The sequence below is a fragment of the Sceloporus occidentalis genome, unplaced genomic scaffold (genome assembly GCF_023333645.1).
Source record: "Sceloporus occidentalis isolate IW3139 unplaced genomic scaffold, rSceOcc1.0.p SCAF_20, whole genome shotgun sequence".
NCBI lineage: Eukaryota > Metazoa > Chordata > Lepidosauria > Squamata > Phrynosomatidae > Sceloporus > Sceloporus occidentalis.
Window position 1 is genome coordinate 61237 of NW_028317000.1, and position 133181 is coordinate 194417.

Genomic DNA, 133181 nt, shown 5'->3' on the forward strand with positions numbered 1-133181 from the left:
CTTAAAATTTTCTAAATGTTTAGTTTTTGCCAATAGTCTCAAAAATTTGATCAGGAGGGCTTTAAACTGAGACATATGAGGGAGGGAGACAGTATTCTGAAAGACAAAAGGGATGGAGAAAATAGTCAAACTGTTATAGAGGGAATAAGGCAAAGAGTGCAAGGACCCAAAAGTGAGAGACAAAAAATCTTTCAGAGGCAGCAAGTCAAAGGGACCCATGGTCTTTGATGTCTCTACACTAATGCACAGAGCATGGGGAATAAGCAACATGAACTTGAACTCTGTACAACAAAGCCAATATGATAGAACAGGACTCACTGAAACCTGGTGGGATGTCTCATGACTGGAATATTGAAATAGAGGGGTATACCCTTTTTAAGAGAAACAGGCCAAACAGGAAAGGAGGAGGAATAGCACTAAATGTCAGAGATATTTACACCAGTGAAGAGATCCAGGACATCAATACTGGCAGCCAGATGGAGAGTGTCTGGATAAAAATTAAAGGGGAGGGAAACAACAAGGATGTTATGGTGGGAGTCTACTACAGACTCCCAAGTCAGACAGAGGAATTGGATGATGCCTTTCTAGAACAGATGGCTACACACTCAGAAAGGAGAGATGTAGTAGTGATGGGTGACTTCAACTATCCTGATATTTGCTGGAAGTCAAACTCAGCCAAATCCTCAAGGTCTAGCAAATTCCTCACTTGCCTCGAAGACAATTTCATTGTCCAAAGGGTGGAAGAGGCAACAAGGGGATCAGCTATTTTGGATCTGATCCTGACAGTAAGGGCTGTTCGACAGTGGAACAAACTCCCTCTGAGTCTAATGGAGTCTCCTTCCTTAGAGGCCTTTAAGCAGAGGCTATAGGGCCATCTGTCGGGGATGCTTTGATTTAGATTTCCTGCATGGCAGAATGGGGTTGGACTGGATGGCCCTTGCAGTCTCTTCCAACTCTATGATTCTATAAATTGCTATATTACCACTGATGTTGCAAATATGATATGTATGTATTTTGTTGTTTTTGTAATACTGTTTTATGCAAAGGCCATTGGCCAAAAGCAATAAAATTTGACTGACTGACATCTCTGTTCCTGCAAGACTGAACATTTCCTCTTCTTCTTTATAGTCACTGCTCTCCTTCTTCAGTCGTTCAAAGCTTAACTATCTATTTTGTTTTGTTCTGTTTTGTTTTTTTGCATCAAGCCGCTCTTGCCTTCTCTGAGCCCTGCATCATGGAAAATGCTTGGAGGCTGCAGCAGAGCGCATTTGGCACTCCTCCACCACGAAACAGATTCAAATGTCTTCATGCCAGAGGCAGGCTGAGAACTGACTGAAGTGAGCATTCATTCTGCCCTTTCCTGGTTTTGCTGCTCAAGAAGCCTCTTGTCCCTTTCTGTCTTTCTAGGCAGCTCTTAAGTCTTCCCCACTATCTCCTTAAGCAGTTTAGAAATGTTCAGGAACTCCCTGGGGGGGTTTCCAAGCATATCCTAACAGTATCAGTCAAAAGGCATTATCTGCATATTGTTGTTAATGCCCACCAAGTCAGTTTCTATTTATGGCAACCCTATGAAAGAGCAACTTCCAACTTACCCTATGCTCCACACCACTGAGGTTCAGATTCAGGGCCGTGGGTTCCTTGATTGAGTCTATCCACCTGGAATCCTCTTTTCAGACTCCCTTCTACCTTACCAAGCATTATTGTCTGTTCTATAAGTCCTGTTTTCTCATGATATGTCCAAAGTGCAACAGTCTCAGTTTAGTCATCTTGGCATCTAGGGACAGTACAGGCTTGATTTGATCTAAGAACCACGGGTTTGTCTTTTCAGCAGTCCACAGTATTTACAGAACTCTTTTCCTGCACTGCATTTCAAATGAATTGGTTTTCTTACTACCGGCTTTCTTTACTGTTCAGCTTTCACAATCTAACATAGAAACTGGAATATGATGGCATGGATGATCCTAACTTTAGCATTCAGTGCTCTAACTTTACACTTCAGTATCTTCTCTAGCTCCTTCATAGCTACCTTTCCAAGTCTGATTTTTGACTGCAGTCTCAATTCTGATTAATGACTGAGCCAAGGGATGGAAAATCTTGAACTATTTCAAGATAGTGGATTTATTTACCCTTAGGACCCCCTTTGCATATGGATATTGCAACCCCCCCTCAATGTAGTATATGAATAAAAATACTTTGTTTATTTAGTGTGTGTATTTTCATTCACATATTCATGCAGAGTGGTACTTTGGTATCCCCTGGGGTTTGGTTCCAGGACTCTCTGTGGATACCAAAATCTATGGATGTCCAAGTCCCATTAAATACAATGACATAGTAAAATAGTCCCCTTATATAAAAAGGCAAAATCAGGGTTTACATTTAGGACTGTATATAATTTTTGAATAGGTTCAAGCTCTGGAATCTTGAATCTGTGGATGAAGGATCCATGGATACGGAGGGCTGACTGTATATTCATATTTTAGTATTTTATAATAATATTTTAATAATAATATTTATTTGTATCCTGCCTCTCCATGTATTGGATTGAGGCAGGTAACAACAAACATAAGAACAATAAAAATAGAACACAAGCCACAAGTAAAAAAACAAACATAGCAAAACATTTAAAATCCAATTCCCTATCTCCCTCCCACTTTAAAATAGTGTTAGAAACAACAATTCCCAATAAAATACTACCAATGAAGTAGTCAATACAATCAAGCACAATCACAGTCTGGTGGGAACAGCTATGCAACTGGAGAGTGAACATTCCGAGGAGGTCACTTTGGGAAGGCCTTCCGGAAGAGATCCATTTTCATTGCCTTCTTAAAGGCCTCTAAAGATGTTATAAGGCAGATCTCCTCCGGCAGGTCATTCCAGATTTTTGGAGCGGCAACAGAAAACGCCCTCTGGGAAGTTGTTACCAGTCTGGTTTTCTTAGACTGCAAGAGATTCTTGCCAGAGGACCTGAGAGTGCAGTGGGAAGGATTATATGGGAGGAGGCCTTCCCTCAGGTAAGCTGGACCCAAGCCATTAACCAACACTTTATACTGTGCCCGGAAGCTAATAGGCAGCCAGTGTAGGGGTTTTAAGATAGGTGTAATAGGATCAAATTTAGAACTCCCTGTAACCAATCTGGCTACCATATTTTGAACCAATTGCAGCTTCCAAACGAGGCATAAGGGCATGAGAGCTCATTGCAGAAATCGAGAGGAAATAAAAGGTAAAGGTAGTCAACTCTAGGGGCCGGAGCTTATCTCTGTTTCTAAGCAAAAGAGCCAGCGTTGTCTGAGGACTGCTCGGGTGGTCATGTGGCCAGCATGACTGTACTGTTACCTTCCCACTGAGAAGTGATACTTATCTATCTACTTGCATTTGCATGCTTTCAGAAGCTGATTGTACTGATAAGAGCTCACCCCTCAGGCAGCAATCCGGCCTTGAACTGCCAACCTTCAGATCTTTCAATCATCAGAACTGGCTTCTTAACCACTAAGCCACTGCATTATCCAAATTAGCATCATCCAAATTAGAACAATTTTATTTAAGTAAATTCAATATTTAACTCAACACATGTGCAAATTTTAGACATAAAAATAGCAATAGCAAAAGGAAGTACATTTCTATACCACTTATCAGTGAACTAAGCACTCCCTAAGTAGTTTACAATGTGTAAGCCAATTGCCCCCAACGAGCTGGGTATTCATTTTACCAACTTACAAAAGGATGCAACTTGGAGCCCCTGGGATCAAACTCAACCTTGTGGCTGCAGTACAGGTATTTAACCATGGTGCCACCTGGAAGAGGAGGGATCAGAGCCTCCAAAGCATCAGCCCTACCCCCTTAACAACTCTCTCACAATCCCTGTGGGTCCCACTCCACCATTTGAGAACCACTGTCTTAATTGTCTGCTTTAAAGTTATGTAAATCATCAGTGGTCATTATTTTTGTTTTCTTAACATTCAGATGTAAACCTTCCTTTGCACTTTCTTCCTTAACTTTCTTCAGTAATCATTCCAAGCCTTTCCTGTTTTCTGCTAGTAGTATGGTGTCATCTACATAACTTAAATTGGTATGTTCCTCCTTTCATTTTTTAATGCCTTCCTCTAATAATAATAATAATAATAATAATAATAATAATAATTTTATTTGTATCCTACCCCTCTGAGAACAATTGGGGTGGCTAACAAAGTTAAAAATACAAAACATATAAAATCCCTGGTACCCTCCCCTCCTTAAAAAAGTATTAAATCCAATGCAATATTTAAAAAAAAAAAAGAACAAAAAACAACAAACAAACAAACAAACAACATACAAGTTAAAAACTGACCAGAAGGTCAACAGCATCACACCAGCAAACAATCAGTGGGAGCAGCAGTATCTTTCCCAGACGTTTTTCTAAGGCCGGGTTCTCTATTCTGGGAAGGCCTGCCAGAAGAGATCTGTCTTAACAGCCTTTTTAAAGCTGTCTAAGGATGTAAGTAGACGGATCTCATCCAGCAGGCCGTTCCACAGTCTGGGGGTGACGATGGAAAATGCCCTCTAAGTCTAATCCTTTGCATATGATATGCTCAGCAGAAAAGTTCAACAAGTGATAAAATGCTGCTGTACCTAACCTCCTTGGCAACTATTTCTCTGTATCCTATGCCTCTTTCCTGAGAACAGGTTATGCATCAGCACAATCAAATGTTGTGGCACATCCATTTTTTAAAGAGTTTTTCACAGTCTACTCAAAGGCTTTGCTATAATCTGTAAAACACAGGCTGATTTTCTTCTGAAATTCTTTGGTGCGTTTCATTATTCAATGTATGTTTGCAATATGTTCCCAGTGCCTCTTACTTTCCTGAACCCATCTACCATTCTCAATCCATGTATGGTAAAATTCTTTGTTACAGAATTTTGAGTATCACTTTGCTTGCAGGGGAGATTAGTGCAATGCTTGTGGTTACTGCAATCCCCCTTTCTTGGCAACCGGAATATATATTGAGCATATCTAATTTGCAGACCATTCTTTTGTTTTCCATATTTGATGTCAGATTTTTGTTGGAACCAAAGTAGATTCTGTTTCTGTATCTTGCAGCTCTACTAGTATGCCATCTGTTCCTGGTGATGTATTTCTTCCAAGTGCTCTGAGTGCAGCTTCTACCTCACTTTCTAAAATTGCAGGTTCATCTTCGATAGTTCTTGTGTAAAGTCGAAGGCTTTCAGGGCTGGCATCCATAGTTTTTGTGGGTTTTTCGGGCTAGGTGGCCATGTTCCAGAAAAGTTTCTTCCTGAGGTTTCGCCAGCATCTGTGGCTGGCATCTTCAGAGAATGCTTTGCCTGGAAAAATTGGGTGTATATATACTGTGTGAGCCTGGGAATGCAGGAGTGATTTGCATGTGTATTGTTCTGTGTTGATGGCTGGCCTCAGCCTGGGAGGCTAATGCAAACGAGGATTAATGTCTCCTAATTGGTGATCATTATCTGCTGGGAAAGCCCCTGACTCTGAATGGTTTACCATTTGCATTTGCTGAGCAAAATAAGGACTCAAAGAGGATTAGTGTCTGATAATTGGTGATCATTGTTAATTACTATCAAGTTGGCTTATGGTGACCCTAAGAAAGAGAGAGCACCAAGACACCTTGTCATCAATGACAAATCAATTAAGACTTATAATTGAACTGGATAGTTGCACCCAGCCCTTTCTTCTTGCCTGAAGGTGACCCCCCCCAAAAGAAAATCTGCACCCTCATCTCCTACCTGGAGTTGACCCATGAAAACTGGAGACTCAAAGTCAGGCTCTGAGGTCCAGCAACTCTATTCATGTTCCAGCCAGCCCTTGTTTTCTAACTGATCACTGCAGAGGAGTAGCAGTGTGGAAGAGCTATTTGCTTCTTTCGTAGTTTTGTTAATTAAGTCCTCATTCTTTTCATTATGCATTCATTTAGTTTGCATTTGTTTTTTATTTGAGATGTTGGTTTGGCTTGTTTTTTATCCATCATTTGTGGCAGCTTTAGCAGCAGACATGAGTCTGGAGGCCACTGTTATGTATTTTGTCTGAATCCTGGATATTGTGACATTTTAGAGAAAACAAAACGGAAACTGATGAGTAGCTACAACTGAAAGAAGCTGCTGCCATTGGGAAAAGGTCAGCCCTGCAAACGGGTGAGTGGGCTTAAAAAGTGGCAAATAAGGAGAGCTTGGGAAAGTTTCTGAACCACAACTGCCAGGACATTATCACATGAGGCTTGAAATATGGAATTGGAGCAGGATAGTTGCATCTGTGGACAAACGTCATCATATCACACTGTGTCTGTTTGTAGTCATAGTCCATCAATGCCTCCCAATTGTGCTGTTTTCCCACTGTTGACTCAAGTGTGATATGTTTCTCCCGCTGCAGTTCTGATATGCAGGCGTCATGCAAGTGGTCACAATTATGCTCCTCTTCCTCTCTACCCCTAGCTATTCTTTTCTTTTTTTCTTCCAATTTCCTTTCCTTTCCTTTCTTTTTACTTAATGCATTTCCATGATGGTTCAATTGCAGTAAAAATGAAAAGAAATAAAAATCAATACAGACGGAAAGGCATGCTGGCACGCATGCCAGAGGTGGCACTCAGAGCCCTCTCTGTGGGCACACATGCTGTCACTCTAGCACAGAGTTTGCCAGAGTTTCTTACTAGAAAGCCAGAGGGACATGGCACTTTGCAATAAATAAGTGGGGTCCGGGTTGCAGTTTGGGCACTCAGTCTGTAAAAGGTTCTGCATCACTGGGGTAGGGAGACAGGGCTACGGAGGCCAGCATGAAGTGGGCAGAAGTGGGACAGAAGCAGAACTAATTGGGTAATTTGGAAACGCTGTGTGATAATGGTATCTTTGCATTTTGAGTCCCAGTCGTGGGAAAAGAGCAGGTTACAAATAAATAAAATAATAATAATAATTTCCTAGGCCAGAATCATAGAATCATAGAGTTGGAAGAGATCGCAAGGGCCATCCCGTCCAACCCCCTGCCATGCAGGAAATCTAAATCAAAGCATCCCAGACAGATGGCCATCCAGCTGGACCAGAGGCCAGCAAAGACATGTGAATGTAAGAAAACAAGAAGTTTCTTTCAAAGACTGAGACAATTGGAACCAACAATTCACTATTCCTGTACAGAATGCTGCATGTTTAGGATTTCAGCCACATCATCCTATTTCTTCTCATCAGTTTTCTATTTCACATCCATCACTCCTGTGCAGACCCAGCTCCCCAGTACTGGGGCACAGCCCCACTTCTGGGGACTCCCAGGCACTTGGGTTGCCAGTTCAGGATTGTTCCAAACCCTATGGTTTCTGGGCCCAAACCTGAGACCTAGGGATGGCATTAAGTGTTATGAATGATGTCATTCAGTGCTATGAATTAAGTATCAACATTTCAAACACACATACATACAAACACAAAGACATATTTTCCTGTGTGGAAATTAAGAAAGAAATCTTAACTAAGGGGCTGGACAGACCGCCCAGAAGGGGCAGGCTGGAGCCACCCGTTTTTGTTCCCGAGGGACGCTGCAGCAGCCAAACTGCATGGCATCCCTCCACACCAAAAAGAACCCGGAAAAACTGGGTTCTTTTAAGTCCACGTGGCGGATATCACAAATGCTCCATTGGCGCACTGTGGTGCATCAGTGACATAAGCAATATGCAGTGACGTCTATATGATGTGCATCGCTAACATCATGATGGCGGCCCCCGTGTGGACGGGAGGCTGCCATCATGGCACCACTGTTATGTGCTAGGGTTCGAGAGAGTGCGGTTGATGCTGTTGATTAAGAAATCTTAACTAAGGGGCTGGACAGACCTCCCCGGGTTCAGGTGCGCACTCCTGAACCCTAGAATTGGTGCCAGCATGCTGCTTACTGCCTGTCTGTTTTGGGCCTAAATGTACCATTCCTAGATAAAGGTGAAATTAAGGGATTATTCCTTTAGTTAGGGAGATGAGATACATAATATTTAATCTAGACTGCTCACTTCTAGCCAAAATATGGAGGCAGAGCAGAAAGGAGGGGGAGTTCAGGTGCAAAAATGACTGTGTAAGAAAAAAGGAAGCTACCTAAGTAAAGAAATAGACCATGTGCAGTGGCATCATTAGGGTTGGTGTCACCTGGCGCATCATGGTGTCACTCCCCCACTGTTGTTATTATTTTCACATGCAAAACAAAAAAAATTTAAAAAGTACAACATGGGTTGCCCTTAAAAGCTTGGATTTACTGCCCCACTGACACAGAAGCCAACAGCAGCCACTACCTGAGACCCATGAAACGTGACCCACACTGGCAGCTCCAGTCCCAACCTTGGGAGAGCTCTCTCTCTAATAATCCCCAGAGGTGGTGCAAAGCATGAGTTCTTAGAAAGAAAAAGGAGATCAAGTCTTCAAGCCAATGGTCTATCTTGTCCCTTTAAAGTTTCCCTCTTGGTGAGAATGGATGAATCCTAGGAGGGGCCAATAGGTATAAAGCCCCCAGTTGAAGTTCAGAAGGTTAATGGGGTAAGATGTGGCTTTCCTGGACTCTCCACTGGCCAGTGTGCTTAGCCTTGCTGCCCTGCAGGCTCCTGATGGTTGGACATTGCTGACACCGTTTGATATAAAAGATGGCTTTACTTATCGTGCAGTTTTTATTTTTAAAAATTAACCTGTTTTTACTTATGTGTGGTTTTTTAGAAAGTAGATATAGATATAAATAATACAGTGCACACTTGCTTTACGTGGGGGATCTGTTCCAGACACCACCACCCCCGCATAAGGCAAATACTGTGTATGCTCAAGCCCCATTGTAAACAAAAGGAGTTGTGCATGCAGTGTGGCGCGGTGTGTATGCCACAGGTGCGTGCGCCATTGCCTGTTCTGTCGTGTGGCTTTCAATGTAAACTGAAAGCCACGTATAGCACGCCCACGTATGACATGGGCACACTGTACAAAAAACAGACAAAGATAATATCAAAACAAAACACAGTGAATTCTTTTTTTTTAACTGAACTAAACCAACTCTAATCCCATTTTATTTCTTGGAAAAAATAAAAATTGTTGAATGGCGTTCACATAGCACACACACATTAAATAAACACACATCAACGGGCGAACTAGGTATTGGGTTGACCCACACCTCCTTGAATACATATGTGCTTTACCAGCCATTCATGCAAGCTGATATCTTAGGGATAAATGGGTCCATATGGTAGCAATTATGTGCTGTTTATATAGCCTGGAACTGCCTGTTACCATGTACAGCACAGCTTCATGGGTGGCTGCCAAGTGCTTCCTTTTATGGATAACAAAGCATATGCACAAGATCGAACGAAGGGATTTACGAATCCAAATTACCCATTGCTGCCTTCTGCAGAATACATTTGGATGCTTAATTTCTATTTTTAAGATTTTTTTTGAAAGAATTGAACTGCTGTTCTTGAACTTTGTCTTATGTGAGATCATTAAAACAGAGGAATCTGATGCTTTCAGTCAATAAAAAAATAAAATAAATTCTACGTGGCTATTGTTTTACATATAGACCAAAACTGAGAATTTATGGCCCTCCTGATGTTGTTGGACTTAGATCCTAGTCAGCATAGCCAATGTTGAAGGAGAATGGGAACTGCAATCCAAAAACATAAGGAAAACCACACATTCCATATATCTAATGGGTACTTTGGAAGCTGAAGCCAAGACAGATCTAAAAATGTTCTAGATTTCTGTACTTGGCCAGGGTTTTGTGGTGCTGTTTCTTGCATCAGGTTTGTCTGGTGGAGACATCACAGTTCAGTAGCAGAAAGCATGTTCTACCATACTTCGTTTAATGCATGACATCTCAGTTTAAAAGGATAAAATAGACAAGGACCCAGAATTTGGAAGCAACTACAGTTGCCCCTCCATTTTTGCGGACTTCGAATCTGTGTCCCTTGCCCGTTTATGGGTGGCAAAAGGAGGGGGACAAAATGGGATGTGTCCCGCCATTCAGGCCAATGGGGCTTGAATACCAGAGATGGGGGGGGGGGGGGCAGAACAGATCCCCTGTGAAAATGAAGGGGCTACTGTAGTCATAAATAAGTTGTTTGGAGTAACTAAAGCATAAGTACCAGAGGTAAGATACATGAGAAATGCAATATAATAAATGATAATTTTGTAGTATAACTGTAACTTTGTGTTACTTTTGGTAAATTTCAGTTAGGTGAGACAGGAGAAGGGAGCTTTTGGGTATGGATTACATGCAAACAATTCTGTAGGACAAGGCAATCATGATATGAAAAAAATTGCAAACCACAAATCTGGTCCCTTGTAATGCCCTCAGACAGAACTGTTCCCTATGATGATGAATCAGAGGTCTGCACAATAGATTGCATGAGGCACAAATTGTCTGCATTTGATTTAAATAAAAAAACAAGCACCTCACTACCGTAGGAACAACTGTGACAAAGCAGTATACAGTCTGCTGTTCAAATGTGACCTGAAAAAATAGACTGTGGAGCTTATCACATGTACATTTAATCCAATTGCCCCCTAATGGGATGCAGCTGGGAGGAGGGATACAGGTGGGAATTATTGCACATACCGTATTTTCCGGCGTATAAAACGGCTGGGCGTATAAGACGACCCCCAACTCTTCCAGTTAAAATATAGAGTTTGGGATATACTCGCCGTATAAGACTACCCCTCTTCCAACGCACACCAAATAAAATTTTTAAAAAACATCAGATTTGATTTCAATATGGTAATTTTAATTCAAATGCTTATGACATGCAGGTACTTACCAGGAAAACTTGTTGTATACAAAGCCTGCTTGGATTGGTCAGCTCTCCCTGCCTGCCCAGCCCTCCCTATCTCCAAGATTTTCTTCTACCGTACTTGTATAGCGCCACCCTTGCTGCTTTCATATGGTCACCACATATGGAGGGTATGCGGCCGCGGCCGTTTTTGAGCTCTCCCCACCATATGCAGCAACCACAGATTGTCCAGTCTGGCTTGGAAGTTTCAGCCCTATAAGATGACACCCGGTGTATGAGACAACCCCCAACTTTTGAGAAAATTTTCCTGGGTTAAAAAGTAGTCTTATACGCCAGAAAATACAGTAATTTGCTGCTGATTCTGCTGGCCGAGGTACAGCTCAGCTGCAAGCCGCAAAGCTCCCAACATTGAAAAGTGGCCCTCCAAAGTGGGCCTGGGCGCCGCAATGCAGCCAGGCTCTACTCGGCTGGCGAATTACATGCGATAATTCCCGCCTACATCTCATGTACTGGCAGCATCCTGTTAGTGTGCAGTCGGGTTAAATGTATGTGTGATAAGCGCCTATGTTTCAGGTTATCTGCTTTCTCCACTTATGGGATTTAACATGAAATTAGATTGGAAAGCCCTTGTAAAGTAGGACATATTGGCTCACTAAATCGAATATATTTTCCAGGGATAAATAGCAGGACGTTCCCATGTAAGCACTTGGACTCTAATGGTGCATGCAGACTGGTTGACTGAATCGATTGAAGAGCAAGAGTCTGGCATAACTCAGGCTGAATATTGTTATATGCTTGGAATCACATACTGGAACTTGTTAAAGCATTTACTATTATACACATTAATTTGCTTGTTAATTTGTTAATTTTGACCTTTTTCACACACAGGAGGCAAGCATCATTAAAACGTGATTAAATTGTGGTAATAGCATGATCGGAGGGGGGAGATTATCACACACCTGTGCGCTTCTCCTGTTTGTGTCCCGTGTGTAAATGTAATGGACGTGTCATTGGGTAATAATGGAAGTTTCCATTATGTGATAATCTCCCCCCCAATCGTGCTATTACCACAATTTAATCACGTTTTAATGACGTATGACTCCCATGTGAAAAGGTCCTTGGAATCAGACTGGCTTCCTTCAGCCCAAACCATACTAATCAAATAAAAGATTTGTATTTTTATAGGGTTTTTTGGGCTATGTGGCCATGTTCTAGGAGAGTTTCTTCCTGACATTTTGCCAACATCTGTGGCTGGCATCTTCAGAGAATATACTGAGCTTCTCTGAAGATACCAGCCACAGATGCTGGCGAAACGTCAGTAAAAAACTCTTCTAGAATATGGCCACATAGTTCAAAAAACCCACGAAAAACTATGGATGCCGGCCATGAAAGCCTTTGACTTCACAAAAGAAACCACTTTTGTGCAAACTTCTCCACACTAAAGTCACCAGGAGGCCCACAACAAAGGCATCAAAAGCTAGGAACTGCAGGGCCAGCCTGGATAGGCCAATGTCACACCATTATTTGGTGGTTTCTCAGCCTCTTGCATCCCCCCCTCATTCTAGAAAGTTGATATGCCTTGCCTAACGATTAGTTAGTGGTAATTAACTACAATACAGTGTTTGGTTTCACCCTTTTTTTTGGCCCACTGATTACTGGCATTGGAGGGGGGTATTTAATGTGGCTTTTTGCTGACAGATATTGGCATGGTTTAGATGCCCATGGTAACATTGAGTAATTCTCATAGAATTGTAGAGTTGGAAGAGACCACAAGGGCCATCCAGTCCAACCCCATTCTGCCATGCAGGAACTCTCAATCAAAGCATCCCCATTGACAGATGGCCATCCAGCCTCTGTTTAAAGACCTCCAAGAAAGGAGACTGCATTGCACTCCGATGAAGGAGTTTGTTCCACTGTCGAACAGCCCTTACTCTCAGGACATTCCTCCTAATGTTGAGGTGGAATCTCTTTTCCTGGAGTTTGCATCCATTGTTCTGGGTCCTGTTCTCTGGAGCAGTAGAAAACAAAGCTTGCTCCCTCCTCAATATGACATCCCTTCAAATATTTAGACAGGGTTATCATATCACCTCTTAACCTTCTCTTCTCCAGGCTAAACATCCCCAGCTCCTTAGTCTTTCCTCATAGGACATGGTTTCCAGACCCTTCACCATTTTAGTCGCTCTCCTTTGGACATGCTCCAGTTTCTCCACATCCTTTTTAAATTGTGGTGCCTGACCAGAGGAGAATTCCAGGTGGGGTCTGACCAGAGGAGAATAGACTGTTACTTCTCTTGATCTAGACACTATACTTCTATTGATGCAGCCTAAAGTTGCATTGGCCTTAGTTGCCGCATCGCTCTGTTGACTCATGTTCAACTTGTGGTCTACTTGGACTCCCGGATCCCTTTCACACGTAGTTTCATTCAGCCAGGTGTGCCCAATCCTATATATGTGCATTTCATTTTTCCACCCTAAGTGCAGTACCTTACATTTCTCTGTGTTGAATTTCATTTTGTTAGCTTTGGCCAGGGATGTAGCCAAGGGGGGGGGGTTCTTGGGGTCCAGACACCCCCCTTCGGTTAGATAAAATGAATGGTGCATGCTGCTGTGCCACCGCACCCAAGCCCTATTATAATGGTGGCACTTAGTCTGGACCCCCCTTCCCAAAATTCTGGCTATGTCCCTGCTTTGGCCCAGCTTTCTAATCTATTAAGGTCATTCTGAAGTTTGATCCTGTCCTCTAGGGTATTAGCTACTCCCCTTAATTTGGTGTCATCTGCAAATTTGATAACAATACTGTCATCCAAATCAATAATAAAGATATTGACTAGCACTGGGCCCAGACAGAGACCTGTGGGACCCCACTGGTCACTTCTCTCCAAGATGAAACTCTCCAGGATGAAACTGCTAAAATTGGTTCAGTTTTGGACTGTGCTAGCTTTTGAAGTGTCACAGAATTTTCTGTCAGGAACCAGGAAACTCACTGGTAGTTCCTGAAAAAAATTGTGGCTTAGAGCTAGAACAGTGATGGAAACTGCAGACTTCTAGATGTTGTTTAACTGCAAAGTTCTAATATTCCTAACTATTGGCTACACTGGTAGAGCTGAAGGGAGATGTTCTCCAGCAACATCTATATAATTTCCATTCCTCTTTTAAAGGCTGTTCTGGGCCTTTTAAAAAATTTAAAATATTTTCTCCCTAACACTTTGATTAGATATACTTTGATTTTTTTTCAAAAAGGAAAGAGATCTGCTTTCCCTGACATGGTTTCAATTATATAATGACTTGGGGGGAGAGACTCTAATATAATTATGGCAGCATTGTGGTGCTATGGAAAGTACAATAATGGGTGCCATTAGGATGCTTTGCATTCTTACAGAGAATATTTTCGAACAAATGCAACCAACCAGCCTGGCTGTAAATTACCCATTTGACTCCTTTGAGGATTTTCTAAGTCAGTTTTTGAATTATGATTACAGTGGACCCTTGTTATACGCTGGGGTTTGGTTCCAAGATCTCCTTTGTATAACAAAATCCGTGTATGCTCAAGTTCCATTACATATAATGACATAGCAAAATGGTGTCCCTTATAAAAAATGGAAAATCAAGGTAAATTTATACTTTTCTGGAACATTTTCAAACCGTGTATGCTTGAATCCGTGTATAAAAAATCCATGTATAAGAAGGGCCGACTGTACTAATCCTGGTAGAAATGTTTTGAGTGGTGAACTCCAAAGATCAAATCTAAAGCAGGAGATCTGCATGTAGAGGCAAGCTTCCATTCAGGTTTGCTAAACTGTATTATTTGTTGCTTTTCTAACAAGATGAAGCAGAACAAAATGAGACGAGAAACAGGGGTATTCCATTAGCTCTGGAGAATGACCACATGCTTTTCTTCCTTCCCTCCCTTCGCCATTTCCTTTTGTGCAGTACAGTATTAAACAGCAAGCCCTCAGGCAGAGGTTGTCTTGTGTTTATTGTCAGCATGTAAACTACCCTACGAAATCTTTCTGGCTGAGAAAGAGAATAAAAATGCTATAAGTAAATAAATAATCATGATAACATACTGGATGTGTTACTTTCCATGGGTGCATATTTGCACATTGGAATGCATGTTCTGTTGAAAATAATTTTGAATGGCTAAAAACCTCCATTCACATGCACTTCTGATTTAGGTTCATAAGTCTAGTTTTCATACGTAGCTATCATAATGTGGATGGACACTTTAAAGATGATCCCAAGTAGCTAAAAGAAAGACTGGATTATGTAAGCACAGTTTTCTCTACGCTGAAGAGGCACATCACGCTTTCAAGTGAAAAGTGGTTTGGCTCTTCAGCAGCACGTTGGACATTTTAGAAGAATCTCCAGTTATGCGCTTCCTCCAAGCCAATCCTCAACAACAGTAACGTCTGGCATTTGTTACATGGAATTTAGACAAACATTCAAGTGGTAGTCACACAATGTCAGAATCCACCTTCAGTCATTCAAGGTGCATTCTGCCATGAGGTTTGTAGAGATAGATAGATAGATAGATAGATAGATAGATAGATAGATAGATAGAGAAATAGATAGATAGAGAAATAGATAGATAGAGAAATAGATAGATAGAGAGATAGACAGACAGTCATTTTGGGAATAGGGGCTGCCACCATGAGGAATGGGCCGGATGGTCACGTATTGCAGATAGGCAGTTTTATGAGGGTAACTGATACCAAAGATGCATGCAGTCTTAGATCTCTCCTTGGTAGAGGATCTAGGAACCAAATGGTCAACACCCCCCTCCTTTCCCCCTTAAGAACAAAGGGAGAACTTCCACATCAAAGGCTGAGCCGAAGGGAAACCAACTCAAAGGGAGGGGTCTGGGGAATTGTAAAGTGTTGTCTCTATGTGGAGTTCCTCAGATTCAGCAAAGACGTGGCCAGGAATGCTTCTACTTTATCTTTATAATAAACTTTCTGATTTACCTGACGTTTGTTGTGGATTTTTGGTCAGAACAATCCCAAGTCTCACACACAAGAGGTACAAACCACAGCAGAAATGAAAATTTGAATTGTGTTCACATGCCAACAGCATCTTAATTTCATGCTGCAGATTTAAAGAAAGGATCTGCTGCATGGCACTGCATTACATGACACTATTATTCCCCAATTGCATTGAATTAATACTGTATTTGACATTAGGACATGTCATCATGGCTCTCCTGGTGCTGTGCTATCCTGTGCCACTGTTGGATCTTTGGAAATCAATTCTTTTCTCATTGGAAATAAACCCATTAATGACACCCTATCTATGTCAGAACCCCTTCATTCATTCGAGGTTCTGTCATGATGAGGTAAAGAGTTTAGATTAAGTCATCTAAGTTAGTAATTAATTACATGCACATTGATGATATGTACATACAACCTTTACTTTGATGTATGATGTGTTGGAATGTTTGAAGGCGGCATCTTAGGAGTGGCAGACTGTTTAAAGCTGCTGATCATATTTAGTAGTGAACATATATATAAATATATACACACACACACACACACATATATATATATATAAATCTTAGGGTGTGTTAGCAATATGTATATGTATTAAATAAAGGTATGTATCTGTAGGACTCAATGGGAAAAGCATTATGGGAACTGCCCATCTGCGGCCATGATCTGTAATCGGATGGGTCACGTAAGCAGAACACTGGCAAGCAGGACAAAGAATCCTTCACACCCTGAGAAAGATTTACGACTGAGAGAGGTTCCACAGATACAAGTCATCAATTAAGGCATCAATAGCTTCCCCAGGACAGAGAATGTCCGGAGACCAAATGATGCCCACATTTGGGTTACTTTGATGTAGGGTTTCAACCTCCGCTGGGGGGGGGGGGTGTGAACTGGAAAAACCATCTGAGAGGGAAAGGAAAAAAAGGTGGGGGTCAGTGGTCGGTTTAAATTAAGGCTTCCCCTTTGTGTGCCTCAGATTCTGCAAAGACGTGGTCCCGGGTGCTTCTACCTTATCTTTTACAATAAACTTTCTGTTTTACATGAAGTTGTTGTGGATTTTTGGTCAGAGCAATCCCAAGTCTCACAGTCTAAACATGCTATGGTTTAGTAGCCACTTTGAGAGCAAATGTCTCGTGCCTCATTGTGATACTGGGAGCACTGTGGGCACACTGTGGATGTGGTTTTATTACTTCTCCCCAGGGATCACTAAAGGGACACCGCTGGCTACTCCTGATGGTTGGACGGAGAGAGAACAAGAGAATCCCAAAGAGTTCCCAATAAAACATTAGATATTTACCTTCTCTGGGGCCATTCACATTACAATTTACCCCAGTTCTGAAATCAAATCTTGCACGTGAAGTTCATATTCATCCCAAATCCCCCACAAGCGAATCAGAGACTTGCACACCCTCCGTGGCAAATGCCCCTTAGAGCGGGTTAAAAGAAATTGGCGCAAATAGCGTTTCTTTTGAGAAACCCCGGGTTCTGTGGAATATGAACTTGCCCCCGATCATGACTGGGGCAAATTGAGGGAGGGATTTAGGTCAGAGGGTGGGCAAAGGGCAGGGCATTCCCTCCCATCATCAGAAGGGAGGGGGGAGGAGGAGGAGGAGGAGGAAAGAGCCCAAAAAAGGGGAATCTGGATGCAAAGGGTGACAGGAGGAAAGGGGGAAATCAGGGGTGACTTTTGAGCTGCAGAGGGCTGTCAGAAAGAGGTGGGGGGGTGGAGAAAGTGATGAAGGGGGAGGAGGAGGAAGAGGAGAAGGAGGAGAAAGGGGCCGTGGGAGGAAGGGAGCCATGCAGGGGATCTTAAAACGGAGCAGGAGGAGGAGGAGGAGGATGAAGGAGCTGGGGGAAAGGGTCAATGGGCATCCCCAAGGAAGGAGAGGGTCTGAAGGAAGGAGGAGGAGGATTTCCAGGGGGAATTGGGTTGCCGGGCTATGCTGGGGCATGTAGGGAAATCAGGCTGCTTGTTCTACTTTCCTCTTGCTCCTGGATTATTATTATTATTATTATTATTATTATTATTATTATTATTATTAGTGTTATATGAGGATGCTACAGGAATGCCTGCGCTGCATTTCCCTTTTATTCCCAATTCATTCCATGGGTCTACTTTAGTTGGAACTGACAGGTCCCTCTCTCTCAGCCTCAGTGGAAGGCAATGGCAAAGCCCCTCTGAAGAGAATGTAGCAAGAGGAAAAGAGTCAGGTCAGGTCAGGTCAAAGGCAGGGCATGAACGGAACTCACATCAGCCCCCCCCTTTTCATATTTTTTAAAAATTATTTTTGTTGATTGTTGTTTGTTTTTTTATTTATATATCGCTATTCCAAAGATCATAGCGGTGAACAGCAAGTAAGCTAATTAGCAAGTAAGCTAATTTGCCCCCAACAGTCTGGGTACTCATTTTAGCGACCTCGGAAGGATGCAAGCCTGAGTCGAGCTTGGGCCCCTTTGCTGGTCTTGAACTCGCAACCTTGTGGTTTCAAGTGAATGGCTGCAGTACAGGCATTTAACCACTGCGCCACCAGGGCAAATATGCGCATGATTTTTTTTCTTGAGGCAGATAGAGCAGGGCTAGCGGCTTGTGCACTTTCCCTTTCATCTGCTCGCTTCCAGCAAATGTTACAAATGTTGCAAAGGGCTAGACTTACAATCCAAATGTTACATTTTTTGCTCGTCAGACAAAATAATACATGCTTTTGCTACTGAATTCAGAGGCAGCCCTGAATTGCTTTTAAAAGCAAAAAATAGAATGCATGGCAATTGCATCCTTTTCTGGCATTTCCAGGGTGAGGAATTTATTATTATTATTATTATTATTATTATTATCATCATCATTATTATTATTACATGTGTAAGAGGCATTCTGGGGGGCAAGGAGTGGGGGATGCATTAGCTTGCATGGGATTGAAAATGGGGACAGGGGCAGATCTGACCCAAATGCCCACATATACACACAACACACAAAAAAGAGGTTTTAAAAAATGGACAATTTGGGGCATTTTGTGCATGGCTCTTTAAAAAAAAGGAGGGGGGAAGACACTTCCGATGGCCCTGCAAAACGTCACTATGACGATCGCTTGATTGACAGCAGGCACCTTTGACAGCAGGCACAGAATGCATTCGATTTAAAATGCCCCTCTTTTGTAGTGGGCACTTGCTAACTGAGAGATTCGGGGAGGGGCATCCGAATCAGACCAGTTCCTTCCAGGTCTTTGATGCCAGTCTGAATGGGGCCTCTGTTTCTGTCCTCATATTTAGACTGCCCTCTGGGCATACTAATATTGACTCTGTGTTGGACTCTGGACTTTCTTCAGACTGTACTTCCAATAGCTAATTGGTTGTCTGTGAGCTTTTTCAACCAGAATTTGACCAGATGTGTTCAGAATTGCAGCATCAAGCAACTAGCACCAGTTGGCAAGTAGCCAATAATTATTATTTACAGATTAATAGCACCAAATCATATACAATAATGGCACCCTTGAAGTACAAGTTGGCCACATGATTGTGGAGCGTTTCCTTAAGGTTGTGCTGAAAGCTGCCCATGAGCTTGGAACAAAGTACTTTGTACCAGAGAGAGCAATGTGGAAACAGATATGTTGGAAGAAATTGGTAGGATGAGGTTTTGTAGACTTGAGCCTACTTTCTCAGATGCATTTAAGATATGAAAACTCATGCTACCAATTTTTTAAATTAGTCTCAAAGATGCTGCAAGATCCCTTTGAATACTGATTTTCCAAACTAACACAGCTATGTCTTTGAATGTAGGAAGAATGTTTAAGTTTTATTTCTCTACTAGAGAGACTGAAAGTTTGCAGAGGAGAAGATTAATGGAACCAGGAGCAGGGGAATCATTTTCTTGTTGCTATTGTTAAATAGTTTACACCCAGAAATCCTTATTGATCTGCAGACATTGAAGATTTAGACCAAATGAAGACTCTTCACTATGGGGTCAATTGTTTGGCTTTCCCTGTGTGCCCTTCTGCAGAGCAACTACATGCATCCATTTCTTAGAATCATAGAGTTGGAAGAGACCGCAAGGGCCATCCAGTCCAACCCCATTCTGCCATGCAGGAAATCTAAATCAAAGCATCCCCAACAGATGTCCATCCAGCCAAGGAAGGAGACTCCACCAAAATCTCCATTGAGGGAGTTTGTCCACTGTCAAACAGCCCTTACTCTCAGGAAGTTCCTCCTAATGTTGAGCTGGAACCTCTTTTCCTGTACCTTGCATCCATTGCTCTGGGTTCTATTCTCTGGAGCAGCAGAAAACAAGTTAGCTCCCTCCTCAATATGACATACCTTTAAGTATTTAAACAGGGCTATCATATCGCCTCTTAACCATCTCTTCTCCAGGCTAAAGATCCCAGCTCCCTCAGTCTTTCCTCATAGGGCTTCATGGTTTCCAGACCCTTCACCATTTTGGTTGCCCTCCTTTGGAGAAATGGCTCCAGTTTCTCAACGTCCTTTTTGAATTGTTTTGCCCAGAACTGGACACAGTGTTCCAGTGAGGCGTGACAAAAGCAGAATAGAGTGGCACTATTACTTCCCTTGATAAATAAGTAATAATAAATAAAACTTTTATTTCTATCCCGCTTTTTGTAGAAACAATCAAAGTGGCTTACAATGTTAAAAGAATACACCATACATACAAAATATCCCCCCCTTAAATCTAGACACTATACTTCTATTGATGCAGCCTAAAATTGCATTGGCCTTTTTAGCTGCCGCATCGCACTGTTGACTCATGTTCAACTTGTGGTCTACTTGGGGGCCATTCACATTACATTTTAAACCGGTTTTGAAATCGATTCTTCCACGTGAAGTTCATATTGGGCCAGATTATTTCACAATCCATGTCGAGGCTTGTACAAGGAAATGCCCCTTGCTCCTGGTTATCAGGCATCGGGCTAAAATCCATCTTTTCTGAAAAGACCTGGGTTCCGCGAAATATGAACTTGCCCTCGATCATGATTGGGGCAAATTCAGGGAGGGATTAAGGTCAGAGGGCGGACAGAGGTCAGAGCATTCCCTCCCCTCATTGGAGGGGAGGGGGAGGAGGAGGAGGAGAAGGAGGAAAGAGCCGAAGGAAAAAGGGGAATCTGGAGGAAAGGGTGACAGGAGGCAAAAAGGGGGTGACTGACGGGGTCAGTTCAGGGCAGGGCAGGGCGCTACAGCAAGGGAAGCCTCTGCTATCCGGCAGAGACCTTTGGATTTTATTTATTTTTAAATTATTTTTGGCAAAAAAATGCACATATTATTTGCAATGGATATATAGATATATATAGACAGAACGTGAGCAGAAGGAAGGGTCAATTCAGGGCAGGTCAGGGCGCTACAGCAAGGAAAGCTTCTGCTATCCAGCAGAGACCTTTTTCCTTTGGATTTTATTTTTTAAAATTATTTTTGGCTGTCTATGTGCATATTTTTTCCTTTGGAATGACTGCTGCAATGCGAATGAATGTTACAATTCGAATGTAATGCTTCTCTTTCCAATTAGGCAAATTGGCAAATTGATACAGCTTTTGCTACTGTCTCTAAGGAATTCAGGGTAGCCTAGAGAAAGCAAAAAAAAAATGCATCCTTTTCTGGCATTCTGAGGTGAGGAATTATTATTATTATTATTATTATTATTATTATTATTATTATTATTATTACCTGCATATGAGGCATTCTGGGGTGCCAAGGGAGTGGGATACAGGCTACAGAGACGGCACTAGCTTGCATTTTGGGGTTGAAAATGGGGCCAAGGGTAGATAATAACCTACAACACTGACCCAAATGCCCACAACACACACACACACACCAGAGGTTTTTAAATTTGACAAGTGGTGCCTGGTCCTTTAAAAAAAAGGAGGGGTGGAAAGCACACTTCTGATGTCCCTATCAGTGCTGGAAACGTCACCTATGACCATCGCGGAACTAACTTTGATTGACAGCCAGGCACCTTCACCTTAAACCCAAATTCTCCAAGAGGGCATTCGTGTTAAAATGCCCCTGATTGATAGTCAGCACTTCTTCTGGAGAGATTCGGGAGGGGGCCGCCTGAATTTGACCAGTTCGTTCCAGAGCAATGCCACCAGTGTGAATGAGGCCTAGGATGGAAGAACCACTTGAGAAACTTGCTCTGAAATAATAACATTGCTGTATTGTTAAAAGAAATAAAAATTAAAGGGAGAAAGGGGGAGGTGTCTAAGCTTTATTTCTTCTCCCTCTGCAAGTTACTTTATTCTCCCATCTAAATTTTATAAGGGAGATATAAAATTGCCTGTGCATTAAAAAAATGCCTCACTATAAAACTGGTAATCTTGAACTTTGCTGTGTTTTGATCCAAAGCCAAGACATTTCACTTATTAGAAGTGTAAATTGTCCTTTTATCTAACTTTGGTTCACCGGGAATTTAAAATCTTTTACTTTTTAAAACAGTTTTCTCATTTTTAACAATGGGTCTTGCATTAAAAAACAAAAAGCTTGTAAAAAAAACCCCAAAGCTTGTCAATTCCCATCGCTCCTTTCTGCAGTCCTTAATGCTGCTGTTTCCTGGGGTTGTATGATGCCATGAAACATTTGCAAATACTGCAGTCAGGGCAAAATTAGCAGCAGTAAAATATTAGCAAACAGATTCTGTTCAGGAAAGGAACAGTAGAGCCTATTTGGATGGGCATGGCTTGGTGTGAAGGAGGCACTAGGGAGACTTGGCTTGAAGGCAGCCAACTGCAGTTCAAAGAGACTGTGAAGCGGGGCTGAAAAATGTAAAAGCAGGAGTGTGTGTCTGAGGGAATTCAGATTGGTATTGATTCTAGGCAGGCAGAAAATTCAAGAAATAAATTCAGAAAGCTCAAGTAGGGCAGAGAAAAATTAAAAAGAATATTTTCTAATTAAAATTAACTATTTAATTTGTATCTTGGGAAACCACATGTTAAGTGAATCACTGATTTGGTTAGAGATAGCACTCACTAGATGTGGGCATCACCACTCCCTTCATCTCCAGAGGGCAGCAAATAGAAGTGTAGCACATAGGACAAGGACAATAGATGTTCTGCATTTACATTTCATGAGGGAGTTTGAGGAGGAAATCCAGAGTGCCATGCCATTTCTTGCATAAAACAACTGTATGTGGATGCTGAGGGAGCTGTTGCACTGACCTTACCAGAGGACCACAAGACATTCTCACACACTATGGCATATATAGGTCTGTCCCTGGCTTTCCACTCCACCAAATGAATCTGAGGAAGTAGACTTAAGTCTACGAAAGCTCATGCTGGCAACTTCTTTCTTTCAGTTAGTCTCAAAGGTGCTACAAGATCTCTCTACATAGTTGCTAGAGGATGTAAGGAGCAAGCTGGTTGCCCTGCTGGAAGAGAAGGGGTGGCATCTTGAGGCCCATATAACTACACTTCAATTTCTCAGAGAGCATGATACTTCTTGGGACAGATCAGCAAATTCTCATGGAAGAGCAACCCACAGGGGATGCTTATAGGACTATTCCCAAGCACAGTAGGTACAGCTGGAAGAAAGTGACACATGGAAGCAGAACTATCAGAAACCATGTTCTACATAAACACACAATGTATTCTAACTCTCCCTTTAGTTGACAATTATGATACACATGAACAGAGACAACAGCCTTAGTCATCAGACAGCGTGGAGATGACTTTTCTGTGAACAGAAGGGTTCCTGCCATTCCCAGAGGAAAAAGACCTGTACTTGTGGTAGATGTCTCAAGAGAGATGGTTTTCATTGTGGAAAAGATTCAGGATTTAATGAAGAGGCTGACATCTGGCTTGATAACAGTACATGTGAAAAGAGGCTAGGAGTAGGCCCTATACAGACTGCCCCGAAAGGCCAGCCTGTGGGTGGAGTAAAGGCGCAGTGTCATGATGACGCATACCCTGACTCCACCCCCAGGACACAATGATGCCATGCGCCACTCCAGTTGATGATGCAGCGCCAAAGGGGTGCCATACAGCCATGCCACCATGGCTATGGTGCTCTTTGGAGGACACAAAATGGAGTCACTTTTTGTGACTCCTCTTTGCACCCTCCAAAGGCTGGATTGGGGCTGCAGCGTGAGATTGCCATGGCCCCAATCCAGCCAGGAAAGGTAGAGATCTGTAGAGCCCCTTAGTAAACCACAAGCCAAAAACAGTGTGATGCAGAAACTAGAACATGGATCAATAGATTCAAAGTACAGGAAGAGAGATTCCAATTAAGCTTTAGGAAGAACCCTCAACAGTGGGAGAGCAAATGTTGCTCCCATTTTCATAAAGTGAAAAAAGAGGACTGCAAAAATTACTGCCTGTTTAACTTGACATCAATACCAGGCAGGATTCTAGAGCAGATCATTAAACAGAGTCTGTGAATATTTAGAAGGGAATGCCATAATTGCAAAAAGTCAATATGCCAAATCAATCTTATTTCTTTTTTCTTTTTTGATAAAATTACCAGCTTGGTAGATGAAGGGAATGCTGTGGGATGTAGCATATCTTGTTTTAGTAAGGCCTTTGACAAGGTCCCCCATGATATTCTTGCAAACAAACTAGTAAAATATGGGTTAGATGAGGTTACTGTTTGGTGGATTTGTAACTGGTTGACCAGCTGAACCCAAAGGACATTCAGAAAGGGCTCATTTTCGTTCTGGAGAGAAGTGACAAGTGGGGTTCCACAGGGTTCTGTCCTGGGGCCAGGGTTATCCAACATATTTATCAATGACTTGCATGAAGGAGCAGAGGGCATGCTTATGAAATTTGTAGATGACACCAAATTAGGAGGAGCAGCCAACTCTCCAGAGGACAGGATCAAAATACAAAATGACCTTAATAGATTAGAAAACTGGGCCAAAACTAACAAAATGAATTTCACCATGGAGAAAACGAAGGGGCTACACTTAGGGTAAAAAAATGAAATGCACAGACATAGGATGCGGGGCACCTGGCTTAACAACAGTACATGTGAAAGGGATCTAGGAGTGCTAGTAGATCACAAGTTGAACCAACAGTGTGATGCGGCAGCTAAAAAGGCCAATGCAATTCTAGGCTGCATTAATCAAAGTATAGGTCAAGGGAAGTAATAGTGCCACTGTATTCTGCTTTGGTCAGGCTTCACCTTGAATACTGTGTCTAGTTCTGGCCACCACAAATGAAAAAGGACATTGGGAAGCTGGAGCATGTCCAGAGGAGGGCAACCAAAATGGTGACGTGTCTGGAAACCATGCCTTATGAAGAGAGACGTATGGGTCATTCAGACTTTTTTTTAGTGAAACAATGCAAATGCCATCACTCACACATTCCATTGGAGAATGGTGGAGTCTCCTTCTTTGGAGGTTTTTAAGCAAAGTCTGGATGGCCATCTGTTGGGGATGCTGTGATTGTGTGTTCCTGCATGGCAAGTGGTTGCACAAGGGATGGCCCTTGTGGTCTTTCTATAATTCTATATGCAAAGGGATTATTCCACACTAACATGGCTATGTCTCTGCATTCTATGATTTTATGGTTCTATGAACACATAGAGGAACACTGCCATCTTAAGCAATACAACCCATCCATTTATCCACTAAGGAATATCATCTCATCTGTTGGGGAACTATACATTACTATAAAGGCAGCCCAATCCCTTTCAATTCTATGATCGTATGCACCATTTTCTCCTACAAAAAGGTAGATTTGCCTGGTATAAGTTTAAGGACGCTCTGTTCACAAGCCACATGTAGCTCCGCACGGTCATTTTAATATCCACAGGGATGCCACATGTCTCCAAAATTGTTGCATTTTTGAAACTCACAATGCTCTCATACCATCTAAGAGATGTGGGTGGCAATTTTGTTTTATTTTGCCCTAAGACTGGAACCTGAGGTCTCAGCAGCAGTTAGGAGTGCCTTTGCACAGTGAAGGTTTGTGTACCAGCTGTCCCTGTTCCTTGGGACGTCTGATCTGGCTACAGTGACACATGCTTTAGTTATATCCTGTTTGGATGACTGTAACATGCTCTATGTAGGTCTGCCTTTGAAGAGTGTTAGGAAACTTCAGCTGGTCCAAATTGCTGGAGCCAGATTATTAAAATGGAGCTGGCTACAGGGAGCACACAACTCCTTTGTTGCAACAGCTCCACTGGCTTCCCAGTTCATTTCTGTGCACAATTCAAAATGCTAGTTATGAACTTTAAAGCCCTGTATGGTTCATTCCAGATTACCTGAAAGGCTGTATCCCCCCCCCCCCCCATATCAGCTTGCCCATGCTTTGAGATCCAATGTGGAGGGCCTTCTTTCTGTCCCACTGCCCGCATGGGCACATCTGGTAGGAAGAGCTTTGTCTGCTCTCCTTTTGTCAGCAGGCAAAGACCTTTTTGTTTAAGCTGGCTATTAATATGTAATTGCTTGCAGGGAGACTTCTTATTTGGCTTTGTGCTTAAAAAGAAACAAAAAGAACCCTGTGTATGCTTTTCAAATAATTTTATAATTTTTTAACTGTGAAGACCATGTTGCTGTTTTAGTTAACTGCTCTTGAATCATCCCTGGCTCATGGCACCCCTGTGGATGAGACCTCTCCAATAGGAATGGGAAATGACAGAATAATTCTTCGGCTGCCTTTCCTTTCTGTCCATTCTTTTCCTTGAAATTTACCTGAACCCTCCTATCCTCATAGAGGCCCCAAAAGAGGTGGGTAGAGAAAGACTAACGTGGGAACAAGAGTCCTTCAAAGAGAGAGGCTTTCCCATCAGACATCCCCATGTCCTCCATTTTCTGACTGCCCCTCTTCCCACCACACTCAACCTCTTTCTCATGGTTACATGCTGGAGGAACCAATGGCTGCCAAAACAGTCTTAAGGCCTCATTTGGCCTTTGGGCCAGAGAAGCCTCACCTGGCTCCAGGGGCTGCAGAGATTGCAAAGTGTGTGTGTATATGCACACAGCTTCAAGTAGCACAGCTTCCATAATCCAAATGTTGTCGAACTGTTGATGTTGTGTGCCTTCAAGTAATTTCCGACATATGGTGCCCCTATCATGGCGTTTTCTTGGCAAGATTTGTTCAGAGGAGGTTTGTCATTGCCTTCCCCTGAGGGCTGAGAGCATGCAACTTGCCCAAGAGTGCTTCTAGAGTCCTAGTCTGACCACTATGCCACGTTGGCTTTTAGCTCCCAGGATTTCTCAGCATTGGCAAGGCAATGCTGAGACTTGCAATCTAACAATAGCTGTACCCGTAACTCCTTCCTGACAATTCTGGTTAAAGTGGCTGCAAATTTCCAGCCACTAGAGCTTCATCTTTAATAGGAGCAATGGTGTCATTGCCATCCATGCTTCCTCTGGAGATAGCTATGTAGAAAGGAATTCTTCCAGCTGTGCTATGAGGTCTGCCAGATGTAATATAACTTTGTAATGTGAAGTTTGGTTGAATTAACTTGGCTTGAATTGAACTTGGCTTCAAATAGGCAATCAAGGGTTATGACCATTGCAAAAGACATGCTTACATGATTTCCTATTTGAGACGGAGTTAGTTTGGTTAGAAGGGATGCTGAAGAGTTAGATGAGATAATTCCTAAATAAGAGGGAGCTGGGTCCTAACCCTTTGAGGTTTCTACCTCCAACAAAAGTAAAACTTTTTTCATTAGGACTAAGAATTATCAAGCTTTACCTATAGAGCACCATTTTTTCCCCAAATGTAGCAGTACAGAAGGTTCTTGAGAAAGTCAATTCTCTCTGCCTAGGAAAGGGCCATGTGGCTTCACAAAGGATAGACACCTTGGATCCCAAGAGTTACTTGACTGTTGCTAATGGAATTTAAATTTTACTGTCCTTTGTCTCAGTCCCTACATGGCCAGGAGGGAAGTGACCTCTGCCTCGGTTGAAATCCCCCCAAACCAACTGAACTACAGCAGAAACAAAATCTAATGCAAAATGTAGGCTTGTGACTCTAACACCATCATTTTTCTTTTCCTGTATGATTTTTGAAAACATCCTTTGCCCGATGAAGAAGGCAGGGGAGCTTCGAAATCTTGCATGATGTAATTTCTGCATTTTGGTTGGAAAATAAAGCTTTCACTCTTTTGTTGATTTTGATTTTGTTTTCTCTCTCTGCCTTAAACTTTGGCGATACAATAATGGGTTAGATAGACCACTGGTCTTATTACTCGAATTAATACTTAATCTGTTGTTTTTGTGTGCCTTCAACTTATTTCCGATTTATGGCAACCCTAAGGTGAAGCTATCATGGGGCTTTCTTGGCAAGTTTCTTAAGAGTGATTTTGCCATTGCCTTCTTCTGAGAAAGAGGATATGGAAGGCAGCTGGGATGCTGCCAAACCACATCTGAGGGTTGCATGGCACACATTGTTCACCCCTGCTAGGTTTGATGAAGTCAGTTTCACTGTAATAAATACAGTCCATGAGTACAAGCCTGTTGTACCTTGCTTAACATACATGGTCACTGCAAGTCAGAACTAAATCCTGAACCTTTAAGAGAGGGTTGGGAAAACTCAGGCACAGTGCACTTTATTGAGAAAAATATAGGGTTCACAGATTGCTTCCTTGTGACCTACCATTTCAAGGTACCAGGAACACCTCTTTTCAGCTGTGATGACAAAACAGGATCTGGTCCAGCTGTTTGAGAAGAAGGTGTTTGCATGGGCAAGCACATCAGGATCTGCAAGGTAGCAATAGGGGTGACTGGAGCAGAGCCAATGTGTCCCTCTGGTGAAAAGGGGTCCCACTCCTATTATGGGTATGCTGTACAGCTGTCCTTATTTATCAGTGATGGGCTTTTAAACAAGAATGCTAGAGCCAGAAGATGAGGCAGCATTCTTAGCTCCCCTCATCTAAGCAGGCCAAATCTTTGTTGGTGCTCAAAGATGACAAGAGCACTATCACTCTCAGAATGCTATGTGATGTGTCTCTCTCTGACAGGGCAACACAGTAATAGCATGACTGAGTATCCAAGAAGTGAACCAGTACAGGGACAAATACCTGCAGCACCATCAGAGCAGCTCCAGCTTTTGCTGCCTCCCAACCAGGCTCTGGAAGCAAAGTCAGAGACATTTTGTCAAAGACATCCCCCCAGTTCTGACACCTCAGTTTGGATCCTGGTGCCCTCTGACAACAGCTTATTTTAACTGGTTTGTTCTACTTGGCTCTGGACAGACTTTGTTGTTTCTTGACCCCCAGACTGTTTTGATTCATACTAATTCTAGTCTACAAATAATTATTTACAACGGCATGGTTGGGAATGGGAATGCATTAGAAATTAATTTCAATTCATTTTTTGAACAGGAGAGGAACCAAAATTTGCACATCTCTTCTTTTCTAGTATGGAAAGAATTTAGTATTTTAAAACACTAAATGCAAAACAAGAAAAATGCCAGCTATCTTTTGTCTGTTTCACTCTTAAACTAGGTTAGTGTTGGATTGAAGTTGCTACACATTCACACTTACATGGAATACAGGTACAACAAAATTCTCTCCATGTTGAGAACAAGCATGTGTTTTCAATCTGGCCAATGTAAATATGGGATGTAGGTAATACTAGAGGAAAAGAAGTGCTGTGAACATTATGAAGCCTACACCTTCAAAGAGACAGGATAGACTGGTTAACAGAGCAAGCCGAGTCAAAAGTGGTACTTTGAAACATCACATTTTATTAATATCCCCAAAGCAAAGCACATAGAAAACAATTCCAAGGCCTTTAAAAGAATTGGTAGGAAAATAATAACGTAATTTCAAAAACTGAAAATCAAAGTTCCACCATGAACTTCCCTGCTTTGCATGCATCTCTAATTTAAATAATAGGACATTTCTAAAATAAACTCACTCACTGTCAAATGATGGGAGAACGTCAAAAACTTTAAAGCTTTCTCTGGCATAAATCCCTTGCCAGGGCATGGAAGCAGCATGCAGGAAGTCTTGCAGCCAGATTTGCTTATCCTCTAGGCTCTTTGCTTGTAACAAATGTGGCGACGACTGTCACTGGCATCTTCTATGCAGCTCCTAATATAATTCATTACCCAGAGCTGAAATCTACTAATGCTGGATTATGAGAATGATAGTTTGTGATGGCATGGAAAATTCTAGCAAATATTCCTTGATGAGAGAGAGAGAGAGAGAGAGAGAGAGAGAGAGAGAGAGAGAGGGAGGTCAAACTTGTCTTTCTAAACGAGAAAGGCACAATACATAAACTGCAGAAATATTCAGAATAGAATTTCTTTGCTTTGGTGATATACGAAGAAAACTCCTTATGGATGATATTACAGTTAATATGTAAAGATGAATAAAATGGAATTTCTTTAAGACAAATATTTTATCTGACTTACATAAAAAATCTTTGGATCAAGCAGCATCGACTTTTTAGAAGAGCCTTTTCTGGTATTGTCTCCACCTGTCCATTCTTCAAACAGACAACGAGCTTGAACAGTAAAGGTCTGGATAAGCAATCTCATCATATTCTTCAAGAATATTTTGAGACACTGCAAGAAATCATCTAATCATTCACATAAGATTGATATAATGTAAAAATGCCCAAAAGAATTATTAATAGATATTGCTTCTGAAGATAGTGGGAATATAGGACAAAATCATCAGTTACATTTGGTTAAAGGGTTGACAGCCAGTGGGTTTGTGTCTTTCATTGTGACTCTTATACTATCTTTTCCAGTGCAGGATAAACAAAACAAAACAAAAACCCCAAGCTTCATTTATATACCGCTTCATACCGCCTAAACAGCATCTAAGCAGTTTACAACCGTAAGCTACAGTTGTAAACTGCTAACTGTAAACACTTTTCCATTAATGTGCTGGTAAAAATAATATCAAAACTACAATATTGTAGCAAACATTTCAGTTAGCTCATTCCCATGTAGATATGGAAGATATCAGAACCAAGTAAGAGATTAGAAAGCAAATATTTGCAAAATCATTTAACAGATTTGAGCAAATGTGCAATGCTAACTAATATTTTTGTACTTTAGCTACTTGGGCTTCCCTTTTCTGTGATTTCCCATCCTGGTTTGTGATTTGTTCTCAGTGGCAAGTACTGTTTCTTTTCCAGCTCCATCAGCAGGTTAAGGCTATAACAGTGCCAATCTTCCTGTTTGGTGCAAATTTGTAGCTTCATTTTGTCTGCTATATTCACTCCTCTAAATAATTTTTTGCTTTTAAAGATTAAACGTATGTTTGTTTTCTGTACAAGTTCAATGTATACTAATTCTGTGGTTTAGAGGCAAGAAATCACTTGCATAAAACCTGCATAATTTCTTCAATATGATTGAAAATGGAAAAAAGATTTGTCCCTGAAACTTCCTTTTGGTAGATAAATTTGGAACACAACTTTATAAAAATGAACTCATACTGAAAATAAAAGAAAAAACAATAGCTTCCTCACATATGCACTGAGATGTTTGAATATAATCATTAGCAAGTAAGAAATTACCCACTAAACTATTAGTTTAACATCTGGTTGGATTGTCCAGACAGACATTAGTACAGATGAAATACAAGCCTATCAACTGCTATCTTCTCCCATTACAACATAATAATGCTCAGTCAGATCATTCTGGATTGCCAGGATTCACTTTTTTTGTAGTGACAGACAACTTCCAAGTGACATGAGGGTCCCATGAGGATGCTGCTGTGTTTAGGAACTGAATGAAGTTGTCAGAAGACTAAGGTCAGAAACCTAGGAGAAAATCACAAGAAGCCTCCTTCCACACTGTCTACTTAAACAAGTCTGCCTTGCAATGAATAAAAACTGTTCTTAGTGGATAAAAAGGCTGTTAAAACGGATCTCTTCTGGCAGGCCTTCCCAGAATAGAGAACCCAGCCTTAGAAAAATGTCTGGGAAAGATACTGCTGCTCCCACTGATTGTTTGCTGGTCTGATGTTGTTGACCTTCTGGTCAGTTTTTAACTTGTATGTTTGTTTGTTGTTGTTGTTTTGTCCTGTTTTTTTAAGTATTGCTATGGATTTAATACTGTTTTAAGGAGGAAAGGGTACAAGGGATTTTATATGTTGTGTATTTTTAACTTTGTTAGCCGCCCCGATTGTTCTCAGAGGGGCGGGATACAAATAAAAAAAAAATATTATTATTATTGTTATTATTATTATTAATGTGCTACCCAGCTGTATACTGTATATGTGACTTTCATTGCTACAAAAGGTGTTTTTCCTCACCTATAAGTATCTTGCAGGAAAATTAAGAAGATGCCCTTTGGCAATTCTGATATCACATTAGAAATGTATTTTTAAATGTTTCTTTTACCCAGCACCATAAAGCTATATCCAATTCTAGGTGACAATCCATCTTCTGCTGATTCCCAAGATTCTTTCACGCTCCTTCAGTGATGCCTCTTCTGTACAGAAGACTTAAACTCCTTAACTTCTTATACAAAAATAGAAAGCTATAAGACATAGTGCCTTGGAAGATTTATTCAATAGAGTTCAGATTCAGTAGCCTGGATTGTACACTATTTACAAGTTTTATATCACCTTGATTTTGGCAAGGTTATGAAGACTCAAGTAGGGAGATTAAAAGAAGAGACATTCTTCTTTTAATCTAACCCATTTGCTTATAAGAAGCAAAAGATGAGATATAATTCATTACAACTACACTATCAATGAGCAACAGGGGGAAAAGGGTTCTTTGTCAGCTCATATTCTGCATGCCAGTGACTGGATAACATTGACAGAACTTTTGCCCTTTTAACTCACTTAAATTTTATCAACACTACTAATGGCTTTACATTAAATAAATAGAAGACTTATTCTGCTTTGGTCAGAGGGAAATATTGCTCCATGTGACTCTTATCAGCCAGATACCAAAAAGTGTATGAACAGTCACTTTGATGTGCTTGCATGACAGACAGAGGTTACTGGAGAAATCCATAAATTTCTTTGTGCCTAAACAAAAGAATAATGTGTGTCTCCCTCCCAAGTTCTAAGCTGTATTTGCGGGGAAGGAGGTAGCTGTAATGTTTGCCTATATTCTAATGTTGCCATATAGTGCAAGTGGGTACAGATGTGACAGTAAAAAGATGCAAAATACTTAGCCATTATGTGTTGCAAGCATAAGGGAATCATATTTACAGATAAACCAATTTTATTTCCAGAATCCTTGTTCCTCTCTGTCTTTCATGTTCTTTTGGTACACAGCACCCCCCCTCTCTTATTTCTCCATGCAGTCAAACAGTGCACTGTCTTTCAACAAAATCAAATATAGAATAGACCCCTGCACAGCAGAGATGGCAGATATCATTCCAAAGGCTGAAAATACAATAGCAGTCTGGGGCTGAACCTTCCCGTTCTTGGGTCTACCTAATAGCGCAAACACAAAAGTGGCATGCTTAGGATATCAGGTACTGCTATCATGTAGTCTCCATTTACTTCATTTAAATAGGTTCATATATTAAATCCTACTGAAACAAATGGTGTATGCAGGACAGCAGTATTTTAGTTACCTGTATGCTGTGCAGGGGATTCACTAATATGATGTTGCATATATATAGGTCTCTCTCTCTGTGTGTGTGTGTGTGTATGTGTAAGTAAAGCTATATTTTCTTTACTGGATTTTAATGTGGCTTTTTTTCTAATCAAGTTGTAATGGCTTTTAGTCAAATACAATAAAAGATCGATTGACTGACTGACCTGTACATTTAACTGCTTTGTATTTAAAATTAAGAAAGATCCAAGCTAGATACACTATGCTCTCAAAATAAAGTATCTCCGAAGGATTCTTTCAGGGAAAAGAAATCATGACAGAAATGGATGTTATCCCATCTGTATACTCTCTTTGCACTGAACCACAGGAAGATGGAAGCATTTTTTTTAAAAAAGAAAGAAATAGACTTGTTACTCTACTACACTGAAATTACATGCCTACCTTCTGATCATCTCCAGTAGCCTTTATTAAATATTTAAATCAGCTCACAATGCAGGACTAACAACTAGAAAACCAACATATATGGAATTGGACCCTATTCCTGTTACTGCTTCAAACCCAACAAGTGCTGCTAGAAAAAGAAAATAACTGTCACTATTTGGACAGCTGAAAAGAAACAAATGAAGGAGCAAGGTTGAAAGCTAGCCTGGGAAAACAAAGATGTTCCATGAGGAATTGATTTGCAAGATTTCCCCCTTCCCTTGTTTTCTTATGCCCCCACCTCCAAGCTCTGCACACACAGAATCTATCAAATATACCAGTTATAGGTTCAGCTCCATTTTAGGCACTGTCAACAGGGGAAGTAAGATTGCTTGAGTTTAGCTCCCTACCAACAGCAGCACCCAGGACTCCTTTTAGAACTGGAGGTGTCATCAAGATCTTTACAAAAGATCAATATTAAAATATTTAAATTCAATAAGAAAAATAATAATCTCTTCCTAGAAGGGAAACCATCAAATCTATTCCAAGTGGCAAAAGAGACCATACTTCTTCAGGATCTTTTCACTAGGTTTCACCCAAAACAGTCTGAAATGTGATTAGGCTAAAGCCTTTCCAAGTTGCCAGTCTTTTCAATATTTAGTAGCAGAGACTCTGGGTTCTTTACTGCTGTAGTGTTCTTTGCAGGCTTTCCCAGTTCTGACTTCTTGACCCAGTCTGGTCTTGGAGGAGATGTCTCAGTCTTCTTCAGCAGTCTTGAACATGAGGATGGCATTGTATATTTTCAATGCAGGCCCCAACTTGATACTGAGAATTTTAACAATGTCTGACTGATTCAGGAGAAGGAAGGCTTCACCATCAATCTGCTGATGGGTGGAAACAGAAAAATTGCATGTTACTTGATAGTTGGGACAAAACAGTTTCTGTATGCTTAACATTGGTACAATAAAACAAAAGCATTGAAACTGATAATAAGCACCACAGTCAGATGCAACCCCCTTGGATACTCCTTCTTGGGGCTCAGAACATCAGTCCCTGAACAAAAACTTCAAAGGGAATGAGAAACTACGGAACTCCATTGACAGTGGGTTGAAAAAAACAACAATAGTTTCGTGGTACACTACACAAGTAAGTTGGCTTGAGTTTGGCTCCCTACCAATAGCAACACCTAGGAATCCCTTAGAAATGGAGGTGAAATTAACACTACTTAATTTCCCAGACACAATTAGGATCTCACATCCATTTTATTTCATTTTTAATTTGGCTTAGAGCCAATATCATATAATACTCCAAGAATTCATTACACTGTTCACATGTTTATTTACTTATCTTGGTTTTAGGCAAATTCTTTATCCCATTCCCATTTTTGTCTCCTTACTACCCTTTATAGCTGTTGCTAAAGCTGAATTTGTCACCCCATTACCATACCTACAGTTTGGCATTTCTGTTACTAGTCAGACCCATTCATTGGTACACTGGCCCCTTGGTATCTGCTGAGGTTTGTTTCTATGACCCCTTTCCTTCCCATGGATACCAAAAATCCATGGATGCTCAAATCTCAATATAGCAAAATGAAGTCCCTTATATAAAATAGCAAAATTAAATGTTCCTTTTGGAATTTTCCCCCCAAATATTTTCAAAGCCATGTGTCAGAGGGTGAATAATAATAATAATAATAATAATAATAATAATAATAATAAAGATTTATTTCTAGCCCGCCCAATCACGAAGAATCCGGGCGGGTTACAACAGTAAAATACATCAAATTACAATAGAGATTTTTTTAAAAATCAAACCCTAAACCTACCTTCTCCCTCATTCCCAGTACTAAAACAGAATTAAACAGTAATAGTATAAAAACATTAAAAACATTAAACAAAAAATATAGGCAGAAACATGCGGGGAAGAATAGACAGATGAGGGGGCAAATATCTCTATATCTGGGGAGGGTAACTAAGTTGGAAAGGTCTGCCGGAAGAGATCTGTCTTGAGTGCTTTGAGTGATGCTAGGAAAGATAAAGGGTAGGAGAAAGAGAGGAATATCACAAGCCAGATGGTTAGACTCAATCAGAGAGGCCATGGGCCTGAGGTCTGCAGGACCTAAGCAAAGCAGTTGAAGACAGGGGGTCAGCAAGGGATCTACACTGGTAACAGTTGCACTCTAAGACTGCAAATATTACAGTGGTGGACTGTGATTAGATTTGGTTAAGCAGGATCACCTATTGACATATTTTAAGTTGCTACTTCAAGTCTTACATTTGAAAAGGGATACTGAAGGAAGAAAATGAAAATAGTGACGAAATCTCTCTATTTAAGAACTTATATTAAAAAAAATTAATAACAAATATCAGCATTATCATTGTCCAACGGAGGTACTCATTTGGGATCCACTGCAGCTGAAATATACTGAAGGTCAAGTGCTTAATGTCCCCTAAATGAAAGCTTATGCAAATGTATTTAAAGAGGATTAAAGTTACTGAAATCTATGAAAAGGTCTTGCATGCATTAAAAAGTTGGTATCTAGCTAAATAAGATGCTCATTCAATTAGTTCTGTGTCCACATTATCTCATAACAACTTAACCTTCCTTGATGCTTGGTTTCCAGAAATAGGAAGAATGTGCAACAAAGTCTCTTCAAAATGGAAGGGGGCTGCAAAGTATTTGAACCCTTGAGATACTTTAGATTAGGGTGGAAACCCCTCCAAATATTATGGGACTGCAGGTGCTAGCAGCCATAGCTAACATTGCCAATGAGATGTTCCAGTCCAACAACATCTCAAGGGCCACAGGATTTCCATCCCTGCTTTTAGTGTTCAAAAATAAATTATAACTAAATGCCATTCATGTTGATAAAATACTATGGACAGATTTGGGGTTTTTATATGTGATCTTTAATTGTTTTCACTCTGTTAACTAGGAAGACTTAACTATTTTAGAAGGATTATTTTAGAATATGGCCACAATTTGCTCATGGGTTTGTCCAATCCTCATGGTTTCCTTTTAGCATCGCTTACACAATTTGTTCTTTCTTGCACTATGTTGTTCAGTTAATAAAACTAAAAATGCAAATTAAAGCACAACCACACCACCACTTACAATCTAGTTGATGTGGATGACTGCACTTTCATTTTCATAACCTATACTTTTGTAACCAAATAAGAAGTGTTTGGGTTGCTCAACTGCTGCTAATGGGGTATTACAACAGAATTCAGTAGTTTTGTCACTGTCTTATTTCTATGAAGAAGGCATTTTAAAAAAATTGATTTAATATCTGATGAACCTGCCTAACTTCCTCACAAGATGCATCTCTGTTTCATGACATTGCACAGGCAGGCCCTAACAGCCCTTATTTGCTATTACTGGAATTACAACACAGGGCTAGTTATACTGTAATAAGAAACACATCAAGGGGCTAGTTAAAATGTCAGGGGGAACTACTCACCTCTTTTTACTGTTTATATACACATAATGTCAAATTCTTTCTTTCTTTCATTAATTTAATAGACTTATGTCCCATTTTGGGGTTATCCACATGAGCAATAAGAAGGAGTTTTGCCCCAGATTGATCCCTACCTGTTCAAATGATGCATGTGGCCAAAGGAGGAAATTGGAGTGAGGCTGTGCTGACTGGAGAAAAATAATCCCTGGTTTGCGCCAGATAAATTTAGAAAGTGTGAACTACTGCACTGACATGCAGGCTGCTCACCAGTGAGTGCGAAAATGAAGGAAGCAGCCAGCAGGCCACAAGTACCATTGCTGCCCAAATATTTTTTTCCTGTCTCCCGCCCTCAAATGGATAGCTGATGTGTACAAGTGGTCAACTACACCATCAACCCATCGCATAATCCATGAAATGAAATTACAACAAATACAGCAGATTGCCAACAATACGATGGATTGAATAAGAACAATAACAAACTGGTTGGTCTAATAGGGGGCCATGGGGGAAGGAGCATGTATGGAGGGCCTCCATGACTGTGCTGTGCCAATATGTCACTGGGTGCACTGATGTATTGTACAGACAGTTGACTGTTTTTTTGATCGAGTTGCTGGTCATATGGCTAGTTGCATGGGGCTTTAAATGGGCTGGCAACTGGGAAGGACAAGGGAGGTGATTTGTGATTGCTGGTGGTGTGTCCATGCGTGTGTGTGCGTGCATTTGGGGCAGAACAAAATAAATAAATAAATAAAAAGCCTGTACCCACAAATGTCCCATTTTGGCCAAACTAGTGCCACTGGCTCTCTACAGAAAAAGCCTATGTGTAATCAAAACTGGCTTTGCAGAATTATAAACTGAGTCATCACTTTCTTCACTTCTGCTCATTAAGAAGTACAACTTTTACTTCATTCCTGGACAGATTACAAAAAGCCCTATTATTTAAATGCTGCTTGACCTAAGGAACTAATACATGGTAGCACTTAAAAAACAAAACAAAACCCTGCATTTAAAGAACGCTGACAAGATTCTTCTAATGATGGTGTGCAGCAAAATAAGACTGTAAATGAAATCAGTATTACACATGCCTGAGCTGGCCACCTTTCTTGTTCTCGGAGTCTGAGAACCTATACCTCCGCCCATGTAGTTATGGTTACAAAAAAGGTAGAGGCAGTGGCAAAAAGAAAAAGATGGTGATGGCAGTGACTGCAAGGATAGGAATATAATGTTAAATGAATCAATAGAAATCTCTTTAGACATAAACTACTTTTGGTCCAGCAGAAGTTGATGTTTCAGGTGTTTACTGGACTATCCTTTTTGGAAAGAAACTCTCTGCTTCAACTAAATGTTTGCCATGTAATGCAGATAATATTTCCTTGTAATATATGATATGAGTCTGTTCAGTGGTTATTCTTTTTGGTTAGATGTGTCACAATGTGTTACAATTTAAACACTAGCCATAAAACCATAGATATCTTTGTTTAAAATTATAATGTTACAATGTGGAATTTAACTGAGGGTTAATGTTGGAGCCTTTCTACCTTTGCTCTTGCAAAAACATTTATACACCAGGTTTGGAAAGCTAAACATTCACCATCAACAGCCTGAAGATCTTACTGCTTTAGCTATAACTGAATATGTATGTTATAGATGTCAGCTTCAGGAAAATGTGTTTTTGAAAATGTAGTCAGCTTATATCTATGTATGTTTACTCTTTCTTCATACACCATCAACTTTACTTTGCTTGTTTCACTGCTTCTCTTCTGTTTCTTTTCTTTGTAATAATATTTAAAAAACAATACTATTTTTAAAGCGATGAAAAGGAGGAAAATGCAGCATCAGTAGCAACCCCATCCCTGGAAATGAAGCATTCGAGAAACATATGGATTATAGCCTCCTGCTGCCACTGCATTCCTGTGCAAGTGCAGAATGAATATCACCACTTGCTTAATGGGCCATCAGACAAGTGGTCTGCCACTATAAGATCCTGGCTAGAGTAACCATCTGGGCAACACTCCCACCTTGAAAACTTGACAGCTGGTTTAGTTAAATACTTTCAGTTAAATAAATACTTATTAAATACCTTTTAACAATACTATCTCTCAGATTCAGTTCAATACAATTAAAATGTTAATAATCTATACCAAGATAAACAAAGTGTGGCCTGTATATACAGGATGCGCAAAATGCAGACTACAAGCAGCATGTGGCCCCTGTAGCTTCCTAACAGACCTCCAAAGTTGCCTGCCTGCTCAAAAATGTTTTTTTAAAAATATTTTTGGCATGATTTTCAAGGTATTTTGTCCAAACCACAAGGAGAGCCCCTGAACCATGCAACTTCTAGCTTCACACATAAAACTACCCAGAACCCACAAATTACTCTATTTTCTTTGGAGCTTCTCAAAATAGAGGCAGGACATGATCTAATATCACTTATTTTGGGAAGAACTTAGATGAAGGTATTTGGGAGCAATGTGAGCAGGGGTCAGAGGGTAGGAAAGTGTTCCTTCAGGATAGTGGCAGTTTCCTCATGAAGAGTAGCTAAGGAAAAACAGAGTTCTGAATTGGAGAAAAGAAAGAAGAGGTTCTATTACTGTGATACCATTCTGTATGGAATAGGCTTGGGCCACCTGGAGATGGGTGAGAGTGTCTTTCAAAAGGAGCCCTGGTGGCGCAGTGGTTAAATGCCTCTACTGCAGCCATTCACTCAAAACCACAAGGTTGCGAGTTCAAGACCAGCAAAGGGCCCAAGCTCGACTCAGGCTGGCATCCTTCCGAGGTCGCTAAAATGAGTACCCAGACTGTTGGGGGCAAATTAGCTTACTTGCTAATTAGCTTGCTTATTGTTCACCGTTATGATCTTTGGAATAACGGTATATAAATAAAACAAATTATTAATTATTATTAAAAGCATAAAGATGTTACAAACGTACTGAAGCAATCCACACAAATAAGAATAACAACAGCGTTCCTTTCCTTCCCTTAGTCCAAGGAAATACAATATAAAGATGACTGAATAAATAAAGAACGGGTATAGATAAAGTTCATCATCAACAACATCCTCATCCTCAGTAAGCAAAGTGACCATTTACATCCCTATAATGTGGGGAGGGGAAAGGTAAACTAAGTGGGAGAGATGACACTTCATACACCTGATAGACCTTTCAGTTAACCTGGCTCCACCTACCAGCAGCTCAAGGGACCTCTTTTGTATTTCTTGTGGCTGCAGCTGGTTATTAGAATTGCACAGCCAGGACTGACTTACCTCTTGCCGGAAGAGTGGGGCCTGATCCTTGCACCCAGGGAGACGCTGGATAAAACCGACCACCTATACAAGTATTAGAAACAGAAGGCAGAAATATTAAAGGGATGGTCAGCAATACAGCAATGAAAGTATTTTCCCCACTTAGCCAATTTTTTAATTTGTTTTAACAAAGCACACACACACACACACACACACACACAGAGAGAGAGAGAGAGAGAGAGAGAGAGAGAGAGATGGTGCTTTACAAGAAAAAGAACAAGATAAAAAAACCCAGTTCCTTGCCCTCAGACTTTAAAGACAGGGCACCCAAGGAAAGGGGATGGCAGTGGAGGAGGAGATGGCAATGGAGGAGATTAAGTGAAGCAGATACAGCTGATTATTGTCTTCCTCTGAGGCCAAGCCAGTGGCAGTTGGGGGGGATGGGAGGGACTTTCATCTGCTTCTGGGCCTAAGAATGGTGAAACTGTGCCTGCCTCTTCTGCCTTGTATATTACTAGGAGAGGATAAGCAATGTTTCCTTAAACATTGAAGATATCATAGCTGATGTGAAATTTGACAAATAATAGGATCTAGCCAAAAGAGAGGCAATAAATTTAATGCAAAAGGGAGATAACATTTCAATGGGCTAAGAAGGCCAGCTCAAACTGTACAAAGCAGCCTTGACTGCTCTCATGAGCCAAGCATGTACAGCGCGCCCGCGCCATACGCGGGCGCACCATACGCGGCCTTGAGCATATACGCTCAAGCCATGGGGCGCGCGCGGGGTGGAAGGGGCAGCGCATCCCATTCAATTGAATGGGCGTGCGCGCCTGTTGCGCCCTGCGCGTGCCCGCGCTGCCGCGCACGAGCCCCATTGTTTCCAATGGGGCTTGAGCATAGGCGGAATTCACCTTACGCGGAGGGATCCGGAACGGATCCCCCGCGTAAGGCGAGGACGGACTGTAGTAGAAGATGTATCCCTTTAGAGCCCCTGTTTGATTTCAGGGCACACTGGGGACTGCAGCTATTTAGAGCAGTGGAATGGTTCAGGTTGGCTGCAGACAAAGTGAAACATAGTAAGATGAATTTAAAGATACTGAAAGAGAAGGAAACAAAGTCTCGTAAACTGAGGCATAGTTTGCATGGTCAACACATGCAATAGAATAAGGTGCTGGAGAGAAAGAGAAAGAATTAATGCATCATTCAAATATAGATAAACATTTATTATTATTATTTTTACTAAAGATGTGCCAAAACCACCACCACTCCTAAGAAACGATGACAGCAAATGGGAGTGCAGTATTGATAATAAGCTCCTTGATAATGTGGGCTGGATAAATCAAAATGTGTAAATAAGCCTCTTTCAAATTGAGGTAGGCAAGAAGTCCCCCATCTGAATCCTCTCTATATTGGAGAGGGAGGTTCCCATTCAAAAAGCTTCTACAGCATAAACCAATTCACTCTCTTGAGATCTAAAATGGCCCTCCAGGACTTGTTCTTTTTGGGCACCAGGAAGAAAATAGATTAAAAGACTAAGAACTGCTCCTGCAGGCTCTTTCATGCAGATTTGGAGAAGATGCTCTCTTGCAATATCTAAAGGTGCTTGTCTGACTTGTTTGATCTGGGAGAAGAGACAAAGTAACTCTTTGTCCAGGGGTTTCTGGATGAAACGGATTATCCATTTCAATCTGGTTTCAGACCTGGCTATGGAACAGAGACAGCCTTGACTGCCTTGATGGATAACCTACACAGGGAACTGGACAGTGTGTGTGTGTGTCCCTGTTGTTTCTCTTGGACCTCTCAGTGGCTGTCAATACCACTGATCATGGTATCTTTCTCGACCGCCTCTCTGGGATGGGGCTTGGAGGTATTGTTTTACAGTGACTCAATACCATCCTGTAGGGGCGAATCCAGTAGGTGATACTGGGGGACTCCTCTTTGACCCCTGGCTATTGACCTGTGGGGTCCCTCAGGGTTCTGTGTTGTTTCCTATGCTGTTTAACATATAGATGAAACTGCTGGGAGAGGTTGTCTGCATTTTTGGGGTGTGGTGTCATCAATATGCAGACAACACTCAACTCTCCTACCTATCTTAATCCAAGGAGGCTGTCCTGGTCCTAAACCAGTGTCTGTCTTCAGTAATAGACTGGATGAAGCAAACAAGTTGAAACTTAATCCAGACAAGACAGAAGTGCTCCTGGCCAGTCGGAAGGCAGATCAAGGAATACGGATCCAGCCTGTGTTAGATGGGGTCACACTCCCCCTGAAGACACAGGTTCACAGTTTGGGGGTACTCTTGGACTCAGCTTTGAACCTGGAGGCCCAGGTCTCTGCTGTGACCAGGAGTGCTTTCGCACATTTAAAACTTGTGTACCAGCTGTGCCCATTTCCTTGAGAAGCCAGGAATGGCTTCTAAAAGTTCATAAGGATATAAAAGTGGTCATGAAAGGGACTGCAAAATTCTACACAACAGCCCAGAGATATAGATACATCTGATATTATTTTCTCCCATTGATGGGAGATTTTTTTCCCCTGGAACAGTAGGCATAGTTTTTCCCCTTTTCTTTTGTTTCCATGAGTACATTGTCTAGAAAAGAACTCAACAATACCCATCCACCCACCCCCCAAAAAAGAAGGGGTACGCAGCTCCAAGCCTCATGAGATTTGTGCAAAAAAGAAAAAGGAGGGGAAAAAGACCAAAATTAATTCCATTTTGGGATAAAGGCAGGATATAAACCCCATAAATAAATAAAATCTGGTCTTTCTCTCCTCAGGCAATTCATGAGTATTCAAGCTATTCATGAACATTCAGATAATTCATTGCCATTTAGGAGAAATCAATCCAGATACCAAGGCTGCCATGGGGCATCTGCAAGAGGGGTCTTCAACTTGGACATGACATCAGAAAGAGGCATAATAACAACAATTACTCTGAACTAAGGAAGGCTTAGAAGCCCCTTTAGATGATGTTTCTTTCAAAATATTAGGAAATGGAACAGTAGAATTCCCAGTCTTAGCTCCAGCCCCAATTTCTGTCACACTCTCAGAGGTAGAAGACAGCAGATCAGCCATATCAGAAACCTGTGAAACCTTTTTGACCTTACGCAGGAGGATGTGAAAGTGCTCTTCTGGGGGAACAAAATCCTAATTTGTTGGGTAGGGGTTGGTAAAGGACAGTTCCCCATCTTGCCTGTCAGAGTGCAATGGGAAGACCATGTTGTCTGGGGGTGAGCTGGGAGAAGCTGGTGATCATCCTCTCCCCACTCCCAGAATCCAAGGAAGAGTGATTTCTTTGGATTCCTCTGTCTTTATGAAGATAGGTTGCCTTCCCAGGATGTCTAGTGTCTAGTAATGATAAGCCAGACTCTGCTGAAGAAAGGAGAAACTCCTGGGGATAGAGTGGCCCTTAGTGGAGACAGATGAAGTTGCAGCCGCCATCTTGCCAGCAGCAAAAGCATGGGTTTTTTGTGTGTGCTTTTCCTGACCAAGATTGCAGCACAAGTCCTTTTCAGCAACTGAGTCCAACCAATAATGGATCCATCTGATGTTGTATCAACCATTCCATATTTAATCAGTTTGCTAACCAACATATGGGAGACTTATCAAATGCTTTGCTGAAACCAGATAAATGAGATTTATAACATTCTCCCACCCATTAAACTAATGAGCTGATCAAAATACTGTATATACAGTTGGCCCTCCACATTTGCGCCTCTGACTTTTGCGGATTTTATTATTTGCAGATGTTTTCTCTAGGTTGTCCAGTGTGGCTCTGTAGGTAGTCATGCTGAAGGACCGAGAGATTGGTAGAGAAAATACTACTCTAGGCATTTATAGGTTTTTCATCATGATTCTATGGTCAATTTCCAGTGGATGTTGACCACAGAGTTCCACCGGAGGACCTAGAGATTCATAGGGAGGTGTTCTAGCAGGTAAAAAAGTGGCTTTTTTATTTACAGTTTTTCCAGTTTCATGGGGTCCTGCACCCCTAACCCCAGCAAATGTGGAGGGCCCACTGTATAGATGATTGGTCTGGCAGGATTTGTTCTTGACAAACCCAGGCTGGCTCCTACTGATCACTGCATTTCATCCAAATATTTTATAATCTGTTCTAATATTCTGCCTGGTACTGAAGTCAGGCTGACCTTTTTTGCCCTCTGAAGAGAAGGACAAAGTTTGCTCATCTCCAATCCTCTGGCACCTCAATCCTTCCTTAAGATTTCTAAAAAATGATGGCAAGTGGTTCACAGGGTTCAAGTTCTTTCAGTACTTTTGATTTGCAATTCTTAGCAATCCAGACTTGCAATATGGCCAGGGCGGGGGGGGGGGGGGGGCAAAGCAAAATAGGTGTTGAGTTTGTTGTGATCTCTTAGCATTTTACCCTCCTTACTAAACAGCAATCCCATCATTTCTTTGAATGAATTCTTTGAGCATGCTCCATTTCAAACTTATCTGGGGGGAAAAACCTTTTTGTTCCCTGTCCAGTTTCAGCTAGTTCTGAACTTTTAGTTTCCTTACACTATTCCTATAAGTGATTCATCCCTTCTTCAGTTCTTCATGCATGCTTTTTCCTTTCTACTTCCTCCTTGAGTTTACTATGCAATCAACATTGATCTTTTAGTTAGAAGTGGGAGTGATTCTGTAATTGGAGGTGGCAGCAACTGAATTTGGGACCTTCTGCATGCAAAGCACGTGCTCCTCCACTAAATTATATTCCTTCCCAAGATTCTGTTAAAAAAGTTGCCCCAGGGCTGCTTACATGAATGGTAACACTCTCTGGGATATAAAAGTATGGTCCCAGGAGGAAGCTCATGTAGGGATTTCAAGCAATAAAGATGGTGTGTCACTCCTAGCTGGTAGGGATATGAGTAGATCAGGCTTGAGTCAGATAACACCATCTTATCAAACAGTTCATCATTGGGTTCCATTAAGATAAATTAACAGTCTACTGTAACAGATGAACAATGAAGTGTGGGGAGTCAAAAACCACAGATGTGAATGTAGAAGCTGCCACTGCCATAAGGTAGTCCACAAAGAACATACTTTATATACGACTACTTCACAATAAACAATGCCAGTTCTCTAACAGCACAAATCAAAATAGGATTTGGTAGGATTTTGGAAAAAAATATTAAAAAAGAAACCAGTTTTTCTAAGCTTCGGACAAGCTTCCCACCCCTGTATTAATATCTCTTGCAGGATTAATTAATGAGGAATTGAAATTGTCAAACATGACACAAATACAGTCTCGCATTAAATAACATTTGGAAAAAACAGTAAGAAGCTTTTGAGAAATTAACACTGAAATGACAGCTCTTGGTAGAAGAGAAAGGATTGCTGAGAGCAAAACTTAAGGTCTTGAGTAGTTAAATATGATTTCAGTTGCTTCCAATGATGAAGCAATATATGAAAATTAAAAATAACCTATCTGGTTTTCTTTGAGATACTACTGAGATGAAGTAAGAGGCACTCTCATTTTACACAACTCTCCTAGCAATAAGCACTTTTCAACTTTTTTTAATTGTTCCACTTCTAAGTTCATAAGCTAATAATTCATTTTGTATATTTTCTTTCCTTTCCCTTGTTTGACTAATGATGAAATGTTGCTACTTCCCTGGAAGTCTAAAATTTAAAACTGAAGAAATGTATTCCTTGATAGGAATTGACAGGCTGCAATTCTATGTACCCTTCAAAAACGAAGCTCTCTTCAAACTAGCCAAACATACTTCTGAAAATATATGCATAGAATTACACTAAAGGCTTATATCGCTTAAAGTTTCAGATGGTATGACATTCCCAGGGGATGGGAAACTGACCAAAAACAGTGCCTTGCAGTCAGTATTCTGAAAAAGGTGAGATTAATTTATATCTGATAGTCAAGACATTTGCATTATGACATACTTCTTGTTTTTAAAAAAAAACTTGAATTGAGGAAGACTTAACCAAGTAAACACAGAATCAGGATGCAAGCCTAACAGTTTCTTAAAATTGCATATACCATATATACTCGTGTACAAGATGACCTCATGTACAGTGGTCCCCCGGGTTACGAAATTAATTCGTTCCGCTGCCGCTTTCGTAACCCGAAAGGCTTTCGCAAGCCGAATTGCCATAGGCGCTAATGGGGAAAAGCCGCAATTTGGTGCGAAATAGCGCCGAAAAGCACCAAAAGTTTTTTCGTAACCCGAAAAAACTTTCGTAACGCGGAACAGTTTTTTTAATAGGATTTTTTTCGTAACCCGGAAATTTCGTAAGGCGGCGCATTCGTATCCCGGGGTACCACTGTATAAGTCAAGGGAAGGTTTCAGGGTCAAAATCATGCATTTTGATATGACCCATGGATAAGTGGAGGGTAAAAATTAGGGGACATAGTGCTTAAGATGCCAGTTCTGATGATCAGAAGATCGGAAGGTCAGCAATGCTGCATGAAGCGGTGAGCTCTGATCACTAGTCCCAGCTTCTGCCAACCTAGCAGTTTGAAAGCATGCAAATGCAAGTAAATAAATAGGTACCACTTAAGTGAGAAGGTAACAGCATTCAGTGCAGTCATGCTGGCCACATGACCACCAGAGCAGTTCTCTGGCTCTTCAGCTTAAAAATGGAGATGAGCACCTCCCCCTGCAGTCGGTTACGTCTAGACATTCATGTCAAGGGACTACCTTTATAATGAAGGGTGGAATGGGAGAAATACCACTTCTGTCCCTCCTTCTCCTTCTCTGGACCTCTCCCGACCTCCTAACACAGATTCCCAGGTGCTGGAGGAGAGGCTGTAACATCAGTTTGAGAAGGAAAGCAAGTGGTGTTCAATGGAGCGTTTTTTACCCTGGGAAAAGCAGCCTTGCAGATCGGACTGGGGAGAGAAGCAAGTGGAGTTAAATGGGGAGTTTTTTTCCCTTGGAAGAGAGGGCTTGCAGATCAAATTGGGGTGAGAAGCAAGTGGTGTTAAATGGGGCTTTTCTTCCCTGGGAAGAGAAACCCTGCAGATCAGACTGGAGAGAGAAACAAGTGGAGTTAAATAGGGAGTTTTTCCCATAAGAAGAGGATTCTTGCACATCAGACTGGAAACCTCTTTCACACACAAGCACACAGAAAAACACAGGCAATAGGCTTGCTTGCTTTAGGACCTTTCTGATCAGTACTAGTGTATTGACCTATATATAAGTTGACCCAGGATTTTAGGGTCAATTTTGGGGCATAAACTTCTTGACTTATAGTTGAGTATATACAGCACTCTTCCTTCTGAATAGAAGGTACCTATGATGAGTAAATCATCAAGTGCCATGTACAAAAACCTTTCCATTTAAAGATGATTAATAGGAAGAAAACCCCTGTGCTATCAGACCTTCTAGAAAGCAGTGCTTCAGCAAGGAAGAAAGACGCTCAAAGAGTTTTCTAAACATGACTGGGCACTGGGGATAGGAAGTCACCCTCCATGAATCCATGGATTCCCAGCTTTCATTACACACACACACACACACACACACAGAGAGAGAGAGAGAGAGAGAGAGAGAGAGAGAGAGAGAGAGAGAGAGAGAGAGAGAGAGAGAATGCACAAGTATCTGGCTCTTGTAGAACCTCAGCTACAAAGTTAATGTGCAGGTACTATTTTTAATCATAGAATCTTAGAAATAGAAGGGGCTGCAAGGACCATCTAGTCCAGCCCATGCCTTCCAGGAATGCAATAGTAAAGAACACCATGAAAATCCTCATCCAACCTCTGTTTAACAACCCCAAAGAAGCAGAGACCAAAACCCTTCAACATGGTCTTTTCCACTGTCGTTTCTTTCAGTATGTTCTTCCCAATGTTTAATCTCTTTTCTTGTAATATGAATCAGCTGTTCATATATTCTAGTCTCTGGAGCAGCAGAAAACAAGCTTGCTCCATCTTCTACATGACATCCCTTCAGATATTTCAAGATGGCTCAATTCCCTTCTTTTCTTAGCTTAAAAAATACCCAAACTTCCAAAATCATTTTTCATAAAGTTTGGTTTCCAGACCCTTTATCATTTGTCACCCTTGTCTGGACATGTTTCATCTTGTCAATATCCTTCTTGAAATGCTGCGCCCATAACTGGACACAGGATTCCAGGTGGGGTCTGACCAAAGCAGAAAAGAGTGGCATTTCTCCTTTGCTCAAACTGGACACTATGCTCCTGTTGATATAGCCTAGAATTGCACTGAAGTTTTGGCCACTGCATCGCACTGTTGACTCATGTTTAGCGTACAGTCTCCTAAGACTCCTAGACCCCTTTCACATGGACTGCTTTCCAGCAAGGTATCATCCATCATGTATCTGTGCATTTCATTTATTCTGCCTAACTGTACTACCTTACATTCTCCCTGTTGAAATTCATTTTGCTAGTTTTTGCCCAGCTCTCCAATTTGTCACGGTCATCTTGAATTCTGTTCCTGTCCACCTTATTTTGATGTCATCTCCAAATTTGATAATCATTTCTTCTATTCCATCATCAGAGGCCCAAAACACACAGGCCAAATAAAACGGCTTCTAGCTGCTATGAGGTGTGTAGCATTGAAACGATGCATAGCCCAAAGTGGCCAGAAGCTGCTCCAAGGCCTCCTAAAGCAGCCCAAAGCCACCATAAAAAGGAGCTGGGATAAACCAAGGTCATGGTGGTGGTTGGATTGGGACATTGGCGGCAGACTGCTTTGGAAGTGGGCTGTGCAGTCGCCGCAGTCCAGGTTCTGTTGTGGCCGAAGCAGCCAGAGGCCGTTCCTTATCGGCCATGTGCTTCGCCCCTAAGTCATTTATAAAGATATTGTCTAGCACTGGGCCCAGGACCAAACCCCGAGACAACTATGTTTTATTGAAACAAGCTAACATCAAGCTAGCTAATGAAGCTGGCTTTTTTCAGTAAACTCTAAGATCAGTCACATTGGAGAGGTTCATAATTAATATTAAAATGCAGTTACTTAACAGTGAAAATAAAAGCTTTGTTATCTTCTCCCCATAAGTATACCAGAGGAGAGGAAATGGGGATTACATGAGCGTGTTCATTAAACACTAAACTATTGTTTGGTATAAGGGAACTTCATTTGTTCATATCCTTAATCATCATCTCCCTGTAAAAAATAGTTCCATTTGGCATACAAATATTTAAATACCAGGTTTTCAGAATACCATAATCAACAATTTACAGATTTTTAAACATAGAATGCAGATTATCCACTTTGACAAACACCACCAAAAAAAGTATTTTGTTGTTTTTGTTATGTGCCTTCAAGTTGTGTCCAACATGTGGTGGCACTATCATACGATTTTCTTGGCAGCATTCATTCAGAGAAAAATTGCCATTGCCTTCCTCTTAGACTAAGACAGCGTGAGCTGCTCAAGGTCATCCAGTAGACTGCCATGGCTAAGCAGGGATGAAATGAAAATGCATTAACTTTGGAAACCAGTGCCAGCTGAAGGACTTCTACCCACCTGCAAAACTCATGCATTTCGGATAGGATCAATAATTCCTGCCTTCATCCCATGGTGCATAGAATCATAGAATCGTAGAGTTGGAAGAGAGCACAAGGGACATCCAGTCCAACCCCCTGCCATGCAGGAAATCTCAATCAAAGCATCCCTGACAGATGGCCATCCAGCCTCTGCTTAAAGACCTCCAAAGAATGAGACTGCACTACACTCCTAGGGAGTGTGTTCCACTGTCCAACAGCCCTTACTGTCAGGAAGTTCCTCCAAATGTTGAGGTGGAATCTCCTTTCCTGCAGATTACATCCATTGCTCCAGGTCCTGTTCTCTAGAGCTACAGAAAACAAGCTTGCTCCCTCCTCAATATGACATCCCTTCAAATATTTAAACAGGGCTATCATATCGCCTCTTAACCTTCTTTTTTCCAGGCTAAACATCCCCAGCTCCCTAAGTCGTTCCTCATAGGACATGGTTTCCAGACCCTTCACCATTTTAGTCGCCCTCCTTTGGACACGCTCCAGTTTCTCAAAGTCTTTTTTAAATTGTGGTGCCCAGAACTGGACACAATATTCCAGGTGGGGCCTACCAAAGCAGAATATAGTGGCACTATTACTTCTCTTGATCTGGACACTATACTTTTTTATTGATGCAGCCTAAAATTGCATTGACCTTTTCAGCTGCCGCATCACACTGTTGATTCATGTTCAACTTGTGGTCTACTTGGACTCCTAGATCCCTTTCACATGTAGTCTCATTCAGCCAGGTGTCCCTCATCGTATATCTGTACATTTCATTTTTCTGCCCTAAGTGCAGTACTTTGCATTTCTCTGTGTTGAATTTCATTTTGTTAGTTTTGGCCCAGCTTTCTAGTCTATTCAGGTCATTTTGAATTTTGATCCTGTCCTATGGGGTGTTAGCTACTCCTCCTAATTTGTTGTCATCTGCAAATTTGATGAGTATACCCCCAATTCTGTCATCCAAGTCATTGATAAAGATGTTGAATAACACTGGGCCCAGGACAGAGCCCTGTGGGACCCCACTGGTCACTTCTCTCCAGGATGAAAAGGGGCCATTGTTGAGCACCCTTTGGGTGCGGTCAGTCAACCAATTACAAATCCATGTAACAGTTGCTTTGTCCACATATTACAAGCTTGTTTGCAAGAATGTCATGGGAAACCTTGTCAAAGGCCTTACTGAAATCAAGATATACTATATCCACAGCATTCCCTTCATCTAACAAGCTGGTAGTTTTATCAAAAAAAGAGATCAGGTTTGTCTGGCATGACTTCTTTCTCTGAAACCCATGTTGACTTTTTGTGATTATGGAATTGCCTTCTAAATGTTCACAGATTCTCTGTTTAATGATCTGCTCTAGAATATTTCCTGGGATTGATATGAGACTAACTGGACGATAATTGTTGGGATCCTCTTTTTTCCCCTTTTTGAAGATGGGAACAACGTTTGCCCTCCTCCAGTCTGCTGGGACTTCTCCTGTTCTCCAGGAATTCTCAAAGATTATTGCCAATGGCTCCGATATTACATTTGCCAGTTCCTTTAATACCCTTGGATTTAGTTCATCTGGTCCTGGAGACTTAAATGCATTTAGATTAACAAGATATTGCTCTACTATCTCTTTACTTATTCTATGCTGAATTTCCCCTATTCTGTCCTCTGCTCCATTATCCTCAGGTTGAGCACCCTTTTCCTTTTCTGAGAAGACTGAGGCAAAGAAGGTGTTGAGTAATTCTGCCTTTTCTCTGTCCCCTGTTAACATTTTGCCATCTTCTCCACGCAGTGGCCCTACCATTTCCTTCTTCTTCTTCTTTTTGCTGCGGACATATCCAAAAAAGCCCTTTTTATTGTTTTTAACCTCTCTAGCAAGTCTGAGTTCATTCTGCGCTTTAGCTTTTCTGACTTTACCCCTACATGTGCTTGCTATTTGTCTGAATTCCTTTTTCGTGATTTCCCCCTTTTTCCATTTCTTATACATGTTCCGTTTAAAACTTAGCTCAGTTGAAAGTTCCTTAGTCATCCATCCTGGTTTCTTTAGACACCTCCCATTTTTGTTTCTCACTGGAACTGTTTGAAATTGTGCCTTCAGTATCTCCCTTTTGAGAAACTCCCATCCGTCCTGAACTCCCATCTCTTTTAATATTTCTGACCATGGGATCCCCCTCAATATTTCTCTAAGTTTACTGAAATCCACTCTTCTAAAGTCTAGAATGTGTGACTATGCCTGGCTTCTCCTTTTCACTGTATAACAAACTCCAGTAGAACATGGTCACTTCCACCTAAGGATCCCACCACTTGCACCCCATTAACCAAGTCATTCTTGTTGGTTAGGATCAGATCTAAAATAGCTGGCCCCCTTGTTGCCTCTTCCACCTTTTGGACAATGAAATTATCTTCGAAGCAAGTGAGGAATTTGCTAGACCTTGAGGATTTGGCTGAGTTTGACTTCCAGCAAATATCAGGGTAGTTTAAGTCACCCATCACTACTACATCTCTCCTTTCTGAGTGTATGTTCATCTGTTCTAGAAAGGCATCGTCCAATTCCTCCATCTGACTTGGGGGTCTGTAGTAGACTCCCACAATAACATCCTTGTTGTTTCCCTGCCCTTTAATTTTTATCCAGATGCTCTCCACTTGGCTGCCAGTATTGATGTCCTGGATCTCTTCACTGGTGTAAATATCTCTGACATATAGTGCTATTCCTCCTCCTTTCCTTTTTGGCCTATTTCTCTTAAAAAGGTTATACCCGTCTATTTCCACATTCCAATTATGAGACTCATCCCACCAGGTTTCAGTGATGCCTATTATATCATATTTGTTTTGCTGTACTAGGAGTTCAAGTTCATCTTGCTCATTTCCCATGCTGTGTGCATTAGTGTAGAGACATTGCAGACCATGGGTCCCCTTCACTTGCTGCCTGTGCAAGTTTTTTTGCTTCCTACTGTTGGGTCCTTTCGCTTTTTGTCTTGTTTCCTCTATGTCAGTTTGACTATTTTCGCCATCCCTTTTGCCTTCCTTCATATTGTCTCCCTCCCCCACAGAACTCAGTTTAAAGCCCTCCTAATCAAATTCTTGAGACTGTTGGCAAAAACATTTCTTCCAGCTGGCGTGAGATGCAACCCATCCATTGCAAGAAGTCCCTCCTCATGAAACCGCAGCCCATGACTGAAGAATCCAAATTGTTCTCGGTGGCACCATCTGCGGAGCCAGTTGTTCACATCCGCTATTTTCCTCTCCCTTCCTGGACCATGCCCTTCAACTGGCAGAAGAGACGAGATGACAACTTGTGCATCCATTTCTTTCAGTTTCCTACCAAGTGCCTTGTAATCCCTTTTGATGTTCTGAAGGCTGTGTCTTGCAGTATCATTGGTTCCCACGTGGACCAAAAGGAAGGGGTCAGTAGGTTTGACCAGTCTTGTCAGGCTCTCTGTCACATCATGGATCTTTGGCCCCGGGGAGACAAAAACCTCTTGAGACATCTTGTCAGGCCTACAAATCACTGCTTCTGTACCCCTCAGCAAGGAGTCCCCCACTATGACCACACGCCTCCTACGAGGCTTAGCAGCGACTGTTCCCTCGGGTGGGACTCCCAGGCTCCCTTGCTCTGTCCCTGAAGTCTGTCCATGCTGCTCTTCCTTGTCCTCTTTGATAAGGGAAAGAGCTTCGAATAGATTCTCTAGCTGCAAGTTCCCAGAACAATCCCTTCTTGCCCTACTTTTCTGTGTGACATTCCTCCAGCTGTCTGCCTCCTTTGTATGTGAAGTGACCTTCTCCTCTCCAGCAACTTCCTCTGCATGGTACTCATCCAAGATCATTAGTTCCGTTGTGTATAGGAAATCCTCTTGCTCCCTAATGTGCTGAAGTGTAGCTACTCCGAACTCCAACTGCTATACTTTCTCCTCCAAGAGTGCTACCAACTTGCACTTGGTGCATGTGAAGTTCTGCACTTCTGTAGGCAAGAAGACAAACATCCCACAAGTTTTGCAGGTGACTGCAGCAGTTCCCTCAGTGTCTATACTACGAAGTCTTTAGTAATCACTGAAACAGGACTGTGGGCTTCCTCCTCAAAAAATCCTCTGGTAAACACCAACGTTGAGGCCCCTGATGACCTGGCCTTTTCACTAATCTCTGGCAGCGAACTCAATCTACTGGGAATATAACTTTATAGGAATGTCCTGGCTGCTAGCTTATACTTAAAGGCAAGGTTCTGACTCACATTTTGCTCCTAACCTGATGCCACTGGTGTAGATTTCTTTGGATTAAAAAAAAGGAAAAATTGCACGCCTAATGGTGCATGGCTCTGGAAGGTGTTATATAGAGCTAGTCTGCTAGCTCCGTCCCCTAGTGACTCACAGATGTGACTCACAGAAGCTCCACCCGTTCAGCAACAAGCACACTCTCCTAAGGGTTTAAAAAAAATTCAGTCACTCACTCAAAATGGCTGCCCAGCTACTCCTCTCCTTCTCATCTCTCTGGCAGGACTGCTCTGGAAGGCTCTGAAAGGAGTTATATAGAGCTAGTCTGATAGCTCCGCCCCCTAGTGCCTCACAGATGTGACTCACAGAAGTTCCGCCCCTTCAGCAACAAGCACACTCTCTCAAAATGGCCGCCCAGCTACTCCTCTCCTTCTCCTCTCTCTGGCAGGACTGCTCTGGAAGGCTCTGGAAGGAGTGCAGCAGCCAATTTGCAACACCCATGACAATTAAAGTTATCCTCCATGATAATTGTCATCCTTCAGCCTGTAAGGGAGTGAACAAGCAGGCCCAGCTCCACCAGGGCTAGCCTGAAGAAGAAGAGCCCTCCCTCCAGTCCATCTGCCTTGGACCAGGCCTCAAAGGGAGAGAATAACCACTGGACCTAATCCCTTTTCCCACCACCATTCCCTTCTCCTTTTGTGTCGTCTCTTTTAGATTGTAAGCCTGAGGGCAGGGAACCGTCTAATTAAAAATAATAATTGTAAGCCGCTCTGATAGCCTTTAGCACTGAAGGGCGGGGTATAAATACCATAAATAAATAATAAATAAATAAAAGCCAAAGCATAGGATGCTCTGCAGATATGCTGTGTCACAGCTTAGGCTGCAGGAAAAAAATTGTGGCTTGCAGCAAAGAACAACATGAGGTTTGACTGAAAAATCATAGCCTTGGTAGAATGAGTCTGTCACCAATCCTGCAACACTATGAGGATGTTTTGTGACACAGTCATGCAAGCATGCGGAAGACAATTGTAATGTAACGTGAGTCAGCAGCAGAAATAGGCACAGAAAAAGCTATTGTCAGCAGGGCCCCAAATAGGGCAGCTAATAAAAGGAGTGGGACGGCTGCATGAGGCAAAATTGGTGCATATTTGTCTATTCCAAATCTTTGGCTAAACTTCAGACTGAGCTTAACCCGCATCCCAAAAAATCAGCAACAGCTATAAAGGAGAAGACGAAAAGAACCACTGCTATTACACTGAAAATACTTTGCAATTAGGCTGAAGAAAAGCAGGAAGTAGAACTCACCTCTTCCACACTCCATTTGGCCACATTCTTGGCAGTGAGGCCTGAGACCTCCGGCAGCAGCTTACAGTGTTGTTCCCAGCAGAGATGGAGGCGGTGTGTAGGGTTTGCAGAAAGGGAAGGCATGAAGACAGATTGGTGGAGGGACTGCTGCAGGGCAAATGCTGTGTCCGAGACAGGGAAGAAAGATTAGTCAAACCTTATTCAGGTGCAATTTTGAAGTGCAGGCAATTTATCTTCTGGGCTGGGTGTGCTCAGAACATGCTTCCCTTCAATTGTGTAGAAAAAAGCTTGTGTTGTTATAGCTCTTCTCAGGCTAGAGATATCCTGATGCTAACACAGGAGGAGTTGCCAGCATTCTATTGCCAAGGAAGAGAGTGGTTAACTGCATCTTCAGTTGGAAATTAATGGCACCATTCCAGCTTATATTCTATTCTCAGCCTGCTATAAGAGCACTCTGCATGCCAGATAATGACAGGCACTGGCCACCTCCCAGGAGAGAAGATTCCAAGGTCAGAAGACTGGTAGTTTCTTCCAGACATTAGTATCAGTCTCTATTTGTCAAACAACTGAAGCATTAAGAAAGCATCTCCTTCTCCCTGTCTTGCACCTCCCCATGCATATGTATGAGATCATTTAGTTATTGCTGTGTCATGGTACAGAAGGAATCTGGGGCTGACTAGACTGCAAGTGAGGCGCTAATTAAGACAGCATAGCAACATTTATTTAATGAGTAACATGGGCTATGTTTGCTTCTGAATTATGTTTGTTGCTCCCCTCCTCCACCAGGACTCATAGGGGGGAAAGGTATTCTCTAAACACTGGGACCTTTCAAGTCACAAGTACTGGAAAGGCCTCTAGTGACATCTAGTGACAATAGCAAAGGATTGGGAGTTGCATCTCTTACAGAATAAAAACAGACCCAAACCCGACGGGCCAAAAGGGTCATCAGACTGCATTGAGGATGTGGCATTTATACAACATACGCCCCAAACACATTCAGAAGCTGCCCTGACACCGTCCTAAGGGAAAAGAGGCAACCTGAAAAGGAGTGGAAATAAACCACTCTTTTTCAGCAGCTGGTTTAAAACAGCAGCAGTAGGTCATATTGGGACTGTGGGTGTGTGGTTGCCCTTTTTGGGCAGCCTGTTTTGCCTCTAAGTAACTGAAGTACTGTACTCTTGGAATTCCTGCTTCAAATCACAGCTTTGGCATATCAAAGCAATTGCTAGAAAGCAAGCCTTCAGAGACTAATAAATTCATCATCAAATTTGTTGCACAAACCTATACATGCTTTATGTAGGATTTGCCAAAAATATACTGGTGGGGCAAGGCCATAGTTTATTTGAAATTATGCTGTGATAGAAATACAAGAGGTTATGCCAGTAAGGAAGATTAATCTGATTTCACCAGATAAACAATCAGTGGCCTCCAGGAACAATTGAAGGGGAGGAAGGGTGGGAAGGGCAGAGGGAAAATGTGTTATGTCTATTCAATCCCATAACATTATTCTATTATAGAAAGGGTGTTGGCTGGAGCGCTGAACAGGAATACTGCTATTGCTGACTGTGGATAATATGCTGCATTACTTTCTTGTGGGTCCATAGTTTTCTTGCTAAAAACCAAGTTGTATTCCCCCCCCCCCCCCCAAATTCAAATAGAGAAGTGCCTGTATTGAAAACAATTCTTTTGGTGACTATAGGGCTGTACATACAGTCCCTAAGGGGCGGTTGGACATTGCCCCTTTTCACACTGGATCGGAGCCAAAGCAACCTCATGCCACAGCCCAGATCCAGCTTTTCAAGGGTGCAAAAAGGAGCCACAAAAAGCAGCTCCTTTTTGTGCCCTTGATAGGGCGCCATAGCCGCGTTGCTGTGGGTATGTGGTGTTCCTTCAGTGCTGCGTCATTTTGCCAGAGGAGCGCCACAACGCTGCGTGCCATGTGGAGTGGCACGCAGCATCAGGGCACCCTGAGGGGCAGAGTCAGGCATGCATCATGTACGCCCCACATACGCCCCCATGCCGGCCTTCATGGCTGGTGTCTACAGGGACTATATCTGTGAGAACGGTCAGCAGAAAATGATGGAACACTGTACTTTTTCAAAAAGCAATCCAATCTTCATAACAACGCTTAAAATTCACTTTATCAAAACACTGTTGTAAGAGCAAACAAACAAAAGAATCTAAATTAAAGCAGCATGCAAAATAATGGAGTTCATCTTATTAATGGAAAAAAACAGTACAACATAATCTTCATGTAACAAAAAAGCTAAGAAATCTACAATAGTTCCAAATAAACATGAACACAAATTTGACTAACCTCTTCCACCAGAATTCTGCTTCACTACATGGAACTTTATATAGCTATGTGAGGAATCAGTCCTGAAAAGACAAATTTGGATGGCAAAACAGCAAAGTATAGATGAGAGAGAGAGAGAGAGAGAGAGAGAGAGAGAGGAGTTTTAGTCAGGAAGCTGAACTGTTAATAAAGAGGCTCATGACAAAAACATCTCTGTACTGAAATCTAGTTTCATACTTTGCCAGTATCCATTGTACATGAAGGTTTGTGCCAAATAATCTGCTCATACTAAAAAGTTCCCCAGGACTCACACTTGCACTGCAACAAGTGCATACACCATCCCTCTAGAACAGTGGTTCTCAACCTGTGGGTCGCAACCCCTTCGGGGGTCACCTAAGACCATCAGAAAACACATACGGTATTTCCGATAGTCTTAGGAACTGAGACACCGCTAATTTTATGGTTGGGGGTCACCACAACATGAGGAACTGTATTAAAGGGTCGCAACATTAGGAAGGTTGAGAATCACTGCTCTAGAACCAAAAAAAACCCCAAAAACCAACCCTTGGGTGTAGTTACATTTCACATCATCCAAGTTCAGATGGTAACTTTAAAACTGGCTTAAATGTGGATTTGTTCACCTGGAACTGAATGTGAACTTATTCATATACTTCATGAATTGTTTAATTTTTCTCTAAAGTCATCCTTTATTGGTAACCAAAATCTCTTTCCAAATTTTCTTTTCTCTGCTTCAAATGTTGCTGCTCCAAGTGAAAAACTTTATTAAATTCATTAGTAGGTGTGACACACTGAAATATTCTGCTTACCTTTTGGATTTGATTTTGGTATCAGCAGAGGATACTCCTTCTGCCCAGTCCTTTTGCTGGCTGGTCTCAGACTGCTCAGAAAGACTGTGAACACTGCTTCGTCCTGATATCTCTCCATCTTCTGTGGATGACTTTCTACTAAGAAAATAATTTATCAGTAAAAGCCCCTTTCAGACATTCAGTCTAGTCAATAACAGAGCCCAAGGGAGGTCTATGTAGACCAAGCCTGTTCACATATGAGCCGCTCTCAATAAGCACTGAGTAGAAATATTAAGTAGACCTATCTATGGGCCAAAGTAAGTACAGTACTTTAACACTTTAAAAAAGAAAAAAAACCCTATCCTCTGATGACAGGCAATGGCATAATCTGTCCTGGAAGCACTGATCCCCATCTACACCTTTATCTATCCAGCCTTTAGTGTGAGCACTAACAGTTATGCCTGTTAGAATGTTGTATGCTCTTTGGCATCATTGTCCTTTGCTTCATCCTTTAGATCCTTTGTTATATGCCCCTACGTTTTACCTTCAACTTATCCATGGGTCATATAAAAATCATTAATTTTAGCCCCAAAACTTGACCTTGACCTATACATGAGTTCTAATTACTTGAGTATATAAGGATGATGATGATGATGATGATTATTATTATTATTATTATTATTATTATTATTATTTATACCCCACTCTTCAGCCAAGGCTATGAGAGTGGCTTACAATTTGTTAATTAGACATTTCTCTGCCCTCAGGCTTACAATCTAAAAATGACTGTCGTTATTTCAATTGGGAAATGAGTTGCATTTTACAGCAAAATGGCACTCAGTCAGAAGGCCACTAACAGTAATGACTCATGTGGGGAGCAACTCGCTGAACAGAAGCTCCGTGTTGTGGACTAATGGGTTTCCAGTCTCCACACTTTCCTCAAAACAAAACACACAAAGATAGCCAAGAGTCAGATTTCAGGAATTGAGGAAGAGATACTGGACTGGACTGCTTCTTGAATCTGATTTCTGAGTTAGGAATAATGGTAAAAGAGGGCATGCCTGAAAGGCATGATCACCTTAAGAGAGCAGGATTTAAGGCCTGACTAGAACAAGACTTAGTACTGTTCCTTGCTGTGGCTGACATGATGGATTAGAGGAGCTGGATGAAAAAGTCTAGAACCCTAAATCCATCTCTTCCTCTCCCCATCTAATGTTTACTGGTCTTTTAGATAATAGCTAAAAAATAACAGGTATACTCTAGTTCAGCATCTTCCAACTTGGTAACAAGGATGAAACTAAAAGGGAACGTATCAAATATAATAGCTCTGATTTTATGATGCCTCCAGATATTTAGGCATTCAAGTACATGCACTATTACTTACCCCTGGTACAAATAGTTTTTTAAAAATGTGGCCAAGATTTAAGACCTTAAGATTAAATTTAAAGGTTCACCTTGACTGTGGAGAGTCTTCTTGAAAATCAGTAAGCGATACAGTAGCTTCAGGTTTCTTGAGTTTTTGAGCAATGAAACTTAGTGAAGGTTTTTCTCCACCAAGGCGATCCTGTAAGGAGCTCTCTCGGCTGCGATTGATTTCAGAATATGGGCAGCCAATCAATCTGCATTAAAAATGGAAAATATAATCTAATTATTCCACTTTCTCCTTTAGAGGACCATACAAACTAGGTGAGCTTATATAATACAGCAATTTGCAAGAGCAACAAATAACAGGATGTTCAGCAGCCTCAGGCTAAAATAGAAATTCTTCAGAGAGAGAGAGAGAGAGAGTTTTCAGATAGAGAAGGAAAAAAGTACGTTACCTGACAAAATAACTCAGTCCCTCAGGAGCACTTAGTAGCTGAATGAACTTCTAAACTAATTTTTATTTCACAAATATCAAGGACACACTGGTTTGTTCATACCTCTCTATTGCTCTCAGATACCAACTTTTACATAATATATAATGTAGCCAGATTTTGTGAGCAGTGGTTAAACTATGGCAGACAATGATTTCAGCAAGACACTAACATTAAACTCGTCTGGATGTATTGAGGTCATCCTGAAGGGATGATTTTAGATTATGTTTTAACTAGCTTTCTTTTATACGGTACTATTTTACTTGTGCTGGCCTATGACTGTAATAAAGAAATTCTATTTTCTCTGTAATTTAAAGCAAATCTTTACACAAAATCCAGAAAGCAGTCTCTCTCTGTGTGTGTGTGTGTGTGTGTATGATTAGCTAGAAGACAAGGTATATTGAAGGTTAAGCAAGGGGTGACTTATTATATTGCATTACACACCTTAAATAAAGACAATAAAAAACAACAACTATGATCTAGCTCTCGCAAAGAAATGGATTCTAGCCTTCACTTGAGAACACATACACTTCTGGCACCTTCTTAGTGACCAACAGCAGGCTTTTCATACTGAAGATAAAGAATTCAGGATTTGAAAGAGTGATTACACTTTTGTTAGAACCACCTTATTCATTTAGGTTGCTAGGATTATACAGCACAGTTCTTAAAAGATTTATGATGGCTAATTTGTTTCTCTATGCTCTAATCAAAGTACTGATTTTGACCTTTTGGCTCTACCCAAATATTAATCTCCCCTCATTGTGAATTAACATTGCCAGGAAAGGCTCTCTTGTGAGTGGATCCTCCATCTAAAGTGCAGCAGGTCATGACAAGGTTTTGAACCTTTTCAGAAACAGGGTATCAGTTATGGAACTTTCTACCCAGGTTGTGTCATGATCCAATACCCTAGCAGTGACCTGAAAATGGGCTTGAAGGCTGGGGAATCAGTTGTATCAACAAGAAAGCACTGGGCCTGAGTATCACTGAAAGCCTCAAATCCTGGACCACTACTGACCACCAACTCTTGAAAAGAAGGATGAATGCTAGAATCCAGAACAAAGATGGATACCATTAAGGCTCCTTACTTTGTAGGAAGACATGGAGTCCAAGAGGAAGGTCCAGAACCAAAGCACAAAATCTCTTCATCAGGTTAAGTTGCTCACTCAGAGCAATTCCAAGTATTGCAATGATCAACAAGCCCTGCTGCATCAACATAACATGGATGTTCATTGGGCATTCTCCCTACTTGCTTTTAGATGGCAGGTGGAAACCTTTTTATTTCAAAGCACCTTTAATTTTGCTCAAAGAGATGTGCTGTATACGAAATATACCATATCAGGGGGTGCTGAAAAGTTCTTGCCCTGACCCACTTTCCAAAATCTGAGTGTAATTTTGTCATCAAAGCTTGAAAGAGTGTTCTTTTGTATTATAGACTGCTAATTTGCTGGATCAAACCTCTAATTTCTGAAATTATTCAGATCATTGATAGAACAATATCAACAAACAGTGTGGAATTTTCAAGTACTGAACTCTGGGCAGCCAAGAAGTTCTTGTTCCCCCAGTAGAAAACTCCAAAGGAAATCCGTAACTGTATGATGCAAACATTGAGTGAAAAGTGCCCATCATACTCAACTGTGAAGAAGTGGTGTGCTAACTTTCAGCATGGAGCGTCTGAGACCCAAGATGCAGAAAGATTGCAAATAAATAAAGAACAGAAATATGTCTTGCTTGACAAAGAGCATTCTCTGAAGATGCCGGCCATATGCTGGCAAAACGTCAGGAACAAACTCTTCTAGAACATGGCCACATAGCCCGAAAACCCCACAAAAACCCATCCCATCTTTGTTTCACTGTTTAAAGTTTCTTCTTCAGTAACACTGGAATAGTTTTTAAAGTCAATATTATGTGCTTTCAAGTCATTTCCAATTTATGGTGACCCTGAGGTGACCCTATCACATTTACTCAAATTAATACTTCATCTGTTGTTTTTATGTCCCTTCAAGACATATCTATCTTATGGCAACCCTATAACAGGCAAGTTTCTTCAGGAGTTTGCCTTTGCCTTCCTCTGAGGCTGAGAGTGTGTGACTTGCCCAAGGTTTCCATGGCTGAGGAGGGATTCAAACCCTGGTGTCCAGAATCACAGTCCAACACTCAAACCACTACACCACACTGTACAAGCAGGAACAAGCCACTGAAGCTCTCCTTAAGGCAGGGAGTAATTTTCTACTCCTTGAACTGATTAGAGTTTGTATTCCTTTTACTGAGAAAAGGATGTCTCAAGCCACTGAAGCTCTCCTTGTCCATTGGTACAGTTGTGAGATACTTTGGGATTGTAAAGGGTAGCCTGGAACTCGCATACAGTCCCAAGGCAGGTTTTTATGGTCCTTGACCAACAGAGTTCTCTTTTTCTGCCCCACCTTTCAATTAATAGCTGGGAGGCCCCAGGAACACAAAGCAAATTCCACCTACACCAATTAACGTTTATAAAGTATTTTTCAAAATCAATGGATTTTCAGCTATTTCCAGTTTGGGAGTTTTGTCAGTCTCAGCAGATTGCAAAGGATTCTAGAAGAAAACTGGCTCCTAGATGCACTACTTTCACCCTGCCCCTGTTCTAAACCATCTGATCTGTCTCTTTCCCTTTAATGTAGCCCCATTTTATATCTCAGGTTTGATGCTACTTTTCTGTGGTATCAGTATTAAGTTTGGCAGTGAAACCAAGTACAACGCACAAGGGGGAAGTACAAGAACAAGATTTTAGAGCATGAATTTATATATGCATTTATATTCATATTTCACTGAGGCTGCACTACTTGAAAAAGACGTGTTTGACAACACAATGCCCTCAACAAGCCACTTAAAATCATACCAGAACTCTCAGACACACATACGTGTAATGCGTTCCATATCTGGGGCCTCTAACATGACCCAATCCTTGACAACCTGGAGTAGGGCATCCTTGTCCTGCTGTCCCAGATGGATCTGCAGTACCTAAAAAAAGTTCAGTAACAGATTTCACTTCCAAGTCTGGTTTCAAATAATTATGTAAAGAGGGTATAAAAATAACCTGCATCATTCGTCATCTCACCTGGTGGAAGCTGTAGGTCATGTCCAGTTTTTGCACACCAGCCGACAGGGTGAATGTTTGGACTATCGGCATCAATCCAGAAATCAAAATAATTGTCCCAACCATCAAAATGTATCTAACCAGGAAGGAAAACAAATGAAGAAAAGGTTGGGACATTATGGAAGTGATAAAACTGTCTATGCAATATCTTGGAGTTCTTTGTAGTAGCCTGCAATTCTTTGGAATGAACTGCCTTGGGAGACTGTGCACTCTCCTTTGTGGATGTCTTTACACAGAGGCCAGATAGCCATCTCAGGCGTGATTTGGGTCTGTACGGCAAGGGGTTCAACTAAGTAACTTTTGCAATCCTTTTCAAATATATGATACCATAATTGTACATATTAAGAATCAGTGATATTCATACAACCCCTTCCGGCTTTAGGACTAACACAGTCTTTTAGTTTAGTCTGTTGAGGACACCTGGTGAGTAAACACAAGAATTTGTCCTACATTGACTCAGGCCATGATGGATTCATCTAGCTCAGTACCATCTACTGACTGGTAGCAGGTCTCCTGAGCTTAAAAGAGGAATCGTTCCCAATTCTTTCTGTAGATGCTGGGGAGTGAGTCAGGTGCCCTTTCTCTGAGCTATGGTCCTTCCACAATAAAGACACAGGGCCTACTCAAAATTAAAGGGAGCACACTTTCTTCATGTGAATGAGGATGAGTTTGGCAAGATCTTGCATTTGGACATCTAGGAAATGTGAATTATTCAGTAAGAACAAATATTTGTTAGCTTGTACTAATGAAAATTTCCTTTAAAAACATGTAGAGGAAAAGATGCCAGAAATGCTCTTGGAAGTTTCATTTAACATGGTATTTCATAAGCACTGGTCCATATTTCACTTTGTTTCTGAGTCAAATTTCTTTTCTGGGCAACTTGAAAAATGATCTGAAATGACTTCAGACAAACTCTTTTTGAACAAAAAATGTAGCTGTTTTCAACCTTGGTGATCACAGATTTTGTATTGGCCACAAAGTACTCTGGTAACTACATTAAACTATGAATTTTACATCAAATAAACCAGACATGAAATGAACTCTTCCATTGTTTATGCTGCTGCTTACAATTCAACTGTAAACTTTGAAAAGCCAAGAACAAAAGACATGGTACATTACTTTCCTGGTCTCTATACAATTCCTCCATTACGTTTTTTTTTAAATTAAATTTTTTAAATTAGGTATCCTCAGAGAGAGAATGCTAGTCTATAAGGATCATTGCTTCAACCCAGTAAGAGAGTTCTGATATTATTAATTCTAATCCTTCTGAATAAGAATTGAAGCAAACTACTATGGTTCACAGGGGGGAAATTCATTGTTCACTCACCCGTTCTGTGAACTGAGGAAGATTTTCAGTCTCTGTATCTGACAAACTTCAATTTTATACAGTAATTGGAATGCAAGCTGATATGATTATTATAGGATGGAAAGTAAATCCCTGATGTTGAGATCTTCTTTGAAAGTAATCCTTAAGGTATGAGAGCTCTAACATGGCAAATTTATGTGAAACTGCTTAAGGTGGAGAAATATACATGCAGCAACTGTGGTTTCACACTAAGCAACATTAAAAGAAAATCTAGCAATATCGATCAGGAGTGTTGCAATTTGTATTGGGGAATAAAATCTATTTGCCATATTGCTTTTTTTTCTAAAAAGCTTGAACAAAAGTATTATTTTTAAATAGCCCTATGGCTTATTTGAATAAAGCATATACCTTGACATGATGGTCATCTTTATCAACAATAGTTGCCACTCTAATTAACATTGGATTTCTTTTGTCCACAGCTTCTAGTTTCATATTAGCCTGAAATCCATGAGCTGGGCGCTGTAACAGAATATATTGCAAAATGGAGACAAAAATCACTGAAGTTATAGTGCAATCAGTATAATCACTTAAAGGCCCAGTGTGGACACAATGCTAAACTATAAGCCATTATTACAAGAACAGGCCAGCTCAAATGTTCCACTATTGGAATAATCAGAGGATGAGATCAGAAGAATCTGCTTCTGGTCCAAATTAACTACTAACTGTAGATGTAATTTTGATGCAAACAACAAAAATCAGTTAGTTTAAACTGAGAAGCAGATACTTCAAATCTTCTATGACAAGTGCTGGGATAGAAAGAAACATTCAATTTGGCTTATTTCTATAATTTCTATGATGTAGTGTTATGACAGCCAGTGTAGCATAGTGGTTTGAGTGTTGGATTATGACTCTGGAGAGCAGGGTTTGATTCTCAGATTGGCCATGAGACCCACTGGGTGACCCTGGGCAAATCACATGTTCTCAGCCTCAGGGCAAGGCAACAGCAAACCTCCTCTCAGCAAATATTGCCAAGAAAACCCCATGATAGGTTCACCTTAGGGTCGCCCTAAGTCGGAAACAACTTGAAGACACACAATAACAACAACAACAACAACAAAAACGTTATACTGGATATATCCTTTTATGCCACAGAAATAAATCCACACCACTACTGCACTTACAGTCACTAACAACACTCCTTTAAGCACCCATTTAGATATTTAAAGAATGCAGTCATGTCGCCCCTCAGTCTTCTTTGGCAAGTAGAGAGTTGGACAATGGTCCTTACGGTCTCTTCCAGCTGTTTGATTCTTTACCGGGCCAAACATGCCTAACTCTCTCAAATCTTTCCTCATATTTTGTACCTCTTGTCATCCTTGCTGCTGTTCTCTAAACCTACTCCAACTTGTCTATATCCTTCATATAATGAGATGACCAAAACTGAATGTACTACTCAAGATGAAGTCTGATCAGTGCAGAATATAGTGGGACTATTAAATGTACAAAACACTGCAACCAGAATGCTGACCGGGGGCAGTTTCAGGGAGCATGTAACTCCCTTGTTAAAATAGCTCCACTGGCTACCGGTTCGTTTCTGGGCAGAATTCAAAGTGCTGGTCCTATAAAGCCCTACATGGCTTAATTCCAGATTATTTGAAAGACTGTATCTCCCCATACAAACCTGCTAGAGCCCTAAGATCTTCCGAGTAATGCTTTGTCCTGGTCCCGCCACCATCACAGGCTTGCCTGGTGAGGACATGAGAGAGAGACCCTTCTCAGTGGCTGCTCCTGCCCTCTGGAATGCCCTTCCGTAAGAAGCAAGGCTGGCCCCCTCCCTGCTTGCCTTTCAAGCAAAAATGGCTTTATTCAGGCAGGCTATTGATGTATAATCATGGGGTGGCTTGGACGTTTGTTATACAGAGTGGATATAATGGTTTTAGGTGGTTTTAATGTCTCTAATTGTATATTGTTTTTAGATAATATTTTTAATTGTTTTATTGTAATATGTTTTTAGAATTTTTATTTGTGAGCTGATTTGGGTCCCTTTTGGGGAGAAAGGCGGGACAGAAATCAAATCAATTACATCCCTTGTCTTGACAAGTACAATTCTATTAATGCAGGCTAAAATATTATTTGACTTCTTTGCTGCAGCATCGTACTGCTGGGTCATGTTCAACTTAAGATCAAAAATAATTCCAGGGTCCTTTTCACATGTACTGCTGATAAGCCAAATATCTCCCATTCTATATATGCACATTTGGTTTTTGTGATCCAAATACAGAATTTTGCATTTGTTTCTGTTGAATTCCATTCTATTAGTTTGAGCCCAATTTTCTAGTTTATCAAGATCTTCAAAAACACCTATCTTCCAATGTGTTAGCTACACCCCTCCCAGTTTTGTATTAGTCCCAAACACAATAAAATTCTCCTTAACTCATCAACTAAATTATTGATAAAAAATATTGAAGTGTTGGTCCCAGGACAGAACCTTGTGGCACTCCACCAGAGACTTCCCTCCAGTTTCAAATTCAGCCATCGATGATTACACTTTGAACACACTTTTCCAAAGAGTTGTGGATTCATCTGATACTGTTCCCATCTATTCCACATTCAGTTAGTTTGTAAATCAAAATTTTATAGGGGGCTTTATCAAATGCTTTGTTGAATTCACATAAACAACATCTACAGTATTCCCCCCATCTAATATCTAATATAATAATAGATGCTATGATTCTAATAAACTTTGTTGTTGTTATCCACCCTCAAGTTGATTTCGACCCATGGCGATCCTGTAGATGAGAAGATATATATATTACCATGCTGACTCCTACAAATCACTGCATTGTCATTCAGATACTTGGAAAAGACTTCTTTATCAGTTTACAACTTGGAGAAAGAAACTTTAAAGTCTGTGTGCTTTAAACTAGTTGGGGTTTCTTAATATAACTCCAGGTGCTTTTTATTATGCAATTTTCCTTTTTACATTTTTTTTATTTAAGAGTTCACTTTTTAAAAGCCAGATTCATTCTTTAAGGGAGGGTGAAGGGGAAGCTCTGGTCATATGTCTCCATGACCAGGATTAGCAGGAACCCTGTAATTATGATTCTGTTTTTCCGATAGCCATAAGGCAGAGGGGAGGGTGTTGAGCCCTTACACCCTCATGAATCTGAGTGAGATTAAATCTCCAATGAAGGGCTTGGTGGCAGCACTACTGTACTGGGAAATGTAGGCAAGTCTGAGAAGATCGCAGCCACATACCAGGCCCCGTTTTGCCATGGCCCTGTTGCATAATTGTGAATTCTAGCATTACATGGTCATAAAGTACCAGATATTTTGATTACTGCAAGAGATTTTAAAGTTGTAATTCATCAGTAACAAACTCAGAAAAATATTGACCAACCAGTTTAAATGCTCTCGCTGGGGCCGCCTGAGAGCCAGTTTCCTCTAAGTATTTCTCCCATGAGAAGGTTTTGAAATCTTTGTATTCTGTAAAGAAATTTAGGAATATCATCAGACTTCAGCTACAACTACAAGCTACAGTTAGTGCAAGATAACAAAATAACACATAGTTATTAGAAATTAAAACACTTATTTATTTTACTAAATGCATACAATAATGACTATAACCTTTTACTTGGTGAGATACTTGTTCAGTCTTGGTTTATATATAATGTCAAACTAAGACTTGGTATAACACAAATAGGCTTCAGGTTCATGTATCCTAACTTTCCTTATGTACTCCAATTCCCTCCTTTTCAACACAGATTGTAGGCTGGAATGGGCAACCTCTGAGGCTCCACGAACCATTCTTGCACTTGCCTAGACTTTGACGGGCTGCAACCCCAGCTACCCACCCTGAAAAAACTTCTGCCTTTAAAAATGGCAAATTGTGCTTTCAGAAAGTTCTGGTGAGCACGATTTGCCTTATATTATTCTGCCCAGGTGCCCATGAGAAATTTGGAGATTAGAAGGGATCCAAGTATATGCATGTGTACCTCATGGTTGTTTTACCCTCATTATTGTTTTAGGGTATAGCTTCTGAATTAGGAGTAACAGCCTCTTATCAATATAGGCCCATTCAAGCTTAACTCACAAATGGTTCCCAATTTATTAGACCAAAGGTTGAAGAAAAGTCAATGAATGCAGCAAAAAGCCATTTAGGACTGCCATTTATGAATTAAATTATGTAACACAAAAATCTGGTCCACTGTACTGTAGCCTTTCCTAAACTCATTTTATTCCTGTTGAAGAATATTATTGTTAGCCTTTGAAGGAAGAAATGGCTACAGAACTTGGAATTAATATTCAATAAACTAATTGGCTGATAATCTGAGGATCTATCTCTTTTTGTGTAAATTGGGAAAGTTATGCTCTGCTTCTATCCCTCAGGAAAAATGCCTATACAATTTATATAATGAAATAGTTTTGCTAACAGAAGGGCCCCACAATTTAAATTTGTTCTTGAAGACCTATGATAAAATCATATCCCCACCTGGTTCCTCGTCTGTTGATCACTTCTTGTTCTGAAACTGAAAGCCATTCAGGTAATGACATCAGCAGCACCACATTAGTGGTTGATTTATTAAAATGGAAAGCAATGAGCAATGCCTAGAAAAGGAAAGGTGTTTCCCCCAACCCCTCTGTATTGCTAGATCAAATGATTCACCTGACTACTTCTTGCTCTCCTTCTTACCTATCTGAAAAATTTTCAAACTCTGTCCAGCACCAAGTCTGAATGGGAGGGAGGGAGGGGTCAATGTGGAGAAATACTGAGCTGAGTTAATAAGTAGTTGGATATGATCAAGAGTTACATTGTGACTTTTCCTATCCTACGGCTAACTTTTCCAGTTCTGTTCCCGTTTTCCTGCTTTTACCTAAATGGTTGAAGCTGCAACACAATTTCTTTTTTGGTCTGAGATGCACACAGTTTACAGCATTGTTAGCTAGAAGGGTGGTATAAATGTGTTTTCTCTTTAGCTGCCCCATGTATTGTTAAAAGCAATGCTTGGAGATGGGTTATAAACAGAGCTAGGGGTTTTTTTATTCCTGCTTGGTGCTGATCTTGGAAAATTTAATTCACAGACAATGAAATATCTATTAATTAGTTAGACTTAGCAATTTTTATCTGAACTGATGTTGATGTGGAATGCATTGTGTTGTGACTGATGTTTAATGTATTATACTTAATTTCACAAGGAGCCATTCCTAGCTCTCAGGCTTTTGGTCTTTAAATCTAAAGTCCTGAAATTCTCCTGATCAGGCAATCTTGTTTGTGATCCAGCTGCATTAGAAAATTATATCTCTAATATGGAAAATGAAAAAGTTCTATTCACCCAGGACAGAAAGGGGTTAGTATCCCTCATTGTACACATTCACCAGACTTGGTTACAGGGGACAGCTTCACCAGACTGCACATGATCAGGATGAAAATAGTCAGACACTGTAAGCAAAACTTCTGACCAGTTTTCCAAATATCTGGGCTGTTCACTCTACACACTGGAAAAATCCAAGAATGCCATATGAGACCACTTAGTAAAGTTCGATGACCCTGTTAAATCTCTTGCTGCCTCATTTGAAGTTTGGGCCTTGGTAATCATCAGGTTCTATATAATGATGTAATTGCCAGCTAAGCTTTCTTGCACTCTTTGGAAGATATCACAGGTTCTGCAGTGTCCTAATTTGTTCAACTCTGTTAACTGACTTCTATTCCTTGCTGCTGCAATTTATACTGTACATTAGTTTCCTCAGATGTTGCCCACAGCATATAACCTGGTTGGAACATGAAACATTCAAAAGGTTTTCAATTTTCTCTATCCATAGAATACTGGACTATACATATGTTCTGTTCCCCTGAAACTCTCCTTACTTTTCCCCAAAATGTATGCTGCCACAATGAAATCAATTTCATATAATATTTCAGTACTTATTATTATTATTATTATTATTATCATCATCATCATCATCATCATCATCACGCCCTTCTCCCGGGGCTGGGACTCAGGGAGGCTTAAAACATTAAAAAAATCATAAAAATACAACATTTATAAATGTTTTCACCTTCAGCATAAAATAGTACTTGCAACATACCAGCTGGTGTTGTCAGAGGAGTTCCAGTTTCTTGGCAGTAACCAACAGGTCGAATATATGGGCTACTAGCATCACACCTGTATTGCAACAGAGTAGTGGTTCCAGTTCAGTATAAGATGAAATGTGCCTATGCAAATTGAGTTGGCACACTGAAATAATGGCATTTACCTATGTGTTGACTCATCATTCAACCACTCATTTAATAGGTCTATTCTTGTTGGAGTTAACCAGCAAAATTCATTACTTTCTCTCTCTCTCTCTCTTGCTGAATATGAAGATCATACTTTCCAATCTTAATAAAATTATATATTTTGATAAGAAAACCATGACTGAAATATTAGTTATATACAAATTAGTTATGAATTAATCTCCAGGACCAGATTAACTACATCCAAGGATATTAAAAGAACTGGCAAATGTAATAGCGGAGCCATTGGCAATAATCTTTGAAAACTCCTGGAAAACAGGAGAGATCCCAGCAGACTGGTGGAGGGCAAACATTGTCCCCATGTTCAAAAAGCGAAAAAAGAGGATCCTAATAATTATCGTCCAGTTAGTCTGACATCAATACCAGGAAAGATTCTAGAGCAGCTCATTAAACAGAGAATCTGTGAACATTTAGAAGGCAATTCCATAATCACAAAAAGTCAACATGGGTTTCAGAGAAACAAGTCATGCCAGACAAATCTAATCTCTTCTTTTGATAAAACTACCAGCTTGTTAGATGAAGGGAATGCTGTAGATATAGTATTGATTTCAGTAAGGCCTTTGACAAAGTTCCCCATGACATTCTTGCAAACAAGCTTGTAAAATGTGGGCTAGACAAGGCAACTGTTACATGGATTTGTAATTGGTTGACGGACCAAAGCCAAAAGGTGCTCAACAATGGCCCTTTTTCATCCTGGAGAGAAGTGACCAGTGGGGTCCCACAGGGTTCTGTCCTGGGGCCAGTGCTTGGATGACAGAATTGAGGGCATACTCATCAAATTTGTAGATGACACCAAATTAGGAGGAGTAGCTAACACCCCAGAGGACAGGTTCAAAATTCAGAATGACCTTAACAGATTAGAAAGCTGGGACGAAGCTAACAAAATGAATTTCAACACATAAAAATGTAAGGTACTGCACTTAGGGCGGGAAAATAAAATGTACAGATATAGGATGGGAACACCTGGCTGAACGAGAGATTTATCCATGTGAAAGGGATCTGGGAGTCCAAGTAGACCACAAGTCAACAGTGCGATGCGGCAGCTAACAAGCCAATGCGATTTTAGGCTGCATCAATAGAAGTATAGTATCTAGATCAAGGGAATTATTATTATTATTATTATTATTATTATTATACTTTATTTCTATAGCGCTGTAATTATACACAGCGCTGTACAAAGGGAAGTAATAGTCCCACTCTATTCTGCTTTGGTCAGGCCCCACCTAGAATATTGCTCCAGTTCTGGGCACCACAATTTAAAAAGAATGTTGAGAAACTGGAGCGTGTCCAAAGAAGGGTGACCAAAATGGTGAAGGGCCTGAAAACCATGTCCTATGAGGAACGACTCAGGGAGCTGGAGATGTTTAGTCTGGAGAAGAGAAGGTTAAGGGGTAATATGATAGCCCTGTTTAAATACTTGAAGGGATGTCATATTGAGGAGGGAGCAAACTTGTTTTCTGTTGCTCCAGAGACTAGGACCCGGAGCAATGGATGCAAGGAAAAGAGATTCCACCTCAACATTAGGAGGAACTTTCTGACAGTAAGGGCTGTTCGACAGTGGGACAAACTCCCTCGATGTATAGTGGAGTCTCCTTCCTTAGAGGTCTTTAAACAGAGGCTGGATGGCCATCTGTCGGGGATGCTTTGATTTGGATTTCCTGCTTGGCAGGGGGTTGGATTGGATGGCCCTTGCGGTCTCTTCCTACTCTATGATTCTACAACAAATATTCATTCCACTTTAGGGAAAGAGCCATCCAAGCACAGGGTAATTGCCTATGTCATTCAGGCCAGGCAAGGATCACATCGTCTAGAACAAAACTTTTAATACTGGTAATCCTCAAAATCTTCCTTCAGTTTTACTAGAAAGCATAGAAACAGAGGCGCATTACAGACCACCCAAAATGGGCAATCTCGTGCTGCTGCCGCTGCTCCGCAAGGGAGCCGCAGCAGCCAAACCGCGTGGCTCCCTCACGGACCAAAAAGAAGCCCCAAAATGGCGCTTCTTTCCGTGGCGCGTATATGACGCCGCGAGGTGCCAATGGCGCACTCTCAGCATCATATGCGACATCCGGACGCAGCGCATCCGCTACGTAAAGATGGCACCCCCCGTGTGGAACAGGCACCATCATTTTGTACGGACTGGGTCCGTATTAGGGTTAGGGGCGTCCAGAAGGGACGCCCCTTTCTAACCCTAATATGGACCCAGTCCGTACTTTATGCCCGTCTGTAAGGGGCCAGAGAGAACCAAAAAAGACACACAAGAAGATGACCAGTAAGGAGATATGGGAAGAGTAAAAAAGAATAGCCTGATCTGTGCTCTTAAAGTGGGTTTTGATTTCTCCCTCTCTGCAGACAAGAATGAACATCCACAGTAATCAATGTTTCATTCTTGTTCTCTGAGAAGGAGCTATCCAGGCCTAGGGTTTGCCATCGCTATTTTTTTTAAAAAACACACCCAAAAGTACAGATCAATGTGTAGTGGTTTAAGGTTCGGGAAGTTCATATCCCTGTTCAGCCACAGAAACCCACTGGGTGACTTTGGGCCCATCACACTTAATCAGCCTTAGAGGAAGGCACAGCCAAACCTCTAAGGCTCATCTGAATGAATCTTGCCAGGAAAACCATATGCTAGGGCTGCCATAACCAGAATTTTTACTTGAAGACACGTAAAGACAACAAATAGCTAAACATAAAACACAATTTTGTTCTTTTTCTTTTACTTCCATTTTGTTTTGTTTTTTTGTTTTCTACTGATTTTGTTTTCTGGATTTAGTATTGTTTACTGTCATAACTAAAATATTTCTAAAAGAATAGATGAGCTGGCTGGAGTCCTGCTGGAGACTGGTAGGGTATAACACACAACTGGTGAAAGACTTGGTGAAGCATATTGATATAAGCATATTGATTTTATAAGAGCTTGTTGAAAATGGGCAAATTAGATATCATCAGTGCCCTACATAACTCATTGAGGGGGCCACTAAAAAAGAACAAAGCTAAAATTCTGCTGCCCTAGTTGAATGACCAATGACATAGTAAGGCTTTGGTGTTTGCACAGCATTGCAGAATCAAAGATTCTTAAAGTTGGAAGGGATCTTGAATCGCCACTCCTCCTCCAAGGAAATGACTATATCCATATCCATATCCTCATGGATATGGATAGGAAATCTGAAATAAACTCCAAGGAACTATGCCTAGGATTGAATCTTCAGCCATGGAATCAATGTTTTGGTTGTCCTTTGGCAACTGCATGCTGCAACAATTCAGAACAATTGGGAGCCATGACAAACTGTTATGTAGTGGCTAACTTCATTTCAGAAACACAAGCTTCAGCAGGTTTAGTAAGCTTTATTCAGAAAATGAAAGTTGTTCATAGCATAACAATGTGGTCTAGACTGAAGCAAATTCAGTTACATAGTACAATAAAAGTACATAGGAATTCAATTCAATTTTGCGCACTGGCTCCCCATTTGTCTTCAAATCAAAACATTCCTCCTGCTCTGAACCAAGTATTGTCACTGAATTATCCTTGGCACATATTTCATTCCCTCACATCTGCTTATTAAGCAGCTCCAAAGAAGATAAGCAATCTTTCCACTCAGCATCACCAATTGTGTAGCATATACCATCATCCAGTATTACAAAGCATATGCAGAATATATATGGCTAGCAAGCAAGGCAGGATCTATGATCCTGGCAGGCAACCATGATAATGCTTTCCCTAGCTATCACTTAGTTTTCATTATCTTGCTCAAAACAGAGGACAGGACATGTCTTTATTAGGTTTTTTCAACTCTGGAAAATGTGTAGCTCCATGTACTGCCACTTGTATTGAGGAAGGCTGCAGTTATATACCTTTCTGATAAGGCTTAATCCTCAAGGCAGCAGCTGCTTTATGTAGAAGAGGAAGAAAGTCAGAGACATTAAAGAATCTGTCAGAGGAAGTACTGTCAGGGTGACTGGAATCATACCATTCAGCCTCAGTAAAATGAATAAAAACTAAACCCAGACCCTCATCACTGTTAAGACTGCACCAATACTAGAGCTTTGCAGTTGAGGCATTCTGGTTCCAAAACCTCAGAAGAATGCTACCTGGAAGACAAAGAAGCTAGAGCACAAACTATCTGCCCCTTAAAAGTGGGTTTTCCAAACATTAAAAGATGAAGAGTTCCCTGGAATTTATTTTGAAAGGCTGCAGGGGAGAATTTTGTGAGAAACCACCTGATAAGGGCACTAACTAGATTGAAAGTGGCCCTAACCTATTATGCTTGTGTTTATTTTATTTTAAATAAAGTCATGTTCACTGGAAAAAAAGGTAAAGGAGTCTGCCGTTGCACCACTTGGACAGTAGGTGATGCTGGTGCCACATATTGTTGCTGAAAATGCCAATTACATGAAGGCAGAGAAAAACCATTTAAGGCAAAGCAAAATGGCCACCCACGGTCTGAAAATGTATAAAATGGCCACCAGGTGCAACTTGAAGAATAAAGTGTGTCCTCTTGAATGGGGCACCTGATCCTCAGGTGTGAATATTAGTTCACGTTTGGCAGGCTTTCTTACACTTCTTAAAACCCTTCCATTTTCCGCTCATTTCCAGTTCAAAAATGCACTGATCCCCAATCCACAAGCAGTGATACCTTTTTTGAGCCAACTCCAAAGCATAAAATACATTACAAAACCTTTGGAAGCTTCTCTGGTTTCTTCATCAGACAAAGATGTAAAAAACCATGCAGGAGAAAAATGGCAGCTTGTAGATTTTGGATTTCATTTATTTTGCTGCACGGCCAAAACAGCTACCCTTGTATATATTTTTCATTGATCCCCAAATTTTCACTGCTTCTGCCCATCATGACTGTGTCCAGCAAACAAATACAATTGGGAGAACTCTTATTGTCTGAATGGTGAATAACTACAGTCTCCAAATCAATTATCATTTCACAACCACCAGAGGAGATCAGTTGTAGTATGTTTAACCTGGGAGCTGCTGCACTTGTGGGTGCAATAGGTGAAACCAGTTTCCACATTATGGCTGATCCAAGGATGAGTCACTAGAATTACTCAAGAGGCCGACTGTGCCCTTTATGCTGGTTGATGGAGACTAAAATTCTTAAGGACAGAGACTTGTGTTCTTTAAGTGTTAAAGATATGTATTGGATGTATTGAAACATATAGTGGAAGTACTAATAGGAGGTATACTCTGACAGGAGAATTTGTATATAGGTAGAGGTTCAAGCGAGATGACAAAAATGAACACTTTTAAAAAATTTAATTAGCACCAGACCTTCGAAGAAAAGAAATGAATTATACATAATTGTGTGCTTATAATTCAGAAATCTGATTTGTAAATTTTAATAATGAAAATTAAGACAGAGAGATAGATGATAGATAGATACTGTATACACTCCTGTATAAGTCTAGAAAGTTTAGCCAAAAAGTTGGCTCCAAAAACCTGAGTTGACTTATCCACGGGTCATTGTAAGTACTATACATTAATTCTTAGTTAAAAAGGAACCATCCCCATGTCCTGGAAGCACTAATTTCCATCTACTCTTTCATCCATCCAGCCTTTTAGTGTGAGCACCTACAGATACTTCTGCTGGGATTTTGTAAATTCTTCAGCATCGTTTTCCATTTCATCCTCCTTTACATGCTCCTAGGTTTTACCCTCGACTTATCCATGGGTCATATCAAAATCCATAATTTGGACCCCAAAACCTACCCTCGACTTATACATGAGGTCGACTTATAGTCGAGTATATACAATAGATAGGATTCTTAAGGAGTTTGCCAAACCCTTTCCTACTGAACTGGTGAGAAGGGAGGCAGAAAAGGGTACCCACAGAAGGGTGATGAAGGGGAAGACCACTGCACTGGAATGGGATCCAAGAGAAGAAAGAAAATAAAACAAATACATTGGTACCTTTCTTGTTTTCCATTTTAAATACTTAACTGTGCCAACACAGGCAAGAAAAAATAAGATAAAGAACAGAATGTGTGGGATGGGTAGCCTATGAAGCCAGGCCAGCCAAAAGTACTATTGGACAAAGCTTGGGAATCACCAGTACTAAAAGATCTATTCTGTATTATATGATTAAGCCAATAATTATCACATTGTGGCACAGGCCCTGCTTAACAGAATGTGGAATACCTATTGCAGCAAAAAGTTCCAAGGATACAGAAAATCCTAAAGTAGGCAGTGCCCTCCTTTCCTCCTAGCAAAGGCATGACTAGAATGGACTGAATGTTCACTATATTTATTACTCTACTTACTTTCATATATGCTCTGGCTATTTGTCTATAGCAGAACCTACCATGTGAGCTTAAATTTGCAATGAAATATACAAATTTAACATTAGAATTTAAAATCATTTAAAATCATTTAAAAAGTTCATAAAACGTAATGACATCAGCGTAAGCATGCCTAGTTTACTGTTAATGCACAAACTGGTCTGTAGATGTATCTTGTATTGTTTTAATGATTTCCCATATTTTATTTATTATTATTATTAATTAAAAGTAAAGTTGCATGAATGTCACAAGTACTTATTATGTTTGGAATCATACTTTCAGAAAATTAAAAGGCAAATGATCTTACAGTAATATAAATTAAAAATGGCCTGGCTCAAAATGTCCCAATACCTACTCCAAAATTATTCTATACTGTACATATTCTTGGCAATATCCACTTCTACAGAGCAGCATTTTAGTTGGGTGTACATTAGAAGTATTTTTTTTCCTTACCAGTAATCATAGCTTTCACCCCAGTTATCAAAATGAACCAGTAGCCGATTATCTAACATGTCTGCAATGGTTGCAACACACATCAAGGATGGATTCTTTTTATCTACTGCCTCTAATTTCATTCCCACTCGAAAACCAGAAGGTGTAACTGGCTAAGGAACAGAAGAAAATTGAAAGAACAATGTCATTAGCCAGCTCCATTAATATTACTCTGTCTAATGGAAAATCTCACTTCGCCATCAAATCTCTGAGTTTATCATACACTCTTGAATTTAAAAAAACCTGCCTTATACCATGCCACCAAAAAGTCCCTCTATTTCAGCATTCTCTACTCTGCTAGTTCTACAGCATCTCAAATGGAAGAAATCTTTCCCAGCTCCTATACTTGAGATCCTTTTAACTAGACGTGCCAAAAAAAATTACCATTGAGCTAGGTTGCATTTAAATACTGCCTTCCTCCCATAAAATCCTTTATACCATTTATAGCAGTAGAACATGAATACTACCTTTTGTTGGGGAAAAAAATCAAAATGGCAACTTCTGCTGTGGTAAATTTCAGCTAAGTAAATATGGTGAACATCTGGCCTTCCAGACGTTTTAGACAACAATTCTTACAATTCCTTACTGTTGATCATGTTAGCTTGGGTTTCTCAGAACTGGAAGTTCAAAATACCTGATGGGACAAAAATCCTCCACCCTTCTCATGATCAGAAGATGATCACACAGGTATGCATCAAAAGACTCTTTGTTGGTTCAGAGTTTTCAAACTTTTCTGTGTACAAGTGACCATGCAGATACAGCTATATAATGTCCATTATGTAATGTAATGTATGGTCCAAATGTCCACATTATGGGCCACTGACTTAATGTATTTCATTACTGAGAACTGGCTCCTATATTCATGGAAAAGCTGAATTAGATCTTATTAGACATGTCTGGATGTCAATGTAAGAAAAAAATATTGTTAATAATCTATCCTCCCACTTTTCTCTTCCAGGAGAGAATGAAGAATACAAAAACTCTTCATCCCTTGCATATTTAGTATGATGTCTAAATTAGCGCTCTGGCTTGACTCTCTCCTAACAGGCCTGAGTGACAATCCAAGAAAAATCCCTGGTGTCTTAGGAAATGAACAAAACAAAGATATTGGAGCAAACATAACACTAAACAATGATTCCCAATCTTAGATCCCCAGATATTTTTGTACAGCTCACAGAATTCCGGACCATTGACATGTTGGCTGAGGGGTGAAGCAGACAGGACAAAAGGAGTGGCCAGAGGCTGTTCTGGCCCCGATCGCACCAGGATTGCAGCAACTGGATGTTATGGTCCCAAAGCTGGCTGCTGCCATGGTCCTGAACAGGCTGCCAGCAGGACTGGCTTTTTGCAGCTCCTTTTTAGGCTGGCTTCGGGCCACCTTAGGAGGCCTCGAAGCACCTTCTAGGTGGTTTGGGGGCATGCATCATTTGAACACCACACCCTCAAAGCACCCAGAAGGCACATTATTTGACCCATGTGTTTCAGGCCTGAGTCTTCTTTGCTAGTGAAGTCCAATGTCTGGGGACCAAAATTTAGGAATTATTTCTCTAAATAGGTATGGACGTCCCTGGCTTTTTAGCTGCTCCCACTAATAAGAAATACAAAGCAAGAGCAATTAAGCAATGTACACTAACATGCTATTTATAATATAGTAGAATTTGAAAGAATTTTCAATACGTTTAAAATATACAAATTTTTAGGCAAACCTTTATTTTGATGTTTTATTTAAGGGGCACCATTTTACTATGCCATTAGAATGAATGAAACTTGAGCATCCATGGATTTTTGTATCCATGGTGGGCCCTGGGACCAAACCCCAGTGGATACCAAGGGCCTACTGTACACTGAAATCAACAGGATTTGACAACCATTGCCACACACAGATTGGACAAGCAAGGCCATTTTATAGAGTGGAATAAGAAGTGAACCAGTGGCGCGTTCCGGACGAGCCCTATGGGGCGCTGTCGTTACGCACGAGGGGCGGCACTTCCTGACGCACCTTGCCCCTCACGCGTAACGACGTCAAAATGGCGGCGCCGCATACAGATGGACACCGCCATTTTGACGTCGTGCACCGGAAGTGGTGCCGCAAGTGCACGCCTCGTGCCTTGCGGCGCCTCTTCCAGGGTGCAGGAAGAAGCACCATTTTGGCGCTTCTTTGTTGCTGCGCCCGGGAACCGCGAGGTTTGGCTGCTGCAGTTCCCGGACGCAGCAACCAGCAGCGGCGCGAGACCACCCGTTTTGGGCGATCTGTAACGCACCTGTATCATTTAATATACCTGTTAGAGTTACAGATGGAGAAAGTGAATGTTCACATGAGCAAAAGCATACCTGAGGTATATGTAGCATATTGAGCTACATGTATAAATACATAAGCTAGCATTCTAATAAATGCTAACCTTTGGAGGCAAGCCACTGTAAGCAGGCTCAGATAATGAAGTTACTTCTATGTCTGTTTAGTTGGTTGCTAAGTGTACAAACCCAGGCAAGGAACTCTATATACCAAATGTAATTTAATGAACTGAACAGATTTCCTATTTTATATCTGATTTTATACTGCTTCTTAGACATTTTAGCTCATACACTAAGCATCTGAAAATTACATGCTGACTTATAAAGGGCTTGAACAAAATAGGATATAACTTAAAAGAAAAGAGAAGTCAGTACTCAATCTTACTGTGTTCAGGGCCTTGAAAAGAGTTTTTGGGGCAGCTTGAGCTTTGCAATTCTTCAGATATGAAGTCCAATTAAATTCCCCATCCTTGTAACCTGGAGGGCGGGGAGCATGGAAGAGTAAAACAAAGAAAGATGAGTAAATAAAATAATTGTTTTATACACTCTTACACTCAGGTTGGCTTTCAGAAACATAAATGATGTGGGAAGAATTTGAACTTTTCATGACAGCTGCCCTTATGAAATAAGTTGGGCTTATATGAGCTTCAGTTAGCATATCTCTCCCTTTCTCCAATATATTCAATAATAATTATTATTTTATTATTATTATTAACCTTTATTTATAAAGCGCTGTAAATTTACACAGTGCTGTACCTACAATCTTTTTAATTAGACGGTTCCCTGCCCTCAGGCTTACAATCTAAAAAGACATTACATAAAAGGATAAGGGAAAGGTGGTGGGGCTAGTAGGCTAATACATATAAAGCACATAGCAATACAGGAAATGGTTCGATAAAACAGGCATCAAAAGAACATCAAATAGCAAGCGACAATTATGCAATGCCTGGGAACGCTTCTCTGAACAGGATGGTCTTCAACTCTGTTTTGAAGCTGGTTAAAGAAGTGATGGCCCTTGCTCGCGGGGGGAAGAAGGTTCCAGGAGTGAGGGGCAGCAAGTGAAAAGGGGCAAATCTGAGATGGGGCAGAGGAAATCCTGGGCTGAGACAGCAGACCTTGACTACTAGAGCGGAGGGCAGTTATTGCATTTGATAGGAAACAATATCACAGGACAGAAAGGAAACAATATCACAGAACCTTCAACACTTTGCTTAAACCTCCCTCTCCTCCTGTCTCTTCATCATTCTCTCCTAATGATTTCACTAATTACTTCATCTCAAAGATTACCACCATTCGCTCTGAGATAGTCACTCCCCATTCTTCTTCTGCTCATAATCTTCTATTGCCCTCGCCTAAAAAAAATTCTGTTTCCACCTGCTTCTTTGGATGAACTCTCTACACTTCTGAACTCTTCCAAACCTGCAACCTGCTCTCTTGACCCAATTCCTACTCATCTTCTAATTTCCATAGCTCCCTCTTTTCTGCCCTCGCTTCTCCATATCTTCAATCTCTCTCTCTCTACAGGCTCCTTCCCTTCGGACTTCAAACATGCTCTCATTTCCCTAATTCTGAAAAAACCTTCTCTTGACCCCTCCTCTTTGTCTAGCTATCGTCCGATTTCTCTTCTTCCCTTTCTTTCTAAGGTTTTGAAACGGGTTGTTTATTCTCGCTGTCTTGAGTTTCTTGAAGCCAACTCCATCCTCGATCCCTTTCAGTCTTGTTTCCGCCCACGGCATTCCACAGAGATAGCTCTCACTAAGATCTCGAATGACCTTTTACGGGCCAAGGCTAATGGCCTTTACTCTGTTCTCATCCTTCTTGATCTGTCTGCTGCCTTTGACACAGTTGATCACTGTCTTCTAGTTGATATACTTTCTGACCTTGGGTTCTCAGACTCTGTTCTCGACTGGTTTAGATCTTACTTGTCAGGCAGATCTTTTGCAGTGGTCACAGGTGGTCAGACTTCGTCCTCTGTTCCCTTATCTGTTGGAGTGCCCCAGGGCTCTGTTCTGGGTCCCCTTCTGTTTTCTCTCTACACACTGTCCTTAGGTAAACTCATTAGCTCTTTTGGTTTTTCCTGTCATCTGTACGCCGATGACACCCAGTTGTATCTTTCCACCCCTGACCTTTCTCCAAGGCTTGAACACCAAGTTTCGTCTTGTCTCACAGCTGTCTCGCAGTGGATGCGCCATTGGCGTTTGAAGCTCAACATGTCCCTGGGAAAGCTATTGATGCCTTAATTGATGACTTGTATCTGTGGAACCTCTCCCAGTCATAAATCTCTCTCAGGGTGTGAAGGATTCTTTGTCCTGCTAGCCAGTGTTCTGCTTACGTGACCCATCCGATTACAGATCATGGCCACAGATGGGCATTTCCCATAATGCCTTTCCAATTGAGTCCTACAGATACATAATTTTATTTAATACATACATATATTGCTAACACACCCTAAGATTTATATTTATATATGATATATATATATATATATATATATATATGGCTATGTTCACTACTAGATAGGATCAGCAGCTTTTGACAGTCTGCCACTCCTAAGATGCCGCATTCAAACATTCCAACACATCATACAACAAAGTAAAGGTTGTATGTACATATCATCAATGTGCATGTAACTAATTACTAACTTAAATGACTTAATCTAAACTCTTTAACTCATCATGAAAGAACCCCGAATGAATATGTGAATGAAGGGGATTTCTGACAGGCTGGACTTCCTCTTTCTCACCTCTGTCCTTTAACTTCTGTCCAGCATTCAGCTGCACGCATTATCACATCCGCCCACCGCTCTGACCATATCTCTCCTTTGTTGGCATCCCTTCACTGGCTCCCCCTCCCTTTCCATATTCAGTATAAGCTCCTGCTGTCGACGTTTAAAGCCCTCCATGGGCTGGCCCCTCCTTATTTATCCCAGATTCGCCCCCTTTCACTTGCTGCCCCTCACTCCTGGAACGTTCTTCCCCCACGAGACACAAGGGCCATCACTTCTTTAACCAGCTTCAAAATGAAGTTGAAGACCATCCTGTTCAGAGAAGCATTCCCAGGCAGTGTGTGATTATCATTTGCTATTTGATGTTCTTTTTGTTGCCTGTTTTATTGAACCGTTTCCTGTATTACTATGTATTTTATATATATTATCCTATTATTTCTTAGATTGTATGCCATAGGCAGGCTTACTCTTATATATTTATTGTTTTATGTACAGCACTGCGCAAATCTACAGCGCTATATAAATAATAATAATAATGGGCATCTGCTAAAATTTCTAATTTCTTTAAAGTATGAACTTGGTAAATTAACCCTTAAGATAAATTTCAGTGATATCATGTATTTACAGCAGCTGTGAGTAACAGCCGAATTCGGGATATTGCATCAGCACTGAACTACCATACAACTTCCAATTGCTACTTTCCATGCTGCATGTATAGTGAAAGAAAGACGTTTAGCCATCTCACACTCTAAGACTGCATCCACACTGCAGAAATAATCCAGGTCAACACCACTTTAACTGCCATGGTTCAGTGCTATAGAATTCTGGGATTTGTAGTTGTAGCACCAGAGTTCTATGACAGAGAGAGCTAAATATCTCATAAAACTACAAATCCCAGAATTACATAGCATTGAGCCATGGTAGTTACATGTGGTGTCAACTTGGATTATTTCCGCAGTGCAGATGCTGCCTAAGGACTATACTTATATTTTAACATGAAACTGTTTCCATTTGTGTGTTCCGTTTTGGTATTTTTCCCAATTATTTTAAATAATTTGGAACAATTTGGGAGAAAGGCAGGATATAAATCAAATAAATAACTAAACAAACAATTCAAGATCAATTTATTAATATGAAGACCAACTGAATAGCAATTGGAGACACAAACTTTCTTGATACTTGTTCACTGTCACTCAGATCCTACATGGCTTCAATATAATCTAAATATCCACCAGCAGAGTTAATTTATGCAATCCCATACTGAATACCAACACGTATACAGAGCAATGGTCAAAGTGCATGACTGGCAACCCAAAGTGCAATTCCAATGTGCAATGTATGAATGCACTGTACAGTCACATGCTAAGCTGCAAATGCACCTAAGGAAGTAGACTGAAGTCTACAAAAGCTCATGCTGCTAACTTCTTTCTTTCTGTTAGTCCCAAAGGTGCTACAAGATCTCTTTATGTACTGATTCTACAGACTAACACAGCTATAGCTTTGAATTCTTATTAATATGAAATTTTCTAAAAGGTGCATTTCATTAAGGAAGGCAGTTGCCTGGTTCAGATACAATACTGTTTTTCAGTTTAGTACTACAAAAGTATTTTAAGTATTTTTAAATATAGGAATGAACATTGGCAAGTCCTTACGTTTGGAAACTCCCTACTCCCCTTTACTCTTGTGGTATGGTCATGATGAGGAAACTAGAATCTTGTATCTTGCAAAGATGATGATTAGATAGACAGACAGACAGATACCTTTAGGAGGGAGCAGCTTGTGGCCTGTTTTTTCACACCAGCCAACAGGGTGAATGTCTGGAGAGTCAGCATTAACCCAGAAATCATAGCACTCAGAATAACCATCAAAATGTAATCTCATTCTGTAACCCTGCACCTGTAAACATGAGGGAACTTAATGTTATTCCTTTTGAAAGCCATCAACCTTGGAAAAACAAACACTACATCTAAAAATATTCTCATTTTGGGCTTATTCCTCTTCAGCTTGTGATAACCATTAATATTAGATATTATAGGTTTAAAGGAAACACATATCTGTCCACCACTAGCTAGTCAGATGGCTTTTTAATTAATTAATTCAATTAAATAAAAAAGAAGTATTATCTTTAGACATTTATTAAACTCACATTGACTTAGGCATGCTTTCTATTTCCATTCTATTTATTTTTCTCTCTACCTCAGGAAATGTGTGTCAGTTCAATTATAAAGATATGCAAATACCTCAGCAACAGAAAGGACACAAAATAAAGATGGATGTTCAGGATCTAGGCCCTCTAGTTTCATTCCAACTCTAAATCCATTTTTGTTTTGTGGAAATGATTGAGACTACAGCAAAAAAGAATGGAAGAGAAATTTTATTTTAATTCCAACAAAAATGCCTTGATGCAATATCAAAAGATGCAAGTAAAGCAACAAGTAAAAGACATATTGTTATCAAATGGATTCCTTTTTCATAACACCACTTTAGATTTATTATTTTTACTTGCTTTGTACTGAATAATAATGCTCAACAGAAAAAAAACCCCAAAAACAAACTTCATTTATATACCGCTTCATACCGCCTAAGCAGTGTCTAAGCGGTTTACAACTATAAGCTAATTTGCCCCCAACAATCTGGGTACTCATTTTAGCGACCTCAGGAGGATGCAAGCCTGAGTCAAGCTTGAGCCCTTTTGCTGGTCTTGAACTTGCAAACTTGTGGTTTTGAGTGAGTGGCTGCAGTACAGGCATTTAACCACTGCACCACCAGGGCTTCTATAAATGAATAATTATAAAGAACTGGCATATCTATAAATATCTATAAAGAAAAAAGAACTGGCATATCTATAAATGAATAATATTCAAAACATGTTTCAAAAACAGAAGCTCAGGTCTGATATCACAGCTTAATTTGGCTTAATTACGGCTTGGCTCTCCAGCTATTTCCAACTTCTAGCACAAAAGCTGCAAACCATTATTTGACTACTCTGCAGTTGAAATCGCAAACCATAAACTTTGAATTCTAAACTATGGTGAGCACAAATCATAACTTAGTATTATGTTCATGTACCTACCATGTACAGTCAGTTCTTCCTTCTGCGGACTTGCCATCCACAGATTGGAACATCTGCAGATGGCCCCACCTCGTTCTCCTCAATCATGGCACACACCATGCCAAAACAGCTGTGTGCAAATCACACCCTCATTGAGGGGAATGGGACTTGAGTTTCTACGGAATTTGTTATCCATAGGTTCTGGACCCCCACACAGATACAAAGGACCGACTGACTGTACATCTTACTTTTGTAAAAGCCAGCCCAAGAAAGAAGCTACATAAAAGAACTAAATAAGGTCCAACAGTAAAGCCCCATATCAAGCAAAGTAAGTAATTCAAGTGTTAAAATAAAGGTCACTGTGGCAATGTCAACCAGTAATTTTTATCAGTTTCATTTAAGGAACTGACCTATATAGACAAAACTGGACCAAATTTACACTTGTCAGTCAAAAAATCCATGTTGAACAACTTCAAAATGTCTCATTATTACCATTTTCCAGCAGCAGATAGTTTGTGTACTATTCTCATGATCTTTGGGATTCAACTTTGTGCATATGTTTAGACATACTGGTTGACTACTACATGTACCTATCACTTGCAATTACTTTTTAGTAAGATAATCTTTAGCATGCTAAAAATCAAGAATTCAATTAATGTCAGCACAACACCAATTAACAAAGCTAAAAGTAGTTTTACACAGTTGCTGGCTAAGATATATTGGCTCAGAAAAAAATCCATACACTAACACACTAATTACAGCAGGATTTGAGAGACAAAATGAAATACAAGGATGAACTTTCACTGATGGCTGATTCACATATTTCCCTTTTAACAAGGGACCATGTACAATTAAGCCCTCCTGTACCTACACTGACTCCCTTCCTTGGCAGATATTACAGTGACTGCTGGAGCACTTGCTTTTTAGAAGACCAAGCATGGTACAGTGTTTTGAGCGTTGGACTACAACTCTAGAGACAAGGGTCTGAATCCCTGCTTAGCCACAAAAGACTCCTGAGTGATCCTGGGCAAGTCACATTCCCTCAGTCTCAGAAGAAGGCAAAGGCAAATCCCTCCAAACAAATCTTGCCAAGAAAACCCGTGATAGGTTTGACTTAGGATTGTCCTAACTTGGAAATGACTTGAAGGCATGCAACAACAACCATGCTCTTTTCTTGCATATCACATGCTTCCAAGCGAAAACCTGGTGCCAGTTGCCACTCATTTTTCTCCATGATAGCCTATGAAAATGCAGTTTAAGTGTCTCTACAAATTAGAATTCAAATCAAGATCAAACTGGTTTTCAGTGTCTACATGGGAATATTTAAACCAGTTTTCTTATTTTGATATTACAAGAAACTGGTTTAATAAGCCTGAAGCCTCCTAGAAAAGGAGGAGGAAGACAGAGAGGAATGGACATAATGTTCAATGGAGGGTGATTTGTTTCTACTTTCCCACATTCTCCTCTCAAATACTTTTCTACCATCTTTCCCCCACTACAATTCCCCACTCAGTCTTCCAACAATCTCATCTCTACCTTCCCATTTGATATCTCCAACTAAACAGCCAAGCCTCCTCTTCTATATTTTTTCCACTCAGCTGCCCTTCACAACATTCTGAGGATCGTGACTGGCTCATTAAACATATGCTAAGAGGCCCTCTGCCCTGCTATCAATTTCAGAAGAAACACTCAAGCGCCAGATATGAGAATAATCTCTCATATTTGTTGAATTAATGATCTTACCTCTCAGCAAGGTCAACATGACAGTACCTAAATAATCATAGGAAAAGGATGAGGTTTGCTGGATCTATCTTCTTTACATTTATCTGAGTCAGCATTGCTGGTAACTCAGACTTAGGCCTGAAACAGACGGGCAGGAAAAAGTGGCTTCTGGCCGCTTCGGGGGGGGGGGGGGATGCACATGACACACACCCCAAAAGCTGCTGGAAGCCATGTGGGGAGCATGCCAAGAGTGCTTTGAAGAGCCAGCACAAAGAGGAGGCTGCCCAGTGCTGAAGCGGCCAAAAGCCATTCCAAGCTGCCAATCTATATGAGCCCTCAGTGGATATGGTGAAGCAGTCCAACATTAATGAAGCCACATTTTTTTCCATAACAGAGCTCTTACTGGAGTCCCTAGGTTTATACTATAGTCACCATAACAATGGCGGTATCCAGACCGGCGCAAAGCGCTGGCCTGGATACGTACTAGGGTTGCCTCGGGGCGTCCTTTCCAGATGCCCCGCAACCCTAGTACGTTGTAATGGTGGCCCCCTTTCTACATGGGTGCCGCCATTACGACATCACGGCTGTGCCGCAGCCAAACGGCACAGCGCAGACATGATGTCCCGGCGCCGCTGGAGGGCGCTTGTGGCGCCCTTTCAGCGGCGCCAGAAGGAGCTCCGTTTTGGAGCTCCTTCGGCCGCGCATATCGCTGGCACGGCATTTAAACAGCCAAACCAGCGATACAGAGAGAAAGGGGCTGAGTGGCCCCTTTCTCCCTTTCCCTGCCGCTGTCGGGGTGTCCTTGGGGCATGAAGCCCCAAGGACACCCCTTTCCAGGCCGCGAGGAAGCGGCATTTTGCCGCTTCCCCAAGGCCAGGAAAAGCGGCGGATCAGAGCCTCCAGGGTTGCCGCTGTGGCAGCTGAGGCCCCAAATCCGTTGGGGACAGGGGCGGGTGCAGGCCGCCCCAAAGGGGCAGTCTGTATCCCGCCCATATTTGGCTGTTGTTCTACACACACACACACACACACACACACACACACACTCTAATTGTTACTTCCAAACAGAATAGATCAACTGAATTAATGGAAATTTGGTGAGCCAACATTTAATAAAGATGAGTGCCATTGGTTCAATAAGTTTATTCCAGACTTTAGAATGTTCCTTTTTAAAAAGCAGCTAGTCACTTTACTCATTATTCTGTTTACCCAATATGTCATTTACTTCTTACTGTTACTGCAGTTCATAAATGTAAAAGTAAGAAGTTATTGTTATTATTAAGCCATTGAAAAATCCCCCCCAAAAAAGCTCTCTGGTTCCATGTGACCAGACTTTCAGAAAAAGATGTGATTCCCAACCTTTTCTGGGCTACCACCCCTTTCCTCTTGGGCAACAATCCTAGTGTCCCTGCAACATATATTTCTTGATATTAGGTCTACTGTTCTATTGCAGAATCAACCAATCTAGGTCACTGCCTTGCTTTGCACCTAGTCACCCTGGGAGTAGAAAGCAGTTGGCTCCTTATATTTGTGTGTGTGCCAATACTTGGACTGAAGGGCCTCCTGCCATACCCTTTTTTCTCACTGTCCCCCTAGATCTTTCCACCACCCACATAGGGGCACTACCACCTACTTTGGGAATCACTATTATAAAACATCATTTTCTCCCACCTTAGTAGGGATGGTAGTCCAAGGCATTAAGAAAATGCCAGGCTGGTTGTACAAAGAGACATTTCTAGTCAGTGTGGACAAATTTAACTCAAAATAAAAACAGTGATAAATTTTGCAAATGTATTTTTTTAAAATTTACCACTAACCTGAGTCTATAGTGTAGTTCATATTGGCAATATGCTCCCAATAGGACTCCCCAGTTCCCCCTGCCCTCCTCTCTCTCTCTCATTCTCTGTTGCTGGATGTGGCCCTCCCCTCCCCCTGTTCCTTAGACTGAGTCAGCACATATATCTCATAAAAAAGTTACTGACAGTAGCTCTGATCCTATTACTAATTCTAATTGTGGTTGTTTTTTTTGGGGGGGGGGTGAGTTATACAATTCCAGCTCATTACTGCAAAAATGACTAGCTATCAACGTAACATATTAAAAGTAACATGTTTACTTGTCAGCTCTAGTCTACTTTTGCTGGGACTAACATTGAATTTAGGCCACAAGTGCCAGGATGTCGAAATGTAGTTACAAATTCATATGATCAAAATAAAGAAAGCTTCTAAAAGGATGCCAACCTCTTTGAAAAGTTTTGTTGGAGCAGCTGGCATTCGTTTTTCTTCTAGGTATGACATCCAGTTCCATACACACTTCTTTCCAGGAAAAACTGAGAAATCAAAGACAAAATGGAAAAAAAAATGTTTTGGAGGGTAAAAAGGGTGACTATTGTGGTAGAAAGCATTAGTTATCCCTAGCCAATCTTCCTTTTATGACATGGGTGGATGGCTATCTGGATTGCAGCTTTCAAGAACTATTAAATAATTCTTATGCCACTTGTTAGGAAACTAAATCAACAATCAAAATTTAATAATAATAATAATAATAATAATATAATTATTTATATATCCCGCCTCTCCCTACGGATCGAGGTGGGAGAACAGCACATATATAAAGTTACACATAGTTAAAATACATTCTCATTATACAAAGCAAAATTTAAAAACACAGTAAAATACCTGTACATGTGCAATATCAAAATCTGATTCCTCATCAAGTTCCGAGTAGAGTATCATCTTAAGCTGTTAAAGCAGGTCTGGGGGGTAGGCTTGCCGGAAGAGATCCATCTTGATTGCCTTCTTAAAGGCATCTAAGGTGGTAATAAGACGGATCTCCTCCGGCAAGCCATTCCATAATTTGGGAGCCATCACAGTGAATGCCCTATGGAAAGTAGATCTTAATCTAGTCTTCGGGCAGTCCAATAGGTTCTTCCCTGTAGTTCTGAGAGTGCGGGGCGGATTGTGTAGGGAGAGGCGTTCCTTCAAGTAACTCGAGCCCAAGCCATGTAGGGCTTTAAAGGTAATGACCAACACTTTGTACTGAGCCCGGAAACTAATCGGCAGCCAGTGAAGAGATCTTAAGACTGGTGTTATATGGTCAGTCCTAGGTGTACCGGTGACCAGTCTAGCTGCTGCATTTTGTACTAATTGAAGTTTCCAAACTTGATACAAAGGTAGCCCCACGTAGAGTGCATTACAGAAGTCTAAACAAGAGATTACCAGTGCATGCACCACTGCTTCAAGGTCCTTTTGGTCCAGGTAGGGACACAGTTGGCGTATCAACCAAAGTTGGTACCAGGCACTTCTGGCCATCACATCTACTTGAAATGATAATTGTAGTGATGGATCCAGAAGAACCCCCAGACTGCGGACTTTGTCCTTTAGGGGAAGTATGACCCCATCTAGGAGTGGTTGACAAATCTCCATACCTGGACTTGGGGAACCTATCGCGAGTATCTCCGTATTCTCTGGATTCAGCCTGAGTTTGTTTTTCTCATCCAGCCCAATACTGACTCAAGGCAGGCGTCCAGAGGAGAGATGCCTTCCTTAGTCACTGCAGCAGTCGGAGACATAGAGAAATAAATTTGGGTGTCATCAGCGTACTGATAACACCGCGCCCCATGTCTTCAGATGATCTCTCCCAGCGGTTTCATGTAAATGTTAAACAGCATAGGGGACAAGATGGCGCCCTGAGGGACGCCAGATGTCAGCTCTCTTTTAGAAGAGCATGAGTCCCCCAGCAAAATAATGCATACAATACAATACTACAAATACGACACACAACAGCAACACAAAACATAAAACACAATTCAGGAAATATCTTGTTTATGTATGTCCTTCTTACTTTTAATTACAATATTAGAAAATGTAGACATAGATGCACCAGATTACAAACAGAAAAAGACATAAAATCTAAATAGGTGCTTTAAAGAAACAAAATATCCAATGCTGATGGCTAATTTGTAATATGTGCTCATTACTAAGACAAAAAATGGTGAACATCTTTCAACAGAGCTCCCATTGTTACTTATATGTTATTCAGACTTTCTAGACCACTTAAATGTGATTTTAATGTTTTCTTTATGGCTGAAAATGTTGCACTGCAGCAAGAGAACCTGACTGTCCCTTGCTGCACAGTGACTGTGGAAAACAATGCATTGTATTAGTCCTGTAATGAATATAGGATAGGGAAAATTAGGCCCATTACAAATGGGCACTTTAGTACGCGCTCCGCGTGTGCTAGGGTTAAAAAGGGGCATCCTTTCCGGACGCCCCCAACCCTAGGACGCGTGGAGCACGCACAAAATGGCGGCGGCCGTTCCACACGGCCGCCGCCATGAGGACGTCACGACCGCGCCGCCTCTATACGGGGCGGCGCGGACGTGACGTCCTCGCTCCACGCCAGGGCGCTTAGTGTGCCCTTAGCGCGGAGCAGGAAGGAGCTCCATTTCGGAGCTCCTTCCTGGTTTGGTCCGTTGGGCGCAGCCTTCACACGGCTGTGCCCAGCGGACCAAAGGAGAAAGGGGCCAAGCGGCCCCTTTCTCCTCCTCCCCACCACCGCGGAGTGCCCTTGGGGCTTGAAGCCCCAGGGACACCCCTTTTCAGGCTGCGGGGAAGCGGCGTTTTGCCACTTCCCCGCAGCCTGAAAAGCAGCGGATCGGAGCCTCAGCGGCTGCCGTTCTAGCCGCTGATGCCCCGATACACCGGGGAAAGGGGTGGGTGCAGCCCGCCCCAAATGGGCGGTCTGTAACCCGCCATAGTCTTGAATTTGGGGAATGGCACTATCTTTCCATGGTTGTAGGACTGCATGCTCCTGTGAGGCAAGAGGCTATGCTGACAGTAGCATGGCTGCTGATAGAATCTCCCACATCAGAAAGGATATTGCCCAGGAACCAGATCAAATGTGCTAAACAACTGAGCAGCAACAGTAGTGGCGAAGGATCTCTCAGAAACATTGACAGTGGCATTTTAGCTAACCCTTGTTAGCACTGCGCAGGGGGAGGCACTAGTAAACTACTTCTGAAAGTCTTTTACCATGAAACTTCTACAGTGAGACAAAATGAAACATGAGCTAGTGCCAGAAGATGGAGACTCCCAGGTTGGAAGACACTCAACCAGCTACTGGAGAAGTTGTATGAGTAGTGAGGTGTGCAATGAATGATGCAACTGGACTCAAGCCAAAAAGGAAATTCTGCTGCTGATAGGCTCAAAGGCAAAATAAAAGTTCCAAGCTGTGCCACACATGTAATGTGGAATCTAGAATGTGAGAAGCAAGAATTAGGAGAAGCTAGACTTTGTAAAACAAGAAATGGGACATTTAAATGTTGCAATACTTGAGGTGAGTGAGCTAAAGTGGACAGGAATGGGGCATTTTCAATCAGATAATTATCTAGTGTTTTATTCAAGAAATGGAACTCTAAGAAGATGGAGTGGCATTAATAATGAAGATGTAATAGAGTATAATGTAAAGTCTGACTGGACAATATCAATACGACTTCTGAGAAAACCCATCACTATAACAATAATCCAAGTTTATGCTCGAACTACAGAGTCAAAAGAGGAAGAAATTGAAGGGTTCTATGGAGAAAACTGATCACACACCAAAACAGGCCATGTTGATAATCATAGGTGATTTTTGGAATACCAAAGTAGGAAACACAGCAGAACCAACCAAAGTCATTTCTTGACCCTAGATTTTGACCTATGATCAAGAAATGAAGCAGTAGGCATACATTTACAGTAAAGTCTCAATTATCCAACGTAAACGGACCGAATGATTGTCAGATGACCAAAAATGTCGGATAATCCAATGATAATCCTGATCTTTTTTGCCCTGAGTGCCCTCTCCCCCCTCTGTTAGTAGCTGGTGATTTGGCACAAGTTATTTTATTGTTTAACTGTACTGTTTTAAAATTTGCATTGTATGTTTGATATTTATTGTTGTTAACCGCCCTGATGTTTCGAAGGGCGGTATATAAATAAAGTTTTTATTATTTATTTATTATAGCGCACGTGCACATGCACGCGCACCGCCATTGGGACAATGGCTCCCTTGGGGCTGAGGGAGTCTAAGCCTCGCCTCAGTGCGGCTTGGACTCCTTCAGTCCCAAGGGAGTCCTGGTTTCCCTCAGCTCGAAGGGAGCTCCGCGGAGGTCCCTTCCAGCCAAGGGAAAGCAAGCCGCCGGGGAGGGGCCAAGGCCAGAGACCCTTCCTCGGCGGCCTGGTTTCCCTCAGCTCAAAGGGAGCTCTGCAGAGATCCCTTCCCTCCCAAGGAAGTCCTCGGGCTCCCTTGGGAGGAAAGGCAAGCCGCGGAGGACAAGCTTGGGCCGAGGACGCAGCCTCTTCGAGGAGGCTGCGTCCTCAGCCCTATACTGGCCTCCGTGGCCGTGGAGGACAAGCCTGGGCCGAGGATGCAGCCTCTTCGAGGAGGCTGTGTCCTCGGCCCTATCCTGTCCTCCTCTTCCCAGACTTCTTCGGAGTCCTTTGAGGGGAAGGGAAGGGAGGCAGGGCAGGAGAGGACTCAGCAGCTGCGGAGGAAGGTAAATAGGGAATGAGGGAGGAAGGAAGGGAGAAAGAGGGAGGGAGGAGGGGAGGCGAGGGGCGTCGGATAATATGGAGTGTTCGTTAAACGAAGGTCAGTTAACCGAGACTCTACTGTATTGTATTTAACTAAAAGCCATTACACAGCTGATAAAAGAATACATACATACATTTATACATACACATTCTTAGAAATAATAATTTGTTTTATTTATATACCGCTATTCCAAAGATCATAGCGGTGAACAGCAAGTAAACTAATTAGCAAGTGAGCTAATTTTAAAATTACATACAAAGAAAAGGTCAAACTAATGAAGCCCCTGCACAGTATCTAGCAATAGCTTTCAGAGAGATAGCACAAATACTTTTAGAAGCCTTAGCAGATTACAACATATTGTCAGATTGTGACATATAGGTCACAATCTGACAATGGTCAACATATTTTCCCAAAAAGAGATCTCACTCAAAATCTGTCCCAGGAATCTCTCCCTGTGATTTTGGTATACCACAGACGTTAAGCATTATGTTACTTGGACTGTTTCAATGTGTGCCAAAAATGACACTGACAGAGTCTGGAAATGTAATTCAGTCAATGCAGTTCTCAGAGGGGCAAAAGAAAATGTTTATAAATACTGAGCTCTTACATGACTTGCTTTCAACAAGTGGTACCAATGCGAAAAAATTAGAAGATTTAACTAAGGTTAAATCCTGATTATTATTCAACTTGAAAATCCCATTACTCAGCTTGCTTTTAACTATAGGTATAAAAAATCTTGTGAAAGGGTTTTGGGTGTTAATAAAGCTTGACAAAACTTAGGTCAGCAACCTTTCTTCACTGTTCACACAAAAACATCTTTCAGGAGGTTCAGCAATGTCTTTAGTTAACTCCACTCTTTCCTCGACTCTTGACATCTTTGTACCTGTCTCTGGAATGCACTTCTTCCTCTACGACTAGGCCTCAGCCCTGGCTTACCCCCATCATTAAGTTTCTCTGGTCCTGCTCTAGAGCGGCCAAACGTCTTTCATTACAAATTTGTTCTTTCTTCTTTCTCATGCACCCTGTCTATGGCAAAACAGAATTATTACAAATCATTGATCTCCGCCAATGAGAGGCACCCACATTTGTTCTCCACCTTCAACACTTTGCTTAAACCTCCTTCTCCTCCTGTCTCTTCATCATTCTCTCCTAATGATTTCACTAATTACTTCATCTCAAAGATTACCACCATTCGCTCTGAGATAGTCACTCCCCATTCTTCTTCTGCTCATAATCTTCTATTGCCCTCGCCTAAAAAAAATTCTGTGTTTCCTCCTGCTTCTTTGGATGAACTCTCTACACTTCTGAACTCTTCCAAACCTGCAACCTGTTCTCTTGATCCAATTCCTACTCGTCTTCTAATTTCCATAGCTCCCTCTTTTCTGCCCTCGCTTCTCCATATCTTCAATCTCTCTCTTTCTACAGGCTCCTTCCCTTCGGACTTCAAACATGCTCTCATTTTCCCAATTCTGAAAAAACCTTCTCTTGACCCCTCCTCTTTGTCTAGCTATCGTCCGATTTCTCTTCTTCCCTTTCTTTCTAAGGTTTTAGAACAGGTTGTTTATTCTCGCTGTCTTGAGTTTCTTGAAGCCAACTCCATCCTCGATCCCTTTCAGTCTGGTTTCCGCCCAAGGCATTCCACAGAGACAGCTCTCACTAAGATCTCGAATGACCTTTTACGGGCCAATGCTAATGGCCTTTATTCTGTTCTCATCCTTCTTGATCTGTCTGCTGCCTTTGACAACGTTGATCACTGTCTTCTAGTTGATATACTCTCTGACCTTGAGTTCTCAGACTCTGTTCTCGACTGGTTTAGATCTTACTTGTCAGGCAGATCTTTTGCAGTGGTCACAGGTGGTCAGACTTCGTCCTCTGTTCCCTTATCTGTTGGAGTTCCCCAGGGCTCTGTTCTGGGTCCCCTTCTGTTTTCTCTCTACACACTGTCCTTAGGTAAACTCATTAGCTCTTTTGGTTTTTCCTACCATCTGTACGCCGATGACACCCAGTTGTATTTTTCCACCCCCAACTTTTCTCCAAGGCTTGAACACCAAGTTTGGTCTTGTCTCACAGCTATCTCGCAGTGGATGTGCCATTGGTGTTTGAAGCTCAACATGTCCAAGACGGAGCTTCTTGTCTTTCCTCCTAAGTCCACCCTTCAACACTCCTTTTCTTTCTCTGTGGACAACTTTTCTATTCAACCAGTCCAGAAAGCTTGCAGTCTTGGTTTTATCTTTGAATCTTCACTGTCGTGTATCCCGCAGATCCAGACCACAGCCAAGGCTTGTAGATTCTTTTTATACAATATTGCCAAAATCCGACCATATCTCTCTGCCTCTACTGCCAAGATTCTGGTCCATGCCTTAGTGATCTCACGACTTGATTTCTGTAACATCCTCCTGGCTGGGCTTCCTCTTTCTCACCTCCATCCTTTAATTTCTGTCCAGCATTCAGTTGCATGGATTATCACATCCGCCCACCGCTCTAACCATATCTCTCCTTTGTTGGCATCCATTCACCAGCTCCCCCTCCCTTTCCGTATTCAGTATAAGCTCCTGCTGTTGACCTTTAAAGCTCTCCATGGGCTGGCCCCTCCTTATTTATCTGACCTTCTTTCTCCTCACATTCCCACTTGGGCCCTCCGTTCTGGTAGTCAAGGTCGGCTGTCCCAGCCCAGGATTTCCTCTGCCCCATCTCGGATTCGCCCCTTTTCACTCGCTGCTCCTCACTCCTGGAACCTTCTTCCCCCACGAGACACAAGGGCCATCACTTCTTTAACCAGCTTCAAAACGATGTTGAAGGCCATCCTGTTCAGAGAAGCGTTCCCAGGCATTGAGTGATTGTCATTTGCTATTTGATGTTCTTTTGTTGCCTGTTTTATTGAATCATTTCCTGTATTGCTATGTATTTTATATGTATTATCCTATTATTTCTTAGATTGTACACCATAGGCAGGTTTACTCTTTTATATTTATTGTTTTTATGTACAGCATGTGAGACTTGGGATTGCTCTGATCAAAAATCCACAACAACTTCATGTAAAACAGAAAGTTTATTGTAAAAGATAAGGTAGAAGCACCCGGGACCACGTCTTTGCAGAATCTGAGGCACACAAAGGGGAAGCCTTAATTTAAACCGACCACTGACCCCCACCTTTTTTTCCTTTCCCTCTCAGATGGTTTTTCCAGTTCACCCCCCCCCCCCCCAGCGGAGGTTGAAACCCTACATCAAAGTAACCCAAATGTGGGCATCATTTGGTCTCCGGACATTCTCTGTCCTGGGGAAGCTATTGATGCCTTAATTGATGACTTGTATCTGTGGAACCTCTCTCAGTCGTAAATCTTTCTCAGGGTGTGAAGGATTCTTTGTCCTGCTAGCCAGTGTTCTGCTTACGTGACCCATCCGATTACAGATCATGGCCGCAGATGGGCAGTTCCCATAATGCTTTTCCCATTGAGTCCTACAGATACATACCTTTATTTAATACATACATATATTGCTAACACACCCTAAGATTTATATTTATATATGAGATATATATATATGTATGTGTGTTTGTGTGTGTATGTATGTATTATATATATATATATATATATATATATATATATATATAATGTTCACTACTAAATATGATCAGCAGCTTTAAACAGTCTGCCACTCCAAAGATGCCGCCTTCAAACATTCCAACACATCATACATCAAAGTAAAGGTTGTATGTACATATCATCAATGTGCATGTAACTAATTACTAACTTAGATGACTTAATCTAAACTCTTTACCTCATCATGACAGAACCCCGAATGAATAAATGAATGAAGGGGCTCTGACACAGCACTGTGCAAATCTACAGCGCTATATAAATAAAGAATAATAATAATAATAATAGGAGGTGGTCTTCAGACATGTCTTAAGACTTCTTATAGTACAAAAGGGCTACCTTCTGAGCCTTGGCTTTCACAGATACCACACCTGTCTCTATCCTGAGGAACGCTGCTGGAGTGCCCAAGGTGCTGCCTATAATTACCTCAGAAACGTGTTTTGACAGACCTCCAAATCATTCACATTGTGATACCTTGTCCCCCAGATCTCAATGCCATATTGTATCTGGACAACTACTTTCCATACAAACATTTTAAATGCAGGAATTACCAACCTATCACTCTAGAGTAGAAAAATTTCAAATCTGCATCAGCTGACCTCTGCACTGTTAATTTGATGTGTGGCGGAGAGTTCCAAGGTATTTTTTATCAAAAGATTTGCTTTCCAAGGCAGCAAGAGAAACGAAGAGAAGGAAAAGGACTGGAGTGGCTGCAGTGAAGAAGTTGCAGAGAAACAGCAAACACATCCTACTAGAGTGTTAGGCAGGACAAGGCTGGCCTTCTAGGGTTAGCTCCACCCATGTGAGGTCACCAGAAGGTCTCTCTTTTTACTTCCTGCCTATCTGGAGTGAGTGGGAGGAGCATAACCCAAACTACAGAATGGGGGGGGGGTCTTATCTACTTGGAAATGCACCCTTTTACCTATCATGCAACCAACAATTTGGAAGCCTTGCCAACCGAATTACTCTGACATTCTAATGCATTTTTTTTCTTTTCACATAAATCCTCAATGTCTTCATCACATCCAACGTGTGTCATTCTCTAATGGATGCGATGGATTCAGACAAAAACTTGTTAAGTACATAGACTGATGTAAACCTCTATTTAACGTGCACTGCAGAAGGAAAGTAGGATCTAATGATAACATTATCATTGGTCCCACTTACATAAACTTGCACGAATTGACAATGCTGCCAATTCAGAAACCCTTTTAGCCAATGTAATACCAGTAAAACTACTCTAAAAGTTAACAGTCTTAAAGCAGGATCAAATGGACTTTGTATTAACCTATTTAACATTAAATTCAAGTTCCATAAGGGGAGCCAATGAACAATTAGAAGTGTCATCAACATTACTCCTTTTAAGAACCTCTTACTATGAGGATGTGATGTTGAGCATACCCCCCCTCGATTAAGCATTGTTACTACAGCTGCTACTGACTGGAAGTTCACCTTGTCTCAGCTGTCAGGGAGCGGAGGCTTCTTCATGTCTATGCCTGACTGCACTATCATTTTCAGCAGCAGCTTTTTGCAGTGGGGTCTGGCCCTGGCAGTCCCACAGGAGTCCAACGTGGCCCCAACCTATGGCAACTGCCCGTCTCTTACTTACATTTACTTTACAAGAGGGATTGTTGCCTGGTGACACTAAATGAAATCCTTTGAAAGCTTCAAGATACTGAAAGATTATTTTATGAGGACAAAACACAGAGGTCAAGTTGACAGAATATTATTTGCACCCAGTAATTCTAGTATTCCAAATATATTATGAGTTCTTCTATTCCAGGTTGTACCCATCCATTGTATAACAACTTTTCAACATTAAATAGCAAAAATCAGGTCCTCAGCTTACCTTGTTTAAATGGCTTAGTGTTCTTGCGGTTTTTCAAATTCAATTTACTCTTTTCCTAGACACAAATAATGACATTTTAATTTCTTACACAGAGATTTCTATATGTTAATAATAATAATAATAATAATAATAATAATACATTTTTATTTTTATCACACTTCTCCCGTAGGATCGAGGCGGCTTACAACACAATAAAATACAATAAAATACAGTAATACAAACTAAAAATCATTATCATTCCCCCCAAACAATAACATTATGATCCCACATAAAAATAATAACAATAATAAAATCCCAATAACAATAGTAAAAATTCATCTAAAATTATTAAAACAATCAATCAGCAATAGAGAGATTGGCATTCTGAGGTATTCCATATGGTAGTTCATGTCAGTGGGTGATCAAGTGAGTTATTCAGGGAAGGCCTGTTGGAAGAGATCCATCTTGACAGCTTTTTTAAAGCCATCAAGAGTGGTAACATTTCGGATCTCTTCCGACAGGCCATTCCATAGTTTGGAATGAAATGAAAGTACATTAAGATTTTCATGATTATGAATGGCATACTCATTCTCATTCTTGTAGTAGGTGTTTTTTGTTGTTATTGTTCAAATATTTTAAATCGTAAGATACCTTGGGTAGCTTGGCAGAAAGAAGTACATAAATGTAACAAATAAATTAAAATGCTTAACCTGACATTTAGCATGTATCTCAAGCATTTCATTTGGAAACCTTTCAGTTTGACAGCATTCTCTGAATACAAAATTTCAACACTTTTCCAACTTTTACAACAACTTTTACATTTTACTACATCAAATGTAGTTACTTTTGATCACTTCAAGACTCAACATGGCTTCCTGACCACAATTTCAATAAATACTGTGCATTTTATTACCTCATCATCATCTGCATTTTCTTCCTCATCTTCAGAATCCAAGAGCAACTTCCTCTTCCTTCGAAGGCGTTTAGAAGATCTCTCAGCTTCATTAACCTGGCTGGTACCTTCCCGTTTTCCACAGTCACTTGGAGCGTCCTTAGAGACTCTGCCAAAAGACACAACTTAAGATAAATGCAAACCATCTAAGTGTAGTTCTGAATTTTTTTCTTTCTTTCTATTTATCAATGTAGACAAGAGTTTGGGCAGATATTTTAAAAGGTAATGTCATATAAGTGGAATAATAATAATAACTTACAGTTGTTGTTCTTCCATATAGATCGCCCTGCTCACTTAAGTACTTTTTAAAAAACATTTGTTTTATTGATTTTGTACTGTAACATCACTGATTTCCCAAGTACTTGCCCTCCACAAGCAGTACACAATTATTTTTTTCAGCGGATGGTGGGAGAGCCTGAAGAATGCACCTCGCAGCTGCGCTTGGCACCACCTCTGCTGCTGCTTTGAGACCAATTCTTGGCTTGGTTACACTGCGTGTGCATGGTGAACTTTGACCTGGAGCTTGGTCAAGCGGTGGAGGTGAGTGGATGACTCAAAGGACAGTGGCAATTTGGGTTCTTTTCTTCTTCCTCTGTATGTAAGGGTGCTTGGTTTATTAGATTCCCTCCCCAAATATTTTCAATATTTCCAATCTGCAGTTGGAAGGCAAACTGCACTTAACAATCCCACCAGCAGCAAACCATTCTTCATCCTAGCATGGGAAGTGGGAAATGATGCAAGGCCATACGCCTGTGTGCCCCTAACTCTATACTGTCTCTTGGGACTAAATCAGTAGCCAACCTCTCCACATGCATAGGAAGAGGATGAAACCCCTTTAATGGCTTTTTAATAGATAAAATGTGGTTTGCGCCAATGGCTTCTCCTTTCTTCTATCATGTCATGTCTTTACTCTTAGATTTTTAAGCTTAAGGAGACAGACAGTATTAGTTCTAAATTATGTACCACAGCTAGCAATTTTAATGGCAATAATCACCCCACCAAATAAACTTTCAGGCTTCTGACAGAACAAACTATGACGTCTCTGCAAAAAACATGTCAAGTTACAGTATATGGCTAGCTCCATTCCCCAAACCCTTCAAAACATAGACATCAGAAATGGATGTCAGCTTTCAATAATAAATGATCGGGGGGGGGGGTTGCAGAGAGATCAAGGTTTCTGAGCACTGAAACTTTTAATAAGGTGCTTCTTAAGCAGACTGTGGAATGCATAATTAGACCTCATACTTGCCATTTTAATGTACAAATACAAAGGCAGCCTGCCAACAGCTTTCACAGGGATTAGGGGCACAGATCCCCATGAAAGTGAAAAAACGGTGGATTTAAAAAACCCCAAAAACAAACATGCATGATGCAGACTCTGCTGCTGCAAAAGTTTCCACCTTGCTCCCAAACTGCCTCCGTCACATGCCAGTTGCCTCTGTTGCCTGCATGGCCAGTCTCCAGGTGTTGTCATCCCTTACTGCCTTCTGGGATGACAACACTGCTGCAGGAAGGAGACAGAGAAGAGGAAGAGAGCAAAAAAGACAAGCCACCACCAGGCCGGCTGTGGCTGCTGCAAAAATCTTCTTTAATGTTGTTGTCTTTCTCTTCCTTCTCCTTGAGAAAAGGCAGGTGACACTGAAGGAGATTTCTACCACTCCTAATCCTAGGAAGTAGAGTGGTGAAGACTTGTAAGCCAGCAGAAGCAGCTACACATGTGTCAATAATCAAATCCACAAAAGTAAAATCTGCAAAAGTTGATGACCAACTGTACATGCAGATTTACATAAACCTTCATATTTAGAATTGGTAACATGATCTCTGAAGTAAAATGAAATTAAGGGAAGTTGTCACCTTTCTTTATGCTCCTGGTGCAAATTCCCAAAGTTGTCCATTTGTTCAACGTATCTGTTATTTTCACTGGCTTGAAGTTCAGATCTGGAAATGTTGTTTAGGGACACTACAAAAAAGAGATGATTGCTAATTATTATTTCAAAATAAAAATACCTTACCATTTATGTGAGGGCTCCCTACATTATTTTTCACAGCCTCCCATGAGTTACTGCAAAGGAATTAATCACTCTCAATCCAGTATTTAGAGACCGTCCTGTCAATAAAATCAAAACCCAAGCCCAAACCATGAACTTTCAATTTTTTTGCGATATTTTAATTATGGAGTAATATCTCAGACAATACAAATACTGTTTGCAATTTTAAGCATATAGATATAGTCAATTCCTAGACTTCATTTATATTGACAACCAGCTGTCCTGATTATTTGCAATCCGGAATGGAAAGAATCTCTAAAATGACTCTGATTCTTTAGTTAAACAACGTGTCTTCATTATACCCAAGAGAAATATGTTGCAAAGGCAGCCCACATATTATGCGAGTCTATACCCAACTTTACATGAAGCCCCCCTCTGTGCTGCTTGCACTATCTTGTGCTGCTCCTGCTATTTCATGCTACTTGTGCTCTGTTCAGTGTTGAGTGATTCCTGTTGGTCAGCTTGTGCCATTTGTCGCTGGTTTGGCCATGTTGGTGAAAGGATCATGCTGGTGAACAGAGGTTTTGCTGGTTTTCTTTGGCCACAAAACATCCATTGTTCATTTTGGGTTAGAAAATTGTATAACACAAAGGGTCCTGGAGTTGACACCTCATGTAATACACGGGCTGCCTATATTTGTGTAAGATTTACTGCTACTGCACAGAAACTGAGTATTTTGGCTCAACCATAACCTTTCAAAGGTCAAAAATGTCTCTCTCATTTCATTTGTTTGATTCCTAATATAACCTATGACTGGTAACAATTCTATGAAAAGAAGAATTCATTTCATTGGTTCAAAAATTAACCAAAAATAAAATAAAATAAAAATCCAAGCATATTGTTAGATCACAAGCTTCTGCACAGATCATAACTGCTAGTTTTGGAAGGTTCTTTGCCTTTTCTTTTTTTAGTCAAGTTTCATGCTCTTGCATGATAATATATTCTACCTCTCATTCCTAGGCTCACCTTCAGGATGACAGGTAGATATGGTGTTGGTAGCAGAAGAAGCAGACAAGTTAAATATGGCTGAACTAATATTTACTGAAGAAGTAGAGAGAGCTTTTGCAGCTTTTGCTTCAACTTCAGTAATGAGTTCCAGTGTTCCAAATTCACTTAAACGAAACTGTAAAGGGAGAAGAAGAAAAAAAGAATGAAGTTAACATACAACTAAAACATTGCAAACAAAATTTGGAAGAATGAACATATGTTTCAGCAATAAAACAAGTTTGAGTGAATGTCAAAAAGGCACCATTAACAAAGAAAACAGAATTAAATGCTGTGCTCACATCAGCTATTAAGAGCATTGCCACTGCAGCATGGTCACATATGAAAAAGGTATTCATTTACTTTAGTGTATGAACACTAAAGTATGAATTGAATATTTAGTGTATGAACACTAAATATGAATTGAAGGCTATCATGAGGGCAGGGAACCGTCTTATTAAAAATAATAATTGTAAGCCGCTCTGAGAGCTATTAGGGCTGAAGGGCAGGGCATAAATAACGTAAATAAATAAATAAATGGGTATAACATGAAGCAAACTGATCAAATGTAACATGATGAGGAAGGATCATACATACAGTACAATCAAAGATCTTAATTGAATACAAATAAATGCTTTCTCATAGTGCCAAATGTTTCAAATCAAAATTCAAGAAGAGAAATAAATATGATTGTCAATATCTGGTGCACTGGAAGAATGCGTTCAAAAATCTTACTGGCTGTGGCTTCTCTGCTATACGTTTTCTGCTATGTCCCTAACACAATCCTCCTAACATATATATACAACAATAAGACTGAAATTAAAAATTAAAGGTATAGACTTGCACATTCCTTTCTTAGAAAAGCAACATATAAGGTGCTAGCAGAAATTTCAATTTCCTGTGTCACCAGTCCATTTTTAAGTAGTATGTGCCACAGTACATTAAATCATTACTTCTTCTTCTTCACACATAGTACAAGCCAGTCACGTACCAATAATTTCAATATGAGATATTTAAACACATGCCTATTCATTTGAAATTTGAAGGACTCTAAAATGCTTCATTCTGATTAGATACTACTAACAATATTTTCATTTCACTTGTAGATACAGTACTTACATCTCCAGTTACTGAAAGGCTCAACATTTACATTTAAAACATACAAACAAGTCATGGAAAATTACAACCATGGAAGACCTCTAAACTCTAAAGGGAGATTTATTTAGTACATAAGAATTCTTAAGCACTATATAAATATTATGATATTGCTTTTGTTGCAATGAAAACTATTTATACTCATAAATCCCAAGCAAACTGTTTGTTTCATTGGTAAAAGTGCACTACAGACAGCTTGTTGATCAAGAGTAAGAGAGAAAGAATGAGAGAGAGAGAGAGAGAGAGAGAGACTAATAAATAATAAATAATATAAAACTTTTATTTGTATCCCGCTTTTCTGTGACGAGACAATCAAAGCGGTTCACAACACATTAAAATCCACATTTACAACATTGTGTCCCAAATTCCCGCCCTTAAAACAGGATTAAACATGTTACAATTAAAATATCTATTAAAACAGAATTAAAAATTTATATACAGCGCGCCCGTGTCATACGCGGGCGCGCCTTACACGGCTTGAGCATACGCGCTCAAGCCGCGGGGTGCGCGCGGGGCGGTGCGTCCCATTCAATTGTTTACAATGGGGCTTGAGCATAGGCGGAATTTGCCTTACGCGAAGGGATCCGAAACGGATCCCTGCATAAGGCGAGGGCCCACTGTATAACGAGGTCAGAGCGGTGGGCTAATACATGACTATAATATATATTGAATCTAGGGCCGAAAGATGGCCCTGAAGGGATGGCTTCAAGCCACCCCTTCCGAAGACAGATTGAGGCAGTGGTAAACACACGCTGCGGCTCCAATCCACCTTGAAGCCGGCCAAAAAAGGAGTGGCAAAGATTCACTCCTTTTTCAGCTGGCAAAAGCCAGCTTTTCCCATCCAGCTGCGGCCCAATGGCAGCTTCATGACACTCTGGTGGTCTGCTACATCGCCAGAGTCATGAAGCTGCCTGTATCTGGGCAGCTGGGCTTCTCAGCATCATCAGGACATGCAGTGTCTAAATGCCACATGCTGATGACACCCGGAAACGGGCTTTTTTGGGCCGGTTGTTCCAGCTCTTAGTTATGTCTTGTTTTTAATAGAGGAACAACATAATATTCTACATATCTCTTACAAACACACACAGGTAGCTTACAATGTGAAATGCAATATAGCTTTTGGGAGCCATTAAAGATAACATGACATTATTTATTAATCAATATTTCATATTGATGATAAAATATTATTTCATTGCAATACAGCATACCTGCGCCGTATGCAGGCTCACCATGCGCGGACTTGAGGTCAAGGGGACAGCGAGCCCTAATATAGTGAATGAAGTGTATGTCCATGGAACGCACTGTGCACTGTGGAGGTGCGCCCCATTCAAATGAATAGGGTTTGATCATATGCGTAATTTGCCTTACACGTATTGTAACCAACCAATTGGAACCAACCATTCCTCTCAAACTATGTTTTTGTATAATCTGTTGTCAGTTTCGGGAAAAAGAACTGTTGCAATTTAAGCTATGTTTAAAATCAGACTCCATGGATTATAAGGCCAACATCTTATTAGTAACATACATGCACTTAAGTTTCTCTTATGTGTGTGTATGTGGGGGTTTTTGGGTACCGTGGAAGTTGGTATTCCCTTCCTTTCTCTACTGCACCCAAGTCTCTGTCCCCCAGATACCAGACCCTCTCTGCACATGGCCATTCTATGTCTTGTGGGGAGCAGGCAGAAACAGAGGTGCAACTGGCTAGGCCCATAGCCAGATGTAAAGTGACTACAGAAACATTACAGCACGCCCGCGCCATACGCGTACACGCCATACATGGCTTTAACCTTATGCGGGTTAACTCGCCGGGCAATGAATGGTGCATGTGCCCATGGTGCGCGCGCCAAACACAGAAGCACTCTCCCACTGCAACCAATGGGGTTTGAGCTTACGTGTTTTTCCCCATACGCGGAGGGATCCGGAACATATGTCCCCGCATATGGAGAGGGCCCACTGTATAACAAGATGCAATAATGTTATTATTTCGTAAAAGCTGCATCATTGGGATCATGTATCATCTTCAATACTGTATAAAATTTTAGATTTCTTTTTAAAAATAGTTAATATATTTTTAAAAAACAAGATATATTATGGAGATCATAATTAGTAGGAAGGGGCTGCAGAAAGGTCTTTTATGAGAAATTCTGGATTTATGCAAGTTCATTACTACTAATCATCTTTGCTGAGAAAGACATCAGGTTAGATGCAGATTCATGTGGCACTGAGGATTTCTCTCATCCCAATAGATGGAGCTAAGGCCCTTCCTCTCAACACAGCACATCAGACCAGTCTCTGACTTAAACAATCAGCCACTTGCTTTTCTGCTTTCCTTTTCATGGTGTTTCATCCCAATGTCTTTAACATTTTTCTGCTACTGGCCACCAGAAATCATTACTAGGTTCTAAGCTTCCTTATAAATGTATACATTTACCAGGAAAAAATATAGTAGGAGCTTGAGTGCCAATAAGTCAGAGAACAAAATAGCCCAATACTTTTTGCTACATTTGCTACAGTTCAGAGGAGCGTCTCTGAAAATAATTGTTAACTAACTCTGTTTTGATGCATAAGGCCAAGTTACAGTTCTTTACTGGCATCTTGCCTCCATAAACTCAATTTCAGAGATGCAACAAACAGGTAAATCAGCAATTATCGAAAGTTCTCAGTAAAAAAAAATAATGTTAGTGAGAGGATCGTTGGTTTACTTTAGCTACAATTCATGTCAGAGGGCAAAACGTTTCACATCTTTTCTCTAATTTGACAAAAGAACATTGGTACTGTTATAAAATCAGGGCCTTTGATTACCCTATCCCCCTTTTTCCTTACTTGTATGTTGCTACCCGGCAAGGTGGCAATGCCGTCTTTCCAGTCTAAGGCACCCATTACATCGAAGTCTGCAGTCTGGGCGATGGCTGGTTTTTTCTCCGATAGATTCTGTTCCATCTTTCTCAGCTTAGTCTTTGATTTTTTAAAAAAATTTAAGAAACAAAACTAGGCTTGAAAACAAAACAAAAGGCACAGAATCAACAGGCCAGTCGCTTACATTTCATGAACCATTTAAGAGTTGTGATTATTCATTCCAGCTGAAAGGATTTTCAAAGATGGGGAAAAAAAGTTAGCCTTCATAATAAGGTACTGACGTTACAAGTATTAAAGAGTCTTTGTGATTCAACTGCCACTAGCTGTCTGGATATTTGAAGCCCAGTCTGGGCAACAAAAGTCACTGGTTGCCACCTTACTGGAGAGACATATGTACGCTTAAATTTTTGATAATATTTATAACAGTCGATAACCTTTACATGAGTAATTCCCAAACTGTGCCATGATAAATAAAATAATCAGGATTATGACCCAAAGAACCCAACGGGAGGTCATTCACTCCACATAAATCCCCACTCACTCCGCATCCTCCTAACCTTAGTAAGAATCTGCTCCTTCTGAGTACAAACAGTACAGACTGAAAATAGACCATTCATTCATTCCTCATGCAAGAATGCATCAAAATTCCTCACCAAGAGAAATCTGGCTGTTTCTGCACAAAAACACAAGGGACAGGAGCCTTCAAGAATAAATCATATACCTATATCATTTTCAATGTTTTAAGAGTGGTGTTTAGTATTTTAAATTATGGGTGGGACGAAATGCTGGTATTTTATATTATAGGAGGAAATGCATCTTCACTAATGGCATTTTGGACAATCTATATTTCAGATTATTGTACAAATAAAACAAAAACTTCAATAGGTTTGCACAAAGGTTAATTTTAGCGCCTGTGATGTGCACAATTCCACACAAGCTCCAGCCCCATTTCTACTCACCTCCTCTGCTAATGGCAGAATAGTCAGTCCCATATAATCCCCATATGCTAAGGTCCTCTGGTGAACATTTACTCCGGTCATCCGAGACTAGGTTAGCAACTGTGAGCCTGAGGACTTTTTCTTCCACTGCCCCTAGATTGAGGAATGACCTGCCAGAAGAGATTTGACAGCTGAATATGCTGTCCGAATTCAAAGGAGCATTAAAGATCAATCTCTTCCTGCAGGTTTATTCAGAAGATTTTAAATTGTGAATTTTAAATGATAAATTTCAAATGTAGATTATTTTAATATGTGTACATCTTGTTTATTATTTTAGTTGATGTCTGTTCCAACCAATGTCTTTTTAACTAATGTTCATCTGATAATTGCTGTTTCCCACCTCGATCTGTGGGAAGAGATAGGTAAGAAATAATAATAATGATGATGATGATGATGATGATGATGATGATGATGATGATGATGATGAAATACCAAGAGCTAGAAAGTACATGTTCACACAAGGAATAAAATTTGTTTTTGAGTGGCTAACAAACCTTATTTTTAGCACAAAAAAGGAAAAGCAAAATAACTTGTATTTTACATACACTACCACTGTCATTTCCAAGAGAAAACGGAAAACTTGAAAAACCTCTAAAAATTAGAAAACAGGCAAGAGCCCTGAAAGGAAACACTAGCTTTTATTAGTATGAACACCTAAAATTAATGGTATAATGAGGTTATTTTCTACCCCAGTAACATAATTATCCCTACTGAAGGAGATGCCTCCCAATGAAAGGCTATTCACTTTTGTTGAATGTTGCCAGCATACATTAGGTTTTGGCTACTTAACAATTCTGCTAGTTCTAAATTGTTCTTGCCACACTTTAACTGAGCTAGACTTCCTATGATATACCAGGTTGCCTGCTTAGGTATATGTCTAATTCCTGAGAATCTCATGTTTTAGCATCACAACACTTCTATGCTTTTAGCCAATATTTTCCTGATTTATTGGGTCTATACTGCTGCAATGGGCATGTACTTCAGAACACAACCAGCTGCTCTTCAGTTGCTAGATCTGTTGAGGGTGTTTTGATTTGGATTTCCTGCATGGCAGGGGGTTGGACTGGATGGCCCTTGCAGTCTCTATGATTCTATGATCTATCTCTGGTGTGTATCACATTCAAAACTACTCAATAAACAGTCCATATCGTCAATTTTTCAATGATTGCATGCATCACTGGTTTCCCTATGGTCAAAATTCAAGTATCTTGTGAATGCATGAAACCTCTTCTGACTCATTGCTACTCTAAGTTGGCAGTGCCCTAATAACAGATCAAAAGTTCCTCCCAGATCTCCTTCTGTCCAAGCTATATATCCATGAGGAGCAACTGGCCAATGTGCTCAACTCAGGTTTACACCCCTGAACTTTTGTATAATTCCTTTAATTCCATGTCATGAAATAAATGCCACATCTCTCTGTATCACAGATTACGCAGTAAAAACTACTTTCTGTGAGAAGCAGAATATTTAAAATATTTCTAGCACTGCATCTTTGTTTGTATTGTTCCTGGGCCATGCACAATCCCTAAATATACCTCTGCCTGCTTGGCAATAAAATGTGGATGTATCCACCTGATCTTTTTGTGCCCACCTCTCTCAGTATCTTCACTTGATCCTTCTTTGACAGGATCAAGTACAATCCTTCCTACTTTTGAACAGAGGGAAGGGTTGCTTCTCCTCTCCGCACTCTCATCAGCTTCAGTTACAAAGCAGCATGGGGTATTTTTTTATTCCATTCCATTACCCCTGAAAGGAATGTGAATGTATGCCAATGGCTAAATGCAACAAATTGGTTGTTACCGTTTTGTCATTGCTATGAAACTGCCATGACTCTTAATAATAATAATAATAATAATATAATATTTATTTGTATACCGCCCTATGGCAAACCAATCCGGGCGGTTGACAACAGTAAAATATAAAATATAACTCTTGAAACCAGGGTTCGAATCCCTGTTCAGCCATTGAGCCCACTGGGTTATCACACTTTCTCAGCCTTAGAAGAAGATAATTTGAACCAATCTGGCCAAGAAAACACCATAATAGGTTTACCTTAGGGTTGCCATAAGTTGGAAATGACCTGAAGGCACACACCAACATGCAGAGCAGGTTGCTGAAGGGGAACTGTTTAAAACTCTTAAAATGACAGGAGTAGTTCTGCATGAAGTCTGTAACAAAACATGATTCTGGAGTATTACAGTGTATAACTGGTACAATGTTGCCAACAGAGTTTAAAGGACACACGTTCGAAATTTAGTGGGTCCCTTTGTTGTAAACCTGATGACTCATTCCACTTTTGGAGACTGAATCCAGAATATATGCTGAAGTATTTGGATTTGTCCTTCTATTTAATCTTTTAATTCACATTTGTGGCTATTTAAAAGACTGGACTATCACATAACCCTCATACTGGTTTATTAAATAGCAGATCAGTACCGGTCTGTTATTATTCATTGAATGTCTAGCTAACTTTTTGATAGTTCATCCTTGTTCCAGTGCTTGATGGCAGTACACATTCTGAACAAACACAGAACATCCCTCAGGTTTGAAAGTCCTGATCTAATGTATAATTAAGTCATGGCACATTGTCATTCCCACTGCAGGGCCCAAATGCTAAAGGACAGTGTGGATTCTGCTTACTCAAAATAGGAGAAAGACTCAATCCTAACCTGAAACAATCATTTTTAGAGTTTTCCCCAGCTGGCAGGCAAGCCAATGACAACTTAAACAATTACAGTAGTTTAAACCTATACAAAGCAAAGCAGCAGCACATAAATGGCATAAAATTTTGATGTAAGGTTGATACAGAAATACATTAAAACACTTTATAACAAGCTTTTACAGATGCATTAGAAAAACCTATAAACATTCTAAGAAAATAAATTATGTTTTTTAAAGAATATTCCTCTTCTCGTAACTATCTATAATGAACCAAAGCAAACAGGCAATTAAAACAAATTCTCCCACTGTCTCCGTTTTTCTCTTCCAACTGGGATGCCAACATCCCTGGAAACTTGCTTTTGCTAAAACTATCAATCTACTCCTACTACAAAAATCTCTACTCATTCCTTAATATCTTTATCCTCTCTATCTGATATAGTTTGACACAGATGATCACTTTCTCTTAGAGGCTGCACAGACCGGTAGTAAGCGCCGGTAACAGGGTGGCATGGGGGTGTGGCATTTGGACGATGCACACCATGACACCACCCTGATGCTGGCACCATGCCATCTGCCTGATGGGTGCATTATGGTGCTCCTTTGGCATAGCATTCACACGTTGCACAACAAAAGGATCGCCAAAAAGTGCCACAGTGGTGGCAAGGATGCCCTTTTTCCAGGGAAAAATAAGCAGCATTTTGCTGCTTCTTTTTAGCCCGGAAAAATGCCAGATTGGGGCTGTGCCATGCAGTTGCCATGACCCCAATCTGGCGCTCAAAGTGGTGGCATTAAGCTGCCCCTTACTTGCCGTCTGCTTTGTCCACAGTTGATTCCTTTTTTGCTTTTTAAAGGTGTTTCTTATTCTATGATGAGCTGGACTAACTGTTGAGATACATGTATGTGTATTTGCGTGCCTTCAAGTTGCCTGTTGATTTATGTCAGTTCCATTAATTTCATACACAGAGGTCATAAAGATAGTATGTTTATCACACATTAATGTGTCATCTTCATGCAGTAGTAACCAATGAATATGGTCAAAGTCAGAACCATTTGTTCTATGGAAAAAGTCTGTTACTTTCCATAACAGAATGCCATGACAGAAGGATTGTTCTTTAATGACAAAAGTATGTCATTGGGGGGGGGGGGGGGGGCGCACAGGTCAAATTCCATTAAAAATAAAGTTATCCTTCAATCTACAAAATACACACATGAATTACACACTACTACAAAGTATATACACCACATTTACACATTAAATTTTTTAAATGGCTGCAACAGTAAAAGGTTATTTAAATGTTACAATAAAACTTCTATTGGGGTGGGCTTTAACATATAAACCTGTTTCTGAACAAAGGAGCACACCTCCTCATTCTACACCTCATACTGACTGGACAGCATCCCCATTTCAGAACCCACTTTTGTCCGCATCTCTCAAAGAGCAAATTTGATAACAGATAATCTTCTGGGAATAGATGGACAGCAGAGCTGCTCCTACTGTCATCTTCTTCCCTTAGATAGATGACTTAAGTGGAGAAATCTTGAATGGGCTGGGCTCTTTCCAATGTCAGTCAAAGCTCTTGGACTCAGTGAAGGAAACACCTTCTCCCTATACAGTACTACATCCATGAATAGAAAAGGTAAGAATGTCAGACAGGAGGATAGAGCGTCTCTTGCTGTCACCACAGTTCTTCCTCCAGACTTTTAATATTTTTGCCAGCTCAGAAAAAAGGATAAACGAACAAATAATCAAACCCTTACATCACATTTGTATGTACAACTGCTTAGAAAAAAGTCAGGAATACAATCAGAATTACTCCAAAGAATCTGTGTGGGATTGTAGCCTCAATCTGTCATCAAGTACTGTACACAGATCTTTGAGACTCAAAAGTGCTACAAGATCTCTCTACGTACTGATTCTACAGACTAACACGGCTATATCTTTTAAGTATCCATCTACTATTTGACAAGCATGAACATTCTATTACTTAAAATATACTACACTTGATCTTCGCCAAAAGGCCGAGAAGCGACCAAATTACATCAGAAAAATGCTGTAATGAATACACAAAGAAGTATTAAAGCTTTATGTTCTTTCTATTATAATAAGGGAGGCCAATATATTCCAGCAGCTCTCCAAGTCTTTGTTATTAAGATATTAGCACAATTATTATACGGTTCTGAGATTTGTACTTTCAGTAGCTTTACAACCTTTGAGGTAGTTCAAACCAAATTTTTAAGGACAATTTTAGGTGTCCCAAATTGTGTTTCGAATTCTATTCTCCGTCTAGAAACAGGGATGCTATCTATTGAGGCGCGTGTATGGATACGCAAATTAAATTTATGGCTCAAAATGTTTTTTGTTCCGATCGGTTTAGTGCCATTAATTCTAACAGACTCCTTTCTGTCTCCCTGGACCTTGAAACTCTCATCTCTTGGACTCTCACTATCTGAAATAACTGTACTAGGTTATGATAAAGCAAAATCTGTGATTTCTCAACGCATCAAGGATATTGATTTCCAGACTCATATAAGCCAACTAACTTTACATCCTGTTAGGGAATCCAGTAGACCTGGCAAATGTGCAAAATATTTTGAGAATTTGAATGTCCCGAAATTTAGAAGAGCTTTCATGTCAGCAAGGTTTAACATCTTACCCTCAGCAGTCCTGGAGGGCAGATTTAAAAAGATCCCTTACGAACACAGATACTGTCCTTGTGGCTCAGAGGAAATCGAAAATATTAATCATGTACTCTTTGGCTGTTCTTTGTATACAGAAATACGTGCTTTATATATAACACCAATTGTGCTGCAGTTTCCAGGCAGACAAGAGAAATTTTATACAAATTTACTACTTGCAGATCAGAAGGAAGATATAACGCAAGCAGTTGCACAATTATTTGCAGCTGCCATTGCAAATCGTAAACAGTTTGTTAAACAGATGTAATATGTTATAATATAATCTCAAAATCTGTACAGAGGGCTTGATTTAACGGTAAAATTTGTAAATTAGTAATCAATTGCATCTGATTAATGGCACTTTGTAGTTTAACTCTTGCTTGGATAGGGGATATGTTTGTGAATTTTGAACCAATATGTCATAATATGATAGAGTTGTTTGCGAGGTGATGGCAGCCTACTCATTGTTGTGTGTTTGCCTGATCATGCTGTCCTATCATTGCTTTTTATCCTTACTTTTTATAGACTGTAATTTGTTTATATTCTCTAATCTGTTGTGTTTTAAACTGGAATTTTGTAATTGTGCTGGCCAAATGGCCGTAATAAAATTATTATTATTACTTAAAATATAAACTTCATGTCTCTGGACTAATTTATAACAGAGAAACAAACTGTATTAGATTATACCTATAGCATCACCACTCAGAGTAAATGTAGGTAGCTAACTGTTTCAAACAGTGCAATTCTCACACAGAGTCTTACTCTATGTCTTGCCAAGGAGTTTTCCATATATATATATATATATATATATATATGGATTAGATGAACTGCTGAATCTGCCACTTAGATCCATATTTATTCATACCTACAGTAGATTTGATTAATTCTACCTTGTTGGCCAAACTGTGTTGAAGGAAGGAACAATAAAAGCAGAGCTTAAATGAAAGGAAAGGGGCAGAAAAGAGAGAGGATGAAAATGTAAATGGAGAGTACTGTGTGGGGTTCAAAAACAGTAACAGAAACACAAAATAGAGCTCAAGAGAATGGAAAGAAAACAAAAGGACAAAAGGTTAATAAATGGAACCCGAAGAGAAGAAGACACACACATATATATAATGTGATGAAGAAAGCAAGCAATATGGGATGAGAAGGAAGGGCGCTTAACTAAAATACAAATTTACAGGTTCAAGAGTCAGAGATAAAATAGAAATAATACATTAATATGTGAGGGAAAAAATGTTTTACAGCTGTTGCTGCAGTACTACAACCCTCCTATATACCCCTAAAACAGAAGCTCCATCCACTATTATTGTACTTTCTTCAGAAGTCAAAAGTGTTAAATTCCTTCACTGAAAAATATTGATACCTTCCTCCAAAAAATAAAGAAAAGAAAAACGCCTTAGACAACAGAGAAATGCATTTTTAAAAAATCTGGTGGTGACACTAAAAACCAACCGACTGATGATACCCTAAGCTTTGGTGAATCAAAGCATACCTCGTTAGGGATATCAAATCTATAATTAGTTGTCGGATACACAGAGAAAAGGGGAGCCTTCCTTGCAGCAAAATTTTGCTTGAAGAAATGTTGAAAGTTTCTTTTTCTTTGGAGACTGGGGCTGCATCCACACTGGAGAAATAACCTGCTTTGGCACACCTTTAACTCCGCTCTGTGCCCCACAACGAACTCCAACTCCCAGAATTCCACAGCCTTGAGCCAGGGCAGTTAAAGCAGTGCTAAAACTCTCAGGTCCAAAACACACTGCAGAAATAATCCCGTTTGAGGCCGCTTTAACTGTCCTGGCTCAGTCCTAGGGAGTCCTGGGAACTGTAGTTTATTGTGACACCAGAGCTCTCTGACAGAGAAGGTTCAATGTCCCACAAAACTACAGTTCCCAGAATTCCCTAGCATTGAACCAGGGCAGATAAAGTGGTCTCAAACTGGACCTCAATGTGCAATACGAAGACTTTTATGTAAGACAACCTACAGCATTAGTCAAGAACTCCTACATACAATGCAAGGGAATCTTGTAGTGTGTAGAAGTTGTAGTATAAGCTTTTGCAGATGAATGGAGTGAAATGATGCCCAGGAAAGCCTTTTATAATTACTGTCTATACTCGATTATAAGTTGAGAAATGTATGCCCCAAAATTGACCCTAAAATTTATATAAGGATCAATACATCAGTAGTGCAATTCCTTCCTCCTCCAGTCCCTTTTGCAAGTCTTTGCTTCCTATGGAAAAACCTCTCCATTAAATCCACTTGCTTCTCTCTCTGGTCCCTGGCTTCCTATCAAAATAACCTCTCCATTTAAAACCATCTCTCCAGTCCCTTTTGCAAGACCTTGCTTCCTATGGAAACAACTCTACATTTAAATCCACTTGCTTCCTAGAGGTCCAGAGAAGGAGGGAGGGAAGTGGTATTTCCCCCTTTCCATCCTTCCTTATAGCTCCCTAAGTTTTACCCTCGATTTATACATGGGTCTTATCAAAACCCAGGATTTTGACCCTGAAACCTCCCTCGGCTTGTACAAGAGTATATACGGTAAAACTGTATAACTACCTCTATGTGGGGATAGTGAGAAGGTGACATGTTCAGCTTTAGATGCTGACTGAGGGACAAAGGCAGGAGGGATGTTGTTGCCTTTGGACAGAGTCGGTGAGCAGCCATATGAAATGGAGGGACACTGTCTATGGAGCACATTTCTCTGCCCGCTTTTCTGTATACATGGCGAACTATATAAAACTTAAATATAAGCAGCATTTTGCTTATAGACTATGCTTCCATCTTTCTGAGAGGAACATAAAAGACAGTTGTACAGTTTGGGACTTTGCCAAACACATTCTTGCCACAGCATACAACACAGATCTCTGTACAACACAGCCTTTGGAGAATACGTGCCCCTAGGGACACGCAGGGCGATGCATGCCTATGGGGGGATATAGGGGAAGACGTGCCCCTAGGGACACGCGGGGCGATGCATGCCTATGGGGGGATATAGGGGAAGACGTGCCCCTAGGGACACGCGGGGCGATGCATGCCTATGGGGGGATATAGGGGAAGACGTGCCCCTAGGGACATGCGGGGCGATGCATGCCTATAGGGGGGTATAGGGGAAGACGTGCCCCTAGGGACATGCGGGGCGATGCATGCCTATAGGGGGGTATAGGGGAAGACGTGCCCCTAGGGACACGCGGGGCGATGCATGCCTATAGGGGGGTATAGGGGAAGACGTGCCCCTAGGGACACGCGGGGCGATGCATGCCTATAGGGGGATATAGGAGAAGACGTGCCCCTAGGGACACGCGGGGCGATGCATGCCTATAGGGGGGTATAGGGGAAGACGTGCCCCTAGGGACACGCGGGGCGATGCATGCCTATAGGGGGGTATAGGGGAAGACGTGCCCCTAGGGACACGCAGGGCGATGCATGCCTATAGGGGGGTATAGGGGAAGACGTGCCCCTAGGGACACGCGGGGCGATGCATGCCTATAGGGGGTATAGGGGAAGACGTGCCCCTAGGGACACGCGGGGCGATGCATGCCTATAGGGGGATATAGGAGAAGACGTGCCCCTAGGGACACGCAGGGCGATGCATGCCTATGGGGGGGTATAGGGGAAGACGTGCCCCTAGGGACACGCAGGGCGATGCATGCCTATGGGGGGATATAGGGGAAGACTTGGGGAGATCCTTGCCATTGGAAATAACAGGAGAATCCCTTCCCATATGGAAAGCTAGGAAGCATGTCCAATGTGTCCCTATGGGCAATCAGTATAGTCCAGCCCCTGAAACAGTTTAAGAAGGAGAAGCCCTGTGGGGAGAGGGAGGAAGGGCTGCCCGGGAGAAGAAGAGGAAGGGAGGGAGGAAGGAAGGAAGTTGGCGTCTCCCCCAAAACTTCTTCGCCGCAGAAGCTCCAGAGAGAGCCAGCCAGAACTCAAAGGAGGTCGGGCTCTGCCCTCTTCAGGAGCCACAAAATGGCGGGAGGGAGGGAGGGAGGGAAGCCTAGTGGTTGGGGGCAAGAGCAGCAGGAGAAAAGGGGCGAGGAGGTCAGGGGCGTCTTTCCCTGCCTTCGCCCCAGACAAGGGCCGGGCTCTCTGGGTGAAAGTAGGAGAGCCAAGGAAGGGAGAGCTAGGAGCGGGACGGAGGGCGCCCTGGGCGACTCACCTCCTTCTGCCCGGGTCTCCTCTCCACTCTTCCTCGCTCTCTTTCGCTTCTCTTCTCGTCTTCGGAGATAGAAGCAGCCAGCGCTAGGCTAAGTTCGGAGGGCTTTGCGCATGCGCAGAGAGGCCGGCCGCCGGCCGTTGAGGAGGCCGTTTTTTATGGTGAGGGAACCAAAAGGAGGAGCCTAAAGGGTTAAAGGCTCTGACTAGGAGCCACACGGAGGAAATAAGGCGCTTCGACAACGAGTTAACTCTTCCTGGCTCCGTGCTATGGAATTCTGGGAACTGGAGTTTGTTGTGGCCCCAGAGCAGAGCCGCAACAAACTCGCTCCGCTCTGGGGCCACAACAAACTCCAATTCCCAGAATTCCATAGCATGGAGCCGTGTCAAAGCGCCTTATCTCCCCCGCGGGTGAGGCCTTAGGCCCAAAGGCTAATCAGTAAACAATAAAGAAAATACACTCATAAATGAAAACAACAGTAAATAAAACACACTCTGCAGGAATAATCCACCTTGAGGCCTTTTCGACCGCCCTGCCCCAGCGCCAGGGGATTTTGGGAACTGTAGTTTCTGATGATAAAGAAAGCTCAATATCTCACAAAACTACAGTTCCCAGAATTCTCTAGCATTGAGCCAAGGCAGTTAAGGCAATCTCAAACCGAGTTATTTCTGCCCTATGGGTGAGGCCTTGGGCCAAAACACGCTGCAGAAATAATCCAGTTTCAGACTGGTTTAACTGCCCTGGCTCAGCGCCAAGGAATCCTGGGAATTGTAGTTCGTTGTGGCACCAGAGCGCTCTCTCTCTCTCTCTCTCTGACAGAGAAGGCTCAGTGTCTCACAAAGCTACAGTCCCTATAATTCCCTGGCAGTTAAAGCAGTCTCAAACTAGTATTTCTGCAGTATGTTTTGGACCTTTATTAAAATGCCTTGTAGGCTTGCAATATACTCCCAGAACTCTGAATGCGCAGCAACAACGCACCCTTCACTGAATCTACACTGAAATCATTCCTTTCAAGTGTCCATTGTGCTGAAATGAAGGCAATGTCTCACAAAACTACAGTTCCCAGAATTCCCTAGGGTAGTTAAAGCGATCTCAAACCAAGTTATTTCTGCACTGTGGATGGAGCCTTAGAGAGTTATTTCTTACAGGCATTTCGGCAGCGGAAATAATCCAGTTTGACACTGCTTTAACTCGGTGCTATAGAATTAATTGTGGCACCAGAGCATTGTTCTGGAATACTCTAGAATTCCATAGCATTGAGCCAGGGAAGTTAAAATGGTGTCAAACCTGATTATCACTGCTGTGCGGATGTACACTCCCACACATAACAGCGCAACATGACGGGGTTAAGTTGCTCTTGTGGCACCAGCCTTGAAAGCACAAAAAGTGTTAAGGCTAAAACAGGGTGACCCAATGTCCTAATGTCCTCACCTCAAAGAAGAACAAGGCACTGTGAAATGGAGGACATTCCAGAAAAAAACTGAGGACGTGATCAAATAGAGGACGTGATCCAGAGTCCATCGCTCAAACTGCTACGCTGCACCATGCTAATACAAACCTGCATTTGTCCAGTTACAAAATAGAATGCAAGTTTGCAAGCCTTCCTCCATTACACCAAATCAGAGGGACTAGACTCTGGGGCTTGTGGTTAATGGATAAAATGGCAGAGAAGAACAACCGAGCGAGAGGCTTACACTTTGGATTGACCTTCCATAAGATTTGGGACCCATTTATTGAATACATCCAGCGAGATTTAGTCTCTAGACATCCCCCAATCTGAGCTAAATTTTTATGGAAAGATGTCTTTCAGGATCCCTGAATACACCTTTTATCTATAACTTTCAGGGCCTTACCTGGGTTATTGTCTTTATTTATTGTTGTTTTGGTGTACTGTTTGTTGTCATGATTTGTTTTAGAATGTATTAATAAATTTTAATTAAAAAAAATCAGAGGGACTTCTTTCTGACTGAGCACACACACACACACACACACACACAGAGTCCCATCCCAGAGAGGAGGCCCAGAAAGACACCATGGTTGATGGTTTGAAAAGCTGCTGAGAGGTGCAGCAGAAATAACAGGGACACACTCCCCCTGTTTTTAACTCAGTTATGTTTGAATGTTAAAACAATAACCGTATTTTTCAATACGCTGATTCCCCCCCTCCATGGAGTTGTAAGCTACACAACACAGAGAGAAAAGTAAACCTTCAACTGGACCTGAATCAGACAATTTAAAAGAAATGGGTATGATGGGGCATGTGATGCGATGTTGTTACAGTGGATCCTTGTTATACGCTGGGGTTTGGTTCCAAGATCCCCCGTGTATAACAAAATCCGTGTATGCTCAAGTCCCATTAAATATAATGACATAGCAAAATGGTGTCCCTAATAAAAAAATGGAACATCAAGGTAAATTTATACTTTTTTGGAACATTTTCAAACCGTGTATGCTTAAATCAGTGTATAAAAAATCCGTGTATAAGAAGGACCGACTGTATATCATTTTAATGTATTTTAAGACTTTTAATCTTTTAAAACTTGATTTTAGCACTGAATTTGTTTTAAATTATTGTAGTAATTAAATTCTATTTTAATATACTATTTTTGTATGTTTTTAACTGTATGGTGTTTTTTAATGTTGTAAGCCGCCCTGACTCCCAGCCTTAAGAGAAAGGCGGGATATAAATAAATATAATAATAGTAATAATAATAATAATAATAATAATAATAATATGAAGGAAGATGACAACTGTGAAGTTAAATAGTTGAAATGAAGTATAGTTTGAGTATCTCTTAACCAAAATGCTTGGGGCTAGAAGCTTTTTGGGTTTCGGATTTTTTTATTTTATTTTTATTTATTAATTAATTTTATTTTTGGATTTTTGGATATCTGTATTTGCATATATGCAAATGTCGCGGCAAAGAGACGCAGAGACAGGAATGGGGGTGCACAAGCTTCTCCCCAGCCAGGTCTTGGCTGGGCCTTTTATTGTCATAATGTTTACTTTAACTCATTGTCTGTCTTACAATCATTTGCTAGGTTATGTGACCAGTATGTGCTTAGGTGAGTTCCAATTAGCAAAGGAAGCAGGATGTGTAGACTAGCCCAGCCGAGTCAACATGGGCTTATCTATCTAATTATGGATAAAGCATTGTCACCCTGAAAGAGGGTCGCAATCCTGTGGTCTGCCAACGGGATTGCCACATCTCAATCTTGATGAACATTGCTATCCTGGGAGGGGGTCGCATCCCGGGGCTTGCCAGCGGGAATGCTACATGCAAATAACAAGATATCTTGGAGATGAGACCCAAGTCTAAAGGCAAAATTTATTTATGTTTCGTATATATCTTATATACATAGTTTGAGGGTAATTTATACAATATGTTTAATAATTGTGCACCTGGGACAAAGATTGTGTACACTGAACCACCAGAAATCAAAGGTGCCACTATCTCAGCCACTCGTGAAAAAAGTTTTGGTTTTTGGAGAATTTCAGAATTCTGGATATGGGAGTCTCAACCTGTATCTATAAAAATGGATGTGATTTCTGGAGTGAGATGTTTTAGAGTTTGCTATTAAAATTCACCAGAAACAAGCATCTCATTTGCCTGATCTGCATATTTGATTTGATGTGCCCGACTTGGCAATATGTATGTATATCCATATACATATTGTAAACACAAGCTTGAAACCCCGGCAGTGATAATATTCCTGCTGAATTGTTTAAAACCAACTTGGACTGGTGGATCCCTGTACTTGCTGCCTTATTTACCAGTACTGTATAGACCAAACAACCTGCATCCCTGAGGAACGGGGTCTTGCCATCATTGTGCCTATTTTCAAGAAAGGTGATCAGAATGATCCTGGAAACCTTAACATTTCTCACTTTTTCTCTTGCTGGATCTCTCTCTTTCTTGCCATATACATTGACACTGTGTTGTTCTGTGCCTTCAAGTTGTTTCCAACTTATGAAAACCCAAAGGCCAACCTATCATGGGGTTCTCTTGGCAAGATTTGGTCAGGAGGGGTTGCCTTTGCCTTCCTCTGAGGCTAAGAGAGTGTGACTTGCCCAACACAATCTCAGACCGAGTTATTTCTGCATTGTGGATGGAGCCCTAGAGAATTATTTGTTACAGGTATTTCGGCTGCATCCGCATGGCAGAGATGCTTCGTTGCTCAGTGGGTTTCCATGGCAGAGCAGTGATTCAGACTCTTATAATCCAATGATCAGACCACTGTATAATTTATTATTTTATTTATGTATTGTATTTACACCCCACTCGCAATGCTCTCAGAGCAGTTTACAAATTGGTAATCAGACAATTCTTTGCCCTCAGGCTTACAATCTAAAGATGCGACACACAAGGAAAGGGGTTGCCACTGAAAGAGAGGATTAAGCCCAGCAGAAACCACACCACACTGGCTCTCTCCTGCAAGGTAGACATGTATGTATGTTTTAGAGAGAGAGAGAAGCAATAAAATTCAAAAATAAAAAATGAGTAAAAAATGTCAGTTTCTGCCTTCTTTGGTTGCTGTAGCCAAGGGTCTGACTAGGGAAATTTTATTATGACTGTTATTAGCTCAAATATTACAAGAGGGACCGGCTACGATGACCCTACGGAATCGCCCTCCCGTTATTTATACCAAGAGACCAGGAAATTCCAATAAATGGAGCTGAGACAGATTTAATAACTAGATGTCTAGTTTAGGGGGAAACACATTCAATGAACACACATACACACATACATTCAAGGCTCAGGAAAATCAGGGATGAGCTTGGAAAAATATTTCAGGCTTCACTAGGGTGATACGTACCAGAATGTAGACTCCCTCCGGGAATCTAATGGGATGTGGGATCGTGGGACAAGTCTGCTCTGCAGTGTGGGTTGAAGCAGAAATGCCGGTGACCAGAATGGAGGTCTGACTGACGTGGAGTATGTAGACCTTTCAAAATGGTGTGCCAACTAGCCAAAGTCTAAATCAAAGCATCCCCGACAGATGTCCATACAGCCTCTGTTTAAAGACCTCTAAGGAAGGAGACTCTACTGCACTCCAAGGGAGTGCATTCCACCACCAAACAGCTCTTACTGCCGGAAAGCTCCTCCTAATGTTAAGGTGGAATCTCTGTTCCTGGAGCTTGCATCCATTGTTCCGGGTCCTAGTCTCTGGAGCAGCGGAAAATAAGCTTGCTCCCTCCTCAATATGACATCCCTTCAAGTATTTAAACAGGGCTATCATATCACCTTTTAACCGTCTCTTCTCCAGATTAAAAATCCCCAGCTCCCTAAGTCATTCCTCGTAGGGCATGGCTTCCAGACCCTTCACTATTTTAGTCGCCCTCCTTTGGACACGCTTCAGCTTCTCAATGTCCTTCTTGAACTGGACACAGTATTCCAGGTGGGGCCTGACCAAAGCAGAATAGAGTGGCACTATTACGTCCCTTGATCTATACACTAAACTTCTATTGATGCAGCCTAGAATCGCATTGGCCTTTTTAGCTGCTGCATAACACTGTTGACAGCTTTGTGGATAGTACAACACAGTGTGCTCTCTGCGGTGATATAGAATGGTGTTGAAACAATGGATTGGATTCAGATTCACCCATAAACATAGAAATAGGCCCATTGAAATTAATGACTTACATTAGACATAAATCAGTGTGATAACTGTTGTTGGAAATGAATCCCCATATATTTTAAGGCTTCATAATTTGAAACTGTGGTATGGTGTGTAAAATACATTTTAATACCAATTTTGTTCACATGAGACGTTACACAATTTCTCTTTGCAGTGCAGCATTTGGAGGCCAGGATAGCAGTCTAAATTGGCCAAATAGTGAGTAGAAATAATGCTGTGTTACCAAGTTTGGATTTATATAAATTTTGGGTGCCAAGCGATCAAAAATCATGACCCCTGGCTGACCCCATCGCAGCCGCCATTATCCCAAAAGCGAGCTGACCGTGTAGCCAGACAAGCCTAGCAAGGCATGGCTAAAGCAGAAAGGTAGATTTAAACCTTTAAAACCAGTTCTGGGAGTTGCCATTGTCACAGGCAACCTAAATGAGGACAAAGGAAATTTGCCTCACCTATTGATGGTATTAAGTACCCAGCCATCTAGATAATAGTCTTCTCCCAAAAGAAGTGGCAGACCCTTTTGTGTATCCATTGTTCAGCTTTAGTCTTAGTCAATAGATAGCCATTAAGACCTTTGTTCCGCAGGTAGCTATAGCCTGAGGATATGCTTCGCAGTATAAATAAGACCCAGATTCCAGCCCTTCTTTGGGCTTGTGAGCTACAGTTCCAAACCTGAAACTCTGTTGAGCAACTGCTCCGGAGCTCTCTTGGGCACTGCGCCCTGCTGAAATCACTTGGGCAAGCCAAAGCCCACTGTCTCTTTCGGGCCTCTTGTTAGCTTAGCCCACTGGAACTTAGCTCCCAGCCACTGCGGTTGCCGCCTGCTTTCCGTTCCCTGCGGCCATGTCCACCTTCCAACATCCCTCACATCCGTCACTTGGAGAAGACTCCTAAGGTAAATATTTCAACGGTGCCTCTATCCTTTACCCCAAACTCTTCCCCTCCCCTGCTTCAGCATTGAATGTGTGTGTGTGTGTGTGATCCCTTTTGTTGTGTGGCTTTAATAAATGTTTATGTTTTTATTGCAACTCATTGGCACTGGAGTCTCTGTTTCTTGGGGTTGGACTAGATGACCTCTGGTATACACACAGGGACAAGGATCCGCTGCGTGCGTTGTTAGGACACGCCTCTTGTAAAATTGAGCTAATTAAATTCCCCTGAATCGATCCTTCCTAACAGCTGTATCATAGCTTTGTGTGGGTTTTTCAGGCTATGTGGCCATGTTCTAGAAGAGTTTATTCCTGACATTTCGCCAGCATCTGTGGCTGGCATCTTCAGAGAGTGGACCTTTTTCTGAAGATGCCCGCCACAGAGGCTGGTGAAACGTCAGGAATAAACTCTTCTAGAACATGGCCACATAGCCCCAAAAACCCACGAAAAAAACAACTTATGGATTCCCATGAAAGCCTTTGATTTCACAATGTTGTATCACTAAAAAAAGTCCAAGGTGGGCTGAAGTAGGAGGAATGTCCACAGTGTCCACAGTCCCCTCCACGGTTGTCAACCCCTGCACAACTGGGACTATAGAGGGCAGGGAGTGAACACAAGATGGTTAAAATCTTTTGACCATATGTTGCCTATAGCAAAGAACCTTGGGCCTTAGCGCTGTCTGATCCTATTAAACCAGAGAATGAACCTGGCAGTTCTTGCTTATAAAGCATGCAGATCTCCACATGCTTTAGATATTTTATGTCTCCTGCTGTTCAACACAGTGTTATCTGGTGATGGCAGGAATAGAACCCTGTACTACTGAGTTATGCCCTCCCTTCTGCTTTGTTGATGACCTATGGGAAACACTCAGGGTTACTCCTGAATGAGTTCGCTTATAGATCTCTGCACAAAGACTCCAGAGGCTTTTCACATTAGCAAAAGGTTGGCTTCACCCAGTGCAGTAACCCCCCTCGTCGACCCCCTCTTAAACCATACCATACAGAATTCTTTGTAATGTTTTTTGTACTAATGTTACTCATGAATTATAATTCCCATACACCAGTGGTTTTCAAATGGTGGAGCAGGATCCCAGGGACGGGAGGGGGCACAAGAGTTGCTCAAGAGGGGCATGAGACTTAAAGGCTCTGATCCTTCCTCTTCCTCTTCCCAGACTTTTCTATGTGTAAAATTTATACATGCTTTGAGCTGGCTATTGAATTTATTTCAATATTTGCATGAAGTTATTTCCTTATAAATTATTAAAATATGAATATATATGAATGTGCAAATGAAAATAGGCACACTAAATAAAATATATTTTTGTTCATCAACTACATTGACTGTGTGGGGGCACAATGTCTGCATGTCGATGTAAAGGGGGAGTCCCAAGGGTAAAACATCTGAGTACCACTGCCCTATATCAGTGAATGTACTAGCAATAGTTGTGACATAAACAACTAGCAAAATTAAAATGATACTTTTAAATTACAATATCATACGCACAGACTGAATGTATGTATGCGTACATAGTTTTATGTGGTTGAATTGGAAGTTTGGTTTGTGGTGTTTTTAAAGAAAATTTGAAGAGTGTATATATATATATATATATATATATATATATATATAGTGCAATGAAAATTTTTTAATTAATTTTAAAATTAAAATTAAAAAATAGGATTTTTCTGCCTGCTCTCACTAAACTGCACCCAACTCAGCCCACTGTCAGCATGTTTAATGGGCAGAGACAAATGCCAGGGCTCATTTTGTCAAAAGTTTGGGGAGCAGTGGTGTCACACAACACACCTTGCTTACAGTGTCACCTGGAATGACCTGAACCCCACGCATCACACCTCTAGTATCTCCTCTGCGTATTACAACATTAAGGCTGCAGCAGTACAAACTGCTTTGAAATAAAGAGCATTGTGATTCAGAACCCTGTGTATTTGTGTGCACTTTTGAAAACAGTCCCTGAAATGATTTATCTTAAAGTTCTGAATTGAATGGTTATCAACACAGGGACTCTTTTCTCCAACAGATAAAAAGTTCAGACTAATGCTATATGAATGCTGTGTCAAACAGCAATTTCATTATGCTGAATGATGTTTTTTTTATTATTGATTAAATCCACCACAAAGCATTATTTTGCGGTTTTGAAGGCACAACGTACACAAAGTATATATCCCTATATTCTTTTAAATGCAGATTAGTCACCCACAAAGTGGATATACGGTATGAGAAATATTATTATTGTACAGTATTTGCTTCCTGCCTCCCCTTCAAGATTTGCTCTGCATGGGAATGCAAGAAATCCCTTTATATTTGGCCAAAGCTGCATTGCTGTGCCTTTCTCCCTTAACCAGAAACATGATTTCCAAAAGGGTTTTTGAAGCCAAGAGATAAAACATCGCTTTGCCTCTGCACATGCAGTTAACTCCTTAGCATAGGTTGCTTACAGCCTCAGGGATTTTGAGTACATAAACATGGAGATGCAAATGCCCTCCATGGCTTTTGTTCCCTTTCAGCTAATGGGAAGACCCCTTTGCAGTACAGTTTGCAACTTGCTTTTCCAGCCATGTTTAAGATAGAAAAATACACCTGTTTTATGCTGCAACTTCTTTCCCACAGTTAGTTTCAAAAGTGCTACAAGACACCTTGCGTGTCATTATAACTGTGTTAGGCTGATCCACACTGCAGAAATAATTGGTTTGACACCACTTTACGTGCCATGGCTCAATGCTATGGAATTCTGGGAATTGTAGTTGTGGCACCAGAGCATTTTTATTGGATAAACCCTGCCCCCCCCACCCCAAAAGAGAAATTCATCCAAAGCCTGCGGGAGCATCACTTCGTCTTTTACATAGTTCCACCTCAGAACAAATCTTGCCAAGAAAACCCTATGAAAAGTCAGGCATGACTTGAAGGCACATAGCAACCATAAAAAGTCCACTCTGCAGTGTTAAACATAAAATATACATGAAATATACATAAAATACACATGAAGCAGACTTCTGGTTTCTTCCAGTTTTAGGGACTATATCTGGCATTTTTTGGAGATTTTCAGTAGCAGAGAATTGGGCCCCACATCCATGAGTTGCCAACCCTGTTTTATATTATATTATATAAGACATATATTATGTGTTAGTATTACACAAACACCACGCTTTTATGCCATTTCCCCTGGTTTACCTGTCATGTACTGCCACAATGGGCATTTACTTCTGAATTCGAACCCCTGTGCCTCAGTAGTTCTTGTTACTACATTGCTTGTTCCTAGACAGGGTCAAACAAGTGTGCAATTGCTGCCCTCCCGCCTTTCAAAAGGGGAAGGAGGTGTTTCTTATAAAAGGCCTCACACCAGCTTCTTGGCATCATGTTTCTACAATGATCATGACACATTTTTTGTTCTAACACATTACATTGGGGTGGGGTGGGGGAATCCCAATGGCAAAATGTGATAATTTGCTTGAACAATTTTTGTCCCAGTGTTTTTGTGTGTTCTTTCAAATAAAAATAAAAAAAATGGCTGAAATTGATGAATAGTTTTTTGTGGGTTTTTGGGCTATGTGGCCATGTTCTAGAAGAGTGTCTCCTGACGTTTTGCCAGCATCTGTGGCTGGCATTCTCTGAAGATGCCAGCCACAGATGCTGGCAAAATGTCAGGAATAAACTCTTCCAGAACATGGCCACATAGCCCAAAAAACCCACAAAAACTATGGATGCCGGCCATGAAAGCCTTTGACTTCATATTGAAGCTGATGAAGATTTTATATCCCAACTTTTTAGCAGGTCTGAGACCCAGAGTAGCTTACAAAGGTGAACAGAGATATTTTATACACACACACACACACGTAAAATTAAAATCATATCCATTATCTAGTAGCCCAAATCCTACAGTCACCTTTTAGTTGATGGAATCCATACCATTCCATTTCATATCACTTTGTGAGGGTCATCTCAATGTCATCTGAAAGCTGGAATGGGGCTGATGGCTTTTTTCTGTTGTGTCCCCTTCACATCTGTCCATCCTCCTTTCTTTGGTAACTCTGCTTCATTTCCCCCTGCATAATGATTGTCATCTCCTGCCTTCTTCCATCCTCTCAACACAGCCTAGAAATAGGCATATGTACTACCTATTGCCAGGTGTTTAAATTCACTGGCTCATATGGATTTGTATTTAAACCAACTGGCACAAACTCTCCAGTATTTCAGACAGGAGATGCTTGTGACTAAAGGCTAGGACATTTTAGATGCAAAGGTGATGACTATGACTAAATGCAGAGATGACTATGTCAGCTCTGCCACTGACATTCAATTCTCCCTCAATAGGAAGTAGCTTCACACTGAGTCAGACTATTGGTGTATCTAGTCCATTATGAAACTGAAGGGGTGGACATCTTTGGGGGACCACATTGATCCTTCAGGGAACCTTAAGAGGGCTGTACCACTTGAAAAACACAATTTTTGTGCCCTATTTCCCTTTGGAGACATGGGAACACACGGGGACATATTTTTGGACCTCTTTTGGCCAACCTCTGTCACACCATGTTGGATTAAAAAAAAAGAAAGCCATCTCCTTGGCCCAAAACAGCCTGGAGAAAAGAAACATGGTGAACTGCTGGGGAGTGCATTTTACGGCACAGAAATTGGTGGTCCCAAGGGCCACAAAAACATAGGCTGCACTTTCTCCAGTCCAGTTTACATTGACAGCCAGAATTTCAGAAAGGAGTCTATCAGTCCTGCTCAGAAAAGCCTGAGATTAAACTCTCTGCAGTACATCAGCTTTGCCACTGAGTTGTGGCCTTTTTATAAATTTCCCATTTCCAGTCATGCTTGGCATGCCTTGCTGGGCAGAGCCGGGGAATGACAGTTTGGATGTCCTCATCCAGGGATCAATGGGGGTGTAGTGAAGGAATTTTGGACCATGGAGACTCCGCATCGATTCCCTTTTCAGCCACAAAGCTTGTATACTGGTCAAGGACCACTTCCTTTCCACCCAAAAACTGGTGTACAATGCTAGGTAAGTTGAAATATAAACTACTATGCAACAAACAACAGGAAGTTTTATTTCTGATCTGATTCCCACAAAAGTAGGAAAGATGTTCATACATCTTCCATCGAAACATATTAATACAGTCTAACCACATAAGGCTGTTAATGGTCTTAATATGGTTCCATAACATAAAACTGTAAATGTTATGCACTTACATTATGTGAAATATTCAAGTAGAAAGTATATTAATGCTTTTAAAACAACATTTTAAATTCTTCAGTTAAAGATTGTACAGTTGCCAATATTAGCTAATTTTGGCCCAAACATTACAAAATTAAGATCTGATCAAACTGATCCTCTGAAGAAAACTGTGGAAAACAATGGCACTCACAAATTCTGATTATTTGTATTTAGTAGTTTGAAATGTGCACTGAGCTTTAAATGCAGCATGTGGATATATGTGCCTCCCCAAAGGTACACATGCTATTAAAGCCTCATGTTTAGAGTTGATATCTAGCCTGTTTTAAACCTGGCAAGAGGCTGCAGCTTTTGCGTCCAAGTGGAATAGAAAGTATGGTGATTGTGTTTGCAATGAAGAGAACTTATTTGCCCACTTGGCAACTCTCCATTCACAGAAGAACCAAAGTATCATTAATGAGTAAACACCACAGAACAAAACACAGGACAAGCAAGACACTACTTTTATTGGAGCTAGCTAATGTTAAAATGCAGCTGAGTTCTACTTCAAGCTGCATGTCAGCAAAAAAGGAATGGATAGAAAAGTCTCTTTGATGCAAGGCATGTTGCTGAATCAGAGAATCATAGTGTTGGAACACAAGGACCACCTAGTCCAGACCTGCACAACTTGGTAGGTAGGGGCCAAAATTAAAATAGCTTGAACTTCTTCAGGCTGCAAATTGGTTTTAATTAAATATTAATTATTAATATTATTAATATTAATTACATCCTCTCCCTCCTCTGCCTGGCCCTCTCCTCATGAGAAAGCTGAGTGGCAGAGAAACCTTGAGGGTTGAGTGTTTGCCCCTCTTAGAAAGCTGAGCAGTGGAGGAGCCTTGCAGGGTGAGTGTTTGCCCGTCCTCCTCCACATGTCCCTCTTCTCAGTAGGAGGCTGAGCAGCAGAAGAGCCTTGAAATTGTTCCACATCCTTGCAGGCTGCCCAAAAACCTTTGGCGGACACATGCAGCAGCACTTTCTGATGCTCCTTTTGGCACTGTGCCATCTGGACACAGCGCCAAAGGAGAGCGCCATGATGCCACCCACCATGCAGTCGGGAGCACAACATGACAGTGGTGTCAGGGTGGCGTCAGGGCGTGTGTCTTGCAAACACCATGCCCCCACTCTGCCCCGAAGCCAGCGTATAACTCCGGTCTGTACAGCCTCTTAGTCTTCTCTTCTACAAGATTAATGTACCCAGCTCCCTCATTTGTTCTTCATAAAGCTTGGGCGGGTTACACACCGCTATTTAGTACGTAATGAATACGTACTAGGGTTAGGAAGGGGCGGTGCTTCCGCACCCCCCTAACCCTAGTACGTATTCTGTACGTACAATATGGCGGCGGCCGTTCCACACGGCCGCCGCCATACTTACGTATCGGACACTGTGCGTCTGCACGTGTTGCGGCGTCTATGACGTCGCAAGTGCACCCTTGGCACCTCGTGATGTCATAGAGGCGCCGCTTAAAGAAGCTCCATTTTGGAGCTTCTTTTTCGGTCCGTGCGGGAGCCGCGCGGTGTGGCTGCTGCGGCTCCCACATGGAGCAAACGGCGACGGCGGCACACCGCCGCAAAGCGGCGGTCTGTAACCCGCCACAGTTTCCGCAGGATTAAGACCAACTTAATCCTGTAAAAAGCTCTAATTCAGTGTCTGCAAGCAAAGTTTCTGTCTGTATAAGCTCATCAAATGTGAAAACAAACCAACAAACAAAAAATTGAAAAATCTAGTTAGCCAAACTCCACTTCCAGATTTATTTCTTGAGATTGGGGGGGAAAAAACCAAGTCTTATGACATGTTAAAGACTTACACATTTTATTTGACATAAGGATTTGTGGACTGCAACCGACTTCATCGAATGCATCGCATGGCAGCACACACACTTTTGTTATTCTTTCACCAGACTAAGATGGCTAATTTCTTGGAGGTGTTCAACTGGAAAGAATGTAGGGACTATATGATGCAGATCAGTGTTTGCAAACTTCATGAAAAAAAAAGAAACATTTGAACAAGTCTAACAGTGAGGGAAACACAGCAAAAGCATATATACTGGCAAACTGTCCCATACAGGTGTTGATAGGTATGCTCTAATTCTTAGCAGACCAGAGTAACTTTGTGTTCTAGTTCCTAAGAGATGTATATGTAACCAAATGCCTACTGTTTTGTGCTCAAGAACTTCATTATTATTCTGGGCATTCTAGATTTCCTGCCATTATCTCATCATTTTAAACACATTTCAATACAGGCCTGCACATGGAAAAGACACCTCCCTGATGGTACATTTAGTCATGAACAATTCAAAATCAAGTGACAAGTAACGAAATCAAATATCCTTGAAATCTACTTCAGCTTCAGGGATCGCATTTGCCACTTGTGACCATACTGACTGTAACTCTCTCCTCACTTGTGTTGAGACCATATGAGAATCGCATGCATGGAAATCTTTCCATAGACTTTCAGTTCTGTTTATTTCCAGCAAATTTACTCAAATTATTGAAATTACTCAAACATGCTGTAATAATTTCCCCATGCTCCCCTTGGAAGGGTGGCTTCAGGGATTCTTGCTTTGTTTTGATAGTAAGTATCTTGAGTGGGAAGACTAGGTTTAGAGGGTTTACTCTGCTTTGCACTTGAACCCAAAGTGAAACCCAGTGCAAGGTGGTGAGTGGACCGAGTTGCAGAACAGTGATTCTGACCATGTGCTTGATTCAAGAATTTATGTTCGGCATCAGAACTGAAGCTTGTACACAAATCTTTCATTTGTCCCCCAGATCCAGGCTACAGCCGATTTTTCCTTTATATATTGCTAAAATCAGACCTTTTCTTTCAGGTTTTTTCCCTATATGACTTTGATTGATGCCCTGGTTATCTCTTGCCTTGACTATTGCAACATTACAGAGCTTCTTCTGTCCCCCCCCCCCCTCTTAATCCCTTCAGCATTTTGCTGCTAGAATTATCTTTCTAGTGTAGCCCTGATACTCACAGGGCACTTTGTTTTATTTATGTTTGAGACAGCCCCAACTTCAAGCTGGGGTTATAAACTTAGCCCTTTTAATCTCAGGCAGGTTTATAGTAACCTGGCTGCGTGATAGAAGCTAGCTTGGTCCTTAACTCCCTTCCCACTTGCATAAGTAGCTGGGAAGGGCAGAGGGGCTGCTGTGGGACAAGGCTCTACATTTACCTGAGGTATGTCTGTGTCCTGAGAAAGGATAATCTCTGATGGAAAGGAGAGGCCAAGCGCTCAAGCTGTTCTCTCAAGAGTACCATAATTTGGGGCAGCCAAACACAATTGGGGGTGAAGCGAACTCTCCACCCATGATATCCACAAGTGGTTTACCCCTTTTTGTTGTTGTAATTTTTGGGGAGGGAACACAGGAGGATTTGTATTCATGTGCTCTCATAGAATCCTTGGGTTGGAAGAGATCCCAAGGGCCATCCAGTCCAACCCCATT

General features: G+C 41.1%; 1 protein-coding gene across 3 annotated transcripts; it reads right to left on the reverse strand.

Moving 5' to 3' along the window:
- Positions 1-33578: 33578 nt before the first annotated feature.
- LOC149301685 (lethal(3)malignant brain tumor-like protein 4) lies at positions 33579-108561 on the reverse strand. 3 transcript variants are annotated; one of them, XM_089483705.1, is made up of 22 exons: positions 108405-108561; positions 107413-107582; positions 103417-103573; positions 102257-102362; positions 100364-100511; positions 99472-99526; positions 89691-89779; positions 84922-85026; positions 84442-84577; positions 80342-80433; positions 77626-77777; positions 70680-70756; positions 67993-68078; positions 65001-65111; positions 63248-63362; positions 63051-63150; positions 59755-59919; positions 58322-58456; positions 57516-57577; positions 55199-55359; positions 40270-40332; positions 33579-34434 (listed from the first exon to the last, which is right to left on the reverse strand). In XM_089483705.1, the coding sequence occupies exons 2-22, from the start codon at positions 107527-107529 to the stop codon at positions 34306-34308; spliced, it is 2361 nt and encodes a 786-aa protein (XP_089339831.1). In that variant the 5' UTR covers positions 107530-107582; positions 108405-108561; the 3' UTR covers positions 33579-34305. The 3 variants fall into 3 exon arrangements, with proteins under 3 accessions (XP_089339831.1, XP_089339829.1, XP_089339830.1); XM_089483703.1 differs by having other exon boundaries at positions 58322-58459; XM_089483704.1 differs by lacking the exon at positions 108405-108561 and having other exon boundaries at positions 58322-58459; positions 107413-108105.
- Between the last annotated feature and the right edge of the window lie 24620 nt (positions 108562-133181).

Coding starts and splice junctions, on each gene's coding strand:
- LOC149301685 (XM_089483703.1), bottom strand. CDS start 107,529: ATGGAACAGAATCTATCGGAGAAAAAACCAGCCATCGCCCAGACTGCA. Junction 80,434..84,441: donor CAAGCTGCTCCCTCCTAAAG/GTATCTGTCTGT, acceptor CCCGCCCTCCAG/GTTACAAGGATGGGGAATTT. Junction 58,460..59,754: donor GAAGACTCTCCACAGTCAAG/GTGAACCTTTAA, acceptor TTATTTTCTTAG/TAGAAAGTCATCCACAGAAG.